The 144179-nt window shown below is 40.0% G+C and overlaps 4 protein-coding genes across 8 annotated transcripts; 1 reads left to right on the top strand and 3 right to left on the bottom strand.

The window, feature by feature from the left end:
* The first annotated feature begins 43270 nt into the window (after positions 1-43270).
* Positions 43271-50428, top strand: LOC131233150 (probable polygalacturonase). Its single transcript, XM_058229762.1, has 6 exons — positions 43271-43412; positions 44297-44626; positions 48529-48649; positions 48819-48993; positions 49441-49511; positions 49629-50428. The coding sequence occupies exons 1-6, from the start codon at positions 43383-43385 to the stop codon at positions 50330-50332; spliced, it is 1431 nt and encodes a 476-aa protein (XP_058085745.1). The 5' UTR covers positions 43271-43382; the 3' UTR covers positions 50333-50428.
* Positions 50429-59091: 8663 nt separating this feature from the next.
* Positions 59092-72806, bottom strand: LOC131232275 (mitogen-activated protein kinase homolog MMK2). Of its 3 annotated transcripts, none has more exons than XM_058228513.1 (7): positions 72360-72806; positions 68845-68974; positions 67145-67282; positions 61921-62253; positions 61388-61571; positions 61081-61266; positions 59410-59512 (listed from the first exon to the last, which is right to left on the bottom strand). In XM_058228513.1, exons 1-6 carry the CDS (start codon positions 72524-72526, stop codon positions 61094-61096), a joined length of 1125 nt encoding a protein of 374 aa, XP_058084496.1. In that variant the 5' UTR covers positions 72527-72806; the 3' UTR covers positions 59410-59512; positions 61081-61093. The 3 variants fall into 3 exon arrangements, with proteins under 3 accessions (XP_058084498.1, XP_058084496.1, XP_058084497.1); XM_058228514.1 differs by having other exon boundaries at positions 59410-59507; XM_058228515.1 differs by lacking the exons at positions 61081-61266; positions 61388-61571 and having other exon boundaries at positions 59092-59512.
* A 12669-nt stretch (positions 72807-85475) lies between these two features.
* LOC131233066 (large ribosomal subunit protein uL5c) lies at positions 85476-92563 on the bottom strand. Its single transcript, XM_058229653.1, has 3 exons — positions 92162-92563; positions 88507-88707; positions 85476-85982 (listed from the first exon to the last, which is right to left on the bottom strand). Exons 1-3 carry the CDS (start codon positions 92546-92548, stop codon positions 85647-85649), a joined length of 924 nt encoding a protein of 307 aa, XP_058085636.1. The 5' UTR covers positions 92549-92563; the 3' UTR covers positions 85476-85646.
* Positions 92564-105099: 12536 nt separating this feature from the next.
* Positions 105100-110854, bottom strand: LOC131232753 (beta-carotene hydroxylase 2, chloroplastic-like). 3 transcript variants are annotated; one of them, XM_058229226.1, is made up of 7 exons: positions 110411-110854; positions 110187-110246; positions 110016-110087; positions 109790-109924; positions 106958-107083; positions 106514-106570; positions 105100-105283 (listed from the first exon to the last, which is right to left on the bottom strand). In XM_058229226.1, exons 1-7 carry the CDS (start codon positions 110807-110809, stop codon positions 105194-105196), a joined length of 939 nt encoding a protein of 312 aa, XP_058085209.1. In that variant the 5' UTR covers positions 110810-110854; the 3' UTR covers positions 105100-105193. The 3 variants fall into 3 exon arrangements, with proteins under 3 accessions (XP_058085209.1, XP_058085210.1, XP_058085211.1); XM_058229227.1 differs by lacking the exon at positions 106514-106570; XM_058229228.1 differs by lacking the exon at positions 106958-107083.
* Positions 110855-144179: the final 33325 nt, after the last annotated feature.

Genomic DNA, 144179 nt, shown 5'->3' with positions numbered 1-144179 from the left:
GGCCCAATCCTGCTAGACGTGTGGAACCCTCCACATTGTCCATTTATTTCCCTTGATCAACAAGGGGTCCCTAGAATGAGGTGGATGCACGACTCAGATGGGCTACTCCAAAGAAACAGTGGGTTAAACCTCCTCCTAACATTAATAAATAAATAAAACTTTTAAAAAAATCAGAACGCTGATGGGCCGCTGGTTGCCTCTTGCCGGACGAGAGAGGAGAGGAGAGAGAGAGAGAGGAGGAGGAGGAGGAAGGCTGAAGCTCGGAGGGTTGATGGTTGATGGGTGCTGGACAGGAAGGGTCGAAGGGGTTGCCGGATTGGGTTTTTTCGGATCAGGGCGTGCGGCGGGTAGGGTAGAGACAGACAAATTAGGTTTACACACACACGCACACACACTACCCGACAACCCTAGTCAAGTCGGGTTTCGAATCGGGTAGAGTCTGACTGATCGAGTTTCGGATCGATCGAGTCGAGTTACTGGGTAACTCGAACACAACTCGATTTGAATTCGGATTGGGCGAAGCTTACTCGGTTTGGACTGATTCACCCATTTGGATCGGAACGAGTCAGATGAGTCGGATCAGCGAGTCGAGCCATCCTGTGCCCAGCTCTAGCTACAGTGCTACCCTAAAATAGATGTGTCCAACCGTCTATGTGGTCATGAACCATACCATTGAATTGGAGTTCAAAAGTCAACAGTTAGAATTGTGTGTCCAGTTTGATCTTTTCTACCTTGCATCGTCTAGAGCAGGGTCCACCAGATGGATGGTCCTAAATTCACCAAGCCGATGACCATGTGTTTAATATATGTGTAGATGAATAAAGGTCTGACGTGGTGTCCAGTGTCCACCGAACGTGGTCAGGTATGTTACTTAGCCCCCATATCCTCCACCAACAATGATAATAATAAATAAATAAATAAATAAAGGCAAGTTTGTACGGAAGTGCCATTATATAAAAGTGGGCCATGGGAATAACCTAAAGCGTTGTTGGTTGGCCGCCACACCGTATAGAGACTATGCATAAGAAATCCCCCGAACTGGGGGAATGTATCTGGCCTTTTTCACTGTTGAATATGAGCCGTCTATGTATTTTCTCTTAATGGTCTATTTATTAACCACCGATTGAAGGGTTAGGATTGTTCAACTATTGGGAGTTTTGGTGCATGGCCCATCCACACTGAGGCCTGTAATATCAAAAGATTGGATCACTGAATATTGGGCCCCACATGCCCTCACTTTTGCAAAATGAAAAAAAAGAGTGTATTTTATAATAACTCCGTTATCTTTCAGGAAGCCGCATGCGTACCTAGGCATGGGTACCTACCGAAGTCATTTTCTCGATGTGGGCAAAAATATTTATCGTGCATGAAATCCACGCCGTCCATAAGGTACATCACCCCCTTTTCAGCGTTGATCCCAAAAATCAGGCTATCAACGGTCAGGTGGGCCATCCAATAAGGAACAATATAAATTATACCCAAAGCTTCTAAACCACGTGGTCTGACCCACTTGAGTTTTGCTGCAGTGTGATTTTTTGTTATATCTTTCATCTTGTTTAGGCACATCAGATGAATGGATTGGATGGCATATGAACTTCACAGTCGGCCATAAATAAAAATAATGTGTGGGCTTGTCCATCTCAACTGTTTTCCTATGGTGTGGCCCACCTGAGTTTTGGATCATCATGATTTATTTTTGTTCTTGGTGAACATGAGTAATATTACTTGATGAACGGGGTGGATCTCATGAAAGTTGCAACCATGTGGCTCCTGTCTTCTATGCCGTGAATAAAGTGGAACTCTCTCATGGGCTAGGGTTCCACCATGATAGTATGTGGTCCATGTGTAGCCCTCAAATAGATTAGTAGGCATGGATGCTCCAATTACTATCGTTAACGTGGATAGTCAAAATCAATAAATCTGAATCGTCCATCCAATTTAGGACACATGCAAACTGACATGGTCAGATGATCCTGTCCATTTGATCACATTATAAAGATTAAAAAGAAAGACCAATTGAACAATCTGATGTATCCAATCAGTGGGCCCTGCCTTAGATTGCCAATGGTTCGTTGTGATAACTTGTGTACGGCAATTCAAACAATCTCATTGCTGCTTGGAAATGAATGGTTACAAGGATGCGACAGGGATCATCAAACTAGCCCTAACCCTAGATTGGCCCAAGCCTAATGGGTGGCCGGTCCTATAAATAATAGATAAGTTACTTGTTGTGTATGCAATTGGTATACATGATGTGACAGAGATCAGGCTGATTTAGGGATTGTAATGGACCAGGCGTCCAACCCTGGAGCCCTAAGCCCTAGCCCTAGCTCGCCCCAAGCCCTAATGGGCTAAAAAAGCCATGGCCTAACATATAAGTTGTTTGTACAGTCGGCATTTAAGATGCCATAGGGATCATCATATCAGCCCGGAGACTTTTCTAGGGGTGGTAATGGCCGGGCGGCTAGCCCTAGCCCTAGCTCGGCCCAACCCCTAATTGACTAAAGAGGCAATGGCTCATCTTATAGATTAAAGATAAGTTATGTGCTTTGTGTACAATCCGTATAAAAGATGCAATAAGCATCATCACATAAGCGTGACTTTGTAGGGGTGGTATTGAGCCGGATGGCACCTTGAAGCCCTAAGCCTTAGCTCTAGCCCTAGCTCGGCCCAAGCCCTAAGGGCTAAAAGGCCACAACTGGTCTTATAAGTTAAAGATAAGTTACTTAAAGGATACTTTTATTAAATAAAATTATTTATTAACCAAGCACATGCTCTACTCAATTATCTACCATACTTATATGCATGGATTTGAATAAATGCACTATCATATTGTTCACCATTTGAGGTAGAGTTTAACAATATGGACAGTTTATAAGTGCTTATGAATCATACATTACGCCCTACTAGAGTGTCAAAGCTCTTCATATTATTATATATAGAGCTTGGCATCGAGTCGAGTTGAACTGAGTTAGAGTTGACCTGACTTGATTCGGTTTTGAAATAGGCCTAACCCGAATTCGACTCGACTCGGTACCAAGTCAAGCATGCCTAAACTGATCCAAGTTTGGGTCTGGCCTGGATTAATCCAGACCGAGTCCGACCCATTCAAAAGTACCGAGTCGGTTCGAGTTAGCACCAATTCGGATCGAGAGATGAAGGAGGGAGGGAGTGGAGAGGAGAGAGAGATGATAAGGAGGGTGGTGATGGTGGTGGGTGGTTGCCGGGCTTGGAAGAGCAGAAGGATGAGGTAGGGAGAGAGAAAGTTTGGAATCGAGTCGGGGTCGGGTGCGGCATATAGGTTAGAGATACTTAGAAATTAGCATTACACACACACACACACACACACACACACACACACAAAAATCCGAGTTGAGTCGGTTTCGGGTTGAGTTTACTTTTGGAACTTCGTTCAGAAAGCAAGGAGGGCTCACTGTTTGGGAAAAATTTACAAGTCCATAAGTCAGCTTATGGAATGGATCAACTCTACTGAACCAGCCTGAAACCATGGGGATCCGAGTCTAACAAGGCCTCTACGTCCAAGAACAAAGCACCCTCCAAATCGAGTGATGCAATTATGAGGACACACAAGGAACTTCTAAAGCTTGCACCAGTGATTGAAAGACCGACCTAAATAGGTCGGATATAGGTCGATAACAGATCAGTCCCAGATCGATCACAGACCGGCCATAGTTCAGTTATAGATCGGTTACAGATTAGTCCCAGATCGATTACAGACCGGTCATAATTCGGTCATAGATCGACAATACCCTTAGCAGGGTCAGAAGATCTCAACACTTAGAGGAATGGAACTTAAACCTTCTGATTGAAAGATACCTCGTTTCAACACTGAGGTCTTAACATCAATCTCTAGTGGGGGTGACTAATACTGAAGTGTCAACTGATAATGTTGTGTACTAACAAGTTGACAAAAATAAAAAATAAAATTAAACCTTCCGGCTTGTTGGACGGATAGAAATGGTGAATGTCGATTTGTTGATCGAGATAGCATTATTCGGTTCCGACTTGGCGCCTGTCTTAGATCCGACTTAAAGCTGAGCTGCAGATTCAAAGAATCCTCACAAAGACTCGGAGATCTCTCTCTCTCGATCTTCGGGAGATAAGAGCGAATCTCGACGATCTCGAGACTCCGCAATCTCGGGGAGATTCTAAATCACGTCAAATCTCCAAGATATTAGGGAAGAGCCCCTTCCCTATAAATGGGAGAGCATTTCTCATCATTGGAGGTACGTTCACTCAAACCCTAATACCCTATTGGTCTCTTTTGGAAGACCCTATCGTCCTTTAAAAACTTCAAGCCTGACATAGGCATCGGAGAGTCCTATAAATAAACCAGAGCCTCCTTTGTTTCTCACTTTCACCTGTGAAAGTTTAACAAGGGCATTCTGCAGAGGGTCCGCTGAAAACTACATCAACATCCACCAACCCAATTACCTGACTTAACCGGCCGAAAAAATCGAATTTGGATATGTAATTTTCTGACTGTTTTAGAACTTCAACCCAGTCTTCCCAACCCAAACAAAAGCTTCACGTGGGAAGTGTGAGGCCCACCAAAGACGTGCCTGTGATCGACACGAAAGGTCATGGATGTGGTCAGTTGATCACGGGATAGCTTGCACGCTATCACATGCATAAGAATAGAAGAAGCAGGAAGGAATGTGGGCCACCTGCTAAATTCCACGCTAGAAAGTAGTAACGGCCAAAAAGCCTCACTTCCACTGAACTGGGCAGAAAATATGGGGATATATACTAATAGTGCCACGTCATGTGTAACTTTAGGGATACTTTTAATTTAGTCTATGGAATGCACGTGGTGGACCCCACCATGATAGAGGATCAACACCATTGGAATCGTGGGCCACAACATTAATGGGAATGACACATAGCTAGAAAATTGATTGGTTATATGATCCTCACCATTCACCTGTTTCTACGTATAGGGTTTCAAGTGGGCCAGGCACCTTTAGGTGCTAGATGATCCGCATGATACGGCAGACCCCACTACGGTGGAAACGGACCTATTTAGGTCTGACTCGGGCTAGATTAGGCAGACTTGGCCTGAATTGTCCATGAGTTGGTGGCTGTGTGGGTCCATCTTATTTTGTGGCCAAGGCATAGTTAAATTCGGATCATTTGCTTACCACACGTTGAAAAATTATGTATGTTTGCCCGCATCTTGATTAGTCTACATCATCACTGACATTATCGGCACTGCTGCATTAAATGTTGATGAGGTTTGGATAGTGACGGTGAGTGGTCCGTGCCATGTGGACCCCACCATAATGTATGTGTTTTATCGATGCCATCCATCCATTTTGAAGGATAATTTGATCCTAAAAATGAGTTATATCTAAACCTCAGGTGGACCACATACTGGGAAAAATGAATGTCCACCATTAAAAACCTCCTAGGGCCCACTGTAATGGTTATTTGACATATAACCTGTTGGTTAGGTCATACAGACTGGGAAAAATATATATCAACTTGATCCAAAACTTTCGTAGGCCTGAAGAAGTTTTTAATGGTGGGCGTTCAATCAACACTATGCAGTCGAACTTGAGATTTGGATCAACCTCATTTTTGGGCTCATACAATAAAATGATACGGAAGAGGCCCACAGAGCACTGACCACCAGGGTCAGTAGCCAAATCATTTCCACTAAATACAGCGTGTGATGATATAATCCAATCAAAATGCAATAAATAAATAAAAATCTTATTTGCGGCGAGCAGATGATCTGAATTCAGCATCGTTCCTCTCCTACGTTTTCCCAAAGCTAAAAATTGAAGATCCTGTGTTTGAACTCACTTTGGTGTGTATATGCCATCCAACCCATTCATTAGGTGCACCCTGTAATAATTAATGGATGTGGTGTGTATATGCCATCCAATCCGTTCATTAGGCGCACCCTTACATGATTAAGGAATGTAGTAAAATTGAGTCTATAGAAAACACAATTGAGACACATTACATGAATTTTAAGTCATTTTTGTTTCACAACCATATGTTTTCTCAATAAATCGTGGCCCACCTCACTACTGCAGTCTAAATCTCAGGTAGGGAATCCATGTATTGGTACCCTTTTCATGAATAATAATTAGGATATTAACCAATATGCTATGCTCGCATGTGTGGTGGCCTGTGCATTAGTTAACTTGTACACCCATGTGAACTTAGCAAAACTCCAAAAATATTTATTTCATGTCCAGAGATCCCCAAAGATGAAACGATAGACTAGGAAGAAGGTTAATATGGCAGAGCCATCTCTCCACCAGATACATGGTAGAGTGATGTGGTCCACCCATGTTCTGGCACTGGAATGAATGGTTTACATTTTAAAAACTAAAGTTATGAGATAATCCTACCCATTACTTCTTACAATTATCTTTATCTCACTACTATTAACTATTTTTGTTTTATTTCAATGGCTAGGATTAGATCAAGGCTTGGTTTTTTAGGGGTAAACAATACTTGCTAGGGTTGTGTTAAAGTCCCTTGATATACATTGATATACCATTCCCTTTTCCATGCCATCCATCGGATGACCAGAATTACAAATCAGGTTGACGATCTAGATTCTGCCTACAATATTTCCCAACAAGAACGGTTTGGATCATCCAAACGTACATTCATGTGGGCCCTATCGAGAGAAACATGTTGGATATGCTGTGGGCTATTTAATATTCCACAAGATAACCACCAACAAGGTAAATGAACGGCTGTAAATGAACGTACATTCTTTGGGGCCCACATGAATGTTCTTTAACGAATACGGATTTTTTAACGCGACGCTTTATCCAGTCACGAGTAGACGAATGCGGATTGCGTCCTACCCCCGCCCGTCGCCTGCTGGGAACGGGCAGGGGCTCTGAGTAGCCACCATGATGTATTGGTTTTATCCATACCGTCCATTCATTTCTTCGTAGAATTTTATATTAACGGACCAAAATTTAATCAGATCAAAGACTCAAGTGGACCACATCATAAGAAGAAAAGGTGATAATGTTGCTCACTGTTGAAACTTTCATAGGCCCACCGTCATGTTTATTTTCCATCCACCCTATTCATAAATTTAGGTAGACCCGGATGAATGGAAAACAAAAAATATCAGTTCGATCCAAAACTCCTGTGTCTCCCAAAAAGTTTTCAACAGTAATTATTTAATCCCCATTGTGTGGTCCAAATATGTATAGATCTATCTCATTTTTTAAATTTTACACTGAAATAATACGGAAAAATGTATGAACGGTATGGATCAAACCAATACGTCACATTGGCCACTCAGAGCCCCTGCCCATTCCCAGCTGGAGATGGGTGCGGTAGGACGCTGTCCGCGTAGATAAGGATTGCATTTACAAATGAGAAAATCCTTATTGTAAAAATATCCATACTCTGGGCGAGTGTGATGGATGATAAGCAGGCAATTAGAAATTGCATATATAGCCTATGCATAATTCATATTAAACTGTCCAGATAGTGGACCCCACTTAGATGGCCCATAAGACAACAACAATTATACGGAATTTAATCCCTTCACTGGTCGATTAGTTGATATCAAAATGGACGGTCCACATGAAAAATAATCAACAGGGACACATTTTCATAAATTACAGACTAGAATCACTAGGTTAACCTTATTTGGTCTTTAATCCATGAACAACGGGTTCCATGATTTGAACGGTTTAATTTGAATTAAATATATGTCATGCGTGCACATGTAAGTGCCTGCGTATCATCATCACACTCTGCCAGAGCATTAAAAAACTGCTCCATGCAGAACTCAGCATATTGTTAAAAGAGAAAATGACCACTGTAGACAAAACCTTTTACCCAGCGGTTTTTATGAAGGAATACAAACTTAAGTTACCTACGTAGACTAGCACGTGCGGACAGCGAATTTGAGGACGAAAATACTCCTCCTTTCGCGGAAACGGATTCGGTACTCCCCCGCCACCAGCCAATGGCGGATGGTCGGTGGTCTGTTGGCCCCACCATGATGTATGCTTTTCATCCATGCCGTCTATATATTTTTCCACATCATTTTATGGTACGAGACCAAAAAATGAGGTATATTCAAATCTCAAGTGTACCACATTACAGGAAACAGTGTTGAATGATCGTCAACCATTAAAAACTTTTTGGGGGCCCACTGTGATGTTTGTGAGAAATCCTCCCCGTCTAAGTTCATTAATAGGGTCACAAAGACCTAGATAAAGAAGAAAAACAAATTTCATAATGATCCAAAACTTCTATAACCCCTAAAAGGGTTTCAATGGTAGACATTCAATTCCCCATTGCCTTTTACAGTGTGGTCTACTAGATAGTTAGATCTATCATATCTTTCGTCTCAAGCCTTAATATGATCTCGTCAAATAGATAGACGGTTTGGATATAACACAGACCTCATGATGGGACCCAAAAAAGGCAGTGGGGATTACAACAGCAAAAAAAAAAGAAAAAGAAAAAAGAGGGAACCTATAGCTGCGGTTTTCTATGGCTATGGATTATAACCGTAGCCATATCCGTAGCTCGGCGGTCAAACGCAACTCCCGTGATTCCACCGCAAGTCGTTGTCCTAATCACCCCCTGATCTATGGCTACGGATTATAACCGTAGCTATAACCATATCCGTATGATCTTTTTTTTTCCTTTTTAAAAAAAAATAAAATTACATGGAGATTTTATTCTACCTACATTTTTCTCTAACACATATTTATATAAATATGTATATATAAGCATATAAAAAAAATTTATCTCTTTTTTTCATTTCTTTCTTTATTCATATAATACGAATATCTTCTAAACCAAAATTAGTTAGACATACCATATATGATTTTAGAGCTAAAAGTTGGGCGGGCTCAACCTGACCAACCTGTGACCGACCCGACATTGGGTTAGGCTTGGGCAGGATGTATCGAGTTTGGTCTTGGGGTTGGGCCATACAAACACCAACCCGATAAAACTTGGGTTGGGCTCGGCTTGAGGTCTAGGGTTGCCTGACCCAACACGAACCCGATTAATATATAAGTTCCTTATAAATTAATTATAATTGAGTGCAGATCATTTGTGTTGAACGCAAAGGAAATTCCAATGCCTCCCCTCAAGCTAACAAGATATGCCGGATTTCCCTCTCCCAAATAAATTACATGATACAAAATACGACTTGTAATGGAGTAGTTGTCCTATATTTTAGCTTGTTTGTTTAGAAAAAAAAATGCATGGAAATGATCGTGAAGTGAAGAGAATTGACCGTGAAATGAAATGGAATCACCGGAATTGAACGTGAAATGCATGGAAATGACCGTCAATCAACACGGAATCACCGAGATGGATCGTGAAATGCATGGAAATGACCGTGAAGTGGAGCGAATTGACTATAAAATGTGTGGAAATGACCATGAAGTGAAGGGAATTAACCATGAAATGCATGAAAATAACCACGAATCAACACGGAATCGTCGGGAATGACCGTGAAATGCATGGAAATGATTGTGAAGTGAAGCAAATTGACTGGAAATTGAGCAGGACAAAATGAAAATTGAGCGGGACAAACTGGAAATTGAGTAGGACAAACTGGAAATTGAGCGAGACAACTGAAAATTGAGCGGGACAAACTGAAAATTGAGCGGGACAACTGGAAATTGAGTGGGCCAAACTAGAAATTGAGCAGAACAAATTGAAAATTGAGCGGGACAAACTGGGAATTGAGCGAACCAAACTGGAAATTGAGCTTTGCAAATTGAAATTTGAGCGGACCAAACTAGAAATTAAGTGGGTCAAACTGGAAATACAGTAGGACAAAGTATAAAGTTCATTTCATCATCCACCAATTTTACATAGTATGCAATACATCCACCCATGTACTTCCGGCAAATATGCAGAAAATTTTCAATTATATGCATTTCAGTCCGAGTTCTTTCTCTAATCATGATAGCCTTGAGAGGGTTGATCCAAGGGATGGGTTGATTGCAAAAGGGTCGATTAAAACTATATTGGGTTATCTTCCTAACTAGCATAATGATTTCAGAACCAGCAAGATAACCCAATATAGTTTTAATCGGCCCTTTTGCAATCAACCCATCCCTCATGAAAATTATGTTGAAATTGAGTAATGACAAGAAAAACAATCTAATAAATCCTAAAGGGCTTCAAGTTGTCGATTAGAAGTTTTAAATACTTGACTCATACTAGCCTAAACATCTTGTATATTGTGGAATTACTTAACTGCTACATGAAATTTCTAAGTTAGATTCATTTACAAGTAGGAAAAAAGATTTTGCATCATTTGAAAGATATACTTGATCATGATATTTATATGTGTGCTAAAGAATATAGACTTTTTTTTTCTTCACAAATAGTGATTAGGTAGGCCAATTTATATAGACAATAAAAAAGTACATTAGGCTACTTATTCTATGTTCGAAGCAGTTCATTCACATAATTCTTAAAAAAGTAAGATGTGATAACAAATAAACATCACTGTTGGGCCCACTATGGTTTCAATGGTGGAAATCATTATGCTCACTGCTTCCCGTGGTATGATCCACTTGATCTTTTGATATGCTTCAATTTGGGGCTAAATCGTTTAAATTAGATGGAAGAACGGATAGACGACGTGGATATACTACGGGCCAAACTGGAAATTAAGCGGGACAAACTGGAAATTGAGTAGGCCAAACTGGAAATTGAGCAGGACAAATTGAAAATTAAGCGGGACAAACTGAAAATTGAGCGGGCCAAACTGAAAATTGAGCAGGACAAACTAAAAATTAAGCGGGCCAAACTGGAAATTGAGCGAGACAAACTGGAATTTGAGCGGGCTAAACTGGAAATTAAGCGAGACAAACTGAAAATTGAGCGGGCCAAACTGAAAATTGAGCGGGCCAAACTGGAAATTGAGCAGACCAAACTGGAAATTGAGCTAGACAAACTGAAAATATAGTGGGACAAAGTATAAAGTTCATTTCATCATCCACCAAAATTACAAAGTATGCTATACATCCACCCATGCACTTCCGGCAAATATGAAATTAAGTGGGACAAACTAGAAAATCATTATGCCCACTGTTTCCCGTGGTATGATCCACTTGCTATTTTCATATGCTTCAATTTGGGGCTCAACCCCTTAAATTAGATAGAAAAACAGATGGACGGTGTGGATATACTACATGAAAGGGATTGACTACTCCCCCTGCCACTAGCCAATGGCTGGTGTTCAGTGCTCTGTGGGGCCCATCATGATGTTTGTGTTTCAACCATGCCGTCCATCTATTTTTATATATCATTTTACGATATTATACAAAAAATGAGGTATATCCTGATCTCAATTGGACCACATTACAGGAAACATTGTTTAATGGACATCGACCATTAAAAACATTTTGGTGGCCATAAAAGTATTGGATCAAGATGATCTTTGTTTTTACCCTTCATCTAGGTCTTTATGACGTAATAAACAGATTGGATTTCAAATAAACAGTACGGTGGGCCTCAGGAGGATTTAAATGATGGATATCTAATCACTATTGTTTTTCTTTATTGTGGTACATCTAAGATTTATATCCCTCTTATTTTAATGATAAAGCCCTAGAATGAACTTTAAAAATGGATGAACGGAATGGGTGAAACACATACATCATGGTGGGGCCCACAGAGCACCGACCACCAGCCACGGGGCTGGTGTCAGGGGGAGTAGTCAATCTCTTTCCTATACTACATACATTCAATGTGGGCCCAACTGAGTTTAAAATATACCTGTGGTGCGTGCTTTCTTCACTAGACCGACCATTTTCAGAAGAAGACAAAATGTTGATAAGGGGGGCCCACAAAAAGGATTTTTTTGGTCTTTCTAACAGGCGAGAAAGGGAGTGAAAGCAACGGTAGTGAAGCAGCAGTGGAAAGGGATAGGAAAAGCAAACAGTTGAAAGCGAAAGGAAAAGCAGCAGTGAAAAGGAGGGGTATTTTCATCTCGGAATTCGGTCTCCGCACATGCAGGTCTAGTTTGCAAAGCAAAGTTTGTATTGTTTCATAAAAACAACTGGATAAAAGGTGGGGTCCACAGTCCTAAAATTCTCTGGTGAATTTGACCAAGCAGTTAATGAAATTGACCGAGATTTACATGAAATTCTCTTCGATGAATTTGACCGAGCAATTAATGAAATTGACCGAGTGGTTTATAAAATTTTTCATTACATTACATGAATCCGTGGAAGTTCCCCATCATATTCTTATGATATCTCTGTCAAATTTATGAATTGCTCAGGGAATTTCACCAATCGTGAACCGAGAAGTAGGTCAAATGGACCAAAACCTCTCACAATTTGGATTTATAGTTTGCTCAGTACGCACTTATAGTGCTGAGTTAACTGAGTTCGGCACACCCAGATTCATAGCTCAATTGGCAGACTGACTGGAGATACCTCGTGTCAACACTTGAGGTCTTGGTATCGATACCTAGCGGGGGTGGCTAACATGGAGTGCGTGTACTGACATGGGTGTGTACTAACAAGCTAACCCAAAAAAAAAAAAAAAAAAATTTAATAGTAAAATTTAAAATATAAAAAATAAATAAAATATACTAAGTTGGGCCTGCCTTGAATGTATGTGGACTATCCACGACGTTCATCCTGATCCACAGGAAACGGTGGTTCCACCGTAGAAACCTTGTGATGCCCCTACAATAATATTTTACTTGTAATCCATCATGTTTATAGGATGATTTTCGCATGGATGAACCGAAAACCAAGATGCGAGCTTCATCCAGCAGTTCAATGGCCCACAAAAAATTTACACGTTTAGTTAAATGTACATTATACCTGTAGTGCATACTTTCTTTCGTGGAGGGACCATTTTCAAAAAAATGAGATAATGCTGATGAGTAAAGAGGGTGGGATCCAGCTAGAGCGTGGTGCGATCCAAGCAACAGATGCGGTGGTGGAGTTTTCGTCTCTTTTTTTTTTTTTCGCCATATGAAGCGAGGGAAGGGAGGGAGAGGAAACGACGCAGCAGTGAAAAGGAGGGGTAGTTTCGTCCTCAAAGTCGCTGTCCGCACGTGCTAGTCTAAGTTGGTAACTAAAGTTTGTATTCCGTCATAAAAACCTCTGTATAAAAGGTTTTGTCTACAGTGGTTATTTTCTCTTGCTAAAAACAACACTAAATCTCCATGTAAGGTGAAGAATTGCTGGCCACCCATTAATGTGTCTGTGCTTCAGTTTCTATAAGTGGATCCCATTGTTCAGTGATCTGAACCGTTGATATTATAGACCAGATGGAAAAATCCCAATCCTCGACAGGTGGCTAAATAAAATAGACGGTTAAGGAATAAAATACAGGCCATCTACTGACGTCCATCATGCCAACGGTTTTGATTAGTTAACCGTGGGTCCCACTCGTACAACTTACAGTCCGAACGCATTGTACAGTATCTCGGCCCGAGCACCGTACAATACTTCCCATAAGGTAGCCCACGTTACGGCGGATGAGCTGCCACAGATTTAGCAATTTGTGCCAGAGAAAAACTATGATACTCGGGCATAGTGTGATCGATGATGCACGGGCACGTAGTAATTACTTAGATGTTGCAAATTTGCATTCAATAACTCAAATTAGACTGTCCAAAATATATGTTCCAGTTTAGATGTATTACGAATTAAAAATTAAGCTTAGTCGGTTATCTGACTGTTTGATTGGTGGACCTTTATTAGACGGTTGATAATCAACAAGGTGGCCACGCAAAGCTGCTGCCCGTTCCCGGCAGGAGACGGGGCAAGGGTAGGACGCAGTCGCGTCCGATTCAAATATGTCTAGACGCTGGGCCTACCTGATTTTTTTGACGCGGATTGCGTCCTACCCCCTGCACGTCTCTAGCCCCGGGTTGCTTTAAATGCGCAAAGCATTAAAGGCCAGCCGCATTAAATGCAAAAGCAATCTGTGGTGTGGCCCATTTTAGTATTAGATATGCTTCATTTTTGTGTTCGTGCCTTAAAATAATTCGAGAAAAGAGATGGACGGCTTAGATGTAAAGATAAATCACGATGGGCCCGCTCACAGAACTGCCCGATAGGGGCTAGAGACGGGCGGGGGTAGGACGCAATCCGCGTCCATTTAATTTTCCACATTTACCAGATTTTAGGTGCAGTGGAATTGTAAACATAGGACCGTCTGACGCACGCGACTTGTCTGTGACCCGGAGTAACACGACTCTCCTCTGACCCAAATGTATGCGGGGCCTACGATTTTTTGCAATATCCACTGTCTATCAGCTTGGAGATCCAAAACTCAAGTGGGCCAGATGGGGCAGATCCGAATCTAAAATGGACCACATCACAGAAATAGTGTGGAAAATAACGCTCACGGTTTAAACCTTTTTCGGGCCCACGATGATGTTTATGTTCCATCCAACCCGTTCATGAGATAACTTGAACATAAACGAAGCAAAAATATAAATATCAGCTTGATCCAAAGCACAACCATCTCCCAAAGTTTTTAACGGTCATGATCATTGCACACTGTTTCCTATGAGAGACGTGCTTTATCCATGCTGTGAGCTCACTTTGCCGGCTCATTTTAAGCCATGAGCTCAAAATTGAGGCATGTCCAAAGCTCGAACTGGACCACATCGCAATAAACAGTTGGATTGAACGACTACCGTTGAAATTTTTTTAGAGTGGTTTCAACGGTGACATCATTATCCCCACTGTTTCCTGTGGTGTGGTCTTCTTCACCCTTTAATATTTATGCTATTTGGGGCTCTGGGCTTAGAATGAGCTGGCAAATTAGATGGATGCTGTTGATAAAACACATACGTCACGGTGGCCCACATAGTCCTGGTGTTGTGTAGGGTCACGACGCAATCTAATCCGCCTCCGGATATAACATTTAACAGCGGGCCATGGACAACTTCGGACGGCAGCCTCGAGCAATCCGCGTCCATTCTAACGACGAAAGTTGCGGGGTCACGTGGTTTTAAAAAATGAAAAATAAAATAAAAAGCATGTTGCAGGTTACATCAATCTAGATGATTTCGTGGTACATCTTATATTCCTGGGCCCACCGTGATGTTTGTTAGGAAAACTATTTTTGGATACACCGAAAATAAATAATAAAATAAAATTATCACTAGGCTGAATCACGTATAAAATACGCTGTCCTTAAAGCGTGATTAGCCCCCTTATCAACTGCTGATGGGTTACAGGCGAATTGCTTCCAGGATAAGACAAGCCTTATCTGGATCCAGCGTGCAGCAATCACGATACGTCCACTATGGAACAATTTTAACACAGTAGATCTCTTCTGGCTGAAGTCGAATCCACAGGGACTGATACCTGTACGTTATCTGAAACCAAGTAGAACTAGAACTAGACTAAGATGTGATCTAAACCAGATAGAATTTAAGAAACAGTTGTGGAATAATTATCTAAAACTTTACGGAATTCTGAGGAAGGAAACTAGGGTTTCAGAGGATCCACTTGTAGAGATCAGGGAGATCTTATGCCTGCATCAAGGATTATGGAATTCAAACTGAACTTACTTGATCTGGTTTTCAAGAGATGAAAGGTATATGAATTAGAATGGATTCCATCATCTAACCATGCCTAGGAGACAAAGAAAACAACAGGATTAAACTAATTACCAACCAATCAACAATGTATGAAGATCAAGAAGAGTTGTCATCCTACCATGCCCATGGAACAATGATGAACAACAGGGCTTCCCGACTTCATAAACACAAAAAAAAAGATGAAAAGAAATATTCAAAGCCATTGTAAACCCATTGTAATTTCAGTCACAACAGACCATTAAAGACTAAGAAAAATATTCCTTGAATAATCAACTAGAATCACATTCAGTTTATGAATTTGAAATTACAGAAACAAAATATAATCTCCCATCTCACTACAGGCTTCACCTCTTAGCCCCAGCTAAGAGGTTTAGCCACACATAAAGGGCTTGAACTTAAAACAAATATAAAGGAAAAGAAAAAAAAAAAAAAAAAAAAAAAACTACTTAGTCTGTTTCAGCCTCCACGTCCAAGCTTCCTCTTCAAAAGAATCTCCCCCCAGTGCTGTCCTCCGTTTTTCCTCCCCCCTTCCCTCCAAAGCTCCTCCCTTTTAAAGACAAAAAGGCTCCCCACGGAGCTGCTGTGGAGTCCCAAAAGGAATAGGCTGCGGAAGGGCCATGCGAATCTACTCACCTTCTGGAGAAGAATTTCGGCGCGAAATCAATTCATCTATTGATTCTGACATCTTGGCTAGGGTTATGGCCACCTGTTGTAACATGTGTACGGTCCAGATCATGGATCCGACCATCAATACGATCGCACAACTGCCCACGGAAGTTGTTCCCGTTTGGACGTACGTAGTGCGTAAAACCTTACGCTGTTGAAGTCGGTGGGCCCAGGATTGATGTCAGACGAGGAATCCGACCCGTCCATTGAATTCCTCTCAGAATTTCAGTCGAGAAGGAGTATTTTTCCTCAGGTTTAGTGCAGCCCATCACTTGAAACAGTTCCTCCGTCTATCTTCCGTTCGGACGATCAAAAATGGATCTCCGGGACCTTTTGAAACTTTGCCACCTAAGCATGAGTGATATGGCCCTCGTAATTCTCATGGACGGTCCAGATCAGTCATCTGGACCATGATGGTGGCCCACAGAGATCGTCCGCAGGCTCTGTTCTTGCGTAAACAGAGAAGAAAGAAAAAATGAATTTCTTCCGCTGTGCTGCTGGCGGGGGCCATGATTAAATTCAGATAGAAAATCCATACCGTCTAATGAAATCCTAGCGAAAATTCAGTCAGGAATGAGTAGTTTTGGTAGGTTCTTGTGTGGCCCATTGTATAAAGTCAATTCACCGTTCATCTTACTTCTTTTGACGATCCACGTGAATCCACATGTATGGGTCCAAAATTCCACCTAGGTGAGGGTATTCCCTACCCTAGAAGCACTATGGATGGCTTTGATCATTCAAAGGAGCAAGGGGTGGGCCCCACTGAGTGAAACCGGCGGACCCACGTCCGCTCACTGTGAGAAGTAAGTTTGGAGAAGAAGAGTCGGTCAGCGCTTGCTGACCGACTTTCAAATGTTTGGTGCATGCCCGGTGCACTTGCGTCCCTTACACATGCACTGCATGTATGGGTCCCACAGAGATGTTTGTGAGAAATCCGCTCCGTCTATCCATTTTTTTCCAGCTCATTTAAATAGTTGAGACCAAAAATGGAGAATATCCAGATATCAGGTGGGCCCCACTTAAGGATTTAAGGGGCTGATCTATCCGTTTAGCCACCTCCACAGCGATCCAATGACTGATTTTTAATTTGTACGGCTTATTTAAGGTCTTCAGGCCATATATGGAGTTTCGAGCTGAACGGATGGTGAGAACCCTGTGATCTTGTATTCTGTACCAATTTCAGGCTACTTGAGCATTAGTTTCTTGATTTTCTTGGATCCCTGGCATGCAAATATGCCGATCTTGGTCTCCTGGGGTCCATCCCATGCTTTGGTGTCATCAGAGCGTTAAATCCATGCTTTAAGCATCCTTTTTCAGTCCATGCTCATAAATACACTCTGTATCACAAACACAATTAAATCAGGCCATTAAACGATATCATGCTTGTAAATTCATGCAATAATTGGGTCTGATATGCAATATTTGACCCACAACAGGTCCACTATGGAACAATTTTAACGCAGTCGATTTATTCTGGCAGACTTCTACCATGGAGATGATAAAGTATTCTTATATGAAGCTATTGACCGTATCTGATTTGATGGGGAGATGGTGTGTTGAGATGATGAAATCGGACTGGAATGGTCCAGTTTATATAGGCCTCAGGTTTAGACCCATTGCTGTGTGGTATTCAATGGTCTAGAACGTTTGAAAAACATTTCTAGCCGTTGTCCATTAATCTCAGACGTTTCTGGTCATTAGATCTGTAGATCTGACCGTTGGATCATCCTGGCCCGTCCATTTTTGGACCGTTGTGGCTTTTAAGGTAGCTATCCGTTTAAGAAACGGCTGGACGTTTCGGATTTAAGATCCGACCGTTCTCAGTCACCTATAAAACCCAGGCTCATTTCCAACATTTCAGATCCACACAGTGCGCCATCTAGCGCCACTACAGCCACACTGCCACACTGCCTCACTGCCCACGCCCAAGCCCGAGCCCGCGCGCGCGTGCGTGCGTGCGAAGCACTGGAACACGCAACCAAGTTTCATCTCTTCCAAAAAAGCTCCAAGTAAGAATACCCTTCTCAACATCTCATATAAACCACAAAAGTTTTCTCTGTATTTCCGATGTGGGACAAAGCACACACACCGCACTATTTAATTTAAAAAATTCAAAAGGTATTTTGGCGGAAAAATCCCGAAATTTTGAAATTTTGAATTTTCATTTTTTTAATTATTTTTTAAACCACAAAAAGGCAACAATCCCCCACTGGTTTTTAAAATAATGAAAAAATTCTGCCAGAATAACAGTTATTATGCATAAAGAAAGATATCTTGCGATTTGAATCTTTCCTTAGTGTAAGCATTTTAAAGTTATTTCGAAATTTCTGGTTGCCGCAGCATTGAACCAGTTATTCCTTTATGATATAACCGAAAATACTACACACATAATAACTTATGCGTTAGGTGTTCCTTTATAATCTCGCTTAGCACTTTTAATGGCCATGTGCTTATCCTGTTTCATGAACGATCCCGAGATAACTCTAAGTCTCATGAGAAGCGGCACCACTTCTACATTCACATAGGTGAAATCCTTCCAGTGTTTCCGTTTAAAACACTTGTCCTGTTTGACCGGACTCCATTAAGAGTTTAATACTCATTCCTCTTTTATAACGGCCAGCACTATCATCTTGAATGAGGTTATTAATTTATTTAGTATTGAAACTTTTCACTTATCAGTGAATTGTTGTTACCCATTAAACCCAATATTTAGAGATTTTCTAATTTAGGGTTGGGTTTCTTTCACTGGTGAAACTTTAAGTAAAGAGTTTCAACCCCATCCCTCTAGATGTTGTCCTTACTACCTCTCTCGTTAGAGGTTTAGTAAAAGGATCAGCTAAGTTATTACTTGATTTTACATATGAAATCGCAATGATTCCATCTTGAATCAATTGTCTTACATAGTCATGTCGCAAACTTATGTGTCTGGACTTCCCATTATAGGTACCACTATAGGCTCTAGCTAGAGTGGCTTCACTATCACAATGAAGTGAAACAGCTGGTATAGGCTTCGCATAAAATGGAATTTCTAAAAGAAGATCCCTTAACCACTCAGCCTCTTTGCCTGTAGCAGCTAAAGCTATGAACTCAGATTCCATAGTTGAGTGCGTTATACAAGTTTGTTTCTTAGATCCCCAAGATACAGCTGCACTTCCTAGGGTAAATATTCATCCTGTAGTGAACTTTTTGTCCCCTTTACTCGATATCCAACTTGCATCGGTATATCTTTCTATCACGGTTGAAAATTTTGAGTAAAATAGCCCTAGTTCTTTGGTTTCTTTAAGATAACCTAGAACTCTACTAATTGCTTTCCAGTGTTCAACACTTGGATTACTTGTAAACCTACTTAGTTTACTCACAGCGTATGCTATATCCGGTCTTGTGCATTGCATCGCATACATAAGACTACCTATAGCACTAGCATACTCTAATTGTGCAACTGCTCTTCCACTGTTTTCTTTTAACTTGATACTTGGATCAAACGGGGTCTTTGCCTCTTTAATTTTCAAGTGATTGAACTTGTTTATTATTTTCTCAATATAATGAGACTGGCATAATGCAAAACCCCCACTATGTTTTTTAACTTTGATACCTAATATGGTATCCACTTGTCCAAGATCTTTCATTTTGAAAACTGAAGAGAGAAACTTCTTAGTTTCAGTTAACCCTTCCATTTTATTACTGATTATTAACATATCATCTACATACAAGCATATGATTATAACATAATCATTACATACTTTTGAATATATGCATTTATCAGCAATATTGTGTTCAAAACCATAAGACAGAACTTTAGAATCAAATTTATTATGCCACTGTTTTGGTGCTTGTTTTAATCCATACAAAGACTTAACAAGTCTACATACTTTTCTTTCATTTCCTGGTAGAACAAACCCTTCTGGTTGCTCCATGTAAACCTCCTCATCGAGATCACCATTCAGGAATGCTGTCTTCACGTCCATTTGATGGATATGAAGATGATGTATGGAAGCAAGAGCGAATAAGATCCTAATCGATGTTATTCGAGCTACTGGTGAATAAGTGTCAAAATAATCAATTCCATCTTTCTGTCGAAAACCCTTAGCAACTAATCTTGCTTTAAAAGTTTGAATTGTACCATCTGTGTGATATTTTTTCTTAAATACCCACTTACAACCTATTGGTTTAGAACCTGGAGGTAGATCTACCAATTCCCATGTTTGGTTTGATGTTATAGAATCCATTTCATCATTAATGGCTTCTTTCCAAAAAGCGGAGTCTCTTGAAGACATAGCTTCACTAAAGGTTTTAGGTTCATCTTCTATAGTCAAAACCATAGGTATTTTCCTAATCACCTTCTCTCTATCACCCTCAACTAGATGAAAAGAGAGTCGTTGAGAGTCTATTTGATCAGGATCAAGACTCTTTTCTACTCTTGCTCTTTGACTCCTACGAGGTTCACTAGGAGTTTTCTTTTTTATTTGTGTTTCTTTTATAGTTTCATTAGGAGATTGAATCTCAACATTCTTTTTCTCCGTGAATACAGAATTCTCAAAGAACTCTACATCTCTAGACTCTATGATTACATTGGAGTCTAAGTCTAGAAGTCTATAGGCCTTACTATGTTGTGCATATCCTACAAGGATGCACTTGATAGCTCTTGGTCCTAATTTAGTTCTTTTAGGTTCTGGAGTTTTGCAATATGCAAGACACCCCCACACTCTAAGATACCCTATGTTTGGTTTTCTTCCTTTCCATATTTCGTATGGAGAGGTCTTAGTTTTCTTAGATGGAATTTGGTTTAAAACATGACATGCAACTAACAGTGCTTCTCCCCATAGGTTTAACGGCAACTCTGCTTGTATTAGCATTGAGTTGACCATTTCTACTAATGTCCTATTTTTTCTCACTGCTACACCATTTTGTTATGGTGTATAAGGTGCTGTGCACTGATGTAATATGCCGTGTTCTTCATAATAGTTAGAAATTTCATTAGAGAAATATTCTCCTCCTCGATCACTACGAAGGATTTTAATATTTTTATCTAATTGATTTTCTACTTCAGATTTATAGATCTTGAATGCATTAAATGCTTCATCTTTCGATTTTAACAGATATATATATACATATCTCGAACAATCATCTATAAATGTTATAAAGTACCTTTTACCTCCACGGGTAAGAACGCCATTTAGTTCACATATGTCAGTATGCACTAGGTCTAATATTTGAGATGATCTCTCAACGCTTGGGAATTATTTCTTGATTTTTTAGACCGTATGCATACTTCACATTTATCTTTGTCACTATCATTGTATGATATTAGGCCGTTCTTAGCCATGAGTTTTATGGTACTGTAGCCAATATGGGCTAGTCTACCATGCCATAGCGTTACAGACTCAATCATGTAAGCAGAAGAATTCTTTTCATTTAAAGAGAGTTTGATCATCCCATTACAAGCGTATCCCTTACCCACAAAGTTTCCATTCTTAGACAAGATCAGCTTGCCTGATTCAAACACAACCCTAATCCCAGGCTTGCTCAAGAGATCCCCTGAGACAAGATTCCTCCTTATGTCTGGGACATGCAGTACGTTGGTCAGGATTACCTTCTTTCCAGAGGTAAAGAGTAATTCCACGGTTCCTTTGCCTACAACTTTCGATCGTCCTTCATTTCCCATTTGAACCTCTTGACCATTGGTCTCATTTTCATAGGTTTTGAAAGCAGATCGATCATTGCATACATGGACTGTGGCACCTGTATCGTACCACCAACCAGGGATTTTCTCTTGAACTAGGTTCACTTCTGTGACCATGGCTACGATTTCATCGTCTACTGCATTAGCATCTTTCTTAGGCTTTTTTCGGTCCCTACAGACTCGGGTGAACTGCCCGGTCTTGTCGCAGATATAGCAAGCTCCCTTAGATTTGCCGTTTTTCTTCTTTTAAGTTTTCTTGAATTTTCCTTAATCTTTGTTAGGTTTAAGGGAATCAGCTTTCTCATAGGTATTATTTTGGGATGTGTTTTCTACTGCGTTCACCTTAGATGAGGATGCACCATTAGCGTCATCCTTTTTGTCTCGATTACGAGATTCTTCTTCAATACGAAGATGCTCCTGGATTTGTTCTAGGGTGAACTCTTCGGATTTATGCAGTAGTTTCTTCCTATAATCTTTCCAGCTCGGAGGCAACTTTGCGATTATAGCTCCGACTTGAAAGGATTCAGGAAGATATGGCTTTTATTTTATTTACAATAAACTGCAGTTTTTGGATTTGGGCAAGCAGCAGTAGATTGTCTACCATTGTGAAGTCGAAATACCTGGCAATTAGAAATTTCTATGTACTTTCCTCTTCAGCCTTGTATTTGTATTCCAGCGCGCTCCAAATTTCTTTCGCTAATGTGTTTCCCGTGTACAAATCGTACAATTAATCAGAGAAAGCATTGAGGATGTAGCCACGATACAGCAGTTCATCTTATTGTTGCTTGATCCTAGCAGCAATCTGTTCTGGAGTGTCAGTGTCTTTTGCTTTAGGCAGAGGCTGGAGAGTCGGGTCCAAGATGTAGAAGATCTTCAAAGCGGTTAGCGGGAATTTCAGCTTGTCCTGCCATCTAGTGAAATTTGAACCATCGAATCGGTCCAATCGGATCAGATCCTGGTTCATCAGTTTGATTGATGCAACACTTTCGGTGTCCATAATCACGCTTTAAGATTGTTAGGAAAACTATTTTTGGATACACCGAAAATAAATAATAAAATAAAATTATCACTAGGCTGAATCACGTATAAAATACGCTGTCCTTAAAGCGTGATTCGCCCCCTTATCAACTGTTCCACTATGGAACAATTTTAACACAATCGATTTATTCTGGCAGACTTCTACTATGGAGATGATAAAGTATTCTTATATGAAGCTATTGACCGTATCTGATTTGATGGGGAGATGGTGTGTTGAGATGATGAAATCGGACTGGAATGGTCCAGTTTATATAGGCCTCAGGTTTAGACCCGTTGCTGTGTGGTATTCAATGGTCCAGAACGTTTGAAAAACGTTTCTGGCCGTTGTCCATTAATCTCAGACGTTTCGAGCAAGGTCGCGAGGGAGCGACCACTCTGCGACACGATGCGCAAAGAGCAAAGTGCGCCATCTAGCGCCACTACAACCACACTGCCTCACTGCCTACGCCCACGCCCACCCCCTCGCCCGTGCCCGAGCTCGAGCCCGAGCCCAAGCCCGAGCGCGAGCACGCGCGCGCATGCGTGCGTGTGTTCCAGTGCGAACCAGGTTTCATCTCTTCCAAAAAAGCTCCAAGTAAAAATACCCTTCTCAACATCTCATATAAACCACAAAAGTTTTCTCTGTATTTCCGATGTGGGACAAAGCACACACACCGCACTATTTAATTTAAAAAATTCAAAAGGTATTTTGGCGGGAAAATCCCGAAATTTTGAAATTTTGAATTTTCATTTTTTTAATTATTTTTTAAACCACAAAAAGGCAACAATGTTTATATACCATCTTAGTCGTTCATGAGTTTTCCGTCATGATGAAGGGAAAACACGTATGTCGGCCTGATCCAAAACTTCTATGGCCTACTAATAATGTTTCAATTGTAGTCAATCAATTCCTACTGTTTCTTGTAGTGTGGACCACTTTAGTTGTGAATCAGTCTAATTTTTTAGATGAAGTCTTAGCCTGTGCTGGGAAACACTGGACGGAGCAGATATAAAACAGAATTCACGGTGGGCCCACAGAGCTTGGAGTTACAGGAGTTGGAAGCGGATTGCCTGGTGTGTGGCGTCAGCAACTTCTATGGCCCCACCATGATGTATATGTTATATTTACACCGTTAATCCATTTAGCAAGATCATTTCAGGCTATGGGCCTAAAAATGAGGCAGATTCAAAGATCAAGTGGACCACACCACAGAAAGCAGTGGGAACAATGATTACTACCGTTGAAACCTTTCTAGGGCTCACCATGATACCTATTTGCCTATTCACGAGGTCACGTAAATGGACGCGGACTACCCCCTCCGTCCGCGTCCTACCCCGTCCGTCCGGGCAGGGCTCTGTGGGGCCTACCGTGATGTAAATTTTTTATCCACGCTGTTTATCGTTTTTCTTAGATTATTTTAGGGTATGAGCCAAAAAATAAGGCAGGTCAAGGGATTAAGGGGACCACAAGGTGGGCATTGAACTTCCACCTCTGAAAACTTCATGAGAGATGGAGAAATTTAGGATCAAGATGATATTTGTGTTTTTACTTCATCCATGTCTACATGACCTTATTAATGGTTTGGACCGTAAAAAAACATCACGAATGACCCTTAGAAAGGTTTCAACGGTAGGTGTCATTATCACTACAGATTCCTTTGGCGTGTTACACCGGAGTTGTAGACATGCTTCATTTTTAGCATCATACCTTAAAATGATATGAGAAAAGTGATGAGCAGTGGGGATAAAACACTTAAATCACAGCAGGCCCCATAGAGCCCCACCCGGATGGATTATTGTCCGGGTAGGGGTAGGACGCAATCCGCGTCCCACGTAAACACGGGCGAAAAAACAAAAAAACAAACAAACAATTGGTCCAAAACTTTTGTGCCCCCAGAAGTTTTGATTGGTAGACGTTCAATCCCCGTTGCTTTCTTTACATAGTATGGTTTACTTGAGTTTCAAAATCTACCTCATTTTTTGGAACCATGGCCTAAAATAATGTCGTAAAATAGATAAACGGTTGTAATATAATACATACATCACGGTGGTTCCACGGAATTCCGTGACGTCAACACAACACACGACAGTAGTTGAGCTTAAGATCTGCTCCATGCCTTAAAATAGTGTCCTAAAATGGATGGACGGTTTTGATATAATACATACGTCATGCTAGCCCCACATGACTTGGTGATGTCAACACACCATGAAGGTCGGTGGTGTGTGGCACACGTGATAATCCGCTTCTGAGTTACACGGCCAGCTAGCCTCGGGTCACAGGAAGCGAATGGGCTAATGTACCACACACCACCGACCTGGCAGGCGTGTGTAGGTGTCGTGTGAAGATGAGCACTTGCTAGGAAACGGATTGGCTACTCATAGAGCTGCGCATCGGACCAAGCTGGATTAGATCGGGTCCAACTCAATTCGATTCGAAATCTATACAGGCTGACCTAAACTCGATTCAATCTGGGATTAAGTCCGGGACATCTGACTCGAACCGATCCGATGCACGATTGGCCTGACCCGAATCAAGTCCGACTCAGTCAGGGAAATCGAGTCGGATCGGGTTGGGTACAGATCAAATTTTTTAACGATGAAAATAATTATTCTCACTGCTATTTTCGGTGTGGTCCATTTGAGCTTTAGATTTGATTTAATTTGTAACATTGTAGATTTTCACTGTTTTGGATTTTCAAAAATTCTTAATTTTTTTATGTAATTAACTTATATTATTACTTACTGACCATTGGCACTCAATGTTAATTTATACACGGGTGATACCAGTAAAGAAGCGCACAAGTCCGATTAGTCAACCGTAGGAAGCCAACGAATCTGCCTGATCACTTGAACATCAAGTTTAGCCCCATGATTTACTCACGAAGGGCCCAAATCTAACTGACCCATCATTAACTAATCAAGACAATCATAACTAAATTAAAGATCTAATCAAAGCCGAGTCAGATAAGGCCCAGATCTTGACTAATAGACCAAATCAACCCTGTTACTCTTTTAGCTTAAAACTGATGGTTTAGAGTAAACATGACCAAATCTCCACTTTCACTACTTATAAATAGGCCACACTATGAACATAGTTAATCCAAACCCTAGTCATTACCCACGAGAAATCTCAATACATAATTCATTCTAGAAATGCCCCGATTTTTCGAACAAGCTCTAGACTGATCGTTGTTAGGCCATTAGTTTCAGAACTATATAATAATGTTTGTCTTAATAGGCTTGACGTCCATCGTGGGAGTCGGACCTGGGTACTGTCCAAAACAACTCAACTTGAGCCAAAGGACGAGTGCATGAGAAGTGCAAATACCCTAAAAGAAGAGGCTAAAACTTAAGTGAATTAGGTCGTCCACTCTTATGCAAAGTTGAGGATTTTGGACCGTCGGTTTATTACCAAACTTCACACGTGGAGTAAAGATATTTCCCTACTCATATCCGTATAGCCGCGGCCCCGATCGACCATCGGTGACCATTGAACAGACTTATAACCATATTTGTCAATCGGTGCATCCAAATGGCAGGTCGAACATGTCTATACGTAGATCATCATTAGGGCTTTATTTTTCAGTGGATTTCATTGTTCTAGATACTCAGCCTGTCCAGAATCCTACAAGTCAAATCCCAGTTATCTTAGGACGTCCATTCTTGGCCACATCCAATGCAATCATAAATTGCAGGAATGGAATTATGAATTTGTCCTTTGGTAACATGAAGATCAAGCTCAACGTTTTCAATGTTGGACAACAAATGTCAGACTCGGATGATATATTTGAAGTGAACATGATTGAGAGTCTAGTGCATGACTCTTTCCTTGAATCTTCCGATGACGCTCTTGAGACTTGTTTAGCACATTTTGGCAGAGATTTTGACATAGAAAGTTCCATCCAAGAAGTCAATGCATTGCTTGACTCTAATCCAGATATGAATACAACAAAATGGAAAGCGAGAGTGGAACCTCTTCCACCATCTGAGTCTAAACTGGTCCCGTCTATTGAGAAACCACCCAAAGTCGACCTTAAACAATTACCTGAAACTCTCAAGTATGTATTTGGACCTGCTGAAACCATGTCTGTCATCATAGCTGCTAACCTTGATAAAGAACAGGAGGGTGAGTTGCTTAATGTTCTTAGAGAACATAAGGCGGCTATTGGGTGGACAATAGCGGACATAAAGGGAATAAGCCCCACGGTGTGTATGCATCGTATTCATCTTGAAAATGTAAAAACATCGCGAGAAATGCAAAGGAGGCTTAACCCTAACATGAAAGAGGTCGTCCGGGCTGAGGTGCTAAAATTATTAGATGTTGGTATCATTTACCCCATTTCGAATAGCACTGGGTCAATCCAGTTCAAGTTGTTCCTAAAAAGTCTGGGATTACGGTGAAAAAGAATGAGGATAATGAGTTAGTGCCGACTCGCATGACTACGGGTTGGCGAGTTTGTATTGATTACCGTAAATTGAACCTGGTCACAAGGAAGGATCACTTTCCTCTTCCTTTCATAGACCAGATGCTTGAGAGATTGGCGGGGCATAGCTATTATTGTTTCCTGGATGGTTATTCCGGGTATAATCAAATTCCCATTGCTCCCGAGGATCAAGAGAAAACCACATTTACATGTCCTTTTGGCACATATGCCTATCGGCGTATGCCATTTGGATTGTGTAATGCGCCTGCGACCTTCCAACGATGCATGATGAGTATTTTTTCAGACATGGTTGAGCGTTTTCTTGAGATTTTCATGGATGATTTTTCAATTTTCGGCTCTTCATTTGATGAATGTTTATACCATCTATCTCTTGTCTTGGAAAGATGTGAAAAAACGAACCTGGTATTGAATTGGGAAAAGTGTCATTTTATGGTTCAAAAAGGGATTGTACTCGGGCATGTTATTTCAAGTAAAGGCATTGAAGTTGATAAAGCCAAGATTGATTTAATTTCTAGCCTTCCTCCACCCAGAACGGTTAAGGAGATTAGATCATTCTTAGGGCATGCGGGATTCTACAGGAGATTCATTAAGGATTTTAGCAAAATTTCTCGACCCTTATGCAATTTACTAGCTAAAGATGTTGCTTTTGTCCTTAATGATGAGTGTCGGCAAGCTTTTGATAAGTTGAAGCATTTACTGACTTCTGCTCCAATCATCCAACCACCTAATTGGAATTTACCTTTTGAGCTTATGTGTGATGCTTCGGATTATGCTGTTGGAGCCGTCCTAGGACAGAGATTGAACAAAATGCCTCATGTCATTTATTATGCTAGTAGGACTCTAAATGATGCACAGCTTAACTACTCTACCACTGAAAAAGAATTGTTGGCGGTGGTATTTGCTCTAGACAAATTCAGGTCGTATCTCATAGGATCAAAGGTTATAGTGTTCTCAGATCATGCAGCATTGAAATATCTTCTTTCTAAAAAAGACGCTAAACCTCGATTGATTCGGTGGATTCTCTTGCTACAAGAATTCGATATTGAAATTCGGGATAAAAAGGGTTCCGAAAATGTGGTAGCCGACCATTTGTCTAGACTTGTCTTAGAGTCCACAGTGGATCCTTTGCCAATGAATGAGTCTTTCCCTGATGAACAACTTCTAACTATTTCCCAATTACCTTGGTATGCGGACATTGTAAACTATCTTGTTACAGGTCAACTTCCTTCTCATTGGACTAAACAAGATAAATCCAAATTTCTTGCTGAGGTTAAACATTTCTTTTGGGACGACCCATACTTATTCAAAATTTGTCTTGATCAGATTATTAGGAGATGTGTGCCTGAGAGTGAGTTTCATAGTATAATCTCCTTTTGTCATGATCATGCATGTGGTGGTCATTTTGGTTCAAAGAAAACAGCTGCGAAAGTCTTACGAAGTGGATTTTATTGGCCTACACTGTTTTGAGACACCCATGCCTTTTGTTCAACATGTGATAAATGCCAACGTACGGGTAATATTTCCCACAGGAACATGATGCCACTTACCAATATTCTCATTGTTGAAATATTTGATGTTTGGGGTATTGACTTCATGGGCCCATTTCCCCGTCATTCGGTTATGTGTATATCCTTGTGGCCGTCGACTATATCTCTAAGTGGATTGAAGCAGTGCCATGTAAAACGAATGATCACAAAGTTGTGGTCCGTTTCTTAAAAGAGAATATCTTTTCTCGTTTTGGCACTCCTCGAGCAATTATAAGTGATGGGGGTACTCATTTTTGCAATAAACCGTTTGAATCTTTAATGAAGAAATATTCCATCACTCATAAAGTTGCAACGCCATATCATCCACAAACAAGTGGTCAAGTTGAGGTGTCAAATCGGGAGATTAAACAAATTTTAGAGAAAACGGTTTGCCCCGATCGTAAGGATTGGTCGCAACGGTTGAATGATGCTCTTTGGGCATATCGTACGGCTTTCAAAACTCCGATTGGAATGTCTCCGTACAGGCTTGTATTTGGGAAAGCCTGTCACTTACCTGTGGAATTAGAACATCATGCTTATTGGGCCATCAAAACTTTTAATTTTGATTTGCACAAGGCCGGATCACACCGTAAACTTTAACTCAATGAGTTAGAGGAAATTTGACATGAGGCATATGAGAATGCAAAAATTTATAAAGAGCAGACAAAAATCTTCCATGACAAGTCGATTCTTCGCAAGACATTTGAACCGAACCAGAAAGTATTATTGTACAATTCCAGGCTACGCCTCTTTCCTGAAAAACTACGTTCGTGGTGGTATGGTCCTTATTGAGTCATAAAAGTATTTCCTCATGGAGCAGTTGAGATTCAAAATCTAACAGACGGGAATATCTTCAAAGTAAATGGTCAACGGCTGAAACCATATTTAGATGATTTGGTGAACAAAGATGTAGAGGAAATTTATTTGGCGGACCCAGGTTATCAAGATTGATTAGTTCATGGTCCATTCTTGTCTGGCTGAAGACATTAAACTTAGCGCTCCTGGGAGGCAACCCATCTTTTCATTTCATTTTAGTTAGTTAGTTCAATGTTTGTGGGTAACATTGTCGCAAACCCTCACGAGACTACAACTCGTCCACTAGGGGCAACCTAGGGGTTTAAAGGCTTGTTGCATACGCTAAATGTAATCGAGAGCACTGCGAAAGTGGTATAGGTAGGATTTTCTTTTTGCATTTTTATCATTTTGCTTTTGTTGATTTCTCTCTTATGCGCTGGCTCGCTCTTACATGGATATTTTTGGAAAGACTCTAGATTCTTTCATACATGTACTATTTGTCCATCACTCATCTTTTATTTTTGTTGTCCCATATGCATTTCATGCTTATTTCTTTTCCATTGAGGACAATGTAGATTTTACGTTGGGGGTGGGCGATTAGACTACCTGCGATCAGGTTACCTCTAGTATTTTCTTGGTCTTAAGCACAAATTGTGAAAATTTTTAAATTTCTTGTGCATTTGAAGTGATTGTGAAGGATAAGGGTGATTTTAACATTGCAAGGTACAGAATATGGGTAATTTATAACTCTTGGATTCAGCCATCTGTTAGATTTCACAGTTAAGTTTGAATTGTTAGCCCATAATTAGAACTTTTAAACATTGATTGAGTCATGATCTCACATATCACATCTCGGTTGCATATTAAGGTTCCGTTTCAACATTAAATGATTAACTTGGTAATCACTAAGCATGAAGGGAACCAGCCTATTTTAACTTCGGTTTATAACTAAGAATTGAGAGAAAGCGTAAGTCATATAATCTTCACCATAGGTTTGCTCGCTATATACGAAGATTCGATTCTCCATGGTTGACATGAGAAAAGGGTTAGGAGTACAATCTTTACCATAGGTTTGCTCCCTATAGGTGAGGATTTGATTACTTTTCATGAAAAAATCAAAGGCTGATAGAATGAAAAGTTAATCTGTAAGGCAAGTGTTGGTTTCAGTTGTCATGCATTCCGTTGTTAATTACCAATGATATCATGAAATTGACAATTGGATCTCTTAATGATAGTAAGCCGAGATTACACTATACGCTCGTGGAACTCAATGTTTAGAATATTCTAATTAATGGATTAATATTTTGAAATTGATTATGAAGTTTAGCGTGAGCTTGATTCTAAAAAGAAAAATTCTATACACCATTCATGAATCTTAGAATTCTCGCGCCTCGACGATCTGTTCACAAGTTACTCGGGTTCACAAGAATTGTCAAGTATTTCTGAAATTATTTTTCGCATGTTTTGCTCAGGACTAGCAAAATGCTGGTTGGGGGTTGTGATGAGGGTCGAATATTGCATATCAGACCCTAATTAGTGCATGATTTTACATACATGATAATGCTTAATGGAATATTTTAATTATATTTTTGTTACAGGATGAAATCAGGAGCGTTGATGGAAAAAGAGTACTACAAACGTGGATTTGATGTTCCAAAGTCACCAGAGTAAGGGACGCACTCCAGAGAACTAAGACTAAAGAATTTACATGCCAGGGACCCGAGGAAATCAAGCTGTTCACGTTAAAAAGACCCGAAAATGGTCCAGAATGCAAGATCACATGGTTCCCACCATCCGTTTGACTCGAAACTTCGTGCATAGCCTGAAGGCCATAAATAAACCGTACATATTAAATTTCAACCATTGGATATCTCGAGAAGTGGGCCAATGGACACATCAGCCCATTAATCTCCAATTTTAGGCCCACCTACAATCTGAATATACTTCAAAGTTGACTTAGACGGTTTAAATAAGATGAGCAATAGGATGGACGGATTGGATTTCTCGAAAGCATCACAGTGGACCCCACATTGAGTGACATGTGCATGGTGCACATGTGCACTGCCCATGCACCAAACAACTTGCGTCGGTCAGCAGCGCTGACCCGACTACCTTTTCAAAAAACGAAAACTTCCGTTTCAGCGCCGTGTAACGGACGGAAAGTCCGTTTTTACGGACCGCTGTGGGCCCCACCGGTAGCACGTTCACCTGATCCAAGCCGTTCATCGTGTAGAAGGGTTCATGAGCTACAAAACCATGTTTACAGTTTGTGCCCATACGTGCACACGTGTGAGCTACAAAGGTCATAAGCAGGCTGCCCTGTAACGTTCAAAAAGATCTCAGCATGATTCCTTCTCTGGGCCGCATCAATGGATATTCAAAACCATCCATCTTTGAACGAAATCTCGTCCTCTATCCAATGTACGGGGTGGATTTTCCCGAAAATGCTTATGTGGGGCCCACCGAGCATCACAGCTTTAGCGCGCCGGACGCTGTCCGATTTTCGCAGCAGTTGTGGCCCACCTCTTCTGTTCGTATGAATAATCCAAGCCGTCCATCATGAAGATAACTCGAAAACGTCCTAAGGGACGATATTTATTTGGTAACTGAGCAAGGAAGATGTGTGGTTTTTGCATCCGAACTCGGCAGCGAAAGGGAGTCCGCATGCGGCTGCTGCTGCGACAGCGTTTCCACCGCCTACACTGCTATAAGAAAGAGAGAGAGCTCGTTTTGGGGGGGAAGCCAGGGAGAAGAGATCCAGAAAGGAAAGCAGAGAGGAGAGCCAGGGAACAGATCCAAAGAAGAGAAAAGAGAAGAAAAGAGAAGAAAAGAGAAGAAGAGAGAGAGAGATGTTTTCCTTATATCAATTTTATTTTTCTTTCTTTTTATTTGAATTCATGGATTGCTAATCTTCTAGCTAGGGCTGAGATGAAGCCCCTAATTTGAATGACTCTTGTAAGTGTTAATTTCATCTGAATTTGATTGGTTTGTTTCTTTCTCTACTGTGCTTAACTGAAATATCCGTACTCCTCCATTCTAAGAGCTCAACCAAAGTCTAGTTATGGACGTTGTTTGGATTACTATTCTAGGTGCTTGTGTCTGATCATGAATAGGTTCCTATAGAGGAAGAAACAGGAATTTACATCTCTTCATGCCTGACCATGGATGGAAAGTTGTAATCCATATGCTTTAAGGAATTATACATTCTGTGTGCCCGACCAAGGACATAGAGTGCACTTTATTTATTTTGATATCAATCTGGATTAGGGTGAATCAACAGGCAGAACAAGGTTTATGATAGTTAGGGGTGGATTCGAAAGTCCTAGTCTTCTCTTTGATTGAATTTTTCTCACTATTGCTCTCGGTTATTTTTTCATTGATTTTTATTTAGTTTAGTCAATTACTATCTCAAATATTTGTTGGATTAGTTAAGAAGAGTCTTTAATTTTGAATTGTGACAACCAGTCCTCGTGGGAACGATCTCGTAATACGTACCATATCTACATCCGATTCGTATACTTGCGAGTTTAAAATCATTTAAATCAAGTTGGTTTAAATAAAACATCATCACTCCATCTCTAAAACAGGAAAACATTTAATAGAGTATGAATTTGATGATTGCATGTTCATGTCCTGTTTGATTCTTGTATAATGTTTCCTTATAGCATGTATGATTCATTAACCCTTGTGCATTTTTGTACTATGAGATATATAAAATTTTTGGCTTCCTCACTAACCCACACAACACACATGCACATTTATTTTGTAATATTGTTAGTAGTTTACATTTATATCAAATTCTGAATTTATATGTTTAATGCGTGATTACACGACATCACTTGTATAAGATGATATTTCCTAACTTGTTAAAGTGCTACTGAATACTATCAAATCCCTAGGTTGGTCAGGAAACTGGGGTAAGAAAAGGTGGTCTCGTTGGTAGGACTATCCTAAGGCTGAACCAACGGATTTGGGCGGATGCGAACGGGTGACAGTAGTTGGACTACATATTGGTCGCTTATACCCGATGTCGTCCGTCACGTACTCGCCTAAATTCGTACGGTCTGGTCCACTTATTGACAAACCATGTTTGTTAACCATATCTGCTCACGCCTGTATGGAACCTGGAACACCTTTCAACCATTGAAGCCCATTGATAACCATTTGAAATCGATCCACTGACTGAAGAGCCGGTCATGGTGGAATGAGACACCATGTCCGAGCTGTTGGCCTACGCTAGGGTAACGAGCCTCCCCGTAGTGACCGCGAGCGATCCCTCTTCTCAACACTCCCCATGTGCTTGAAATTGGGGATCGGGAACCCGATAGGATAAAGGATCGCGGGGTCCTGGCCTCGAACGTTAATGGGTCTTGGCCTCGTAACCAGTTGAGGGCAATGATACGTGGGGTGTACCAATTTCTTTAATCTGCTAGATGAATGGAATTAACTAAATACTCGGCTAACTGTAACGCCCTGAAAATTGAGGGTCGAGCATATACTCGACTCCCAAGTTCCCGGGTATCACTTATAACCGATTTTTCACTATTTTGCGTCTAATCAAGTTATAAATGCGTAGCGTGGAATTTCTTGGAACATGAAGCACAATCACAACTAATCTACTGAAATGAAAGAGGTCAAATATATACAAGTCCAAAAGAATATAAGTGGGTCACACAAGGCGTTGCCCAATAAAATCACAAAAGAGTAGCATGTCCAAAATAATAATGCGCTAAGTCCACTTCTCAGCGATCCAAATTCCGTCTACTAGGCCGATGGGGGACTGCCCACCAACTGGAAGTAGGACAACTCGTCCTCCTCGTCAATGCCAGCCCTACTCGGCTCCTCGAACTCATCGCTACCTCCAGCCATTGAAGAGTCTGGTTGGTGTTTTAAAACACTGTCCCAGAATGGGAGTGAGTGATCAACTCAGTGGGTGCTATTAGTCTTAAGTTACAATAGACATCAATTAAATTATGGATTTAATGAAAAACAATACATTCATAAGCACCTAACAAATCTTATTAATGCGTGTGCATGATGGATGATATGATGCATGCCCTCACCACAACACTCCATCGAGCGACTCCATCTAACGATCGCGTATGACCAACACTCCCTTAGAGTGACCTCGACTGTCGAGTCGCCAACCTAACTAGTGCGATGCGATGATAATGTTACCCAAGTTCTTAATTAATTCCATTCATCTAGCAGGTTGGGAAAACTGATATACCCCACGTATCAATACCCTGAACTGGTTGTGAGGCCAAGGCCCCCAACGTGTAAGGCCAAGACCCCATGATCTTTGATCCCGTCGGTTTCCCCATCCCTGACTTCAAACACATGGGGAGTGCTGAGAAAAAAGGATCGCTCGCGGTCACTACAGGGAAGCGCGTCACCCCAACATAGGCCGACAGCTCGGACATAGTGTCCCATTCCACCATGCCCGGCTCACGAGGCGGTGGATCAGTTTCAATCTGATTATCGATGGGCCACAACGATTGTAGAGTGTTACAGGTTTCACACATATGTGAGCAAACAGGGGGAAATAAAATAAGGTTGGTCAGCCAGTAGACTAGACCGCATGAGTTCAGGCAAGTACGTAGCGGAACGGTATCGGGTACTGGCGACCCATGTAGTCTAACTACTGTCGTCCACACGCACTCGCCCAAATCCATGTGTTTAGCCTCAAGACAGTCCTATTAACGGGGCCGCCTTCGCTCTCCTCATATTCCTGACCAACCCAAGGGTTTGGGTGGTGATTCATAACATGCCAACTAACAGGGTTATCAACTAACATAAACAACATCATGTTCTCATACTCCTCAACATACAATTTGGAATCTCCTAGTAAGAGAGGCTAACAATATCATGAATAAAGGTGCATATGCGTTGTGTGGGTTGGTGAAGAAGTTAAGCACTTCCTACATCTCATAGAGCCAATTTGCACAAGGATTAATAAGGCATACATGCTATAGGGCAATCATTATGTGAAGAAAACCAAACAAGACATAAACATGAGATCATCAATTTATACCAAATTATGTGAGAGGCAAGAGCAACATCATGTGAGGAAATCAACATAACATACAATTCCATACAATTCCAAACAACCCAACAATTCCTAGGTTTTTCCTTAGATTCACCAAATGCATCATCCAAACAAATAAAATCATTAAACTCATATTATAATTGGTGCTAGGCCACCTAAGGATAATAGTCTACACCTATAGATCGTTGAAGACTTGGAAAATGACCTAGGAGTGTGGATTTGGGGTCGATCAGCCGGAATCTCTAAAGCACACCTTTACATGTTAGAATCATCATGTAAATCCCTTCTCAACACAAAGGTTTCAAGAAAATGAATGAGGGATCTTACCTAGACGATCAACGGAACGATTCTTGTGGTTGTGGTGTAGGGTTTTTTCTTTGGAGAAGGAATAAGGAGATGCAAGATTGGGTTTCCTTGGGCCCACCTCGATCTATGGTTCACCCTTTCTCTTACCTTCACTCTCTTTCTTCACTCTCCCTAGCTCTCTCTCTTCTCTCTTTACTCTCTCCCTCTTTCTCTCTTTCTCCCCTTTGAAAAATGGAAAATCGTATGGGAAGAGGGGTGCCCCAAATAAGGCCCTTTTATAATACCAGATTTGGTGCCAATGGCCCCAAGTGTTGGGTTTTTACTATACTAACCCTATGGGAGAATTTTTCCAGCCCTAGGGCCCACTATAGGGTGTAAGAGTCGATACCCACCATTGGATAGTTAGCCCTAGTGATGATCTACGCATAGACACAATCGGCTTGCCATTTGGACGCGCTGATCGACAGATATGATTAAAAGTCTGTTCAATGGTCACTGATAGTCGATCGGGGCCGCGGTTATACGAATATGAGTAGGGAAATATCCTTACTCCACGTGTGAAGTTTGATCGTAAACCGACGATTCGAAATCCTTAACTTTGCATAAGAGTGGACGACCCAATTCACTTAAGTTCTATCTCCTTTCTTCGGGGTATTTGTGCTTTTCATGCACTCGTCCTTTGACTCAAGTTGAGCGGTTCTGGGCAGTACTCAAGTCCGACTCCCGCAATGGACGTCAAGCCCAGTGAGACGGACATTATTCTATAGTTTTGGAACTAGTGGCCCACCAATGAGCGGTCTAGATCTTGTTTGGAAAATTAGGGCGTTTTTGGAATGAATTGGGTATTGAGATTTCTCGTGGGCAATGATCAGGGTTTTGATTAACTATATTTATAGGGTGGCCTATTTATAACTAGTGGAAGTGGAGATTTGGTCATAATCACTCTAAACCGTCGGTTTTAGGTTAAAAGAGTAATGGGGTTCATTTGATCTATTAGCCAAGATCCGGGCCTTGTTTGACTCGGCTTCGGTTGGATCTTTAATTTAGTTATGATTATCTTGATTTATTAGCGATGGGTCGGTTAGATTTGGGCCCACTGTGAGTGAATCATGGGGCTAAACTTGATGTTCAGGTGATCGGGGGGATTCGTTGGCTTCCTACGGTTGATTAAACGGACTAGTGTTGTTCTTTACTGGTTCCACTCGTGTTTAAACTATTATTGAGTGCTAATGGTCATTAAGTGATATTATAAGTTAATTAATTAAAAAAAATTTTAAGGATTTTTGAAAATCCAAAACAGTGAAAATCTAGGATGTTACACTAACATTATCTATGCATCGTATTAGTTAGGATTTGGCAACTCGGCAGTTGAGATCGCAATGAGGGTGGTTGGTCATGCGCGATCGTTGGACGAAGTCGCTTGAGGGAGTGTTGTTATGAGGGCATACATCATATCATAATACATGCATATGCATTAATAAGATTAGTTAGGGATCTATGAATGTATGCATTTCATTAAATTCATTGTATAATTGATGTTTGTTGTAACTTAAGGCTAATAATAACCACTGAGTTAGCTACTTACTCCCACTCTGGGACGGTGTTTTAAAACACCAACCAGCTCCTTTACTAGATGCAGGTGAGGCGGATCTCGACGAGCCGAGCGAGGTGAGCATGGATGGAAAGCAGGAGCTTCCCTGCTTCCAGACTTTCGGCGGATCCTTTTAGTTTGAGTTCGGGCTACCGCGGGGTATGGGTCAGGGCTTTAGTCACTTTGGGTCATGTATGGGTGAGTCTATTTCCCTACTTAGATGACTTAAGATTTGTGGTTTATATATTTTTTATTTAGTGGCACTCGATATTACTTTATGATTTACTTACGCTGCATGCCTTACTAAACTCTCCATTTTTTATGAGATCATCCAAATGTAATTAAAATTTAAAGCCCATTAGGACACCCCTGACACCTGGGAATTTGGGAGCCGAGTTCCTACACGGCCCCTTAAAATATGGGGTGTTACACAATTTTTTTCCAAATGCCTTAAAATAATCACGAAAAATGGATAAACAGTATGGATATAATAAATACATCATTGTGGGGCCCATGTAATTTTGATTTCATTTGAGCCGTTCGTACCACTCAGAGCTCGAGGCGCGTAGGCGTAGATGTGTTGACGTGCACAGCACGAAAGTGCAGACACTTGGCGTGCACTTTACTGTGTTGATGTCAGCAAGTTCTGTGGGTCTAATCATGGGGTATGTGTTATATCCAAACCGTCCATCCATTTGGCGAGCTCATCTTAAGGCTTGAGACGAAAAATAAGACAGATCTAACCATCAAGTGGACCACATGAATTGTTTAATGGTGAAAATCATTATCTCTGCTGCTATTTGTGGTGTGGTCCAAATGATCTTTGGATATTAGTCATTTTTTGGATAATGCTCTATAATGATCTCTAAAAATATATGAACGATGTAGATATAATAAATACATCACTGTGGGGCCCATATAACTTTGATCTCCTTTAAACCGTTCGTACAACTCAGAGCTCGAGGAGCATCAGTACTCGTCTTCGAACGACATGTACCTACAGCTACACGAATATATAGTCCTCTTTCTCTCTCTCTCTCTCTCTCTCTCTCTCTCTCTCTCTCTCTCTCTCTCTCTCTCTCATGAAAGCTCTCTCTCGCTCATGAAAATGATAGGATGTATACTATTGTTCAACTCTATACTATTGTATGCTACCATAAGTACATAAGAGACGAAAGCTTTTCGAGTCGAGTTCGGATCCATACCAATCTAAACCGATCCGATTCGAACTTTGCTGCTTTAACAAAAACATCCCATTCCAACACTACGCAGTTAATTTTACAAATAATGTCTTCAACAGTGGACATCCAAACAACAAGAGCTGTTCCCTGCTCTTTAATAGCAAAAACAAACATACAACAAGAAGTCATCTGCTCAAGCAATTAAATATCTCCGTTTAACGGTAACCCGAAAGTTTGACATAAAATGAAAACAACTGTGAACTGAAAACAATGTAAGATGATGACAGTAAGAGAAAGATTGCTTTGTCATAGAACCCAGCTTCCTGACACTGGCGAGCGGCTTCAAGCAAAAATTGCTGCTGCGTTGCCTTGTCAGTGAAGAATCTTCTCAGTGAACCTTCTTCTCCAGCACCTCTTGAACCAAGCAAAAGGGAAATACCACTATCCCTTAACAAAATCTCGATGAGGAGTTGTTTCAATATCAAGCTTCTCTGTATTTGTTAATCGATGCTCCCTCTTCCAATCCATGACAACTACCCACCGCCCATTGCAGCAGCGGCTTGGGCAAAATATTCTAGTGCCGGAGAAAGATTACCTAGACGTAATGTCGAATCATACTAGTGGCTTTAGTAAAAGCATCCATTGCCCCTAGCTTCTGTCCAACCCCACTGCCTTCAGAGAGGACTCCATGGTCTGCTAACACGACTACAAGGCTTACAAGAAGGTTTTCAACTCACACCAGGCGTTGGGCGGGCATAGAGCTAGTCATTAGAACGTTAAAGGGTGTTTTGCGGCAAAGCTTGATGACCGTGATGAGAGTTTGATTGAAGAGGATGTGATTACCCATGACGAATTCTCGATCCAAACTGTGTCAAATCCGATCTGACTCGGTTTTCTTGACCGAGTAGGACTCGGATCAGATCAGGCCATGTACATTTCGGATCGGTTCGAGTCAGGTGACCCGGACTCAGTCCCGGATCGGATCGAGTTCGGGTTAGGCCATTGAGATTTTGGATCGGATCGAGTTGGAACCAATCCGATCCGACTCGGACCAATGCCGAGTCTTACCGAAGATGATAGGATGTAACACACTTTCATTCTACTCCTTTTCATAGATACATCCTTTAATTCTACTTTTGACATGAAAAAGTAAAAAAAGAAAAACAATTTATTTACCAAAAGTAAAGAAAAGGGGATTCTCTTAGAAGGGTGGGTGAGAATATCAATCCCATCTTCTAATTTTGCTTCCAGTAGAATCCAAGGCAAGTAATGTCCTTTCATTTTCAAAAGAGGGAGTTTTTCTATACTCTGGCAGCGTATTAGCCTCATACGTGGGCTTTCATAAATTGTACACTTGTCATGTATTAATTCTAATTAAACCGATTAAACTGTCAAAACTACTGTATTTAACTTAGCTTCTTACTATATCGGACTTTCTAAACAAAAGCAACCTCTGATTTGTGGACATTTGTTGGTTGAAATAAGACAATTGGATATTTTACATTTTAAACCGTCTAAAAATGTCCATCAATCCGATAAGAAAAAAGTAAAAAAAGTATGGTTTTTTTTTAAAAAATAAAATAAAAATTCTAGACAGATATAAAATGGGACTCATAATTTGGATGGTTTATTTAGATTATTAGTCACCATGTAAGCAATTTTAAAGAAATTTCTAAGTGCCAGAGTATCAGCCCCGCAATACCAGAGTATTATTGTCTGCCCTAATAGATATAAACACTCTTTTCTTCCTACTCTCGGTAATATAGAGTACAACTCTATTGGGCCCATCGTGAATGCATGTAGTTTACCCACTCTGGATCGGGTCGAATCCATTCGGATCAGGTTTTGGATCGGATAGGTCTGGATTGACCACAATCCGAACTTGGTCCGAAAAACATTTGGATTTTAATGGCCCAATTCGATCTGCACCGATCCAGGCCGTTGGTTCGATTCGGATCGGGTCAAACATGCCCAACTCTAGCTACTCCCCTCGCCACCCGCCAATGGCTGATGGTCGGTGCTCTGTGAGACCTACCATGATGTATGTGTTTCATCCATGTCGTCCATCTATTTTTATATATCATTTTATGATATGAGACCAAAAATTAGGTATATCCCAGTCTCAAGTGGACCACATTATAGGAAACAATGTTGAATGAACGTCGACCATTAAAAACTTTTTGGGAGTCAAAAAAGTTTTGGATCAAGCTGATCTTTGTTTTTTTCCCTTCATTTGGGCCTTTTATGACCTAATCAACAGATTGGATGTCAAATAAACAGTACAGTGGGCCTTAGGAGGATTTTAATGATGATATCCGATCACTATTGTTTTCCCGTGGTGTGGTCCACATAAGATTTATATTCCTCTCATTTTTCGTACCAAGCCCTAAGATGATCCGTAAAAATAGATGAACAAAATGGATGAAACACATGCATCATGGTGGAGCCCACAAAGCACCGACCACCAGCCACAGGGCTGGTGGCAGGGGGAGTGGCCAATCCGTTCTCCACTTACTAGGGCTGTACATCAAGCTGAGCCGAGTCAAGGTGGGGCAAGCTTGTAATGACTCGTTCGTGCTCTATTCACGTCTGTGCTTGAACTCAACATTAGAACTTAGCTTATTTGTGTTAAGTTTTTTACTCGAGCTAGTGGATCGAATCGACTCGAGTGACATAGTGTGCGAACTTGATTTGTATTTTGACTTAAGCTCCAAAATATGACTCGATTCAACTCAGTTCCACTACGTCGAGGCGAGTTTTTTTGAGTCGAGCCGATTGAGTTTAACGAGTTGACTCGGCTTATGACCAGGTCCAGCGCTGACGCTCCTCAGCTCAGAATTGCCTAACGGTCCAAAGGAAATCAAAGTAACGTGGCCCCACAATGATGTATTTATTATATCTACACTTTTAATTTATTTTCTGAGATTATTTTAGAGCATGAGCCAAAAAATTATTTACACCCAAAGCTCAAGTGAACCACACCACGTAAATGTGGGGACAATGATTCTCACCGTTAAAACATTCATGAGGCCACCATGACGTTTTTTTTCAATCCAATCTGCTCATAAGGTAGCACAGACATGGATGAGGGAAAAAAAATATCATGTTGATCCAAAACGTCTCTGGCCCCCAGGAAGGTTTCAATGGTAGACGTTCAATCCCCCACTGCTTTTTACAGTGTGGTCCACTTGATCTTTGTATATATATCATATTTTTCGGATCAAGCCTTACAACAAGCTTACCAAATGGACGGACGGTTTGGATATATCACAAACCTCATGATGGGACCCACATAACTTGCTGACGTAAACACATCAGCAAGATCGGTGGTGTGTGGTACACCAGCCAATCCGCTTCCCGGGTTACCACAGGCAAGTCGCGTCAGATAAAAGGTTCAAAAAATTCCTGACAAGTTAGGAATCTTCAACGCACCATTTTCCACACTAACATTGGCAAGTGGTGCACGTATCTAATTTGCATTGAATGGTACATCTTTTACGCTCATATGGTAGACCCCACTTTGTAATTTTTCTAGAGAAAAATGTTAGACTGATAATTATTTAGGTGGCCCACATATGTACATCCACCGCAAGATTTGTAAATCGTTCATCTAAATGGGCCATCTGATGAGCGTACCAAAATAATTTTTTCCCAGATAATCAAAATATAAGGGTCCAACTTATGAACGTATCAGATTCGCCATGCATGTGGCACGCTTGTTGGATCCCAAAGCGTGTGAAGCTACTAAACAGAGATTACTGTACATCAAAGCAACGCATATTCTCGGGAGTTTCCTGTCCATTTTCAGAAAATATCCCGTGCATAAAGAGAGTATATACAAGCGCGTTACCATGCACTCAGATTCCTTACACGTGTCATGCATGCAAAAGATATGAACCGTTCATCTAGTGTTCTTTCTTGTCAGTAGTTCAAAGGTGGAAAAATAAAATGATTTCATCCATCTTTTGCATCTGTTTTATTCGATCTGAAATATGAACCGTTAATTAGAATTATTTTCACCGCGGATAAGTTATTCGAATATGGAAGCCTAGGAAAACGTGTGAAAGATCCGATCCGCTCATCGGAGATCCGCACTGTGTTCATCCCATTCTAAAAAATAAGGTCCATGTATCATCCGGTCGTCCAAATTTTCACGGAATACATGAACGGTTAAGATCAATTACCAATGACTAAAATTAGATGCACAACAGTGGTCCACTTGATGATTCATCATCATCTCCCAATCGGCTGATGAAAGGTTGGAATGTCTCACACGTGTGTTCCAATTCCACGTGTGAACAAGTGCAATTAGCAATTCAGCGCTTCTCATTCTCGAGCGGGCGAACCTTTCTTCCGGCCGTCGTTCAATGGATGGGTTTTGTTATTTTAGTAAAAAAATCAATGGTAATTGTCCATCCACGTCATTTCAGGGGTAAATCCTTGAAGGATATTGCTGGATTCCGAAAGAAAAACGCCTCTCTCTCTCTCTCTCTCTGTTTCTATAAATAGTCGTCTTCTTCGATGCTTTAACGATAGAGCTACTGCAATGGCGTTGCAGAGAAATCCTACGACTCATGTAAGACTTTTATTTTTCCCTTTTGAGAAGGAAGATTGCATTTTTCGGCCGATTTTTTATTTGGATTTCTCTTTTTTCTTTGTTTTTGTATTTTTTTGGTCTTGGGTTTCTGTTATTTTTCAAAATCAAGAGATTGTCGGCTCTTCGTTTCGTTTTCAGTTTCCTTCTCTATTTTTTCATTTTCTCTGTTTTTTCATTTTCTTTTTGGCTATTTTCCATTGATTGTAAGAAAAACAAACATCTTTTTTATCTATATTTTCCTTCTGTTTGTATTAAAATATGATTTTTATTCTTGGATTTTTTTTATAAAAAAAAACTCAGATAGGTTTCTTTTTCTCAATTCAATTTTCTCAATACAAACGGAATTCTCTCTTTGAGAGATGAGAAAAAGATGAGACCTTTCTCAATACAAACGGAAAAACTCAGATAGGTTTCTTTTTCTCAATTCATTTAGAATCGAAATCGATTTTACTCTTGCAAATAAAGTCGATTTTTCCTGTTTTTCTTTTTGGGTTCTTTCTCTGAAAACAGAAGTTCTGGCTTTTCCCCCTTTTCCCCTTTGTCCTTTACTGTTTTTAGATCGAAAGTCTCTTCGATTTCATCCAAGAAAGTAGAAACTATCGCTTTCTTCCTTCCCTGCTTTTGCCTTTTCTTCTCTTTTCTTTAACAACCTCTTCTTTCTCTAATAAAATGTATATATTTTTATTTTTTTTCATTTCTGTTTTTGGGTTTTCTCTTAAGACAGCTTCTCTTTCCCTCGTTCTTCCTTTTCCATTAAAAATGGATTCATTTTCATACTCCCCTGTTTTTATTTTATGTTTTTTCAAAAATCAGACTCTGTTTTCAAGTTATTCTCTTTCTAATTTTCTGTATTCATTCCACAGATCATTCGAATATCTATCCTTGTCATAGTTGGATTCCTCTCTTTAAAAACAGCTGAATGCGCTAAGGAATGTAAAGATGAATCATTCTCCTACCAGTCGACGAAATGCAGAACTCACAGCGTCTCGCTGACGGAATTCGGTGGAGTCGGCGACGGCGTGACGGTGAACACGAAAGCATTTCAAGCTGCGATCTCTCATCTGAGCCAGTTTGTATCGGACGGTGGAGGACAGCTCTACGTTCCGCCTGGAAAATGGCTGACAGGCAGCTTCAATCTCACCAGCTGTTTCACTCTCTATCTCCATAGAGATGCTGTCATTCTCGGCTCTCAGGTATATCTGAATTCTCCCCCTCCTATCGTATCGGTTTTTGTATCGGTCCGATATCCAGCTTATTTCTAGATCCGAAACAAGATTTTCTTTAAAAAATAAAAATAAAAAAACTCGTCGTGGCACATGTGAATGAGATTCTGCCCAGCCATCCGTTTTACTCTTTTGTAATTATCTCTTGTTCGAAAATCAGGAAAATGTACGGTTGAGAGTTTATGAAGTACCCATTTTGTCAGTAATCCAAACCGTTGATAAATGAGTCCCATTCTGCATTGCCCCACATTGGAACATCCTTGTTACACCATTTTCGGGAAAATGTCAGCCGTTGCTCCATTTTCTCTGGCAGCCGTCCATTTGATTGACTACCTATTGAACGGATAGGATCTTCCCATATTTGAGAATTTTCATGCATGGACATGCAATGATATGGCCCACCAGACCATTGGCTTAGCTTATCTGAAGGTCGGTAGGTATTCTGTTGACCTCTTGGTCAAATCACGTCGTACTTTTGACTCCGTATGAAAGCCGGAACAAAAGGCCTTTCCTGCGGACGCTGATTGGATACTGCTCCGCTCCTCCCTAGCTAGGGACTGACAGGGGCTCTTAGGGGCCACCGTGATGAATTTATCTTATCGACACCGTACATTCATTTTTTTTCATATCGTTTTATGGCATAATTTTAAAATGAGGCAGATGTAAGGTTCAAGTGGACCACACCACTGGAAGCGGCCGTGATAATGACACCAACCGTTGAAACCTTCCTAATGCCCACCTTTATGGTTAATTTCCATCCAACCTGTTCGTTAGGTCACATACAACTGGATGAAGGGAAAACACAGAGATCTGCTTGATCTAAAACTTCCCTGGCCCCCCAATAGGTTTTCAACGGTAAGTGTTTAATCGCCACTGTGTGGTCCACTTGAGCCCTGAAACTGAATCATTTTTGGGTCTGTATTCTAAAATGATGTGCCGAAATGGATGGACGGTGTGGATAAAACCTATACTTCACAGTGGCCCCTCAGAGCCTCTATTTGTTCGCGTTCCTGTACAAGTTTCTGTGGAATATCTGTGTTTTATTCTAAAGAGTTGTTCACGTGCGGGTACACTTGATAATTCACCTGATTTTGCACGGTTATCTATGTGGGGTCCACTGTTGTTTTTGTATCATCCAATCCGCTCATTGATCTAGCCTCCCTTGGTGCTGATCGGATGTCCCTAAAAAATCAGATATATACCATCATTAAGTTGGCTACAACATAGAAAACAATGGACAGCCATCCGAAAATCCCCAAATTCACGTGGTGTTGGCCAGATAACGGTTGGATCGGCCTGACATTTGGGCCGTCCAACTCTCATGATGTGCAGACCCTGCTTGACAGGTTGGATACAATATTGCACAGCGGTGGCCCCATGCAGACCTGGAGGAACCTAACCGGGGGTAAAAATGGAATAAATATTTTATCAACTTAAAAATGTGACAGCTTCAGCTTGAGATTTGAACTGGTCAAAACTTAAAAGATTAGGCTAGTAGGGCACTTCCTTTGAGTCGGCAGACTTTTCCATTGATTGAGACCATCCCAATACCATTGTCAAGGCTACAATGGGAATTTTCTTGGGATAAATATTCCTTACCTAACTAAAGTCTGAGTGTGTTAGGCCCAAGTGGACCCACTTACAATTGTGGGTAGGATGGGTCCACCGTCGACTGCACATGGCTCCTATAATCGTATGGCCATGATAACCATTCAATTTTTCTTTTTTCTTTTTTGGGTCATGTGTAATTGAATTCCTTCCATTATCAACTGTGTTCCTTTAAAGGTGGATCCCCTTTGAGCCTATATACATGGATTGGATTGATTCAGCCACGTGCCGCTGTCGGCAATGAGACTGATTATGTATTCAGGCCTAACAGTTTTGGAACATGCTTTGAGTGGTTTCCGTCTAACAGTGGCACATGGCCCAATCAAATTCTATTTTAACGGGGTCACCACGCAATCTGCGTCTACCTCCGCTCACCATGGAATTGGGTGGTGGCAGCTTGGTAATAGAGTATCCAGGCTACATCCACTACAAAGCGTTTCTAGGTTGAAGCTTAATGTATAAATCAACTTGTGGATCCTATAGTGATGTTTTTTTAATATTCAATCGGTTCATCATTTATGCCCCCTATTTATCTACTTAGAACACAAAAATTAGTCAGATCCAAAACTCAGGTGGGTCACACCACTGGGCACAGTTTGGGATGTGGATGCCCACCATTTAAAAGATTTTATACTGTATGTGGGGTCCATTTTGTTATTTTTATTCCATCTAATCCATTAAGAAGATGAATCCAACTGGATGAATGGACATCCAGAAAATTAAGCCATTCCAAAACTCAGATGAGCCAACCAAACATGATTTAGAGGTTTTAGGCATGATTTTTCATATTGTGGCCCATCTTTGTTTTGGATTGACATGGATTTTAGAATAAAAGAAGAATACAATGGGGATTAAGTGATGTACGGTTTGGATGTCATTAAAACGTCTCATTGGGTGGACCCCATATGTCCATTTATACCTTAATTGTTCGATAGAAACATTTGTATTGGAAGTCATTAAATAGAGTTGGCTTCTATTCTAAGAAGCAGTTGCAATGATCCAGACAGGAAAGACTTGTGACTGATCCAGTCAATGCCTTCATATTGAGTCACCTTTGATCAATATACCTTCTATGGACTATTATCTGATCAAAGAATTTGCAAGATTGACAACGGTCATCAAGTCTCTGCAAAATCATATATGAACTTTTGATTGTTTTCGTACACATAGCCTTGATCAATGACTACAATCAATAGATTGGAACGATTATTTGAACTTTCTGGTTTGTGGTGGGCCCCAAATATTGAATGGTCATCCTTTTCCCAAGTGGGCAAAGCTGAGTTCCAGTAGCGAGTCTCAATCCATTCTTCGTTCTGAAGATCTTGTAGGCCAACATGGCAGATGCATGCAAGATCCAAGTTATTTAGTAGATGGAACACGCTTCGTAGAAATCATGTAAAGCATGGGCCTCACCTCTATCATGGCATGTGGCCCAATCAAATCCCGCCATGTCCCAACACCATTGACCTGCGTGAGGCTGGGATCATCACTTCCCTTCCATTAAAGTTAAACCCGCCTTTCATTGTACTTACTTTTCTTCCAAAATTCTTAAGTGGACAGTTTAAAGAGTCCAATTTCCTTTTGGGTTATCACCTAATCATGGTAGGGTCACTTGATTGATGGTTTGTATCATCTGGGCTCTCATCTGCCATTTGATTCCCAACCTGAAATTCAATCTTAACTTATTTACCGTTAGTGCCTCTTCTCTATGCTGTGGACTGTAAGGATGCATAGAACTAGTGTGGCCCACTATAAATTTAGTCCCCATCATGCTTGATATTTGCACATCATGGCAACACACCATCATCACAAAAGACAAAATGGAAGGTTCAGATCTTGCACACGTGTCATAAGTTTACTAGTATAAAAGCAAGCGGTAAGAAACTCTTCAAACTAATTTCTAAATACATCGACACTCGTTGTTTTTCTTGCATGTAACTAAAATATTTCACATGTGATGGTTAGTATTTCATGTATTTCTAATGACTTATATTATGTGTGACGGGCTTTTATTTTCGAGTCATGATATTAGGGGATGCTTTTTCCCAATCCAAATTAAGATTGAATGGTGATGGGAAGAGCAATCAGGTCCACTTCATTTGAGTGGCCCACTTCCCATCACCATCTGATCTCAATAGTATAGCAATAACAAGTGGTCCTTTCACTAGTTAATCTATTTTTTAAATTATATTTATGTATTATGAATACAATATTTATGTATTATGAATACAAAAAACATTCAATTTCCATTTCAACTGTTGTAGGATGAAGCAGATTGGCCCCTTATCGACCCCTTGCCTTCCTACGGCAGAGGAAGAGATGAGCCCGGCGGGAGATACAGCAGCCTTATCATGGGATCAAATCTCACTGATGTTGTGATTACAGGTACAACCTGTTCATCTATTTAAATAAATACTTGCACCGGGTCCATGATTCTCCAACTTGGCTTGTGTTGGACATGCTAGCTGTGTATTAGAGTCTTGATTCATAGCTTGGAGATCTGAAAAAGCTCCATCTTTTTGTAGTTTGTGGACTAAATCTGATCAGTTTTCAGGTGACAATGGCACGATCGATGGCCAAGGCGCTCTCTGGTGGGACAAGTTCCACAATAAACAGCTGAATTACACCCGTGGATACCTCGTCGAGATTATGTTCTCCAATGAGATTCTTATATCCAATCTCGTATTTAACAACTCTCCTTCATGGAATGTCCATCCCGTTTACAGCAGGTTAGATTTTCTTCTAATTCCACATTAATCTGTAATCCAATATTATTGCCATTATCAACATCAGTAGCTATCCAATCAACATCAGTCGTCGCGAGAGGTCCATTGCCTAGATAGTCCACAGACCCTTGATTGTTGCAATCGTATGTTTTTTCTAGGAATGGGACTCATCTATGAGGTGAATTCTCAGATGTTCGGTCCGGACTGCTTGACACATCCCACAATCCTAACCATTTACTAAATCAGAAAATGGTTACTGGCAAAGAAATGACAACCGCACTGATCATTGAAGACGTTACAATTCTCAGATGTTCAATCTGGATTGATTAACACATCCACCAATCTTATAAAATATAGGATTGAAACCATGTACTAAATCAGAAATGATGTTTGGCAAAAGAAATGACAAACCATACTAATCTTGTTTTTGTGGATTTCTATTTTATGCAGTGATGTAATCGTTAAAGGAATCACAATTCTTGCTCCACTCATATCTCCAAACACTGATGGAATCAACCCAGGTTTTTCTGGTCCCCTCAGATTTCTAGTTCTCAATCTGATAGATGTGTGAAATGACTGAATTTAGATCACTCTCAGTTCTGTTTGTGATCTTATTCTATTCTGGTTTCTGTTTATAGATTCATGCTCCAATGTCCGAATTGAGGACTGTTATATAGTCTCCGGCGACGACTGTGTCGCTATAAAAAGTGGTTGGGACCAATACGGGATCGCCTTCGGAATGCCCACCCAGCATGTGATCATCAGACGGCTCACATGCATTTCCCCCACCAGCGCTGTCATTGCTCTAGGCAGTGAGATGTCTGGTGGGATTCAGGACGTCCGTGCTGAAGACATCTATGCCATCAATTCAGAGTCTGGAGTGAGGATCAAAACTGCCCCCGGACGTGGTGGATTCGTAAAGAACATATACGCAAAAGGAATGACGATGAATACCATGAAGTGGGTTTTCTGGATGACGGGTAACTACGGCCAACATCCTGATAATGGCTTTGATCCGAACGCGATCCCTGTCGTTAAAAATATCAGCTACAGCAATATAGTTGCAGAGAATGTGACAATGGCCGGGAAATTGGAGGGGATTCCAAAGGCACCATTTAAAGACATATGCATCTCCAATGCAAACATGGAGGTTGTGAAATCGAAGAAGCCGATATGGAACTGCACTGACATTCAGGGAGTCTCGCATGATGTGAGCCCTCAGCCATGCTCTTTGTTGCCTGATCAGGGTTCAGAGGCGTACCCATGCCCATATCCAACAGATAGATTACCCATCGACGATGTGGAATTCAAGGAGTGTCATTACGATAGCATCCATCTATGATAATTGTCTATTTATTATCAGTGGCTTTGTTGTTTGAAGCCATTTTTTTAGTATAAATTGGAAATGAAGAAAGAAAATGAATTTGATTGGTCATTACTGATGGTGTGTTTGGATGCATATACATTATCAAATTGCAATTTCGTCCAAGCAAAATATAAGTACTTGAATTGTATAACTGGGATTTGTGAAACTGAATTCCTTCCAAAGGCAAGCCTCTGATCTCAATTGATTAAAACACTAAAATACTTAAAGAAGAAGAAAAATAACATTGATCACAGAGAGAGAGAGAGAGAGAGAGAGAGAGATGTCCTTGCTTGTGGCCCACTTGTAAGATCATGACCGTTCATCCAGTGAATTGTACTGTGGATGGAGCATACTTCAAAATCATACCAGTTGGGCAGACTGTAGGTAGTCATGGAGGTGTTTTTAGTGTTGCAAATGAAAATTTAGAAAAGCAAAGTCCAGCAAAACATATCCTACATTCTATAGGAGACGTCCTCTAATGGGTGGATAGGATTGTTCATTCGCTGCAATTTTTAGGCATGGCCCATCAATAACAACAGTTAGAAAGGTCAGAACTTGTAAATACATGCAGTTTTTAGACTGCCTTTTGAGTCTATCAGCATTTTTTAGCCTTCCTGGATTCATCCTCCCCCATCTTGGCTGAACATTAACCACGGCAAGAGCATATATCAGACACCTCTCAGTCCGACATGTCTGAGTTGACTCAGAACTCAGCAAACCCGGGTTGAGTCTGTATTGTGAGTTCTGCAAGGTGGGTAGACTCAGATGACTCGGTCTGGCTCAGATGAATCGTTCGAGACTCAGGTGAGTCAGTCCTGTGCAACTCGGCCAAGAGTGGCCCACTCAGCCAGCATGACACAGTACCGAGTCAGAAGGGATTTTACTGGAAAATTTCCCACTAAGGCCCCTTTTGGATACTATTAAATAAGTTAATTTTTCTACTTATAGCAGTAGATAAGTAACTTATTTGAGATAAGTTTGGTTTATGATCAATTATAAGTAACTTTTTTATTTAAACTTAATCACTTCAGTTTAATAAGTAGAAATCAAGACAAGCTATTTACTTATGGCATAAGTGTTGTTAACATATGTCTTAAATTTGCAAAGTTCGACTAGCTCAGGGAAAGTTCGACTCAAAGTCCAACAAGGAATTCCTAAGGTCTTTGACCAGTCGAAGGACAAGTTCGACCAGTCGAAGGTGCCATTCGACTAGTCAAAAGTTACGTAGATAGCACACGAACTCCGTAAATCTGAAGCGGTTTTCGGACTATTCCAAAGTCAGTGCGTAAGTGGGGTTTCCTAAACTATAAACAGGAGTCCATAGGGCTATTCTAAGGTATTCTAAGGCTTTCTAAAGAGATTCCAAGGAGTTCTAGGGTGTTAAAGGGTGTAGTAAGGGTGAGATTCGAAGTTGTTTGAATCAGGTAAGTCCTTTCTCTATATAATTTCTGTTTTTATATTGGATTTGTGTCGCTTTGTACCGTGGTTTTTTCCCAAAAGGGTTTTTCACGTTAAATCTTTGTGTTTTTTTTTATTGCTTGGTGCCATTTGATTGCTATCTTAGATTCTTATCTGGGTGATTCCGCAGACCAAATCCCAACAATAAGTAGATTATCTTAATTTAAGATCCAAACACCCTCTAAATGTTTGGAGAGAGGCTAATAATGGCACAGTTGATTTCTAAGGCTCTGTTTCGTAGATGCCTAAAAATGAGAAACTGAGTTTATCTCATTGTAATTAATAATAATTATATGTTAAAAATCTTATCCCAGAGACATTGTTTTTATGGAAACTTTAGGGTTATGATTTCTCTCCCTTACCACTATTATTTATAAACATGAAAATATATGCAATCAAAAGCACCAAATATATATATATATATATATATATATATATATATATATATATATATATATATATATATATATATATAGACACACACACACACACACACTAGCACTAATCTTGAAGTCATAAATATTGATTATGTCCAATTTAAAAATAATATAGATAACTAAGAAGAATGATTACCTTTAGTGAAGATATTAGTCAATCGATCCTTAAAAGCTAGATAAGGTGTGCCGATAATACTTAATGCAAGCTTTTCTCAAATAAAATGACAATCGACTTTAATATGTTTGGTTTGCTTATGAAAAATTCAACTGAAAGTAATGTGAATAACAACTTAGTTGTTGCAATACAACAGTTTTGGAGAAGAGATGTAAATGCCAAGTTTAGCAAAAACGAAGCACAATCATAGAACCTCACTAGTCCCAAGCTCCATAAATAATACTCAACTTTATCAAAGGACCGAGTAGCAATAGTTTATTTTTTTTAACTCTTAAACATAATTAGATTGCCTCCAAAAAAAAAAAAGTTCAAAATTTTGTAGTAGAGCGGCAATGATCCACTCAATATCATATGAGCCCAAATATTGAAATGGTCATGATTTACATAGAAAAGAACCTTCCTAGGAGTGGCTTTGATATAAAGAAGAATTTCAAAAGGAGCTTTGAGATAATAAGAATCAGTGTTTGCAAAAATTAACTAACAACATTGACTATATGGGCAATTTTAAGATTAATGATGGAAAAATAAATCAACTTCCTGACTAACCGCTTGTACATGCCACAATCACCGAGAGGATCGAATTGCCTTGTAATAAATGATGCTTAACTTTTATAGTGACTCGGTTGAGCAAGAATCACGCATATCAGTGACATTAAAAAGATTAAAGTGGTATTTCATTTAAAAAATGAAGATACCTTTGTATGAATGAGCAACCTCATTCCTAAGTAAATATATAGCGTAAGGGATCTAAACCGATGATATCAAAAATTTTGGCTAAAAAAGCATTTATTAAGGAGATATCATTAGGATTATCATCAATAATTATAATATCATTAATGTACACTACCAGAATAATAGTAAAAGTGTGACGTCGCTTCACAAAGATGAAGTAGTTAGATGAACCAATATCAAGGATGGTGGTACCAATTCGTTCGAATCACACACAAGGTGATTATTTGAGTCTATAGAGAACTTCTTGTAGCCAACAAACTTTACCAGATAGTCTTTTATATTGGAGACCAAGAGGGAGCCATATACAAATTTATTTGTGGAGATCTTCTTGAAGAAGAGATTTTTTCATGTTCAGTTAATAAAGTGGCTAATGCCGACAAGCAGTGATAACGAGAAGAACACGTATTTAGATGATCTTAGCAATGAGCGAAAATGCATCATAGTAGTTAATTCATGATTTCTTAGTAATGTCATGTGTAGCTAAACAAGCTTTATACTGAGCAAAAGACTCATTAAGATTATGTTTTAGGGTATAAAGTAATTTGCACCCAACAACGTAATAGCCACGAGAGAGATCAACCAACCACCATATACTTTGCTTCTTAAGAGCTACAATTTTATCGAGCATTACTTGTTTCTCAATCATCGGGGGTCTTTTAAGGAAGCCACCACCAAAAAGAGATTGAAATCAGAAGAAATAATAGAGATAAATGTATGAAAATGTAAAGACAAAGTTAAATGACACAAAATTACTAAAAGTGTACGAGAAAGTAAAATAATATTGTACTGTAACAACAATGGTACGATAAGTACAATGAATAAAAATGTATTGATCAGAAGATGACTTAAATACAACATGAGTTATAGTAGATGAGTTAAGTTGGTAATGATTGTAAGAGGAGGGTTACCTTACTTATCATGGAACACATGAGGGTTTCTTTTCAAAATAGAGAATATCTTAAAAAATAAAACATCGCAAGAAACATATCAACATATAGTAAAAGGACAACAACATTTATATCGCTTTTAGACAAAGGAATATATATATATATAGATCATAAACTTAAAAATGAGTTTATACTATTAACTATGCTGATATAAAAAAAAAAAAGAAAAAAAAAAAAAATCCAAACACCTTGAGAGGAAATACGAATATTTCTAAATCGAGTTTCATGAACTTAAATGGGTAATTTAAAATTCTATTTATTATATAGATAGTAGTGAGAACTTCTTTACTTAATAGCTTTTAAGGTCTTTCATTCTAATTATAATAGAATATCTCTAATAAGTATAAATTATTTCATTTAGACACTTCATTCTGTTGAGATGTGTATACACAAGACATTTAAAGCTCAATGTCAATGTTTAAACAGAAATGTTGTAATTCTTGACATGTACACTCTTTGACATTATTAAATATAAAGGTTTTATTTGTACATCCAAACTAATTATAAACATATTTTACAAACATTTAAATAATAGAGGGAACATCTGTCCTTTAATGATTTGAATATCGATATCGATACACATATCACATACTTGGAATACAAAAGCATATCAGTATCGTATGAGAAATATCATATATATTGGAGAATATATTGCTATTTGAGAGGAATACTAGGAGTGATAAAAAAAATTTAATATAACTTCTAGATATGTTGAAAGAGATAAATTTACACATTTTAAAATTAAAAATCACAAAATAAATACGTATATGCACAATAAATTTTCTTATAATTGTCAAATAAAATTGATGCAATTATATTTAAAATGAGTTCATATAATTTATAAATCAAACAATACAAGTATGAAAATAAATTCTTCTAAACAAATTTTAAATAAAATAATTTTTTTAAAAAAAATGTATTAAGAAAATATATCGCAATCTATCATTGATACATACCGAATGTATCACATATATCAATGAAATGGGAGAATTTTACGAGAGGTTTTTATCTAAATATTACAACATATTAGTGATACATGACAATATTTTGTGCAGTACAAGAGAATTTAATTACTCTCCCTATATATCATATTGCCTATATCCGATATCAGCAGTACCGATCAATATATTGATCGATATTATCGATTTTTAAATTCACTAGTCTTGTTTCTCATAAAATACCATGAGAACATAGAGTAATCATCAATAAATAATATAAAATAATAATTTTCAAATGTAAATATTTAAAAGTGTAAGTTTTCAAACATCTGAATGGAAAAAAAAAAAAAGAGGTTTGACAAACTTATTCATGCGTAAAGGATAAGAATTATGGAGATACTTATATAAATAACAAGTTTCACAATCCAAATTAATGAAAAATTAAAAATACTATAAAGTAAATTGCAACGTAAATTTACTAATATGTGACGAAAATCTTAAATGCCACAAATGTACTGCCCATTTTATTTAAATTGAACTTTGCAATAGAAGTAAATGAAGTAGTAGTATCTACGTTGCCTCACATCCACCACCAATCCTTTTCCTAGTTTGCAAATCTTGAATAATACAAGTGTTAGAAAAAAGGTAACAAAATGATGAAGTTGTTTAGTTCGTGTACTTATTGATAGTAAATTACATCTGAATCATGGAACATAAATAATAAATAGAGTAATAGATGAGCGTAACTAATAAGATTCTTTTCCAAACACTCTATAATAAGATCCATCGACTAGTTTAATTTTTTGAAGAAAAATGGAATATGTAAGAAAGTCACGTTCCTGATTAGTCATGTAGTCGATTGCACCAAAATCAATGATGTATGATACACTAGGAACAAAAATAGGCTTGTATATGCGATTGGTAAAAATACTTAATGAGCTCCTGACAGACCCATGACAAAACGCTCTAGTGTGTTGGCATCTACATAGTGCATATAGACCATGTTGTATCTGTCCACAGTATAAAATAATATATAATTAGCACGTTCATTATCCGAGCATTTTGTTGGGTTTCCTCCCATGTTTGATTTGGGCCCAACAGAGGTAGATCTCTCATAATTAGGTGAAGGTTGAGCAATGGTGGAAGCACAAGTGACTTCAATATGAAGTAATTATAGGTTGTTTCCAAGAAGACAAAGACTCCCTTACTAAGACTTGGATGAGTTGAAGCTCAAATTCATCATTAAGTCCACCAAAAAACTTAAAAATATAATGTTTTTCATACCATTTCAGTAAATCAAGAAGAATAGTAACAGATAATATATAAATGTTAAGGTTTTAGAAAGACAACTAAAGCATAAACTTTTCAAAACTTTGGTTTTAACTAGATTGATAAATTGCCAACTAGATGTAATAAAATTTTAAAAAATAAAAATAAAAATAAACTACTTCTACACATACCTGAAATCAATGCCGCCATAAATAAATTTTCTTACATGTCGATCTTCTAATAAGAAAGTTTCTTTCCAATCTATCCTACATGAGAAGTAAAGAAAACCTCCCAAACACCCATATAAATATGGCGAGGGGTGGAGAATGAGAACATCCACTAGATGAACCTTGCATGTGTGATCGCGTGCATGAAAGAGAAAAATTGAGGAGATGCATTCTCCTCTTTTCATCTCTATTCTCCTCTCTCTTTTTCTTCTTTCTCACTCTCTTTCTAAGTGGTGACATCAAAGTGATATAGATGTCTAAGGTTCTCTCTCACCTCCTCTGGGATATGATCAATATATAAAGAGTAATTAGAACAAGTATAGTGCTTCACCACCCTACAAACTTGGTATACCGTATTATATCTAAAGTTTATAATCTTGACTTTCCATGTACTCGTATTGACATAATCATTCCACTCCCATGACCACCATAATATCTCATGCAAATCCAAGGGAGAGATCAACAAATCTTAACTATTAGATATCTATAAGGAATTAAGGATGATTAAAATAAATCAACTGTTAAAAACTGAATTTCAACAATTGAAAAACCTTGATTAATTATTAGAAAATATTAGGTGCACTGACCAACTAAGAAAATACTTGATGGGCTGTCTAAACCACAAGATCAATCCATAAATATATCCCAAGCAAACAAGTAAATTTTATGTTGAATCGTGTGAGCCTCATCTTAAACACTAATGCATGCACCTAGCACGGCCCACATGTCGGCTTCCAATGTAATCTCGTAAAGTAAGCCAAAGCACATATCATGAGGACCTTAACCTCCTTACATGCCTTCAAAGTTAAGGATTAGATTTGTCAACACTGGTCCATGCATGATGGATCTCCTAACTTAAAGACTTTAATTGATCTACTGATGCAAGTGCCTAGCAGATCCGTCACCAAGATCCTATTCACATAATGCACTTACACTCTTATGCGGGGTAGGGGGGAAACAATACACTAACTCATTATCGTGCTCAATGGTAAAGACCTTCCTTCTTGATTTGTCATCAATCTCCTTGCATGGGATAACCACATCAAGAACAAATAAGCAACGGTTCATCCTGCCACCTGCTAGTGGTTATAGTCAAACATGATATGAAATCCATGGCATAAGCAACGGTTCATCCTGCCACCTGCTAGTGGTTATAGTCAAACATGATATGAAATCCATGGCTTACTCTCTCTTGGCACGTGTTCGTTGTGTCCAATCTCCTCTCAAAGATAAACAAAGAAAACCCTCTTATTAACCTATAAAGATATCATATTAGATTAAATTCCACATGTTAATGAAGCAAATGAATGAACCATGATGAGATGAAACCAAGAACATAACCATTGGTTTTTCAGGCACAACGCTGACACTAATGATGATAATCTAATTCATTCCATTTTTGACATGAGATAGCATGATATGTCCCGATAGACAATTCCCCTTACTGTATATGAGTACCCTATGCAAACAAATAAGCATGTGCAAAATCTTGTGAGACCTCTATAATTATCCTAATTTTCCTTAGAAGATATGCACATCATCAATGCCCCTCTAATCTCAGGTTTCAAAGAATGAAGCAACCAACTCATGACAATATAGTTGTCACTGACCCAATCATCATGACATGGATCACTGCCGCTGGTCTGTTTTGTTGCTGCTGGAGACGGGCACCAACACCACTGCCGCTGCTGAGAGAGTAGGAAACCTAGCTCTGATACTATATTCTAGTTGAAAATTTTAGGATTAGGATCTCTCTCCCTTAGTACTAGTATTTATAAATAGATTAAAAAATGTATGGTGATCCAAAAGAACATATTATGGTACACCACTACTAACACACATAATGAGTTAATGTTAATAGTAATTATGCATTAGATATCAAGATCTCGAATACATAATTAGTGTTAACTAAAAAAATGAGATGAGCTCGTTTTTAGGCGTCTGCCAAGCAAGGCCTAAATGGTTCTCTTCCCTTCCCTTTAAAGTCAAGCAAGGCCTAAATGGTTATCTTCCCTTCCCTTTAAAGTCTTTCCCGTTTCACCGATGAGGATTGCCTCGTGATGTTGTAAGATTGTAGTTTATTCTTTGGGGTGTGGCAAAAACCCCTCTTTAACCCCCCAAGAAGAAGGAAGAAGACAAGGAAGAAAAAGACTACAACAAAATGAAGAATTCTCCTGTTCAACTGTGCTAAGAACAAGGGGCAACCCTGCTTCACTTCAATAAGACGTAGCAAAACATCCACATGCATCCGCCATACTCGTTCACCAATCCAGACCATGCATACCTCAGGCCCATTCCAGATGAAGAATGGAACAGAACACCCATTGATTAAATGGCACATTGTAATTGGTGCCAACAAAATGGACAGTACAATGAAATGGCCAAAAACTCAAAAACCAATCGCAAAATCCAACGTCTTTTGATGACCCACCCATCTACAACAGGCCTACAATTTGGACAGCTAAGATTGGATGAGCTGCCAATCATACACTGTTCTAATTTATAGAAATATATATAGTATCAAGAAACAATGAATAAATCATACACAAAGAAGTTGCTATCATCATCAAGTTTCCTTATTATTAGTGTAGCAAGAAAACCTGTCAGAGAGCATCACAGCATCAAACAAAGCTCCAGCTTTGGAGTTCTCTCAAGGACCAAGAGAAAAATGCAAGTTCTCCGTTACAATGTGCATCAAACATTCAGATCCAAACATCTTATTTGAAAGCAAAAATCAGTCTTGCAATTTTACATGGTGACAGCTTCGCTGTGAAAACTGTTCCACAGTTCTACAACTTGTCTAAATGCACCCTTTCCATGGCTGCAGAAGAAGGTGGGCGGCTCTCTCTTCCTATATATTTCTTCAACCAGTCCACCATATACATAATACACTGCAACCCCAATTGCAAAGTGGGCCAAGGGAGAAGACAGAGATGCATCACTGATCAGCATCATCCCATAACAGAACCTGATCTGCAAACACACTTCAAATGTCAGTGAGTTGCGGTGAGGATGACAAGCAGTTGAAATGGAGTAATTAGAAGCCACAGGCACCTCAAAACAGGGCAACACATGCCAACCAGGCATGTGGGTAGCACATCCGAGTCATGCCTGCAGTGGGACCCACAGTGTTGATGTCCTGAAAATCAATCTGGTCTGATCACAGGGCAGTTGGCGACTTTGTCTAACCGACCATTATTTCTGACAGTTGGCCTGATCTTTGGGCCAGGCCATCTACACAGGGTCAACTGATCCAAGTCGCAGACACACGTTGGATCAGGCAAGTGTGGCTGCAGACAGAGGTGCATGTGGAGAAGCATGTGTGGACTTCGCGAAGCTCAAATTGAGACTTCTAGACAAAAACTATAAATTTTCCAGTGATATATTAATTACAGATGCATAGATTTTTCCATCTTTTTACCAAAACATTAACATTAGATTGTGAGAGCAAATTGGAATCTGAAACTACTTGGAAGATTAGGGAAGCGACAGGAATACTCCAAGCCACAGCATGGTCCAACGAGGAATCTAAACCTATGATATCCAGACGTGATACGGACTCAGATACAACAGGGATAAGGTTATACACTTCTCAAAACTCCAGGAAACTAATATGAAGAAAACAAATACGGATATAAATATCCCATTCGTAACATGAAATTGCGAGAGATTGCCCAAAATTTACAAATAACTAATATAATACAATGGGATTCGGTTAAAACATTTCCTAAAGTTATCGTGGGATATCTTGTAGCAGTACAGTATCTTGTCATGTCCGACGCATAGCATGGTAAGTTAAGAATATCAAAGTATCTAGGCATCTCTAGCTTCTAGGTATCACAGCTCCAAACATAAATAGAGGAAAACCAGTGCACAAGACATTCTCTAGATAGGCCCCAAGACCAGCTCTAGTTTCCTACATGCACTTGGAAATGCTTGGTTCGCCAAACCTCCATTCTGTGCACATGGCTGGCTAATCCAGACTATTGATGTGATGGCCCACCATCAATTGCAGCTTCCCCACAAGTCCCCCAGATTTGCTCATTGTATTCAATCAGTGGCCTATAAAGTGAGAGTTACAGAAAAAAAAAACCAGATTCAGTGAAAATTGGCCAAAGACTAAAGGGCTATGAAGCTTGAACATAATTTTCATGGCATCTCCATTCCCAGCCCTCAGTGGCCCACAAAGTGAACAGTCTAGGTCAATGAGCCTTGGTCCCAAAATCTGCAGAATTTTGAGGCTCAGGACCTCCGTGTACTCTAATACATACGGATGCAATGAGTGGTTGACATAGCTTGAAAGGCATTCTTGAAATTTATGACAGTACAAATCATAAAGGAAAGGGATGGAACTAGCTACTCCAGGGGGCTCCCATTGGTTGGAACTATAGGATCCACCCATCTATTGAGCAGGTCCCATCATTTCCACCACCAACAACCCATTAAGGAGACGATTTATCACTAAACCGGGCAATAGATGTTATATTGTAGAAAAAAGAAAAGGATATTTTCAATGGTCTCCACAACATAAACACACATACTAGCAAGATTTTCCTAGTGTGCTGGGTCTGGATTGAACTTCACGGATTCTCTCCATATGAGCTCCTTGATGTTTTCTTCAGTGAATGATGGCTGCTCGAAATCAAAATTGAATGGCATCGGGCATATGGGCTCGTCATTGATATCATGAAGAGATTGCAGATATGGGTGACATAGCGCCTCGTCAACTGGTCATACAGAAAAGAGAAATGCATTATGAACACCTCTTCTTTATTTTTAAAAGGAAAAAACTCTTAGAGACCACCCAAATACTCCAAATGGAACTTTTTTATTTGAGACTTGACATACCTGTAATGCGCTTGTTGGGATCAAACACGAGCATTTTCTCCAGCAAATCAACTACTGCAGGTGACTTATTGGGGAATCTCATAGAAAATTGCTGCTTCGGGTACTGAGGCAACTGTCTTACGTATCTTCGGGCATTATCACTTCGGAGAAACCCAAGGCTTGAGTCATCAGGTGAACCTACAAGCTTTTAAGGGGAAAGAAAGAACACAATTCATCATACTTAAAATAAACTCTTTAACTATCGTCAGCCTTCAGATGCAGGGGGTTTCTAGGACAATGGGGTAGGGCTGCTAATGGCCAGTCCCAGGTTGGTTTGGGCTCAGATTTTGAATTTGTCAGACCAGGCCCATTCTTTTTATTTTTTTCCCTTGGCACGGACCCAGCCCATTGACAGCACTACGAAGGGAGCTAGTTTCGTCATGCTGGAGATTCAGCTGCAAGAGATTTGTTTATTTATTTATTTATGAAAGATAGCTGCAAGATATGTACACTACAGATTGATAGAAGCTACGAGGGATGTCCCAAAATGATACCTCTGTGATAAGTCTCAGTTGATGAACATAGTCTTTGCCTGGAAATAGAGGTTCGCGGGTCATGATTTCACCAAGTATGCAACCAACCGACCAAATATCGATTGCGGCAGTGTACTCCGAACAATTGAGAAGCAGCTCTGGGGCCCGGTACCAGCGTGTCACGACATACTCAGTCATAAAATCTGTTTCGGAAGTCGTCCTTGCCAGTCCAAAGTCTCCTATCCTAAGGTCGCAATTCGCATTTAGGAGCAAGTTGCTGGGCTTAAGATCACGGTGCAAGACATTTGCCGAGTGTACATACTTCAGTCCTCGTAATAACTGATACAGGAAATACTGCAAAGATGCATATAAATATCAACCTCTATACCATCAATCAAAAGCAAGTCAATTACATCGTATTTGTACCTGAAAAATATGAAAATATGCTTTTCTGCAATCAAATTCAGTACAGAACTACAATTATTTTTCAGTATGTGTACTTGAATGTATGAATAATACTATTGCTAATAAAAATACTGCAACGCAAGGCAGCTCAGTCCAAAACATGGATCAGAGTATCAAATTGAAAGTATTTTCCTCTTCATAGCTAAAAACAAGCTTTGGATGAGTCCCTTACCTTGCCATGAGTTCTACAAGCTTTGTTATAACAGCTCGCACTGCATATATGACTCCAAGCTGATTGGTAGTTGGTACGGATATGGTTATCAGACTACCCAGTGATTGGTCCTCGGTAGTTGATAGTATATACCTCTCCATACTTCATGCCAGTAATTCTAAATTTGTAACATGTATCAGGTCACATTTCATAATTTGTATGCTTTATAGTATAACCAGCTGATGATATTAGATCCACTAACACAAATCTGATGGGTCTCAGTAAAGGTCCAAAAAACTGGTCAGCTCCTAGACAGACATGTATTGGAACGTATCAACTTTATCAGGTGAACTTTGACCAATTTAGTTCCAGATGGGTGACATAGTGACACATGGAAAACGCATTGTATTGATGTTCAAAACACCAGTATGTACAGGCAAATGGTATGAACCATGGTTTCGAATATTCCTATTAGTTTAAGCTCAGTACAAGACACACACCCAAAACAATATTCCTAAGCACACAAAAGAGGAAAAAAGAATGCCACAACAAGTATGAAAACTCACATTGACAAACAAAAGAAGGTTATTATCCTAATCTCAGATGAGGTGGAAATCAGCAGTGAGATTGCTCCTGTCCTTTAATGAAGAACAATGTCATCATTAGAAAGAGGTGACAAAGATATACCAAAATGATGCAAAAGCTGAGTGGTTCAGACAGTCATGTTATTAAATACTCCTATTGACCCCTAAGGAAGGGCCTTGCTTGGGGCAGGTGGATGAATCCTTGGTGCATTTGTTGAAACACCCCACACGATCTTGAAATGTATGTGTACTCTCTTTTAAGAGAAGTGTTTTTTTTTAATACTGGAAGGATGACATGTAATGGATGGAGAAACATGATTATGAAGGATGGGGGATAAATTAATAAGGTAAGAAAAAAGATGCTAGATGAATGAAAGAAGAAAATTTGTAAAGAGGTGAGAAAGGATAATGATTAATGAGGGAATACAAAAGACAATCAAAAGAAGAAGGTGACTTGGGTTCAAAGAACACGCATTGAAAAGTATTATAAACAAAGATGAACCTTTCCTAAGAAAAAAGATCATCAAGGGATTTCTCTCTCACAGACTAACACAAATGACACAAGGATCTTCAAACAAAATGGTTGGACCTTGACCTACTATACTCATCAGCAGCAGCAGCATCATGATAGCCTTCTTGAAGCTGTTTGGGGTTGCTTTTCAAATCCTATTTCACCAGTTACAAGATTCAACACAGGAATTCCCATGATTAGTTGGCATAATTTTGGGGCATCTCTGTGGCTTGTTGTTTCTCGGAAGACATTAGAGTTTGCACCCCAAAAGGAATTTGCCAGAGGAAGAGGAGTTCATCCGATGCCTAGTGAGACTATCTTGTTAAGCCATCTATCTATCTATCTATCTATCTATCTATCTATATACATATATATATATATATATATATATATAGAGAGAGAGAGAGAGAGAGAGAGAGAGATGTTATGGTTTGGTCTAAAGCTGAATCTGGCCGTTTCTCTATTCGCTCATTTTATAGGGGGCTGACTTCTTCAAGGGTTGAGGGGCGTGCGTTCACCTCCTATGGTGTTCCTCCAAAGGTAGCAGCTTTCACTTGGTTAGTCAGTAGAAATTAGATGCTCAAAATTGATAACTTCCAAAAAGGAGCACTGGTGATCCCCAATTCTTGATTGAGGTGTTTTTAATTTGTAATGTTCGTGAGGGGTTTTGGATTGTAGTTTTATTCTTTTATTCTAACTAACAAAATTATAGGTGGTGTGCTCCCACGTTTGGCTAAAAAGAAGGAATGAATTACTTGCTTTTAACATTTTTTTTAGAAATGGTAATATTATTCGAAAAGGCCAGAGGCTGAAAAATATGAGAGAGAGAGAGAGAGAGAGAGAGAGAGAGAGAGAGAGAGCATAATACAAGCACATAAGCAAAGGAAGAGCTAAGATAAGGCTGAGGGATCAGCCAATCAATCCTAAACAAGACCAACCGCTAGCTTGCAGACATCCAGAGAGCTACTAGACATGTTCCTGAAGCATTGACGATTCTTTCCCGACCATATTGACCAGATTCCCACTAGCAAACATAAGTGTCAAATTTTCTTACCTGTCTTCCCATTGCCCCCACCATGCCATGACAGAAGCATAGATTCGATGGAGTCTGGCAAAACCCTCACCATTTACCTGACAGCCACCTTGCTTTTAACATAACATATAGAAACTTGAAATCGGAAGTGCTTCTTGGAAATATCTAACTTATGTTTGGTGGCAACTTGTGGGTTCTCCGAGGGAAAGTTTACATTCGTCTAGTTCACGTTGTGGCTTTTACGGGCGAAGTCTATAATTTGGTTGGTTACCTCACTGTGTGTCCATCATTTCAAAGCCACCTCTAATTGACCATGACTCTCAATAACCACTTTGATTGGACAACTATAACTATTGGTCAATGGCCAAAGTCAATCATTAATCCCTGATTAATCATTTTGGTAAGCATGTTTGATCATGGATTTGAACCGTCCATCATGCATCCGGCTTCTGATTGCATGTCTCTTAGAAAGCACTTTGATCAAATAATTCTAACTATCGATCAATAGCTAGGACAATTGATGATCCATATTGATTATACTAAAGAAGGTCCAACCATTGATTTGGATTATCCATCATATGGGACCCACCTTCTATTGCCCATCCTCTCAAAAGTCAATTTGCTTGGATGATCCTAGCCAAGTGATGAAAGGCTATGAAAAGGAAAGGTCTATATTGATTATAATAAAAAAGGTCCAACCAACGATTGGATTGTCCAACATGTGGGATCCACCTTTTATTCCCCATCCCTCCCACACCCTCCTAAAAATCAAAGTGACTTTATCATCTTAATTACCTGATCAATGGATAAAAATGAAGGGTCCATATTTACATATTCTTAGGTTTGATTAGCAATCTAGACCACCATCATATGGGGCCCATCTTTGATTGATGATCCCTCCAAAAGATCAATTTGATCAGACGACCCTAAGTACCTAACCATCCAATTGATGTCTAAGAATAAACAATCCAAATTTACTATAATAGAAAAGATATGAGCATTGTCTATCATTTGCAATACACCTCTAATTTCCCATCCCTCATAAAAGTTACTTTCATCAGAAGATGCTAACCATTGAGCAATATGTCACAGCCCAAGTGCTTTCCCAAGTGCAGACAGTGTGACACTGGTCTTACAGTCCCTTTGTGAATGAGTCAGCCTTACCCAATTGCACACCACACTTGCTAAGCACCAAAGCTCAATAGAATGCAAGAGAGGCACAAGTGTGTGAAAGAACACTTTGTATTTCACTAGTGTTCTCAAAACTACAACTCTTGGACACTTCACAAGCAAGGACCCCTCTCTATATAGAGTTAGGAAGACTCTAGACCTAAACATGTATGGCTAGGAATGCGCCACATGAGACACATCCAACAGTTAAGAATTCCTTAGAACATGTGTAGAAGACCCTCCTAGAGTTCTCTAGAAACTACCAGAGATATCTACACAACTCTAGAGTCTAACGTCTCCACACAATTCTAGGACTTTCTACAAATTCTCTAAACCCTTGCACCATTCTCTACAACTTTCCACATAGCTCTATTCTGGAATTCCCTAACACTTACAAAACCTCTCTAATATACAAGATGAGAATGAATATGGCCAATTCCACGACTTAGGCCAATGGGATGATTGGTCCATGACAAATGGCTAGGAAAATGTTACAATACAAAAAAGGTCATTGATTTGGACCTTACATCATGTGGGTCCACCTTTGATTGTCCATCCCTCTCAAAAATCACTTTGCTAAGGTGATCATAACCATCCAATCAATGGCTTGAAAAATGGACATTTTCAGGCAGGTTGACGCATTCCCAGATTTAATCCTAGCTAAAACCAAGGTGTGGGAAAATACCCAAACACAAAACCAGGGTTTTCCTGGGACCTATATGGCCTGCCAAGTGTTCCCCAGAAACCAAACACCCACTAGGGTCCAACTAGAGAGTGGGAAGAGTGTTCCGCAGAAACCAAGCACCTCCTTAGGGTCCAACTAGAGGGTGAGAAGAGCATACTTAAGAGTGAAAACTGCCAACCAAGAAATCTTGCAGCAGCTGATGCAGAATGAAAGTTCAAATAATGAGAATAATTGCACGCATAAATTTGAAAACCTTCTCAACAATCAAAAATAAAAATAAAAATAAGACAAGAAACATCTGTCATCCACAAGATCAAACTTTTAATCTAGAAAATAGATTCAGTGTGCATTTGGAAGAAAGCCTAATTGACATTTGATCGGATATGTCATGGGGGGCACTTCGTTTTGAACTTTGCTAGCATTTCAGGCAGCACGCAAAACAAAACCAAAAAAAAAAAAAACCCAAGCGACTAACCAATGTGTCCTTCTAGTAAAGGGCCTACTCACAATACTATTAACAGGAGTACAGAAAAACTCATTCAGAAAGTTCAAATATTCGTGAAAAAGCCGTCATTATTCTACATGAAAGGTATGCTACACAAAAGGTAAAGAAATATAAGCCCCAGGAAATCTGATGATGAAAAACCTGGCAATGGTCATCAGTCAATGGCTGGTTAGAGCGTATTATCTGATGAAGATCGGTGTCCATTAATTCGTAAACAATGTATACATCATTGAAGTTCTGCCTCTGCGGAGGTCGTATGATGTCCTTGATGGCAATGACCTGTAGCAGGGAAACAAGTGAACTGTAAGCAGCAACCAAAAACCATTTTAAATGTCTTCTTAAGTAATCTACACCAGCTCACTCAGTTCAAACAAAGAATTCATGTAGGAAATTAATGTCCAGGTATCAGAAACAATGAAATAGATGCTATCCATTGATTACAGACCAAAGAGTGGTGAAAGTAGTACTGGACTGAAGTGTCTTCCTTGACTTAGCTTTAGTGTTATTAAACATATCTTCTCTTCTTTTCTTTTCTTTTTTGAGAGATAACAGAGACTTTCATGTAAACATATCTTGATCACAAAGAAAATAAGAATTTATTTTAATCAAAATCCTTTTTTTTTTTTAAAGGACTGGAATATGCCATTAAGAACTAGATTCCAAATTTATATGTAAACAGATAACAGTTTCAATTGAGAAATTCCCATTTAATAAGCCAGCAACAAGAATGTCAAGATGACTCCACAAAATCGTTTCTAAGGCCCGCATTATCTGATAAGGTTTGGAATGCATCAATCCAAAGGGCCTAAAGAGATACAACATAAAAGGCCATAACAGACCAAATCGTCCCTCTAGATTCGTCATCAATGACAGAGGGCAAGAATGTCTAATTTATCAGGGACAACAAACAATATCTCAAATTCCTCTGCAAAATGCAAAAACATAACTTACTAGATGCATGACTATAAACTACTGCATCGTTGATGCATCCAGAGCATGTACGATGGCTATCAAACGGATTGCCCTGGCGAGATATTCAAATGAAGTGGAAGATTAAATATGTGAATATGAAGACATGAATGGAAATATGATGTAAATTTCTAGTTGTAGACAGCTGCCCTACGTTTGCCATTCATATAGACAACCTTCTGAGGGCCTGTTATCAGTAGACTGACATCTATAGTCTTCATTTGAAACATCAAGGGCCTCTGGAAATAACCCTGGAAATCAATCCTCACATAAGAAACATCAAGGGCCTGTTTGTATTGGGGGTAAACTGGGGGAAGCAAACAATTTCCCTTTGATTTGACATTTTACTGTGTTTGGATTACATAAAAAGAGAAGGGAATCCATTTGGTCTTCTCAGCAAGGCAATAAAACCTTTTTTCCCCCAAAAGTCACATGATGGGAAAAGGAGGTTTCTCATCAGATGTGAGGTTTTAAATGGAAAAATTGGAGGGAAAAGAGGTTTCCCCAAGAAAATTGCAACTGAAACAATGAAAAGTGCAAAGGTAAAGCACTTTCCTTTCCTGTAGGAAAACAAAAAGGTGCAAGGGATTTCATTCCACCAGTGCTGATGTCAGTTTATTATACACTTATGTCACGATTTCACTTTCCCTTGCATTGCCCTACTTCACACCAAATCCAAACAGGCAGCAAAGGAAAAGATAGGATGAGAGAAGAAATATCTTTATTGAAACCAAAGCAAAATACCTGAACTTATGTAAACACTCCAAAGCAATCAAACCGATGATAAACGATAGAAGATTACCAGCAGGGAAAGAAATGAAGTTGAAATTCTATGAAAAGGCTCTTGAAAACTACAGGTTAACTGAACTCACATTTTCATGATCCATGTGGCGGAGAAGCTTAATTTCTCTTAATGTCCTTTTGGCATCAATTCTATTATCAAATGCATTACCGATCTTTTTAATTGCAACCTCTTCATGAGTCTCTGCATTCATCGCAGCACTGAAGAAATAGAAATAAAATCACAGTTAGGTTGAAGAATAGAGATGAAACAATCAACAATTAGAGTAAAATAGGCAGTGGCATTCAGTCATTACACTCCTAGAAAGTGAGATATTCAGTCATTCAGTCATCTGGGTGTCAAAATATTTGAAGTACAATTACAATGATACAGCTGTTAAAAAAAAAGGTTTCAATGAAACTTGTTTGACTTGCTGAGGATTCTCAATCCTACTCTCTCCACGTGCCAATGTAACATGTGCATGTGAAATCCAAGCCATTCATGCAGGTCGGTCCTACCTTGTATGCACCATGGTTAGAAAAAACGGGACAGTCTGGTTATTAGAATCATCGATGCTGTGCATTTAATGTGGACTGCTGGTCGTTTTCTTCTAACCATCCATTTTATCGTACACCTGTGGTCCACCCAACAACCACACCAGCATGATTTTCAGGCCACGGCACATACTATGGTTATCTTTTTTACCAAAAATTTGAATGTCGGCCACTTGAAGACATGTGCTGGGGTCATGGTTTGGAACCTGAAAGTTTTCCTATATTTATACTACATAAAAACACCGAGTTTCAACTTCAGCAAACATTCCCTCCATGTCCCTTGAGTATACTTTACTTTCACATGAAAAACATCAATGCATTTGCCAAACACTTGCCTACATGCTTGCGCGATCTGAGGGTAAATTGGGTGGCCACATTTTAAAGATGCCGTGGTGAAAGAAAAAGAGGGCTTACATATGTCATATCGTCAAAATTTCAGAGGGTTCTTCTCATCTATCCATTGCTTTCAGAAATTGTCGACCATCTTGTGAGTGGAGAATCCCATCTTGCAGAGATGTATACGATGGTGGGACCCATCCAATGGATGGTTTGGATGAAAACGAACCATTACCTATGCCACCAGGTGTTCTCACGCGTATAAGTATGCATGCGCATGGACCTGCCAAACATGTCATATACCCACCGCTTTTCTAAACTACATAAAAAGAGTGAGTTTCAACTTTAGCAGAAATTCCATCCATGTCACTCAAATATACTCTTGCATGAAGCACTTCAATGCATTTGCCAAACATTTGTGGGAGCCCACACGCTTGCTGATCTGAGGGTAAATCGGGTGAGCCATACATGCTTATGCACATGCTAACTGCCTAGTGACAAAAAAAATATCCAAGATATGACACAAAATCCAAGTCAACTTGGATAGTTGAGAATAGGTCAAATCACATAACTCACTGCACGAAACTAATCCTAACTTCTTTACAACTGGTCCGTATTAAAGAGCAAAAATTGAGTATTGCATCATGAAGTATACTTTTACTTCTATAAGATAGTTCGTAGTTCCATGTGTTTAGTTACAATTGAAGGTGCCTTTTCCAGCTTTATATCCAATATACTTTTTATTCATAATGTTATTGTTTATCGTAATTGGTTATTGTTTCTTGTCATTTCTTTACATAAATATGTAAGTCAATGGTCACAAGTACTTAATGAGAACCTGTCTGATATTCATTATACACTTAGGGTAGTGATACATAAAAAAAGAACACACCAGAGTTCGATTCACACAAGGTAGGAGTGCCAAAGATGAAGAACAAGATACACACTGACGTGTGGATGATGACCAGTTACACATGTGCATGTTTTTGCTTGTCCATAAGTCTGAGATTCTCCATTTTCTTAAAATCATGTAAATGACTTCTAGAACATCGATTATAAGACGCCTACCAACAACCATCGTCAAACAAACAGTCATTTCAAATCACTTGAAAGGAATCAAATGTCGCAAGAAGGCAAGAAGGCCACTACTCCATCTAATTGAATAATTCCACTGAAGGGTGATTGATAAATCTTCGACAGCTCTGCATTTACCACAGCTACAAATAATGTGACTATATCTTGACACATGTCTGAAACACCCAAACACCAATGGAAATCTACACAAAACATACCATTACATACCCCCCCAAAAAATGAATCTTTGAATTACTTCACAAGCAGAACAAACATTTCTTCGAATTATGACTCTTAACATGATATATGGAAATCCCAAATCCCCAATTGAAATCTAAACAGTAAACACAAACAGCAAAAAATATGAACTTGGCATAACAAACCTTGTTTACTTAACAAAACTAGAAGCAGAACAAGAATAGCCTAGAATTATGATGATTTCTCGATATGATCTCTGAAAATCCCCCAAATTCAATCTAAACAAATTAAATCAATTCAAACACCCCAGAAACATGAATTGAGCATGAACATATAAATCTAGTTCACAAAACAAAACGCATCTTCAAATAATGATGGTTCCTCATTCTGATATATGGAATCCCCAAAAACCCAATTGAAATCTGACCAGATTCTATCGGAATAAATGCCGGAAAATATGTATCTTTGTAGCCTCATACATATCTCATTTGAACACCGAGAAGCAGAATAATATCTTCAAATTACGAAGACTTTTTAGCATCCATCTGAAACCCTCAAAATCCAGTTCAAAATTAAACAAACTAAATCAATACAACACCCACAAAACACTAATCTGTCCATCCAAAAACATATCCTATTGAGGGTGGTGGGAGGGGGGGGGAAGATACTTTAGTAGCTTCTTCTTCTTCTTTTTTAAATGTGTAGCTTCAAATTACAGCAATTTCTCAACAAGACCTCTAAAAATCCCCAAAACCCAGCTGAAATATAATTATCAATAAAAACAAGACAAACACCAAACTGCAGATCTTCCTATCATATACATATCCTACAAAGTGTGAAATGTTCAGACCTTGAAAAGATCTAATCACTCAGGCCCATCTGATGGAAATCTCAGACCTTCCACATCTGCGCCATACAGGCGTATGTGGCTGAGAATAGATGGGCAGTACTCCACATGCAAGTGGGCTTAGCAAACTTCCATATCCTATTAAGCAGGAAAAAACATGACAGAAACACTCAAATAGCTTCAAATTGCAACAATTCCTAGAAATATCCAAAACACTAGACCCTAAAACCTACACCCTAATCACAGAAGTTTCTCTCACACGATCTCAGAAAAACCCCCAAAACACAACTGAAATCGAAACAAACTATATAAATACAAATAACAGACACCAAAAACCAAGAATCAGAAAAACACCGAAATAGAGCATCAAATTATTACAATTTCTTCAAACAATCTCTCAAACTCTCAAAACCCAGTTGAAATAGAAAGAAATAAAACCCCCCCAAACACCCAAAAGCACAAATATTTATCCACAAACACATATCTGATATATATAAAAAAACCCAGTAATAGAGCAAATACAGAGAAAAAGGCACAAAACAGATGAAAATAGGAGAAAGAAACAACATGCTTGGAATCTTGGGCTGTAAATCTTACCAAACAATGCCATAGGCCCCTCTCCCGACGGGCCGTATCGGCGGGACGTACTTCTTCGTGACCTCGAACAGATTCCCGTAGACATTGTACTGAATGTATCGGCCTCCATGAGTGGGAATTCCCTTGATATGACCGTCTGCTGAAGCAGAGCTCGATTCTGCAGACATGTTTCCGAAAACCCAGAAAAGGGTTTTGGGATTGGATGGTAGAAGTGAAAGAAATCTGCAGCTGGAATAGTAAAAAAGAAGAAGAAGATGATAGTCTTTTCTTCTTCTTTCTTTGGGTTTTCCTCCTTCTGCGAGTTGAGATTTGAAATGCGTTTGTTGGATTATTTCAACCGAGACGTGAATGGCATTCAAAGTCCGTGAGATTGAAATCGACTCTTGGGTCCGCTTTTCTTCTTTCCTTCTCCTTTTTTTTTTCTCCTTTCACCTTCAGTGTTATTTCTTTTTTCCAAAGCTTCTTTCTTGGGGTGGACCGTGGACTTCAATTACCGGTTGCCCAAACTCGGGTTGACTAATCACCGTACACGTGGCATAAATGCGTGACAATCGGTCGGTCTTGGTATGCTAGAGTTCAGACGAACCGGACCCGAAATTGCAGGGACGCGGTTTGGCTAGTAACCCAACACTAGCCAGTTAGCTGATGTCAAAGATCTGTGGGCCCCACCATGATGTGTGTATTTTATCTAAGCCATCCATCCATCTTTCCAGCTCATTTTATAGTATGAGTTCAAAAATAAGGTAAATCTAAATCTCAAGTGGACCACACTACAGGAAAACATTGTTAATTGAATGTCCACCATTAAAAACTTCTTAGGGCCCACTGTAATTTTTGTTTGCCATCAAACCTGTTGATAAGGTCAAACGGACCTGGATGAAGGGAAAACACAAATTTCAGCTTGATCCAAAACTCTGTAGCCCCCAAAATGTTTTCAACGGTAAGCATTCAATCCTCACTTTCCTATGATGTGGTCCACATAGGATTTGACTCTACCTTATTTTTGGGCCCATGCCTTGAAATAAGCTGATAAAACGGATGGACGGCGTGGATAAAACATATACCCATGTTGGACCCACGGAGGCTTGACACCTTGCTGGCTTGTGTTGGATCATCAGACAAACCTCGAAAATGCAGGCCCCTGGTCCGAGCCGGACACACCGTATATTCGGAAGGAGGTTTGCTAGAAGACATCCATAAGATAGGATGGAACTGTAGCCCTTGGATTTGTTTTTTTTTTTTTTTCTAATAATCCAAACCGTTAATTTGACAGGGCTGCCCTTGGATGGGCCATTCTCTTGACAAGCTAGGATTAAAGATTTCAACCCTTTGATTATCCAAAGGGTATGTTGAATGTCCATGTTCTAAGCAAAAGAACCAAATTGTGCTAAGTTTAAATAATCCAATCGACAGCTTATAAAAGTGGGACCCATCATATATATGGTTTGGATTATTGGAAGATGGCCCATACTTAAAAGGCTAAATTCCCTACGTACGGTATTGTTATACGCCTGGTTGTATGGACCGAACCTCTTTGGAATGTCAATATGTTATGTGTATAATGAAGAGAAAGATCTCGCATCTTTCCCACCAAACCGTTGCTTATGCCGGACATCTGAGGCATATGTGAGCTATCGGCCCCACCATGAAGATCAAGGGTCTATGAATTCATGCCCATCACGAGCTTGATCGGATATACTGTACCCTGAGTCAAACCATCGGCCGGTCATTGGGTAAGATGATTTTCCTGCCGGATGTATGAATAGGGCTGGTTTTTCACCCGCGTGGTGATCTTCATGTGGGTCCCACTGTTTAAATGGATCGGATTTCCTCCGCAGCTTGCACATTGAAGGGAACATGGGGCTGTATGTTAAGTTAGCATAAAGCCGGCTGTAGATAATCTATTCTCTGTGATGAAATTGATGTGGTAAATCCCAAGTGCATGCAGATAGAGGTGTACACGAATCTAGCTAGCTCGGTTGGCTCGCTCGACTCGACTTGAAAATGCTGGATTTGACTTGGTTTGAAGTTGAGTTTGAGTTGATTTTTTGAGATTGAAAATGAGTTCAAGCTGGGTTCGAGTTGGCCCAGCTCGACTCGGCTCGGATCGAACCAATTTAGTGACTCGATTGCTTTTATATTGATGTAGCTCACCAAGTGTTTGATGAAATGACTCAACAAAGTGTGGCTAGTGGTAAGGAAGGTATGTATATGAAACTAATATCCTTTTTTTCTTAATTTTTATGTTGCGTTGAAGGTATTTGATAAAATATCTGTAAAGCCATTATTGTTGTTCCAAATATAATGAGTCAAAGGTGAACTTGGCTCGATCTTGGCTCGAACTGGCCCGAGTTGCTAACCAAACGAGCCGAGTTGGCCAACAAGCTCAAGGACCGAGCCGAGTTCGAGCTGAGGTCAACTAGTGGCCAAGCCAAGTCAAGCTAAGGCCAGCTCGACTCGGTTCAACTCGATGTACACCCCTACATGTAGACCTTGGATGCGACTTAGTCGACTAGGTGGTACCCTGACCGTAGGGCCCACCTCAATGCATGAGTTGTATATCTACATTGTTCATCTGTTATGTGAACTCATTTTATGACATGATTTAAAAAATAAAGCAAAGCAAGTATAAATCTTGGTTGGACCACTCCATCAGAAACATGGTGAATGACTATTAAAAACTTTTTGTGGGCCACAAAAGTTTTAGATAAAGTTGATATTTGTGTTTTCCTTTCGTCTAGGTCTGTGTGACCTTATCAACAAGTTATACAGGAATACACATTATAGTCAGCCCTAAAAAGTTTTTAACGGTGGGCATTCAATTACCATTGTTTCCTGTGATGTGGTCCACTTGAAATTCATATCCTCTTCTTTCTTTCTTTTTCTTTTTTTTCTTTTTTTTGCTGTAAAAAAAGTTGGCAAAATGGATGGCATCTAAATATACAGCGCATACATCGAGGTAGGTCCTAGGGTTTGGGTGCCACCCTGATAGCTCATTCTAGGATCACATTATAAGTCGCGTCCTCTAGACTTTGAGCTGAACTTTGCACTTGATTTGGGCTGTCGAGTCCAAAGCCTAGGCCTAGGTTGTGCTCCATCTACACCATGTTGGCTAATAGGGTATGTGACGCAAGGAAGGTGGATCACCATCTTCCTCAGGGATAACTAGGATTTCACATGGCTTCTTTAGACTCATCATTGAGATTCCTCAAATCCACAGTGGATGGAAATAGAAATAACTCGTAATAATTTAAAATAAAATGATTGATGATTTAAAAAAATGAATTTACAACACTTTGAATAGTGTACCTAAACTTAGGAAGGAGTTTTAGACTCAAGCTCCCAAAAAAACGTGATTTATTATAAATAGTAAACTTACTATTTTAAACGATCATGATTCCTAGTAGACTTCATGATTTTTGCCCAAAAATATTGAGTGTCGATTTTAACCTAACCACTTTATTCTTTGAATTCTTCTGAGCCCTTTTCATGTTGGGCATGGCTCCTACAACTTTGAGGATCAAAAGTTATTATTGAATTAAAACTTACTATTTATAGTTAAAATAAAAATAAAATAGACTTTCAACTGTCGGTCTGATGGAATCTCACAAATCCGGTGTAGGCAACCTGGCATAGCGGGGTTGGATGGGTATAGTAGTTTCTCTTACCCAAAATCATATATGATATGTGGAAAACTCATTCAAATTTGAGAGATATGACTTGTATAAGGTTCTGATGGTCTTGATCACTTCCACCTCCAATCGGGCCTTCTCTTGTCCATCTTTACCATGAAAGTGTTCGCAACCCACTCCACATCAGTATGCTGTCGTGGTGCATGCTGTCGTGGTGCGTAGGCAGGACAACCTAAGTATGAGAATTACACTGGTGAGACAATCCTAACCATGCAATTGGGAGAAATTGGATGGTTTGAAATAAAATAGTAAGTGGTCCAAATGTAGCTAGGACCATTAAGATTGTGATCATGTGACTTGTGAGGCATGCCCTGTTGACAATGTAGATGGTCCATCTGGTGTATAGTCAATGAGGTGCTTTTAGCGTTTTAGAAACTAGACCTGGACCTATGCATGTGTGGGATCACTTGACTGTATGCTTTATCATGTGCATAATGTTATTATTCAATTCATATATATGCATGGCCACACGTATTATGAGTGGCCTGAATTTGGCCAAACAAGTGATATTAGGAGTAATGTCGGGGTATGTTGGAGTTATACTCAACTTAAATTGATCGGACACTTGGGACCCAAGGCGTCAGACCGGTTAGATTAAGATCAATCTGTGATGGTTGATTTGACTGTTTAATCACTAATGTTACAGCTATCAAACAATTTAAAAAGAAGAGAATCGGTCTTTTGAAGCTTGATGTTTTTATCTTAAACTAAGGACTTTTCTTTAACCGTGATAGAAATATTCAAATTTCTTAATAATGTTATATAGTGGGCGAATGAAATTAATAAATAATACTATAAAAATAATAGAATCAGCAAAAGAAAATTAAGATAAGCAGAAAAATAAAAATATTTACTCATGAATGTCCGTGGACAAAACAATCAAGGTGTATAGTTTGCAAGAAGTGATTGTCCTAATCTACCTAGCAAGGCTCAGTGATTGGTGGTATTTAACAACAGAGTTTATAAATATTTAATTCATTCTTAAGGCATACTGCAACGTTGTCATCGAACAATAATGAATTTAAGGTAAACTTAGTATTTTAGATTTGCTGCAACCTTGAGGGACAGAAGTAAAACATTTAAGTTAAAGACATAAAATTAAAATAAGCAACATTGTACTGCAGATAAAGATTGATGGTATCTGGTTAGTGGCCAAAACTCTTCATTAAATGCTCAACTTAGAACGTAATAGTTGAGTCAAGGTTTGATTACTAGCTTTGAAGGTTCAAAGTTAATTAAGAAAGAATCCACCTTGTAGCTTTTTATAGTCTTTCCCATGATATAATATTATTGTATAAGCTAATTAGTTAACATGGCAGCATTTCATTGGTCAACTTAAACTTTGTGGCTAAGTGTAAACACGTGCCGGCATACAACATGGATGTGCTAGTGCGGTGGAAATTCAATACTTGCTTGAGAAATGATTTTGACTGTCGACTATTGATTAGATGGACAGAACTGTCAGGTCAGTGCCACCACATGAAATATATATATATATATATATATATATATATATATATATACACACACACACGCACACACCCCCACACACGCAGGCCGTGGGATTTCACCACCGTGGGTACTCGAACCCTTGACCCGGTGTTGAAACTCCAGGGAGTCTACCGCCCGGGTAAGAGTAAGGACCCTCTACCGCATGAAATATATTTTCAACTTAATGGACGGTCGAGATAGTTCGATTGGACTGTCCAACTGCAACTAGCTAGGATAACTATAACATGTACGTGATGTAAGAGCATTGGAGCGTGTATGCTTGCAGCCAGCGGTGCAATGTATATTCCCACGCATAATTCTATGTTAGTTTTGCATGGAAACGGATTAGCTACTCCCTCGGTGTTCTGTGGGCCTCATTATGATGTATATGTCACATCTATTCCGTTCATCCATATTTAAAGATCATTTAAGGGTTTAATGCCAAAAACGAGAGGAATATAAATCTCAGTTGGACCATACCACAGGAAAACAATAGTGACTGGATATCCACCATTAAAACCCTCCTAAGGCCCACTGTACTGTTTATTTGACATCCAATCTGTTGATTAGGTCATACGGACCCAGATGAAGGGAAAAAACAAAGATCAGCTTTATCCAAAACTTTTATGGCCCCCAAAAAGTTTTTAATGGTCTACGTTCATTCAACACTGTTTCCTGTACTGTGGTCCAATTGAGATTTGGATATATCTAATTTTTGTTTTTATATAATAAAATGATCTATAAAAATATATGGACGGCATGGATGAAACAAATACATCATGGTGGGGCCCACAGAGCTCTGAACACTAGCCATTGGCTGGTGGCAGGGGGAGTAGCCAATCCGTTCCCGTTCTGCACCGTTTCAAAAAGGATAGTGACTCTTCAACCGTACACTTGGCATAGTTGTACTGAAATCCAGACCGTCCAAATCGCTTACACAACCGTGGATAGAGTATAACTGGAGACCACTATGAGAAAATAATGTCAACCGTGTAATTTTTCCCTTTGAATTTGGATCAGTTGTAACCATTAATTTGATGGCCAGTAATTGGATGGTTAGGATTGCTTGATAATTATAATTTTAGAGATATTCTCCATCTTAGAATCCACGTTTTGGATGGGATGGACAGCTGTTCGTCAGTTTCAGAAACTAAAATAAAAGTCCAAGTCAGCACCTTCCATGTAAAAAACATCAAATTAATATTCAACCACTCCTTTCTGGGTAGGACTGATTTGCCCCTCGTCTTTTCGTGAAAAAGGCGTTATGATTCACTTACCATGGTGAAAATCTTGAGGAGAAAATAGTAAACACGTGACCTTAGACAGAAGCTGTGAACATGAGCGACCAATGACTTCCCACACAGGCAAAATATGGCACACGTGCGTTGGTCCCATCTGCTCATCAGGTGGGGGCCACCGTGCAAATGGACACATCAGCAGTTAAGGTGGTTAGTCGATACTCTGATCAGTGGTCTATTCAATGCGTGCATGTGGGCTATGATGATCAGATATTCAGATATTAGCTTTTAACAAAGCACATAGGTTGAACTGCCTAATGAACGGCTTTGATCTCACACACGTATGAAACGTATGTGGGACGCAGTTTGGGTACTACCCCACCCGAGCTCGGCACAGGCTAGACCTATGAGGGGCCACCGTGATGTATGGTTTATCAACACCGTCCATCAATTTTGCTATATCATTTAAGGGTTTAGATCCAAGGCTCAAGTAGACCATAGTAGGAAGCAGTTGTGATAAACCTTCCTAGGCTCATTATAATCTTTATTTGCCATTTAATCCGTTGACATGATCACAAAGATCTGGATGAAGAGAAAACACAAATATCAGCTTAATCCAAAACTTCGGTTTTTCAATGGTAGGAGTTTAATCTCACTTTGTGGTGAACCTTGGATCTGTTTCATTTTTATGTTTCTACCATAAAATGTTATGTTAAGATAGATAGACGGTGTGGATAAAACCTACGCATCATGGTGGTCCCTCTGCTTGTGCAGAGTTGGGGCTACCTACCTTGATGTATGTACCAAGTATTCTGTATCTATGCCGTTCATCTGTTTTTTCAGATTATTTTAAGCATTATCCCAATAATAAAGCAGATTCAATTATTAGGTGGACTGTAACATGTGAAATAGTGCAAATTGACCATTTATGGGCTAAAAGTTTTGGATGAAGCTGATATTTGATTTTTCTCTTCATCCATACTTATGTGACCTTATTTGGATGAAAAATAAATACCATGGAAACATTAACATGGTCACTAAGAAGTTTTTAATAGTAGAATCCCCACTGTTTCCTATGATATGGCCCACCTGATAATTGGATCTGCTATATTTATGGGATAACATCCTAAATTGATATTAAAAAATGGATGGATAGATGGATACAGAATACATACATCAAGGTGGACCCACCCACGGTAAAGGCCGCACCTTCTTGGGTGAGGCCGGGGAAGTGGATTGGTTGGTGTACCACACCATAGAATGCAATGTGTTGACACCATCAAGATCTGTGGGCCCCACTATGACATATGTGTTATATCGAAAGCTGTTCAACCAGTTCGTAGTTAGGCTTGAGCTCAAAAATAAGACAGATCCAATGATTAGGGGTGTACATCGAGTTGAATCGAGTCAACTCGGCTAGACCACTATCTAACCTCAGCTCGACTCGGTCCTTGAGCCTGATTGGCCAGTTCGGCTTGGTGAGGTTAGTAGCTCGAGCTAATTCGAGCTGAGTGCACCCGCGCAACATTTTCATAAACACATGGACTATACCTTCAAAATTTCATTGTATGTAAAACAACAGCAGTGATTTTATCTGTATTTTATCAAACACCTTCTAAGCAACATAAAAATCAAGGAAAAAAAAGAGAATTTGTTTCATATACATACCTTCTTTGCCACCAGCCACACTTTGTTGAGTCATTTCATCAAACACTTGGTGAGCAACATCAATATCAAAGTACCCGAGTCATCGAACTAGTTCAATTCGAGTTTGATTTGAGTTGTGTTTAATCTAAGTCAAGTCGAGCTCGGCCAGCTCGAACTTGGCTCAAACTCATTTTCAAGCTCAAAAAATCAGCTTGACTCGGCTTGAACTCAGCTTTGAATCGAGTTGAGTCGTGTTTTTTCGAGCCGAGTTAAACAAGCTAACCGAGCTAGCTCAGTTCGTGTACACCCCTACCAACGATTGAGTGGACCACACTGCAAAAAATATTAGGATATTGGACATCTACCATTAAAACCTTCTTTGGGTCATATAAGTTTTTGATAAATCTGATGCTTATTTTTCTTATTCATCATGTCTAGGTGACATTATGAACAAGTTAGATGAAAAATAAATATTATGGTGGCCTACTAATGTTTTAATCAGTGGAAGTCATTGTCCCATTGCTATTTGTGGTGTGGTCCACTTAAGCTTTGCATATGACTCATTTTTTGAATCATGCATCAAATGGATAGAAAATTTGTATATGATAAATATATCACCGTGGCGCCCACGTAACTTTGATATGCTTCCAACCTTCCGTACATTCCGTGAATCGAGACGCTCGCGACCTACACATATCATCTACATTGGTGGTGTGTGGTACACCAGCTAATCTGCTTCGAGAGGCTGGGGTCTCACCTAATGCGCTCTCGGTTGGGACTAGCTATGTGAGCCGAGTAGCAAAGAGGTGCACTCATACGTTTGCTTATGACGTACGTGGGAAGTAAAACGACGACACATTGTTGACTTTTGTGTTTTAATGGGTATTAATAGGCCACCACTAATTAAAGCTATAAAATTATTTAAACACTATGATTTTTGGACAATGGCCCGTTAACTACTCGAAATATGAAATTAATGGTTTTTTTAAATTGATTTTTATGTTAACAAATGTCCACCAATCCGGTGGTCAGATAATAAAATAAGCTTCTTCTTCTTTTATTATTATTATTATTATTATTATTATTATTATTATTTTATTTAACATATCTAAACTGAAAATTATAATTTAGACTGCTTAATTTAAATTAACTTGTGTACCATGTATGTATTTTTAAAGTAATTTTTAATGACCAATGGACCACCCAAGTATGAATCAAAGCTTTTCCCTTTCAAAAGTCTATTTTCAAATGAGGTAGACGATTAGAGCCGGAATGTGGTAAACTCATGTTGCTTTGTTACACTATCATGCAATCAAGACCATATATAGTAGGACTCAATTTAGATGAAAATCAATTTAAGTTACTCATAAATCATATAATCCCAACCATCTAAACAATGGCCTTTAATTAGATAATGCAATGGAAACAACACTAACAACCCTTTTTGTCGATGCCTAGAAATGAGTTCATCTCATTTTAGTTAATAATAGTCTCATATTAGAGATCTCAATATCTGATATATAACATGTTGATATTAGTAGTACTTATGAATTAGAGATTAAGATCTCTAATATATAATTATTATTAGCTAAAATTAAATAAATTCATTTTTAGACATCTATTGGACAAGTGCAGGTGGCTGAAAGTAAAATTATGTGATGGGCATGGGCTATTAATAACAAGCATGATGATTAGTCAAATATCATCCACCCATCCGTAATAAAACTTGTTGCCAACTGTCTAAATTGGTAGAGAGATGGCTTTACCATATTTCGGTTCTTCTTGCTCTGCTAGATTATTAGATTATTGGATAGGGAATTGCCGACTCACGGTACACAATTTGAACGTAAGTCTTTTCCTTTCCCACCAAACATCAGTAAGTCTTCACCTTTCCCACCACAAAATGCACTATTCATATTGATCATTGGAGCTTCTTTAATCCAAATCATCCATTTTTATACGGCGATTTTGAGAGTTGCTTTGATCAGTGTGAGTTTCCTGTGTAGTCATGAAATGTGGGTCAAACCTAATGGACGGTCCAGATTGATGATATGATCATCCACGTATCTATATGGATGAACTCAAAGTAACATTACATCCTCGGACCACTGAAGAAATCCATTATAATTATACGATGAAAACGAAACCAATAGGGTTGTTAGAAATGTCAACCGGTATATTTTATTTTATACCTTGGCAAACATGGAATACACGAATGGTAATCAGGACTACGATATGGTACGATCAAGATGCTAAAACCTAAAGTAGCTGGACAATTATGACCATCCAGTTGTTACGAAATTCGCTGGTTGGATGTAGACCGTTCCTTGGTCAGACCGAATGGCCCCTTGTTTGAGGTAACTGATCAGATGGTTATCCCAGCCTAAAGATCCCAACCAAATCAACGGTCACGATCAGCAAACACAACTGCCACGTGTATGATGAAGATGTACCCGAGAAGGCATCATGCACGCGTCACCCGCACGGTAGGATTTCAAAAAGGGTAATAGAGATCTCGATCACAAGCACAAGATGCCACTTTTTTACTTTCTATAGCTTTGCAAGGATGGGTTGGTGGGATGGTCACGAGATGTAGGGTCTGTATTAAAGGCCTTGAAATCATCTTTTTCGACCTTATATTTAGAATAGAAAGTACTGTGGTTGGGTGGCTTGCCACGCTATCCTTTCTGGTATTACGTACGTAGCTTTCCATGCACACGTCCCTCACTGTACATGCAACACGTGTATGGGATGATAGCCATAAAGTAAAAGCCCATCCATATGATGGCCCACGAAATCAATGCTTCCTATCATCCTACATGTGTTGCAAGTGTTGGCACGTGTTTAGGCTACCATAAATCTTTGTAGCCTAGGGTAGGGCTGAAAGTCGGGCGGGCAACCCAAGGTTCCTATACCTCAATCCTAACCCAACCCAACCTCACTTAGGGTTGGGAATTCTCAACCCAAGCCTAACCCATGCGGGCAGGTTGGTCAGGTTAGTGGGGTCGATAAGTGCTAATATTTTTGTTATTACATTAGCCTATTATATTTTCAATATATGTCTTATTTTTTATACCTACTATTTTATTAATTATATATGTAATTATTCACGGTAAAGAACTTCATTTTTTTTTATAAACAAGGGAGCTAAAATATAGGATAATTTCTCCTTTAAAAGTTATGTTGTGTAGCACATAATTTATTTGGGAGAGAGAAATTTAATTTATCTTATTATCTTGACTCATTGGAAATGACGTGAGCCAATAAAACCCAGCGGCACTAAGATTTCCTGTGCCTTCAACACAAACAATCTGGACTCAATTATAATCTATAAGTAACTTATATTTTGATGGGGTTCGGGTCGGGTTGAGTCAGGCAACCTGAGACCTCAACTCAAGCCTGACCTAAGTTTTATTGGGTTGGTGTTTGTATAACCCAAGCTCAAGACCGAACCCAATACATCCGGCCCGAGCCGAACCCAATGTTGGGTTGGTCATGGGTTGGTCGGGTTGAACCCGCCTGACTTTCATCCCTAGCTTAGGGTGGCAATGGGCCATAGAGGACCGATCAGGCCATGGTCAGTCCTTTAATTAATCGAGGTTGAAAGTTGGGAATTGGGGCGAGTTAGATGGATAGTGGGTTCAGCCCGGGTTAGAAAATGTGGACCTTTTAAGTTAATGGGTTGAGCTCGGTTTGAACCCCACCCAACCTGACGTGCCCATATAACCTATGATTCGGCGAGAGACCTGGCCCGACAATCGAATAAGTCGGGTCAAGTAGGCCTTTGGGCTTGATGAATTTTAAGTGGGTTGGGTTGAGCTGGAATTCTAGGTGTGTCTTGTAAATTGGTCAGGCTGACACACACATAACCCGTTGCCGTGCTTAGTCGGGTTTGAATTTTAGGCCCATCTTGATCCTCCAGCCTAAAAATCTGGGCTTGGTCAGGCTTAAAAATCCATGGATGTGACTCTCCAAGTGTCCCAATGCAACTAGGATCACTTGGGTCTGGGTTAACCTGAAACAGACTAACCCAATGACAAGGTCCACAGGTTTGGGTTCGGATTGAGTAAATTCGGGTTGGGAAAATCACATGTATTTGGGTTGGGTTGGGTCTGGTTGGTTCTATAGGACTTGGGGTCATTTGGGTCAGGTCAGGTCAGGTCAGGTTCTGTGTTGGTTCTCTTGAAGTCGGGATCTTCTAATTTGGGAAATTTTAGGGGAATGGTTCATCCATGTTGGAGGCATCAGATCAATGGATTGGATAAATCAACCATGAGCCCTACATCTACAAACTAAGTAATGGAAGGAGGGAACTCCTACAAATATCAATACTTCCCTGTTGATAAAAGCCTTCAGATCTTAGTGGAAACACCTTCACCACTCAAATTTGCATCATCTGTTCTTTCCCTTTTCAGAGGAATTTATACGATCCTCCTCAACCTAAGTGGAGCCTAATCACATATGGAATCAGATGATCATGTCCATAAAAAGTGAACCCTAAACCCCAAAGATTCGATGCGTCCATTAAGATTCAATTGAGAAAGATTCATTAGAAGATTCCATTGCCCTAAAAAAGAAAGTAGGGCCCATGGTCAGGTCGTGCGCACAGATGCAATCTATCTCCTGAATTGCTGAAACTGGATGCGCTAGACCCTAATCAGATTTGAGACTTGCCTCCCCGACCCTTTTTGTGAAATCCAATAAAACGACGATTCTGACTAGATACAAGAATTGAAGGAAATAAAGCCTTTCAATCCCTTTCTTTTAGGTTCCAGGCTCATATAAAGCATCGATGGTTATGAGGAAAGGCAATGTCGGGCAAGTCCTTTCCAGAAAAGGTCATTGTTTTAGGCACAATTCATTGGCTACATCAGACCTTAGTTATCCAACATTGGCCCTTTTTTCTTTCAGTGGACCGCTGTCGTCTCTTTTGTACAGTCCATTTTATCTCATTTTTACTCTCCATTTGCTGGACCCAAATCCAAGCGTGGAGAGATTATCATCTCCACAGGACTTTTGGGCTGTATTTGATCATTTCTCAATAGATATGCTAAACAATAGCATCAGATCAAACTATTTTCATCATATTTCCATGGCAACAAAGTGTTTAAATCAAATGATGAATGTTCTGTCAAAACAAATGATACACCTGACCCTACAGACATTTTCAAATAAACAGGATCAATCTATTTGGCACCTCAGCTTACTTTCAATCCTCACTACCTTCTTCCTTTCGATTTCGAATCGTAATGGTGAGCCTTCTTCTTCTTCTTGCGGATCACCACAGTCGGACCCCCGCCCTCTCTGAACGGCATCCCCATGAGGGCGAGCAGCCTCTGAGCTTCGTTGTCTGTTTTTGCTGTGGTGGTTATGCAGACATCCATCCCCCTGGGCTTCCCAAGTGCGTCGTACCTGATTTCTGGGAACACGCTCTGCTCACGCATGCCAATGCTGTAGTTGCCGTGCCCATCAAAACTGTTGGGGTTCACACCTTGGAAGTCCCTAGTCCTCGGAAGCCCCAAATTTACAAGCCGATCCAGAAACGAATACATCATCTGGCATCAAATAGAGGAAAATGCGCACTCTCGAATTAGTTGCAGATGACACTAAATCACAGGGGCACTACTTCATTTAGTAGAAGATGAGGAAAACGAAAGGTAAGTTCAGAGCAGGAAACAGATGATTTAGTTCATTTCATAGAAGAATCAGAAAAGCCATATCATGAATGGAAACTTAGAACAGGAAACAGAGGATTTAGTTCATTTCTGAGTAGAATGGGAAAGGCCATGACATGAAATGGAAGCTTAGAGCAGGAATGAGGATTTAGTTCATTCCCTAGAAGAACCAGAAAACCCATATCATGAAATGGAAATTTAGAGCAGGAAACAGAGGATTTAATTCATTTCATATAAGAATCAGAAAATCCATATCACGAGGATTTAATTCATTTCATATAAGAATAGGAAAAGCCCATATCACGAAATGGTTGTTTAGAGCAGGCAATTGAAGATAATGCCCATCATGGGCAACACAATAAAATCCATACAGAAGTCAAAGCCAGCGTTTGGATGCGTGTCATTGAATTGCTAATAACTAGTTAAATTGAGTGGAAATGAACAAATTGTAGTTTACTTAATATTCACAGTGAGGATTTAACCCTTAAAATGGCAGTTCTGTTCCTTCTAGGATCAACTTCAAAGTAATGAAACTGCAATTTTAAGCCTAGTTAGTTGCATGAAGGAGAGGAAAGGTAATTACAATTTGATCATTTCTACCAAAATGAACTATTACACAATCCATTTCAACAGTGCATCCAAAAACGGCCAAAAGCTTTGAAAATCATACAAAACCAATCTATTGATTAAAAGAAAAGAGAAGGAAAAACTCCCAAAATAATGGCCAATTTGGACAATGCAGCTGAGAAGCTTCATCCCACATTCCGGGGGTTGCGGTTCAGGGTCAGAAAATTTCACACCTAGGTGGGCAAACCCACAAGCAACCTAATGTCATTTTAGTGAGTGAAGAAAAATAACCATTTCGCCATCAGCAGATTTGCACATCAGAATCTCTCTCTCTCTCTCTCTCGTTTTTAACATGTATGCAATGGTGTATTACACCATTCTTGGGTAAGCATGCTGTTCTATTCTGCTTTGTATCTTTTTTTTTTTGGTTAATGAATAAAAAACGAAACAGGTCCTAATATAACAAAGTCAACCATGATTTAGGGCTTATTACAATGAAAACAACAAAATGAAGATGAAAAAATGGAAAAAAAGAAGAAGAGGAAGTGATGGACGAAGATGAAACAATGGAAAAAAAAAAAAAAGAGTGATGGTTTATCCCTTCTTCTGAATTTCCCAAAATAGTTTACTCCACTTCGATTTATCAAATTCCACTCAAATCTAGTCTAAAATTAGTTTCTAAGCTTTCTCTATGGTTGAATGAAGAAAGAAGTGGAAAAATAGGGGAATTCGAAAAAAATAAAATCAACATGGGGCCTTTATGGTCGAATCGGCCTGTGTAAACCGTAACAGCCATGTCTCGGTGCTGACAGAGGCCAAAGGTCCATTTCTTTCTTAACGGACTGTTTCACCCCCATAGCATGATAAAGGAGGGCCGATACCATCAAATAACAACCAATATGCCCATCAAGCAATGGATATTCAAAACCATGTCTTCATGTTAATGAACATATCTGTGGTTTGAACTTCAAGCACATGCATTCTATGGGGAGAGACACTGCAGAATGAAGCACATCCTGATTGACCCCATTGAGTTAGGCGCACTAGCATGCAACCAAAGAAGCTTACTTGATTTGGGCAGGCCCCACCTCAGGGGGCCAATGAGAACACACGACATTGTTCCATCACCATGTATCAGTCCCCTTAACTATAACAAAAGGGATGATGTTTCTTTTACCTGATGATTAGCAAAGTTTGTTTCTCAAAAGCCTCTGGGTAGGCAGTTCTAAATTACTACACTCGGATGTCATGAAAGATCTGGGTGGGCTCAACTCAATGCTTTTCTACCAAATCAATGTCAAGGAGGTTCCCAATGGGACCTAGAAAGTAGAAATTTCTGATTTGGAGCAGAAAAAGTGGAAAAGCAGCTTAATGTGGTTCCTCTTTTAGTACCGTCTCAAATGCGGCAGAACAGGTAACAATCCACACGGCCAGATTATTGAGCCTCCTTGAGATTTGTACATCCACCCACACCCTACAACATACATTAAATCATGACAACATCACAGTTCAATGAGCGGTTGAACCAGTTTGGACTAACTGCTCACTCCATGGGTTCATCAGCTTCCAGTCCAGTTTTAGAAACACTGGCGATTGCCTATTAAAACTTGAGAGAAATCGACAGGGTAATACAGATACAGAAAAGTGCATGCTTAAACAGTATTATTATTATTATTATTATTATTATTTAAGATTTAAAACGTTTTTATTTCAAACAAGAAAAAAGGAAAACAAATTTGAAGTACGAGATGTAGTAGAAAGAAATACCTAAACAATCTTGAAGATAATAGAAGGAAAAACAAAAATACTAATTGTAGTATTAATGAGGAAAACTCACATTTCCTCTGAGTGTGACTGCGACACCAACGGTCTGACCCTCCCGGAGCTTGAAGGTGGCGATAGACTGTCTTGCACGTGTCTTCACTGGCCTCTGCCCAGTAATAAGTGATAAATCCTTCATTGCTTCTTCTAAACCCTTGTTATTCTGTGCGATTTCACCCATGCCACAGTTCACCACAATCTTCTCAATCTTCGGGACCTGCCCAAATTCAGATCCACCCCCATATTCACTTAATTTTAAAAAAAGGATATGGCAGAAGAACTATTCATACCCTAGTACTAACTTATCTTCTTTTATTTATTTTTACGCACGCACCCTCACACCCACACACACCACAATGGGTACTCGAACCCATGACCTTAGTGTTGAAACTCTTATGAGTCTACCAGTAAGCCATGAGTAGGGGCCCAACTTATCTCTACTATATATAATGGCAATAGCCTTGGAGATCTTTGTCCTTGCAATTAGTCTTCACAACATTGGTTAAGAGAGGGTAAATTCATCATAAAAATGTAGCTATTTGGTTGGGAATGGTTGAAATTTTACCGCACAAGGGATTAAATAGATTATACCCACTTCATTTCACTCCTTTTAATGCGTATAGCCTACCTGACTCCCTCACGCACGAAGAGTCTAATTAGGGAGACAATGAGACAGGTCTTGTGGGGCCTGCCCTAATGACAATGTGACATCAACTCCGTACATCTGTTGTGCCAACTCATTTTAGGATGCTATCGAGGACTGGGCTGGGCCACAACAATGGAAACAGTGAAGATGGGCTTCCACTGTTCCCTTCTGTGTGTGTGTGTGTGTGTGTGTGTGTGTGTGTGTGTGTGTGTGTGTGTAACACGCGCCTGAATGTAGCCTCACCTTTCCCTCCGCCTCTTTCTCCTTTCTCTCTCCCTTCTCTCTCTATCCCAATGCTCCACATGCATCACACGTACCATACCCCTAGCAGTATTCAACACCATGCTTTACTAGCTCACATGTGTGCACAAGGCATGTCATTTACGTGCAACTGCATGTGCCACATGTCACACATCTTCTTGAAGCTATGGCACAAAATCAGCCCGGTCAGGTCAACAGGTAGACAACAATGTACAAAAGAAATGGATGGGTAAGTTTTCCTAAGCTGTCCAGTTATTTCTAACATTGTGTAGCACTTGGCAAGTGACCCTGCCTGATTTCCAGACCAAGGAATGTACATTGTGGAACCCACGTAATGGACAGATTGGATCTCATGCCCATGTGCCACACAGGCACATAAGGTCCTTATTCACTAGTGCAGGCTTAGCAAATCTCTTGAACTCTTCCCTCCCATGTCTTCATATCATCCTCAAGATAAAAAGAAAGACTGATTTCCAAGTTGATGCATGGTTGGTTGTCCACTGGACCACATCAGTTAGTGGCCTATGCTGAACTCCATCTAGGGGTGTACACGAACCGAGTTAGCTCGCTCGACTCGACTCGAAGCTGAGTTCAAGCTGATTTTTTGAGCTCGAAAAAATTTCGAACCGAGTTTGAGCTTGCCCGAGCTCTACTCGACTCGGATCGAACCCCAACTCGAATCGAACTAGTTTGGTGACTCGGTTACTTTGATATTGATGTTGCTCACCAAGTGCTTGATGAAATGACTCAATGAAGTGTCGGCTAGTTGCAAGGAAGGTATGTATATGAAACAAATACCATTTTTCCTTGATTTTGATGTTGCCTATAAGGTGTTTGACGAAATACTTGTAAAACAGTAGCAGCTGTTTTACACAGTGAGAAATTGAAAGTGCATTGCATGTGTTTGTGAACATGCCGCAGAGGTTTGATTTTGGCTCGAACTGGCCCGAGCTGCTGACCGAACTAAGCCGAGCTGGCCAGTCAGGCTCGAGGACCAAGTCGAGCCGAGTTCGAGCAGGCCAGTCGAGGACCGAGCCGAGCCGAGTTTGAGCTAGACAGTCGGGCTTGAGGACCGAGCCGAGCCGAGTTCGAGCTGACCAGTCAGGCTCGAGGACCAAGCCAAGCCGAGTTTGAGCTAGGGTCAACTAGTGGCCGAGCTGAGTCGAGCTGAGGCCAGCTCGACTCGGTGTACACCCCTACCTCCATCACATCTACAAAGAATCCAATTGCTTATCTGGTGAGCCCCATTGAGGATGATCAATGGCACAAAAACCAAACTGGACAGTGAGAATGGCCATGAGTTCATATCAAAGGGGTAAGTCCATCCAGATCGTCCGCACAACCACACCACAAGCTATTGTCGTTAATCAAAGCTATTCATTCATTGGGCTCCACCATATAGTACACATCCCATTGACCGGAAAAGCCGGCCCATCCCATCATGGCCTGCAACTGGATGGTCAATACTACAAAGGCATCTAAGTTCTTCAAATGAATGGACAAGACTGTCTGGATTGTACAATTCTTCACCATACACGAAGAACCCACCAGATGATTGATTATGATCGCTGAGGATGGGCACATGGACTGCTACTACTATTTCAGAATCGAGTCGAACTGAGTCAAGCTTGGCACAACTCGACTCGGCTCGGCCACTAGATGACCCTAGCTCGAGCTCGGCTTGGCTAGGTCCTCGAGCCTGACTGGCCAGCTTGGCTCGGTTCGGTCAGCAGCTTCGGCCAGTTCGAGCCGAGTTTAAGCCAAGATCGAGCCTCTGCGGCATTTTCTCAAACACATGGAGTGCACCTTCAATTTCTCACAGAATGTAAAGCAGCAGCATCAGTTTATAAGTATTTCATCAAACACTCAGTAGGCAACATAAAAATCAAGATACAAGGGTATTTGTTTCATATCCATAACTTCCTCGCCACCAGCCGACACTTCGTTGAGTCATTTCATCAAACACTTGCTGAGCAACATCAATATCAAAATAACTGAGTCACCGAACTGGTTTGATCCAAGTTCGATTCGAGTTGGGGTTCGATCCGAGTCGAGTCGAGCTCGGGCAAGCTCGAACTCGACTCTAAATTTTTTCGAGCTAAAAAAATCAGCTCGACTTGGCTCGAACTCAGTTTCAATCTGAGTCGAACCGAGCGAACTAACTGAGCTAACTTGGTTCGTGTACAGCTCTGATCCCTGAGATGGGTGCATGGACTACTATTTCAGCTGGTCTCTAGAACTACCAAACCGGTTCTGTAGAAGAAAGTTTAGGATCCAAAGTGTCTCCTACATTCAGTAACTCAACAAGTCCTTGATTGGTCCACTTTGACGACTGATCTGGACCGTCCAATTAACCTTCCCCCACATAGATGAGACGTTGCCTAGAAAAAATAAAAACCCAGTTTGAAGCCCATTACCATCTGCTCCATGGCCCATCTTAGTATGGACAGAAGAGTTTAAAACAACGGCCAGATAAAAAGGTCCATAGACCGAGTAGTTAGAAATAGCCATTTGCTGCGATTTTTTTACCATCATCCAATCGAAGATCCAGATTGATCTCCAAATCCGCTGATCTTATGAATTACGGTATCATTCGATACCATTTAATCAGCCGTGTATGGCACTCAGTGGACTACTATTTCGTATAGTACTCCAAAACCCCATAAAAAATTTTAAAAGAAAAAAAAAACTAAGAATTATAGAAGCCTAGTAAACCCTAGAATTACATACAAAACCCTGAAAAAGCTCATAATTACAGAAATACCTCGTGCATGTTCTTGTAGGAGAACTCGTCCTTGAGTAGAGGAACGACCTTCTCCAGATAAACTGCTTTCAGCCGATTCACCTTCTCAACTTCAGTTTTCTCTACCAGCACGATTCCCGATGCAGACGCCCTTATTGAAAACCCGCTTCCATTCCGCCGCTCGGCGTTTCGGGTCTGTATCCGTGCCGGTATCGCCGAAATCCGATTCCGAAATGACACCGAAGAAGGAGAAGGGCATATCGCAAGAGAAGCCATGGGAGAGGATATCGGCTCCTTCCACTGGCTAAGAAGGGTAAGAGGTAAGTATATACCCTTCTTGTTTGTTATTATTACGGAAATGCCACTCAGTTCCGTGGAAGTACCGCAACGGCCTGCACTTTGTCGCATTTGACTTAAGTGTCCCTGATAATTCCGGTGGCCACGGGATAGGGGTTTGATGCGTTGAGGGTATTTTCGTCATTTTAAAGGATTTAGGAACTCTGGGCGGGACGTAAATTACTGGAATAACGAGGGTCTGGGCAGGAGAGACTCGCTCTGGTTTCGCAACGGATAAGGGGCAGTACTTGAGACTTGAGAGGTAGTTTCCTATACACGTGCCAACTCATCCGACACGTGCAAGATCGAAGCCGTCGATTATGGAGGTCAACATTGTAGATAATGTAGCCAGAAGTCAGGAAAGATAATACCCAGGTGGATGACGCATGGCTGCTGAATGTGGGCCGTTGGTGGTGTTGGCATCACCGTCCATTGTTGATTTAAACATGGCCCACCTGAAGAGAGGCCGGGCCTAATTATTGGGCTAGTTAGGCCCACATGATTAATGTACTGGATCTTGCATATGGGTGCAATGGGTCCGGTTTGGATTGGGTCGGGTTCGGTCCAAGCTAGAACCAACGGAACCCACTAAAAACTTTATTGAGACCACCTGACCAGGATCAGACCCAACCCATTTAAATGTTAATGGGTCGGGCTTGACTGACCCAACTCGGCTTGCCACAACTTAACTCAAGTTTAAGTAGGGCTGTACATAAGCTGAACTGAGTCAAGTTTGGCCCAACTCGACTCGACTTGGCCAATAGGCTATCCTAGTTCGAACTTGGCTTAGCTTGGTTATCAGGCTTGAGTGGCCAGCACGGCTCAGCTCAGTCAGTAGCTCGAGCCAAGCTTGAGTTCGATATGAGTTCAAGTTTGAGCCTAAGAGCTGACTTCGAGTTTAAATTTTAAATATATAAATATTTACAAAATACTTCTAGTAAGTGGACCTGATCTCAGTCGAATCAATTCAAACTGAGTCAAGTTCCTACCTTAGTCGAGTTGAGCTCCGACTTGGCTCGAAACATTTTTGAGTTCAAAAAATTAGCTTGGAATTGGGCTTTTCCGAGTCGAGGTGAGCGGGTTATAACTAAGCTATGTTTAAGAATGGATACAACAATGAATATGTAAGGTTCAACCTAAGCCCAACCCATTTACTTAAACATGTGATATTTCTAGCCTCAGCTAATCTACTGCTCATTTTGCTCGGCGTTAACCCACCTCAAACGCGGGTCAGGCTAGCCACCCCTAATCTTTCAAGCTTACCTCAAGTTGGCAGATGGCCCTGCATGTAGATACCTGGTTGGATGAGTACACATGGACTAGCCCATCCCATGAGCCAAATACTTGGGCCTAGAACCACCTCAGCCCATTAGCCATTATCTAAACCTAGGTTTAAAATCAGTGTATAGGGTGCACACCTTCAACCATCGATGCAATCTTCGATGGCCCATGCCACCTTGTATCTGGCCCATATAAGCCAATGTACAGTATTATTGACGAATTGCACCGGTCCATGTCGTTTAATACATACAGTTTCTGACTATAGTTGGCTCAACCCATTTGCAAATAACCAGGCATGGAAAATCATATGCTAAGGCAGGCCAATGGCCAGACCCAGCCCAAGAAGCTATTGAGCCTGACAAGTCCAGTCACCAGAGTAGGAAGGGCCCTACCTAACCTAATCCACATTCATGGGGCCTAGAAAACATGTCCCAGCTTAGACTCAGACCTAAACATGGTTAGCAAGACTTTGTTCTTTTTACTGCTGGGATGGACGCAATTCACAAATATCACCTTTGTTTAAAACTAGTGTGGCAACAAGGAGGAATGCCGGGTGAATGGATTGTTGGCATATAAACATGATGGTGGGCCATATAAAAAAATTAATGGTGGACGTGCCATTCCAATGGTTTCATACGGTGTGGCCCACCTGAATCTCCTATCATTATAATTTTTGGGTTCTAGGGTGAATTTAAAGTTAGCTTACCTAATGGACATGGTGGATCTAATGGAGATGCATCTATTTTACTTAAGGTGGGAAATGTTGGACGGATCAAATTGGCCACTGTAAGGGTCAACCAAACTGATTTCTCCACCTTTAAATCTGTCTATGGTGTAATCCACTTGAGTTTTAGATCTATCTCATTTTTTTAGCTCCTATCCTGCTATGATATGAAAAAAGATAGATGGTGTGGATAAAACCCATACATCATGGTGGGCCCCACAAAGCCCCTGCTAGGGGCTGCTTTCGTTTATAATGTAGGGTCACCGTTAGTTGCACATGCCTCTCAAAATTAATTTTGATTTAACTGTGAAAATAAATAGTTTAATATTAATTGTAATTTAAGGTTTGATCATTGATTTGAGCCATCCGTTGTATGAGTTCACCCTTCAATCCCCGTTTCGCCTACCCATCCGAGGCATCTTCTATACTTTAAAAAAACAAAACAAAAAAACAGTCTTTTCCCCGCAATTCTGAGAGAGACTCTCCTGTGAGGAGGTAGTCCTTTGAATTACTCATATATATCCTATGTATTTCATTTCGCACGGAAACTACTCTAGGAGAAGTTCGAATCCGTTCCGTTCTTTCATATGGATGCACATGCATACACAATTCATATTCAGGCCCAAATGAAGCATCTAAGCTAGTGGAGGCACAGCACCTCAACGCAAAGTGGGTCTCATGGGGAGCATAGCGAGTGGCCAAGCATTTGAAGCAGTTGAACTATGTTATGTAAAAACTGTCAGTCTCGTCATGATGTATGTGTCTGATTCACACTGTCCATCCATTTTAACAGCTCAGTTTAGGACATCAGTCCAAAAATGAGGCAAGTTGTAAGCTCAAGTAAACCACACCACAGGAAATAAAGGGGATAATGAATCTGTCTTAATAGGAGAAGATGACACGTTGAGTGCGTTGGAGACTATCAAATATAACCGCAGTTGCACAGGCTATGCCCTCTCCTACCTTGTGTGGGTGTTTCCCCTACCTTGGCCTATGGTACTACCATAGCTACCGGTGGTGGTACCTCTGCCTATGCGGGTTCTGTCTCTGCCTCAGTAGTCGCCTTTGCATGCATGAACAAAAACAAAACATAAATATCATCTTGATGCAAAACTTTTTTGATACATGCTCAAAAAGTTTGAAAGGTAGGCATTTGTTTGCCACAGTAGACCGTGGTGTGGTCCATATACAGTTTACATAACATCGTCTTACTTTTTTGGAGTGCTCTTGGGTGGAAGAGGGACCAACCTCATCTTTTTGCCCTCATGTATGAAAGAGCAAGTATTTAAGTGGATGAATATTGTCACATCATGATCGAATAGCCAGGGCCTACCCAAGATAATATGGCCTACCTCCATAGGCAACACATCGCACCAAAGTACATCTTCATAAGATCTAAACTTAATAGGAACCATGACATTGCGAGGAAACCGAAATCGAAGTCTTGTCTACCCAAGAAACTCTATAGGGCTCAGGATGAGGACTAGCTTTCAACTTTAGGTGATTCATGGTGTCAGTGGAGATCACATTTGAACAACTTCTATTATCGCCTCTTTTGTCGTAAGTATAGAAAATTGTGCTCATGTGCCAATCATCATTACTCTTAGACTATGCTAGGGTGCATCTGATAACTGCAAGTGTCATGATATTGACTCCTTTCTCACTAGCACCTCCTTCGGGCTCATGTAAACTTCTTCTTCGTATTCACCATGATCATCTTCACCTTCTTCTTGCTCTTCAATTATGAGGGTCTTAGGTTCTCTTTAAAGGAACACTCATGAGCATAATGGCCAAATCCTTGGTAGTTATAACACCGCTTGGGTTTGTCACCTCGTGAAGTGGTGCTGACAACTCGTTTGCCATTGACATTCTTTAAGTTGGATTGAGAACATGTAAGGGACTTAGATTGACCCCCAAAGTTAGACTTAGTCTTCATATTTGAGTCTCGAGAATCAAATCACCTCTACAGCTTGAGGTAATGCTCAATGTCTTACACCACTTGGTACATTTGTTTAGGGTGCCGACGTTGCAAGAGAAGAGTTCTCGCTAAATATCGGTTCGGAGGCTTGACTTGAAATGAGAGAGCCCAATCATCGGGTCCTCCTCAATATCACATCACATCATGTATTCTTCAAATTTAGTGATGTAATATGACACATGCATGATCTCCTGCCAAAAGGATTGCCACTAATCCATAAGCCTTTGACAGTACGAGAGGGGAATATATTTTTCTTTCAACATTTGTTTCATATCTTCCCAGTGCGCTATTGGGGCACCTCCAGACCGCTCAATCTTTCGCTCCGTGTTGGTCTAAACTAATTTGGCTTGGCCCACCAATTTCATCTTGGCGAATCTCACATGACAAACATCAGGCATATCATACCACTCAAGTAGTGGTTCATGCTAGTCATCTAGTCAAGGAATGCATTGGGGTCCGGGCGACCATCAAAATTTGGCGCATCTACCTTCACACTCTTCATGACTCGCTCATCGGTATCATAGTGGTTATAGAACTCTTTTTAGGGTGCTTGAAAATGAGCACCACTATGACAGCTAACTCGACCATGGCCTCGTCCACGTCCTTCATTAAGACCTCCTACGTCAATATGCACTAGGACTCCCACTTGGGATTGGTCATTCTCCTTAGTGTTGGGGTTGGCTTATAAAGATGTCTCTTTTTGCTCTAAATGGTTATTTTAGGCCGTCAATTGATTACTGTTGGCTCTACCATGTGCCTGTATGATTATCAGATATGTGTTCATAGTTTAAATGAGCTCGGTGAGTTTTTCTAGATTCATCATGGGGTGAAGACTAAATTCACATCCAGATTGTGTGGGCATGCACAAGGAAAACCTAATGTGAAGACTCTATACAATCCTATTGATGGGGTTTTTTCCCCAGGCTCTATTGGTCGTGAGCCTCACTCAATTGATCAAGGGCTGGTGCACGACCAGTTGAGGCCTGACTCGACTTGAACTCCAGCGATTTCGGGTTTATTTTCTCCGCGCTGCTCGACCAGTCGAGGGATCTGCTCGACCGGTCGAGGCTCCACTTGACCAATCGAGGACACTGCTCGACTAGTCGAGGTTACGCAGATTTTAGTCTAATTTTGTGCGGGATTTAGAATTTTGAGGCGGTTTTCGCAAGCGGTGTGAAAAGGAGTTTCCAAATTTATAAATATGGGTGCCTAGGGCCTTTTTAGGCAATGCAAGAGGGTTTCCTAAAGCTTTACAAGGGTTTGCTAAAGGGTTTAGGGTTATCAAAGGTGAGAGAGAGAGAGAGAGAGAGAAAGAGAGAGAGGAAACTTCTAGAAGGGAGGTTAGCTTATCAAGGTGATCTACTGTGCACTCGACATCTCAGCGGTTTTACGTTCTCGTAATCGGTGAGATCTCTCCGTTTTTATTTTATTCTCTTATTATTTATCCACTCTGGCGTGAGTGAAGAAGGTTATAACGTTCTACTTCATAGTGGATTGTTGATTTGGACGAGGTCCCATGGTTTTTACCTCTTTGAGGGTTTTCCACGTAAAAATCTCTTGTGTCGTGTGGTTTATGCTTTGATTTATTTCATTACTTTATTATCCTATAATTCTGGTTTGTTTTAGAAGGCTAGATCCTAAGCTTTTGTGCAAGGCCCCCAACAAAGTGGTATCAGAGAGTCAGGTTCATTGAACGGAGTGGGATCGGTTTTTGAATTATGGAAGGTGGCTCATTAAGGATGATCAGCCTCAATGGCTCTAACTGGACCATATGGAAGGCTAAGATGGAGGACTTGTTTTATTACAAGGACTTATATTTTTCAATTTTAGGCATGTTAGCGAAATCCAAGGATATGTCTGATGATGATTGGAAGAAGTTGGACCGAAAGGCGGTGGGGTTTATTAGACAATGGTTGGATGATTCTCTGTTCCACCATGTGTCTATGGAGATCTCAGTCGCTAGCCTATGATTGAAATTCCAAGGGCTGTATGAGAGGAAGACTGTCGACAATAAGATTTTCTTGATACGGCGACTGTGAATCTTAAGTTCAAAGATGGTGGTTCTGTGGCCGAGTACATGAATGAGGTCAGCAATATATTGAACTAGCTCTCTGCTCTGAAGATGGTCCTGTATGATGAATTACAGACTCTGCTATTGCTTAGCTCATTGCCTTATAGAGAGACATTGGTGGTTTCTCTAAGTAAGTCCGCGCCAGAAGGAAAGGTATCCATAGAATAGGTAACTAGCTGCCTCTTCAATGAGGAGACAATGAGGAAGTCTCAGGGGTCTACTTAGCAAGAGGCCATTGTGACACAGGAATGGGGGAGAGGAAAGAACATAAAGGGCGGAAAGGCCCGAGATAAATCAAGATGCAAGTCAAGTACCAGAAAGGATGTTGAATACTGGAATTGTGGTAAGAAGGGTCACTATAAGCATGAATGTCGTAAGAAAAAAGACAAGAAATGAAAAGGAAAGGAGAAGGAAGATAAATCAGATTCCACTGTGGTCACTTTAAATGGCGACGTTATAGTTATTCTTTCAGCAGATCACGATGTATGTCTCATGGCTATGAGTGAGGACACTGACTGGGTGATAGACTCGGAAGTCTCTTTTCATGTGACTCCACGCAGGGACTTCTTCACAAGCTATAAGTCAGGTGATTATGGGACCGTGAAGATGGAAAATTCTGACGTATCGAAGATCGTAGGGGTCGGTGATATTTGTGTGAAGACTGATGTGGGTTGCACATTGATTCTCAGGGATGTGAGGCATATCCCAGACCTTCGCCTCAACTTGATGTCAATGGAAAGGTTGGATATGATGGTTATGAAAGCCGGTTTGTTGGTGGGCGTTGGAAGCTTGTCAAGGGTTCATTGATCGCAGCCAGAGGAAAGAAGTATTGCACCATTCACAAAGCAAGTGTTGGTGTGTGTAAGGGTGGGTTGAACGGAGCGAAAGATTCAGCTATTGACATGTGGCACAGGTGTCTAGGCCACATGTGTTAGAAATGGCTTCAGGTACTAGCGAGGAAGCGACTCCTTCCAGACGTAACAGGTATACCTCTCAAAACCTGTCTTGATTGTTTATCAGGGAAACAACATAGAGTTTTATTTATTAAATCTGCTTCTCATGTTAATAAAGTACATGCATTAGATTTGGTTTATTTTGATGTTTGTGGTCCTATGAGGACAAAAACCTTAGGTGGGGTATTGTATTTTGTTACTTTTATAGATGATGCATCTAGGAGGGTTTGAGTTTATGCTTTAAAATCCAAGGACGAGGTCTTTGGTGTGTTTAAATTGTTTTATGCTATGGTCAAGAGAGAGACAAGTAGATCATTGAAGTACATTCGCACTGATAATGGTGGTGAATACATTGGTGACTTCCACGAGTATTGTAAGTCCCTGGGTATACAGCATGAACAGACGGTTTCCAAGACCCCCCGGCATAATGGTTTGGCTAAGCGGATGAATCGCACCATTGTAAAGAGAATCAGATGCATGTTGTCCTATGTGAAATTGCCCAAGACGTTCTGGGGAGAAACAATGCACACGACAATGTATCTGATAAACAGATCTCCATCAGCCCCGTTGAATGGAGAAGTACCTGAGAAGGTGTGAACTGAAAAAGATCCATCGTACAGTCATCTCAGGGTATTTGGATGCAGGGGATCCATTCACGTACCAAAGGACGAGAGGTCCAAGCTTGATATGAAGATCAGACAGTGTGTGTTCTTAGAGTACGGTGATGAAAAGTTCAGTTACAGATTGTGGGATCCGACCGAGAAGAAGCTCGTCAGGAGCAGAGATGTGGTTTTCTTTGAAAATTAGTGTATAGAAGACATTGGTAAACCAGAGAAGAACCAGCCTAGTTCAGGTGAGCTAGAGGACATGGATCTGATTATTCCTCCTGTGGTGCTTGATGATAGGGGAGTACAACAAGGTGCAAAGGACGAAGGAGTTCCTAAAGAAGATGGACCAGGGGAGCAGCCCCCACTTCATCCACCTGTTGAGCTACAGGTGAAGAGGTTATCTAGGGGCAGACAGCCGTTCAAGAGGTACTCGTCGCATGAGTACATTATGCTAACTGATGAGGGAGAGCCAGAAGATTATTCTGAGGCCCTAGCCGAGAGCATAAGGAGGAGTGGTTGAAAGCTATGTAAGAGGAGATGAAATCCTTACATAAGAACCACACCTATGATATGGTGAAATTGCCTAAGAGTAAGAAAGCTTTGAGCAGAAGAATTCACAGACGAGGTTCAAGGCCAGACTTGTGGTGAAAGAGTTTAGTTAGAGAAAAGGTTTAAACTTCGAGGAGATATTCTCACCAATGGTGAAGATGACATCCATACGGGTGTTGCTTGGGTTGACGGCTAACATGGATCTGGAGATAGAACAGTTAGATGTTAAAACTACCTTTCTCCATGGTGACGTGGAAGAAGAGATCTACATGCATTAACTAGAGGGGTTTGAAGTCAAGGGCAAGGAGCATATGGTGTGTAGGTTGAGGAAGAGCTTGTATGGGCTGAAACAAGCCTCACGACAATGGTACAAGAAGTTCGATTTGTTCATGTTACATCATGAGTATGACAGAACGGAATTGGACCACTGTGTGTTCACGCGCAAGTTCTTAGATAATGATTTCTTAGTTTTACTATTATACGTTGATGACATGCTCATCATGAGAAAAAACATCAAGAAGATCAGCAAGCTGAAACAGCAGTTATGCAAGTCGTTTGTGATGAAAGACTTGGGCCCGGCTAAATAGATCATAGGAATGGAGATAACCCGTGACAGGAGCAGCAGGAAGCTTTGGCTGTCACAATAACAGTATATTGAGAAAGTCCTAGAGCGGTTCAATATAAATACAACGAAGCCGATCAGTACTCCACTGAATGGTCACTTCAGATTGAGCAACATGCAGTGTCCTAAGATGAAGGTAGAGGTGGAAGAGATGTAGAAGATATCCTATGCGTCAGTTGTAGGAAGTTTGATGTATGCTATGGTGTGTACATGCCCAGACATAGCATATGCGGTTGGTGTTGTCAGCTGTTCTCTTGCCAATCCTGGTAAAGAGTATTTGGCAGCGATGAAATGGATACTGTGGTATCTAAGAGGCTCATCCAGGTTGAGCCTATGCTATGGTGACGAATAACCTATATTAGAGGGCTACACAGATGCAGATATGACAGACGACATAGACTCCAAAAAGTCTACATTGGGGTTCATGTTCACGTTTGCAGGGGGGAGCGATTTCTTGGTAGATCAAGCTATAGAAGGTCGTAGTGTTGTCGATGATAGAGGCCGAGTACATTACAGTCACAAAGGCATGTAAAGAGATACTTTGGATGAAGAGGTTCATACAAGAACTTAGCCTGAAGCAGAAGCAGCACGTGATCTATTGCGATAGTTAAAGTGCTATATACTTAAGCAAGAATCCAAGTCAGCATTTCAAGTCGAAGCACATAGAGATTCGGTATCACTGGATTATGGATACTTTAGAACAGAAGGTGTTACAGCTTGAAAAGGTCCACATGGACGATAATGAGTTAGACATGATGACCAAAGCTTTGCTCAAGGGAAGTTTGAGGTTTGTAGAAACTAGGCTGCTTGAAGAAGGTAAATCCCTCTTGGGTTAAAAAGGGGGAGATTTGATGAGATTTTTTCCCCAGGCTCGACTGGTTGCGAGCCTCACTTGACCGGTCAAGGGCTGGTGCACGACTAGTCGAGGCCTGACTTGACTCGAACTCTAGCGACTTCGGGTTTATTTTATCCGCGCTGCTCGACCAGTCGAGGGGTCTGCTCGACCGGTTAAGGCTCCGCTTGACTAGTCGAGGACACCGCTCGACTAGTCGAGGTTACGCAGATTCTAGTCCAATTTTGTGCGGGATTCTGAATTTTGAGGCAGTTTTCGTAAGGGGTGCGGAAGGGAGTTTTGAAATCTATAAATATGGGTGCCTAGGGCTTTTCTAGGCAATGCAAGAGGGTTTCCTAAAGCTTTGCAAGGGTTTGCTAAAGGGTTTAGGGCTATCAAAGGTGAGAGAGAGAGAGAGAGGAAACTTGTAGAAGGGAGGTTATGCTCATGGAGGTGATTTACTGTGCACTCGACATCTCAGCGGTTCTACGTCCTCATAATCGGTGAGATCTCTCCATTTTTCTTTTATTCTTTTATTGTTTATCCACTCCTGTATGAGTGAAGAAGGTTGTAACATTCTACTTCATAGTAAATTGTTGATCTGGACGAGGTCCCGTGGTTTTTACCTCTTTGAGGGTTTTCCATGTAAAAATCTCTTGTGTCGTGTGGTTTATGCTTTGATTTATTTCATTGCTTTATTATCCCATAATTCTGGTTTGTTTTGGGAGGCTAGATCCTAATGTTTTGTGCAAGGCCCCCAACACCTATATGATCTTGGACAACTCCACATGACTCTATATGACTTTGTATGACCAAAGAGACAATATTTCCTAAAATTCCAGCAATATCCACATGGGAATAACTACCTCTACAATGCCACAATATGATCAATGACACTATGTACGATGATCGATTCAATCTGATATGATAATAATTAATTTCAATTGTTGCATACTTAGATATGATATGACTTTAATTCCAATTGAGATATGTATTGAATCAGTAAATTGAATATTGTGATTGCTATGAATGAATTTATGGATACTTAGTCTTTTATTTTTATTATTTTAAAAACCCTTTCTTTAATCATTGAATTGAAAACTTAGACAAATCTTTACTGTTAGATTAATTCTAAGTTGTGTTCTCCATTCCCAGTGGATTCGACCTTGGACTTACCAATTTATTACTATATCGCAACCTTGCACTTGGGGTTGTCAACCCTTGGGTTCAAACATTGGCCCTATAGAATGGACGGTTCTTGTCGGAGAGTAATTCTCCTCTCTTAAAAAAACTTTAAAAAAGTCACCGGAAAGACTTCTAGGTCCCACGATAGAGAGAATGTCACCGAAAACACCTTGAGTGGGTCCTGCAGAGGTTGTAGCAGTGGTCTAACAACTTTTGTTTTGGTGGTCCCCTCTCTCTAAAAAAATTCGAAAGTTCCAAAATGGGGTCCAAGGTTAGGTCTTACCACACTTATTGGTTTTCAAATAGGTTCTGTGGGGCCCACTATGAGTAACTGCTAAAATTCACTCTAACCATTTGAATGATAATTTAATTTTAAGGCATAACCATAAGAATGAGGAAAAAAGATACATTGGTGAACCAAACTAGAGGAAACAATTTGGAATGAGCAACTACCATTATCTCTATTTAGAAGACACAGAGGGCTAAGATCAAAATGAAATCAATGCCTTCCTTATGAGGTTTTAGGATGCCCCGAATAAACGAGCGGATGAGATCTCCCATTGAGTGGGTTCACTCTTAGTTTCGTGCACCCACTCTCCTCCTTTTCAAAGAAACCTTTCTACTTCTAAAGCACTCAACGTCAACACGCTTGCCAATGGCATTTTGGTTCAAAAGCATAAGGGACAAATATATATATATATATATATATATATATATATATATATATATATATATATATAAGATAGATCTAGGATCAGGTGGACCACATTATGGAGAAACTATAGACCCATTTTAATAATAATAAAAAACACTTAAAAGCCCTGGCATAGCTCATGATGATTATTCACTGCTTCAAGGGCCAATCCAGCCAACCGGTTTTCTGAGAGATTTGGGCTGCTCATCAGGTGTGGCCCATCATTGCATGATCTATGAAAAAATGCCCTTGAAACTTGAAACGGGATGGGCTCAGTTCAGGATAATGGGCTCTTAGACCCAGCCCAAGCCAGGACAAATAACAAACCATCTTAAAACTTAGGCCCAGGCTACCCTTGGCAAGCCCAATCCTTGCCAGAAGCTGGTCAGGCCTGAAAGCCCGATGGCACAATGCAGCCCATCGACAGCCCTATTGTTGATCAATTCGTTGGTTGGTCATCCACGTCGTGATGTAAAGGTAGTAGAACTAGAATATTGTAGAGACTCATCTCTGCTGCAAACATGCCAAACACGTTGTGGGCCCTAGTTTGGTGGCCCACTGTTAAAAAAACAGTAGTAGTAAGTGACCACTCTATCAGGTGTTGTTAGAAGGTGAGCATTCAGTACAGAAGCACAACAAAGAGATAACAAGCTGTCATGGGATATGTGTCATTTTTTTGGCTGTGGTCAATCCACGGTGGGGCCATAATCAGGACGGTTCTTATTTCAAACAAAATCCAGCCACGTATACAGAGGAGATAGGTGTCGACCATATCCCGGACCCACCAATACTACCTTCTTGGTTTCAAAAGGGAATGGACAAAAAACTGTTGTGGATGTGGTCCCACATATCAGTGGAAGATGCACCGTCCATGTTTGTTGAGTAATACAAAAAACAAAAATGTGAGACGTGCAAGCTTCATCACTGGGAGAGATGATTTGGTTTAACCGTCCATTTTTATACGCAATCAATCGGTGGTTGGAATAATCAGTTTGCTACCATTTTTACATGGTGTCCGCAGAAATGTGTTCTTGATCTAATGGACGGCTCAGATGGTCGGCTGGACTGTCAGTGTGTCTGCATATGGTGCTATGAGGGCAGTGGATCATTTCTCAAAGATGCTACATTATCTAATCTATTTCTCTTTTCTCCTATGTTATTAATTGTAATAAAAACTTCTCTAAAAAAAGCAAAAATACAAATATAGGAATAGAACATAATCAGCTGCTTGGTTTTGAAGTGTTGGAGAGCTTAATTCTCCTATTGATCTCTTTCTCCAGCTCTTCAATGCCACCCACCTCCTCCAATTCCTGTCACATGCATCACAACACAACATTTTCAATCTCCCAAAATCATCATTCGACATTCCAAATCATCAGTCCGTTGTGGCCCACCAGGGATGGAATATGAAATCTATTTCATAAGACTATCTTAACATTCGTATATATGACCACACGCAGACCATTAACCATCAAGAGGAGATACTAAGACAGTCCACGTTCAACAGTAAAAAGATAAAAAATAAAAATAAAAATAAGATCCCACCAATGTATTGTTCATTGAAAACTGGGCTATGCTGTGTGGATTAGGTGCGGCCCTTACACTTGGGCCCACCTTGATGTATGTATTGTGTATACATGCCATCCATCTGTTTTGCCAGATCATTTTAGGGTATGAGCCTAAAAATGAAGCAGATCCAAATCTCAGGTGGACCATACCATATGAAACAGTGGTAAATGATTATTAAAAACTTCTTGTGGGCCACAAGAAGTTTTGGATCAAGCCGAACATTTATTTTTTTTCCTTCATCCATGTTTGTGTGACCTTATCAACATGTTGAATGGACCCACTGTTTCTTATAGTATGATCCATGTGAGATTTGGATCTGCTTCATTTTTGGGCTTGTCCCCAAAAATGATCCGGCAAGAAAGATGGACAACGTGGATACACAATACATACATTAAGGTGGGCCCCTCGATAAGGGCCACACAATCTTGGGTGAGGCCAGGGCCGTACCTGATCCTCTCCTTGCTTTAGGCTTGGGCTTCGACCTACTAGCTCATCTCCGTGAGCTGGGCTTGGACCTGACACGTAAGTCCTGATCATTATTGGGCTAATCTGAGCCTGGCTTAGATTGTTTTAGCCCGTTCTGGTTCAGCCCAACCCAATCTAACAAATTTTCTATGCCAACTTTTGTTTTCAAAGGGGTATGGGAAAGGATTTGTCACTCCATGAAAATGTTTGTCATCTTAAAATGTTGATATGCTGATACCTTAAGCTCATATGGTCCAAGGGTAGCACATGACACTTGATACATGTGGCATGCATAACTCTAATTAAACTAACTAAATTGCAGAATTCATTGTCCAAAAGTCACAATTCAAAATCAGATTGGTTGAACAACCCTATCGGTGACGCAAACAGGACCATTGGATATAAATAAATAAATAAATAAATAATCGTACTCAGATTGGTTGAACAACCCTATTGGTGACGGAAACAGGACCATTGGATATAAATAAATAAATAAATAATCGTACCTTTGGTCCCAAGAACAGTCCATATGGTACTCCATTGAATTTATCTGTATGGTGGATCTATAAATGGCAAATAATCAAGAACCCATGTTAATTGGTTGGCTTATTTTCGATTAATAAAAAGTTTAGAAAACAATGCGAGTTTCCCACATCTCCCTAAATGAGGAACGCATGCATGCAATCCGGACCGTCTGACACCGATCCCCAGCTTTCTATTAGCACGATGCTAAGGTTAAACTCGCCTGGTTCATCTGATCAATGAATTTTTTTTCGCTTTGGTCCACCCACGATGGACCCACGTATGGACGGATGTGCATGCATACATGCCACGTGTCAAGTGGATAGCTTGTGATCATTTAGTGAGTTGTAGCTGCCCCCACCTTAGAGTGTGGCCAAGATGGAGAATAAAGGAAGATATGTACAACTTTCATGTATTAATATATTTACTTGGTGGGCAGCCGCAACCCTCCGAAAGTAAGGCACGTCCGCGATGGGCCCCACAGGAAATCTACGGTGTACGAGGCCGTCGTGGACGAACATATAGGCCATGCCAAACATGGTGATTCCCAGACCCTGCAATCAAATACATTACCCATTTTTCACGGTCCAGAAAATTCGAAGGAAGAATACAATACAAATTGGCACCATGTGAATTATTTGAGGGGTGAGGACTACTGTGTTAGTTTTGCACAGTTTAAAGAATGGTGGTGACTCATCCTCCTCACGTGTCACTAAGTGCAGCCATCCAGGCCGTCCAGTTTGTGGGCCTAGTCTGGATGCAGCATGCACATCCCTAAAATCACACTGATCATGAATCCAATTAATGGCTATTAAATGGATGGTTACGATTAGAATAGTGAGTTGTTCTAGTTGTAGAGAAATATCAGATGGCTAATATTACCATCTCAGTGCAAGTTTTTGGTGTGGATGGCATGGATTGCTGTGGAACAGGGATCCGATTAGGTGTTACCCAGGTGTCCTTTTTGTGAGTGTTTATAGCTCATTTTATGCCATGGTCTAAAAAATGAAGCGGATTCAAATTTAAAGCGGACCACAATACAGGAAACGGTGGTCACCGTTAAAAACTACGGCCCACCATAAAGTTTATTTGCCATCCAACCTGTTGATAACGTATCAAAGACATAAATGAAGGAAAACACAAATATTAGCTTGATTCAAAACTTTGGTGGCCCCCAAGAAATTATTTATGGCTTGGATATACAATACATATATGCCTTCATTACGAAGGATCACTGTTTGATTACATCAAACCAGCTTCGATGCCATAGAAGCAAACTCGATGCCATTGAATTTTTTTGAGATTTTCATCCCTAGTCGATGGATAGTTTTGGTTATTCTTCGATGTCATTGAAGCACCTTGGATGACATTAAGGCTTTCGCGCAAATTTTTTGCGGAAACGTAGATTTTGCGATTTTTTGTTTCCTATTCCTTCTAAGTGTTTCTAAAAGGGTTTTAGGGTTTCAAGGGGTGGAGAAAATGTGAGGTCCTTCTAAGTATTTCTAAAAGGGTTTTAGGGTTTCAAGGGGTGGAGAAAATGTGAGGTTTGAGGATTGTTCAAGCCGGTAAGTTCTCTATCTTTATAATTTGTGCTTTCCAAGTGGAATTTTGTATCGCTTTGTGCCGTGGTTTTTTCCCGCAAGGGTTTTTCATGTTAAATCTCTATGTTCTTTTGTGTTTGCTTGGTCATCTTTGATGGCTATCCTAGATTTAGATCTGTGTGATTTTGTAGACTAAATCCCAACAACATTAAGGTGGGCCCTATGGTAAGGGCCACACCCGCAAACGTGGTACCTAATCTACTTTCGGTAGAACTACGTTGTGTGTACAGTTGAGGAGTCCCTACCATTTTTTAAAGTTGTGCATAACTAAATATACAGCAGGGTCTTCATTCATGGCTCCGCGGTCAACTCACGAGAGTTTCAAACCTGAGACCAGGGATGAGTGCCCATGTGGTGTGGGTGGGTGTGTGTAAAAAGACATAAAACTAAAAAAAACAGCAGTCCTATACGAGGACACGGAGAAATTTTCACCACAAAAAGCCTCAGCGAATACGGACCACATGAGGCTAATAAGCATGACGTAGCCCAAATTCCGTGGTGCCCACCGTGATGTATGTGTTTTGTCTGCGGGCAACACCCATCCATTTTGACATATCATTTAAGAGCGTGATCCTAAAAAATGTGGCAGATTGAAGGCTCACGTGGACCACACCAGAGGAAGCAACCGGGGTTGAAAGCTTACATTTTGGATAAAGCTAATATTTATGTTTTCCCTTCATACACGTCATACAAGTCTACGCAATCTTATAAACAGGTTGGATGGAAAATAACATCATGGTGGGCCCTACAATGTTTTCAATGGTTGGAATTCAATCCAAGACCGTAGCGACACTTTTGGCACCTACGGTAGGGATGGAAGAATCGGAGTGGACCCATCTCTCAAAGTATCCGTTGAAGGCTAATCATTTGGAACCGTCCATCTGATCACACTAACTGTGGTCGTAAACTAAACCAAAACATACATGGACACGGTTATCCTAGCCACCTGATCGGTCGCCCTCAAAGAAAAGGTGGGAGTTAAAAAACAAATCCGTTTAATGGTCTCTTATTTAGGAGGCGGTTTGGGCCTGCAGGGGTGGCTAGTGGCTAGTGGTCGGTGCTCTGTGGGCCTCGCCATGATGTATATGTTTTACCCAGGCCGTCCATCTATTTTTCAGGCTTGATCCGAAAAATGAGGCATGTCTAAATCTCAAGGTGGACTGCACCACTGGAAAACAGTAGTGATTGAATTTCCACCATTAAAAACCTCATCACTTGACATCCAACCTGTTGATTAGGTAATACAGACCTGGATGAAGGAAAAATATATAAAAGCTTGATCCAAAACTTTTGTGCCCCGACGAAGTTTTTCAACACTGTTTCTTGTGACGTGGTCCACTTGAGATTTGGATCTATCTCGATTTTGGTGTCGTACCATAAAATGATCTGGAAAAATGGATGGACGGCGTGGATGAAACACATACATTATAGTGGGGTCCACGTGGCACCGACCAATCGCCATTGGCCAGTGGCAGGGTCACTAGCCAATCGGCGTCTAGGAAGGATACGGCCTGGCAGATGGACAAGCACGACTGATGCATCACCTCTGCTTCGTGTGCAGTGGGGAGATGGATTCACACACCATACTCCCGTTCTTTTTCAAAATCCGGCAAGGGTAGAAATGGAAATGGAAATCGAAAGAGACTATTTTATACTCACAGCACCGAAGCAGAGGCCAGGAACGAGGCCTTTATTGAAGAATCCGTACGAGAGAAGGGCGATGGCAGGACCTGCGTTGATTATTGCAAAGACGTCGTTGAGCTCGAACGGACCGTCTCTTGGCCGGTGGTGGGACTGCACCCATGTGCGTAAATTAAGTCAGTACTCACCCCATGCGCACGGTAGCATCATCACATGATTTAAGAAGGAGAGAGAGGATAGATACCTCATGCATGTGCCACAAAGAAGCATGCCAGAGCGATTTGTGGGCCCATCGAGCCCAGAACTCCATTCCCACCTGACAAGAAGAAAAACCCGTGCGCAAGTTAGCATCAAGCATCAAATTACCAAAAAGACCCTGGCTTTTAGCTCAGAATTACGAGGGAGGGAGTCTTACAGCGGCCCCGACGGACAGAGCAAATGTACCGAACATTTCAGAAACCGGAATCACTCCACCCTATCAATGAAAGAAATCAAATCGAAAAAAGAAAAATATTTAGCAAAATCAATGAACATTGGGGACCGATTTCTAAGAGCTCAGGGGAAGAGGGCAGAAATCTAGACGCAAATTGAAAGAGAGGATTTTTTAAATCCGGGTCGGGATTCCCTCCGGCGAAGTACCTGAAACTGCCACGAGAATCTGTAATAAACGGCTGTAACAGCCATGGATGTTATCCCGAGGCTCGACATGATCGCCGCGATGAGGTATGTGGACCGCTCGGATCTCCTCCTCGCCATTCTCTCCGCGGCACGAACGGCCGAGATCTGCTCCCTGTTTTCTTCTAATACTACTAATACTGGTTCTTCTTCTTCTAGATTATCTTCCTTCTTGTCTGAGGTCAGGAAGCAGACGGTTGAGATCGGTCTTCTCCGCTGAATAATCCTGTCCGTTCGACGAGTCAACGGAGAGAAGAAGAGGAAGCAATTGCTTATACCGGTCCTGGGTTTCTGGCCGAGGAAGGGATTTCGGCCGAAACGATAAGGTTTTAGGGTTGCGGCAGCTGAAATGCCAGCCTCCATGGCTCTCTTTTCGACCTCAGAATCACAGAGAGAGAACTTTCAACCTCGAAACGGGCTTTTATCAAAATAGAGAAGATGATACGGTACATCCAGTAGAACCGGAATAGTACAACCATCTTTCGACAATACACGTGGCACGGTGATTTATCACTCGGAACCGTCCATCCATCTAGTTTTCTTTTCGTTACCATCGATGATGAATAGTTGAAGATGGATATCCATTGGATGATCCTAACCACCCGATGGGTGGCCTTCTAAACAAGGATCGGAGACAAACATGGTTGACGGTCCACGTAAGAGTGAGGGAAAATGAAAATGGATTGATGGTATAAGATTGCCTGATAAGTGTGATCTTTTTAAATCATAGGCCATCCATCTCAAGGCCACTGGATATACGCTCCCCATCAGAGACGTCAACCTTATTCCGGATCCGACACATCATACTGGAATCCTAGGTTGATCTTGTTTAATATGTAACAACCCATGTGTATCGATACTAAATTTTGAATCATATAAAATTCGAATTGATTAAAGTAAATAATTTAATTTTATGATTATTAATAAAAATTAAATACTTAGTTTAATTGGTAAAAGTGATCTTCGTGGAAGGTAAGGTTTGTGGATTAATTCCTAATATTGCGGTAAATTAAAATTTTGTGAAAAGTATAAAATTTCAAAGGAACCTTTTACATCCACAGCTTTCTCTTTATAAAAAGAGGAAGTAGTAGAGAAAGTTATTAGTTCGTTATTTTAAAATATTTTCCGTTCATTGATTGAAAAGTACTCTAGATTTACATAATAAATGGGGGTGGATCTACCATATGCCTATTGTTTCGATTTATGAAAAGTTTAAAGATAAAAAGATGGCATTTGCACAAGATCTTGTGTTGTAGATATTAACTTTGAACAATTTGGTCATGTCAATTTAGATCGGATTGAATCAAAGATTTCTTAAGGCCAAATCATGTTAGGGCTTCAACATTTAGATTAATCTGACAGTTGAATTGCCCACAACGATCCATGGATATTATTGATAATAATATATTATGTTGTAGAACGGTTTTAACTAGCTATTGTAGATTTCGATAATTCAGATATGAGCGATCCTCTGATTTTTCCAATTTCTAAGATGGGAATAATCATTAGATTGTTTGGACCTAACTATTGGAGTGATTAAATTTATAAAGGCCAAGGAGACAGAGGAAAAATCCTAAAGTTTTCGAAAAATCAAATTGTGTAAAAGAACTTAATTGACTTCGGTCGATTGATTAAAGTTAGTTTTCGATCAATCGAACATGTTGATTTTTGTTGAGCAACTAAAGACTGAAATTCATAATATGGTTTGACTGATTGAAGTCCAAGTTTGATCGATCAAGGGTTTCTTCGACAAATCTCAATTGATTGAGGGTATTGATCGAGCATAATGAAATCTGTCCAACGACTAATTTGAATTATTTTCAACATTTCTCGATTGATCGGTCAGAGGGTTCAATCGATCGAAGGTGACCAAAAGTGTGCATAGACTTGAGTTGTAAAATCTGAATTGTTTTGATTCGTGGTCGATTGATCGGAGGATCGATCGAGGGCCTTCGATGCTTGCTCAATCGATCGATCGCATTGATCGACAATTCTTTGTTTTAATTTTTAACTAAGTTAATGGATTAATAATATTATAATGGATTAATAGTGGGTTATCTAACTTAACTAAAAGTAGACCTTATTGGATGGAATAGCTAAATTAAATTCATAAATTATTGAATTATTTAATATGGATTCATATTCTATATTTTTAAGCACAAATGATTGGAGGATTTAACTCTACCAAGAACAAGTGAGTGAATCCCAATGTGTCTCATACCTTTATGGTTAAGATAGATGATATGAATGCTACGATTGTTATGGCTGTTATGATTGATGTGATTGCTATGATTGCTATGTTGTTGTGTTATCATGTTAAGACGATCCTTATTATATGATTTATGCTCAGAACGATTATTAACGTAAATTAAATACGTGGACATATAAATCATTGAAATCATAAATTCATTTTTTCCTCTCGTACCGAGAGCTGTATATATTGATTGTGCATATCGAGGCATATAGCATTGAGCATGCATTACATGCATCCATAACGTTCCTACATTGATTCTTAGAGGCCCGCTTTAGATGACTGCATGCACACTTCGTGCTTGAGTTCCTGAATAATCTCCCTGAATGGTCTCTTAGTATATTCGTTACTAGATGCCCACATTAGTGGAAGCCTAATCATGGAGTAGATGCGGGCTTTTCCTATGCCTACCTATGGTAGAAGCCTACCAGGTGCAGATGCAGGTTGACGGATATTCAACTCAAGTAAGTGGACAATCATCCCACTTGACATGTATTTCATGACATTCTTTACATATATACTCATGCCTACACATATATTTGGTATTGTTTATGTTATTTTACCCGTGCTGTGTATGAACCATTATGGGGTTCACTCACAAGTCTAACTAGCTAATATTGTGGATTGACAACTGTACAAAGGCGAATGAAAGAGGAAATATTCCGAACCAAGTGCCAGAGAATGATGATTGGTTTGTGAATGAAACACAAGACCAATGATCATATATGGCGGAAGATAAATTTATTGCATTTGATGGATGATTCGTTCATACATTTGATTAATGAGAGAATTTAATTTTTATTCTTTATAGTACTAATGTTTAAATTTAAATTAATATTGTTCATAATCATGATTTTGTTAAACAATATTTCATCTTTTAGATGAATAAAATCCTAAATGGGTGGACGTAATTGAATTTTAGAATTTAATTATGTGGCTATGAATATGATGAAATTGGTTATGAAAAAGTATACGATTGTGTGAATGCATGAATGTTAATTTGGTGAAAACTTAGAATATATTAAATTACACGGATAAATAAATACATGATGAGTAAAATTTTGTACACTTGGTGTACGAGTCATGGGTCCGAGGGTGCACACTATGCATCCGAATTGTGGGGCGTGACACCATGTTAGGTTAAATAAACTACAACATGATGGGTTAGGGGGGCATTCGGATTGTAAGTTACTTAAGATAAGTTACTTTTGCCTTAAGTAACTTAGTTTGATTTTTTTTTCTTATTAAACAAAAGTGATTAAGTAATTTCAAATAAAAAATTACTTATAATTAATCACAAACCAAACTTAGTTATCTTAAATGAGTTACTTATTTACTTTGTAAGTAGAAAAAGCAAATTATTTGGTGGTATCAAAACGAGCCTTAAATTGAAGAATAAAGAACCGAGGTATATATCAATGATGGAAATTAAAAAGAATAACATGTACGTGTTGGTGCTGAAGATTTAGGAATAATAAGAAATCTTAATCAATGACTTTCCAATGTAAGTGTGTTTTAAGTTTATAGCTTTTCTTTTTTTATAAAAAAAATTTATTTATGTTTACACCTTACCTGTCACGGTTAGCTCCAATTAATGGGATATCGACATGTGTTGACGCATTTGTAAATAAGCCAGAAAAAGGTACTCACAATTCTTAAAAGAAACATCGTGAAAATTTGAAATACAACTTTACCATAAACCCGTGTTATGCCTGAAAGGTCATTGCATTCAAAGACATGCACAACCGAAACCCTAGAGGTGGTTATCCTCCCAATAATATATGGTAAGAATACAGGCTGTGAATATGTAAAGTGCCCAGAAAGCACACATAATTCAATGCAATACTAAAGCGGTAACATCTAGTGATACATAACTTAATTTAATTGGCCATGCTTAATTGTAGACTTCTAAGTGATGCATCAAGAAGAGAAAGCTGTCTGACAATGGAAACATGACCACACACAACAACATAATGATCGGCTAATCCCTTCTCAAAATATAAGTGTATCGAGCCAAAGCTGCTAACCATTGACAAATTGAACCGAAAAGCCAAGGGACCATACACAAGGCCACCGCTTAACCCAAGCTTATAAAAGCATCAGAGAATGAGGACGAAGAGCCCCAGACACTCGTTAATCTAAACATAATAAATCTCTTTTTAGCTTAATGTTGCCCATCAAATCTTTGGTCCCCACGTGAACGCTTATCTTATCTTAGGGCCGGTTTGTTTTCGTGGTGTTGGGTGAAATACCTGTGAAATGGGTCATAATGACCACTTCCCTCGTTTGAGTGACGGAAAGACGGCGTACATTGGGAAGAAGGGAAATCCCATTTCGAACAGAGGGGGATTCGCTGGGAAATCTTGGATATTTGGCGCACGTCTCGGAGACAGGACGCACCGTCTCTATGGTCCGTAAGAGCATCGATACAAACGTGCCACCTCGTCTATATATTGGTGGGAAATCTCAAATGGAGGTGTGTCTCCCGCAAACCTCCCTCGCAGGTATGTATTCCAGCAAATCTTCTTCCTCCGATATGATGAATTTCTCTTATCTTCAAACTCACAAACCCCTCATTTGCAATCCTGCCGGACTTATTTTCGTCCTGTTGACAGGTTCACTTTCGGTGCATTTCACCTGTCGTGCTTCCTCGAAAACCGGCCGGTCGTGAGGCAGAGACGTTCGACACCAACCACCTCAGTCCGAACCTCTCCACCGATGTTCATTTTAGCCCAAGATCAGTGGAAGATCTTGGTCTCAAGTGGACCACACCGCATGAAGCAGCGTTGAGAAACCCATCACCGTTGAAACCTTTTTATGTCTAACAATGATGTTTTGCCTCTATCCAACTTATTAATAAAGTTACATTTACCTGGATGAAGAGAAAACAAAAATATCAGTTGCGTCTTCCACCTCTATGGCCCGTAAGAGGTTTTCAACGGTAAGAGTTTAATCCCCATTGTGTAGTACACGTGAGCTCTGGATCTGCATTTTTTGGGCTTAACACCCTAAAATGATAAGAAAAAATGGATGCACGGTGTGAAAGATGGGCCACTCAAAGCTGTTGAAATGTTCCCAGAAGAGGATGAGCCATTGTAGGGGGAATGGATTGCCTACTCCTCCTGCTACTAGCCAATGGCAGGGGGCGGTGCTCTGTGGGCCCCACTATGATGTATGTGTTTCATCCATGCCGTCCATCTATTTTTCCAGATCATTTTATGGTATAATACGAAAATTGAGGTATATCCCAATCTAAAATGGACCACGTTATAGGAAACAATGTTGAATGAGCATCGACCATTAAAAACCTTTTGGGGCCATAAAAGTTTTGAATCAAGCTGATCTTTTGAATCTTCCCTTCATCTGGGCCTGTATGACCTAATCAACAGATTGGATGTCAAATACACAGTACAGTGGGCCTTAGGAGAATTTTAATGGTGGATACCAATCACTATTGTTTTCCTTTTGGCGTGGTCCACGTAATATTTACATCACTCTCATTTTTGGGATCAAGCCCTAAAATGATCTGTAAATATGGGTGAACCAAATGGATGAGACATATACATATGGGCCATACAAAAGTCAGCTAGGTAGACTCAGATTCAGCCATGTAGACCGATTGGTGAATGTGTCCTTGCCTAATAAAACGGGCAGGTGCAACTCACCATGGAGCTGACAAAGTCCATCTTTAATATTGACCATTGGTTTTCTTTTCCAACTATTCTTCTTCTCATGTATTTGTGTTCTCATCTGATCGGTTTCCATCCCTCCTTTTTTGAGATATCATTACTTATTGTTGGATCTGCCTGATGAACGACATGAATCTCTCACTTGAATGCCATGGTGGCACTCTTGAAGTGACTATGTATAGAATGCAAAAGTCTGGCTACAAACAGCACCGCCCAATATTTTCAAACCTTTCACACACCTGCTAGAGAGGTTTGCTAAGCCCACACGCGTGTCTAGGAATAAGGGGTGAACCAAATGGATGAGACATACCCCTACAGGGATGGACTCGGTCCTGGCAGGGGCTTTGTGGGGCCCACTATGATGTATGTGTTTTATCCATACCATTCATCCATTTTTGCAGATCATTTAAAGGCATTAGCACAAAATGGAGGCAAATCCAAGGCTCAAGTGAGCCACACCACAAGTAGTATGGATAATAATACACCCTTAGATTTAGATTTAGATTAAGATTTAATTCATTTTTTATTTCGTATCTTAAAAGGATCTGAAAATTAAATGTATTCTGCTTACTTTTACATTGCTATTTAAAATTTTAATTTTGAGTTATACCTTGTTTTTTTTTTTTTTTTTGGTTATAAATTTGTTGAGAAAGTATCTTTATTTGCTATGAAATTTACTATTATTTCTCTGATTAATATATATTGTGGCATCAAACAAGAATCATTTTTCCTTTCCACTGTTCCTGTAATCGCAAGTGCTAGAAAATCAAAGATTCTTGTAACAAATCCACTCTATCCATCAGTTTTGAAAGATCACCTTAATGTTTGAATATTAAAAAAAGACTTATGAAAATCTAACGTGGGTCACACCAGATGAAAAATAGGGAATGGAAACGTCCACCGTTAAAACCTTACTGGAAACGTGGATCTCTGACAAGTGTTCCTTGAGTCACGACCCTTTTCTTAAATCCAATACATGGCACAGATGGCCACACCATGTGATCTGGCATCTATACAAGTTGCAGTCATCTGGCATCTATACATGTGTCAGTCATCTGAGAATTCTTTATCTTGTGGAGCATGCCAAAAATGAGAGAAATATAGATCTCATCTCAGGTAGACCACACAACAGGAAAACATTATTGATTTGATGGAGGGAAAATACAAATATTGGCTTCATCCAAAACTATTTGTGGTCCACAAAAAGTATTTAATGGAGATCCACACCACTGTTCCTAGTGGTGTGCATCTGCTTAATTTTTGGGATCCCTTGTTAAAATGAGCTGGAGATATGGATAGATGTTGTGGATATAGAACACATACATCACGGTGGGCCCCACACGGTAAGGGTAATACTCATTATGGTGTTACTCAGGATAAACATAATCCCCTCCCTTCAAACAGTGGGTCCCATGTATAGGGGCCTACTGCTAGAAAATCAAATTGATGTGGGATGGTTATCACACGTTGCTATTCCCCCATTAAACCCTATAGTATCAAACAATGGAGTATCAAATATCCGTCCATAAACTAATATATTAAGATGGGCAGATGGACTACAGTTAGCATGGTCAACAATACAGTTAGTCATCCACAAAAATTTTAGTCATCCTCAAAAATTATCATGTCATCGTTCTAATCAAATTCACATGCATCTTATATAGACAGAGGTGAATCACTATGGCTGGGAGCGACTGGACGGATGAAGAGTTGGAATTCTTTGTAGTAATATTGGCTGTGGGATCTGCTGCAATAGCAACTGGGGAGTATTGTTGCACTTACCTCTTTCGAAACCCTCCAAGGTCTGCTGCTTATGTTCGTGCCCGTATTATTGACGGGATTATTAGGGCAAGGGAAACTGATTGTGTTTCGCAACTAAGGATGAAAAAGACCACGTTCTTCAATCTTTGTTCAATTTCACGAGATAAGGGTCTGTTGGTGGATGCGAAGCATGTAAGTATGAAAGAACAACTTGTCATGTTCCTCCATACATTAAGTCACAATGTCTAGAACCGAGTGATTGGACATCATTTTATAAGGTCAGGAGAAATAGTAAGCCGATACTTTAATCGAGTCTTGGATACAGTTGTTTCTTTATATGGAGATTACGTTACACTCCCTACAATTGAGACCGCAGTGCAGATATCATCGAACCCACATTGGGCTCAATACTTTCAGGTATGATATAACATATCTTAATTCCAGTTGATGACGATCCTTTGTCTTCAAATTAGAAATCTCAATATCACCTAACGTATGCCAAGTTTAACATAGGATTGTATCGGTGCGATAGATGGGACACACATTCTTGCTTTTGTACTATCTGCAGATAGTGCTGTCCATTGAAATAGGAAAGGATTCATATCCCAAAATGTCATGGCAGCTTGCAAGTTTGACATGAAGTTTGTTTATGTCTTAGCGGGGTGGGAAGGTTTCGCATAAGATGCATGCATTTTGCAAAGTGCTTTGACTTACTCAAGCGATCCTTTCGTAATACCCCATGGTAAACCCATGGACATCAAGTACTCTAATGACTTTATAACATCAAATGAACAAGAATTGATATTGATCAGAAATTATTTTCAAAATGTAGGTAAATACCACATAGTGGATGCAGGATATGCACACTCACCTGGATTCATGTCCCCATATCGCGGTGTGCGTTACCATCTCAATAAGTATCGTACCGGTCGGAAACCATCCAATGCTCGGGAGTTATTTAATTATCGTCATGCACAACTGAGGAATGTAATTGAAAGATGTTTTGGAGTTTTGAAAGCCAGGTTCCCAATTCTAAAGACTGCTCCACAATATCCTGTACAAACTCAAGTGAAGATAATGCTAGCTTATTGTATGTTACACAACTTCATAATTATATCTGGAGACGATAACATGTTTGAGGTTAAGGGGTCATCAAGTTGTGATACCGATGGTGTGACCCCATCACCTACAGAAGTATTCGTCCTCGATGAAGGTCGTGTGCTTTTGAATGTCACTCTATAAGAAAGAGATGAGTGGGCCAGAAAACGCGATGAAATAACGTCCAGAATGTGGAACGAAGCTCATCCAGTGAGTTGAACAAACTAAATACATTGTATTAAGACGAAAATCACCGATGGTTTTTGGATTAACGTTCAATAATGACCCAACTAGATCACCAATGCCAACTGTTCCATATATATATATATATATATATATATATATATATATATATATAATATGCAAGCTCTTTTCTTGAATCTTTTTGTTGAACAGTGTACAACTCAGTTCATAATATTTAATCATGGGGTAGATTAATGTTTTAAACTTGTATTCATAATTTATCTTCTCACAGATTGAGGTAGACCGAAGTGGGTCCATGTCATCGAATAAACGATCCAGTCTATCTACTTCGACCAAAAATCACCTGGGATCACCTAGTAGTAGCCCACGGAGATCACCCAGGAAGCATACACTGAACAGTGGAATTGAGGAACAGTCCTATGGAGGTGTTCTTTGGTGGACGGATGACATGGATGACATCCTCATCGACGGACTAATGGAGTTAGTCATTTCCGGAAGAAGAAGTGGTGCTGGCTTCAAAATCGAATCATTTACGGGAATCGCAAAAAATATGTTGTTGAAGTTAGGCCTCAAGGTCACTAACGCGAACGTAAAGAATCGCATCCGCACAGTAAAAAAAACTTCTTCACTGTCAAAGATCTACGGAGTGCGTCTGGTTTTGGGTGGGACCCGGACCTACTAATCGTCGTCGCATCAGATGAGGTATGGATGAACTATATTAAGGTAATACTCGTTTACCAGTTATATCATATGTCATCATACAAAGTGCGATGTTAATGACTTGAACTTTTTTGGTATTGTGTGTAGTCTCATCCAGATGCTGCTCAGTTCCGTGGCAAACTCATGCCCAGATATGATGATCTCGACTTCATTTTCAAAAATGACAGGGCTACCGGTAAATCATGTGCCACTGGCAACTTCCCCCCCTATGCAACCACTCCTCGATGGAGAGATACGGATGCGTCGTCCAACCACACTGTTGATTTGAATGATGATATTAATATAATATCTTCTGAAGATCTTGGGGATGATGCACCGCATATCCATTGGTCTGACAATAGCCGTGGAGGCAACAACATTCCTCATCCGAGTCCGACACAGCATGCGAATGCATCCGACAACATGAATTTCACGGTTAATTCTAAAAAGAGACTGAGGGGGAGCGACCTGTTGACATGATTGGCACCGGTATGGTTGATATTGAGGGTGCTATGCAGTCAATTCCTATTTCAATCGATAAGGGTAAAAACTTTGGTTGGATGGCACAAGTTATACCGGCTTTGGAGGAGTTAGAGGGACTTACGAATGATAAGGTCTTATGAGTGCCAAAGTTGCTATCGAAAGAAGAAGCGTATGGGGCCTCCTTCCTTAACTTTGCTAAAAAGAAGAGAATATCATTCATAAGGATGCTGCTGGATGGGGGTGAACCCCAAGTATGAATGAATATTTTGCCTAGTTTGACTGGCTGGAAGCAGTTAAACGTAGGCTTTGCCTTTAAGACAATTTTTAACTATAATACTTTTTGAAATTGTATAAGTTAATTTTGGAGATTTCTATATGTTTCATGTCGCACTTTTGGATAACATATCACACGTTGCTAGTAAGCACGTGCATACTTTTGGATTATTGTAACTAAGTTGAACAATGTGCATGTTTGATATGCACGATGTATAAGATAACTTGACAGGTACTTCAATATGTGATTCCGTTCTCCAGGTATGATGGGCTAATTACACAATGTTGATTTCTTCTATAGTTGGAAAGAAATTTCGATTATTCATATGAATATGTTATGTCAGTAATACCATCTGATTGATTACAGTATGCTTTATTTTGTTACATGTGCAGATGGGTCAAAAGATTGACGGCGACCTAGGGTGTATTATTCATGGGAAGAGTGCTGGGTGCATGTTGATGGCTACTCAAATGCTCATTTCCGGGGTTACAAATTTGCGTCGGAGGCGTTCTTTTACTGGTCAGCTTATTGTGAGCCTTTGGAACGTACAAGTGTACCTGTACAGTCAAACAAGAAGGAATAGGATAATCCTACGTTGAACAGTGGACTGTATCCCACTACCAATTACATGATCCCTTCAGCTACTGTGCCGAGACCATCCTGTTTCAGTCCGTACACCGATTACACACTGAAACATGCAGAAGCTGTGGAAGATACACCAGATGCAATTGTGGCACTGTTTCGGATAATCGTTGGTTGTCTGGTTTTCATTATCACCGTTCAGGTCATGTATCGGCGCTTGACTGCAGTGTACGTAGTTGATGTGGACTTTGTAGTTTCAGATTATCCTATTTCAGTTGGGTTCTTCTTATCCTCTATAAATAGTACTGTTTTTGGACATGAAGTGGATGTTTAAAAATGCGTATGTTGGTAGGGAGGAAAGTGTCTTCTCCAATTTTGGACATTGAATTTGTGGCTTTTTGCGCTTAGCTGCAGTTGTCAGACTCAGTAGGTTTATGATAGTAGATGTTTCATCAGGTAGGTGTCTTCTCCAATTTTGATTTAATCATGTTTTTTAATTTCCTGTCATATTGCGGTCTTGAAAAACTGATAGATGGAATGGATTTTACAATAAGCATCTCTGTTGGCCTCACACAACTGGACCCCACTACTGAAGTGACATCAATACTTGAATGGAATGACTGCGCCATACTGATGGACAGTGTTTTTAAGATTTTGAACATGCAATACTTAGAATGGAATGAACGTGCCATATTGATGATCTTCCCAAGTGGACCGGACGACTTGTATGGGGCACATGGAGTAGATACTGTCAGCTTGAGTAGCAACAGTCGCTACTGAAGAGATGTCACATCATTGTGGACCCCACTATAATGCATGTGTTGTATCTACAACGTCCATCCAATTGGACATTTTGTTTCACCTCATATCGGTGGAGAATTAGGTAGACCCAATGCTTTGGTGGACCTCACCACTTAAATTAGCGGATGCCACTGTTGACCACCGTTGAAATGTTTCAGCAAACCTTTCTAGCCTTCAAATATTTTTAACGGTGGTGTCACTCTTCCCACCTCGATCTATGGTGGGGTCCACTGAAGCTTTGGATGTGATTCATTGTTTGGATATTACCCTAAAAATGATCTATCCAGACGGATGGACGACATAGATACATACCGTACATCATGGTGGGCCTACATATCATGCCTGTGACGTCACCTCAGTTATTAGGGGACCGCTGCACATCCATAGACGATATCCCCGTACCATGGTTGATGTAGAACCTGTCACGGACACGTTCCTAGCATGGTTGAGCCGAAAGAAGATGGACCGTGAATTGACTATAACTTTTGATCCAGGTATCGTTACGGGGCGCACAACCTATCAATCTTTACTGAAATGGGCCATCCGAGGTGAACCGACCCACAAAGTGGGTCCCATCTGTCCGTTTCGTCAAGAAAGGCGCGCTTTCAGCTTAAAAACGAATTTTTAGAAAAGTTTTACTATATTTAGTAATTCCGATTTTTTAAATATTTTTAGAGCTTTAGATTTTCTTTCCTTTTAGAAATAACTTTTAGTTATACTAAGACTCTTCTAGAGAAAGTTTATTTGCAATTTTTATTTTTAGAAATTAGGCCTTAGAAGAGTTTTATTAGAATTAGGATTTTTATTAGAGTTAGAATTTTGCTATTTTTGGTAATTACGAATTTTAGTTTATTTTTTTTCCTATATTAATGGTGTAAGGAGACACATTAGAAAATGATCAATTATTCATCAATCAATTTCGAATTTATTAGAATTTATTTCTATTTTCTGCTTTCTTTCCTCGTGGATTCGAGAAGTCTCTGTGAGGAGTCCAGAGAAGTTCCGTGGATTCGGAATAGTTATCCTCTTGAGGAAGACGGTGCTCGACCTCACGTCCTCCTCTGCGTCAGTTTGGTATCAAAGCGAGGTTTCTCCTCGGATTGATGACTTCTAACGACGGGTCGGGCAACAATCCCATGGGCGGTGCTCTAGGGAATTTACCTTTAACGGCGGCAGCTTTCGAAGCAGCACGGCGAGAGAATCGGCAAGCCATGCAAGGGCTGCAGGCTTCCATTGATCGCATGGCGGATCGTTTGGCGGAGGCCCTAGGGCAGCTCCGTGTTCATGGTGGTGATCCACCATCAACAATTGCTAGAATTCGTAATCATATTGATCGTAGGGCGACGCTATCAGTGAACCACAGGATCACTCCTGATAAAGTGAGATCTAGCGACATTATGTTACAGCATCCTAGACGAGCCATTGATCAGATGGATCGGATGGACCAAGAATTCAAGATGAAAGTCAATCTTCCTAGTTTTAATGGTCAACTCTACTTCAAGGACTTCCTCGATTGGTTGCTTAAAGTCGAACGTTTCTTCGACTACATGAACATAATGGAAGAAAAGAAAGTTAAACTCGTGGCCTACAAGTTGACGGGCAGAGCTTCAGATTGGTGGGAGCAACTTCAACTCGAGCGAATGAGACGGATGAAGGCGCCAATCCGCATGTGGTCGCGGATGAAGAAGTTATTGTGCATGCGATTCTTCCCTACCAATTATGATCAGGTATTATTCCAACAAAATCAAAATTATTGGCAAGATAACCAATCATTAAAGAGTTATGCAGAGAAATCCTATTATTTGTCGGCGAGAGGTGACCAAGTCAAAACGGAGTTGCAACAAACCACAGGATTCATCAGTGGAAAACATGTGACCCCTATGGAAACGGTGAGCCAACTCAAGACTTCTAAAGTGGAGGGACAATATCTCATGACTGAACAGGCCTTTGTTAAACAATATGAGGAAATGAAAGATATATATACATTAGTTGAAGAGAAAAAATATGTAAAACCTGTGAATATCGTATAAGATTTGGAACCAGTATCGCAGGAGTTCAAGGGGGTTGTGCTCGATGAACTCCCTAATAAATTACCTCCCATACGAGATATGCAAAATTACGTTGATCCTATCGCAGGGGCAAGTCCGCCTAATTACCTACATTATCAGAAAAAATATGAAATCTTGAAGACAGATGTGAAGGAATTAATCGATATTAGTCAAGTCAAGGAAAGCATGAGTATATGTATCGTATCGGCTCAAAAGCTTAATGCCAAGTACAAAAAAAAGTCTAATGAACATCGGCATCAGAAGTTATCTCAGACTCATGTGCCAAGTCTCTTGCGTAACTCGAGGACGAGTTTTTTTCAAGTGGAGGGGTCTGATGTAGAACCTGTCACGGACACGTTCCTAGCATGGTTGAGCCGAAAGAAGATGGACCGTGAATTGACTATAACTTTTGATCCAGGTATCGTTACGGGGCGCACAACCTATCAATCTTTACTGAAATGGGCCATCCGAGGTAAACCGACCCACAAAGTGGGTCCCATCTGTCCGTTTCGTCAAGAAAGGCGCGCTTTCAGCTTAAAAACGAATTTTTAGAAAAGTTTTACTATATTTAGTAATTCCGATTTTTTAAATATTTTTAGAGCTTTAGATTTTCTTTCCTTTTAGAAATAACTTTTAGTTATACTAAGACTCTTCTAGAGAAAGTTTATTTGCAATTTTTATTTTTAGAAATTAGGCCTTAGAAGAGTTTTATTAGAATTAGGATTTTTATTAGAGTTAGAATTTTGCTATTTTTGGTAATTACGAATTTTAGTTTATTTTTTTTCCTATATTAATGGTGTAAGGAGACACATTAGAAAATGATCAATTATTCATCAATCAATTTCGAATTTATTAGAATTTATTTCTATTTTCTGCTTTCTTTCCTCGTGGATTCGAGAAGTCTCTGTGAGGAGTCCAGAGAAGTTCCGTGGATTCGGAATAGTTATCCTCTTGAGGAAGACGGTGCTCGACCTCACGTCCTCCCCTGCGTCAATGGTGATCGCCAAAAAAACAAACGCGCATATCTGCATTTGCATTCCCGCCGGTTGTTTTCAAACAAGAGATTTTGTGATAAATACTGGCTGCAAACCCCAAACATTTCCTTGAGCATGTAATAAATGCTCAGGGAAACTGTAAATGCCTGTGAAATAGAAAAACAAATAGGCCCTTAGCCTAGTTCAACCTCTCTACTTTTATTCAGCATGATGTTGTAGAAAGTATGAATCGATTAGCATAAATTTAGTTTAGTTTCTCCACATTTGTCCAGCATATCACTGTAACAAGATGGATTTAGTTTAGTTTTATCCATGATCTCGTCATTAAAACTTTTAAGTCTCTAAATTCTTACTTGAGTGATTATCTTGGCTACAACATGTTGGCCAAACCACGACATCTTATAATCATATAGGTTTTGATGACTATCTCATATCCATTAGGTCTAGAAGACTACAATTGTCTATGATCGACCTCTTAAATTATCTTCGGTAATTTCTTATACTTTATTTAGTTTTTTACTGTTTGGATTGCATTCATATTTATTTTAATAAAATTGATATTATGATTTTACTTCTCGTTTTCTCTCTAAATGTTTATTTTGTTGGTGAATGCAACCAAACTAATATTGTTGTGACAAACGTTTCTATCTTCAAAAAAGAAAGAAAAAAGAGTTCATTCAAAGGACTCTCTTTTTCATAAATCATGTGGTTCCTTGTTAACAAGTGACTGAGTAATTAGGCCAATCTTAACAAATCTAACCATGATCTGGCTGTTTCGGCACCTAAGGTCATAAAGTGGTCGGTTCAATTTGAGTTAAATACTCACACACGTGTAATAAAAATTAGACAATTCACTACTAGTATGAGTAGGTGTTCGAATTGAAGCCCAACAACTTGATATCCATTATTGATACATAGATCAGATCTTTATTCCAGGATCAAGTCAAACAGAATGGATAAGTTGGGGGGTGTGTAATTTATATGATGAAAATGATACGCAAAAATCAGTCTTACCCACACACACACCTAAAGCTTAGCATACCACACCCCGTGAACTTAGCATTTTTGGGAGCAATTTTACGTTTTCCCATTAATGTGTTCTATATGAGTTCACAGGCCTTTTTTCTAATGAACTTATAACGAAAATAGAGGTTGTCATGCAATAAATGAGCAGATTTTACGTTATACAACGTGGTAGGGCGCGGATTAGCTACAGCTGGACTCGAAGTGGCGTCACCAAGTTCCGTGGGCCCACCATGATGTGTGTTTTGTATCCATGCCGTCCATTTATTTGGAGAGATCATTTTAGGCCAAGATCCAAAGAATGAGTTAAATCCAAAGCTACAGTTGTCCCCTTTACGCCCACCATTAAAAACTTCTAAAGAACACAAAAGTTTTAGATCAAGCTGGTATTTGTTTTCTTTCCTTTCCTTCGTGTCTTTTTTAACTTTTCAACAGGTTGGATTTCAAATAAACATCATGGTGGGCCTTAGGATAGTTTCAACTGTCGGAATCACTCTCCCCATTGTTTTTCATGGTGGGGTCCACTACAGCTTTTAATCCCCCTGAATCTTTGGCTCATGCTATAAAATGATATCTCAAAATGGATGGACGGTGTGGATAAACACATACATAATAATGAGCCCACAGAACTTAACGTTACTTAAGTTGAGTCTCGCTGCTCAACCTGTCAGTAGCTGATCCGCGTCCACCCTGGCAAACCCCACGTGGCCTTGGGTGGTCTGCAGCCACCCGCGGCTCTGCCGCATCTTTGAATCGTCTACTGAGGTCTGAGTGGCAGCAGAAAATCCCATGGAATTGACCAAAACTACGAAGATGCCACCACACTAATCTAAGGCTCCTAATAGGCGACTTGTAAACATGCGCACCTGAGGCGCAAAGCATGCTCTTGGCTGGGTGCACTTTTACACGTAAGCACGTGCCAAAGTAGCAGAAGGACGTGGCATCTGATTAGTGAATAAGGTGGACTTTAATAAAAATTGTTCTGATGCCCCAGCACAAACTCTACTAAAAAAAATGCAACACTCCAACCTTCCATTAGGTTAGCCCCATGCAAAAATCAACGACATCCACTTATTACTTGGACCACATGAAAATTTTGTTATTTATCAACAGACGTTGCTTTCTATGTTGTGGCTCACCAATGAGTAGAAGGAGCTATTTTTTTGTACCAGGTGATCTGCATGGCGGGGCTAACCTATTGGAATGGTTGAATGTGATATTCACTTAATATGTTTGAAGTTATTCAGTGCGTGGACCATTAATCTCATTGGACTTCAGACCCACTGATTTGAGCGGTGATAACCTTGTCATCCACGACCGCAACTAATTGACCAATGGTTTAGATTGTGGAAACATGAACGGACCTCATTCTCCCCCACTCTACCTTCCCTGCGTGATCACACCTACGTTAGTCGTTGGATTTTACCGTGGCATTTTGGTAGTTTTATTGAGAAATGGAACCCGCCATCAAGGGGGTCACTGACGTCAAAAGCAAGGAAACGGATTGGCTGCTCCCCCTGCCATCAGCCCCATGGCTGGTTGTCGGTGCTCCGTGGGCTCCATGATGTATGTGTTCCATCCATTCATTTCATACATTTTTACGGATCATTTTAGGGTTGATCCCAAAAATGAGAGGGAAATAAATCTCAGGTTGATCACACCACAGGAAAACAATATTGATTGGATATTGACCATTAAAACCCTCCTAAGGCCCACTGTATTGTTTATTTGACATCTAATCGGTTGATTATGTCATACAGGCCTAGATGATGGGAAAAAACAAAAATCGGCTTGATCCAAAACTTTTATGGACCCTAAAAGGTTTTCAATGGTCGATTCTCATTCAACACTTTGTCTTGTAATGTGGTCCAATTGAGAATGGGATATACCTAATTTTTGTCCTTGTACCATAAAATGATCTGAAAAAATATATGGATGGCATGGATGCAACACATACATCATGGTGGGACCTACAGATCACCGACCACCAGCCAAATGGCTGGTGGCAGGGGGAGTAGCCAATCCGTTTCCCAAAAGCAAGCAGAAGTCGTGTGGAGCGGACGCTGCCTCCTTTGCGCGATTTCAGTGGCTGAAAGGTGCCACACGTATGATAGAGAAACCTCTCTAACGGACACCAGTTAGCTATTGAAATCTACCCAATCCGTGCACTAAATATATAATGTGTGTTGATGACTAAATCTGGACAGCACTCCATTTCGATTCGCAAACTCCTAGCCGTGCCAACGCCTTGAGCCTGCATACTTACAATGAGCAATGGAGACCCTGGTCTAGGCAGGCGACCCTCCGATGCTTAAGTCAGGTCAAGGGAATATGAGTCTAAGTTCGGGTGATTTGAGGGAGTGCAAGATGTTGTATACATGCCTCTTGGACGATTTGAGTCAGTTAATCTCGGCATGATTTACTCTATTAGTGGGATACCATGATCGTGGGGATATTGTTCGTAATCCAGAGATCGTGTAGCGTATCGTACATATCTGCTGGCAAGATAATCGGACATATTCACTTAAGGTAGTTTCTCAGTTTGGCACACGGGACTATTCACCTCTGGCCTCAGCCTCGGCTTGGGATCTCTGCCTAAAGAGGCCTTGACTCCGAGCCTTGGACCGATTCCAAGCCTTGGACCTGTACTAGTATATGCAGGACAACGTCCAGAGGTTGAGACGAGTTTCAGTCCGAGCTCATGGTGGATTTGGCATCGCTCACCTGTCAGGTACCCTCGAGATCTTCCCTCTGAGCCCCAAGGTGGGTGGCAAACTTCACTCGCCGAGTTAGATTTCTTCATAACGGGTGAAACGTGGACGGGGGTAGTTGAATAATCCGTCTTTGGTTGAGCAGTGGTGGGACGATCCGGGATTTCATAAGTAGGCTTCGATCTGAGCTTCGCATTGACAGCCCCGACCTCAGATTACTTTGAACCGACTGCCTCGGAGTAGGAGCACGACTAGGGCTGAGCCAAGAATCTTCCTTTCCTTCAGTTGTTTTCGCCATTCCAGACAACCTCTTACGTACCTGATTGGATTAAGATGGCGTCGGACCTCGGAACTGAGGGGACTCGGATCTTCCCATAATAATGTGCATTCCACGAAATCCAAATATAAGCAAGTGGATAGGTATGATTCACTTACAAAATTGTGCACGGTGGTTACAATTTCTCAAAAAAAAAAAAATAAAAAAAAAATGAACCGTGATGGGAACCCAAGTGGGGCCCATTGTGATGTTTTTAAGAAATCATCCTCATCCATCCATTTTTTTATTTCATTTTAGGACATGATGTCAAAAATGAGCTGTATCCAATCCTCAAGTGGGCCATAATAAAGGAAAAGATGGTTAGGGAAATTCCTACCGTTGAAACCTCCCTGGGTTTAACAGTGATGTTTATATGTCATCTATACCGTTAATAACGTAATTACAACTGGATGAACTGAAAACAAAAATATTAGCATGATTCAAAACTTTCGTAGCCCCATGAATATTTCAACTGTGTACATTCAATTATCACGTTTTCGGTCCACTTGAGCATTGGATACGGTTCATTTTTGGCATCATGTCCTAAAATGAAATTATAAAACTGATGGATGGGAAGGATTTCTCACAAACATCACAGTGGGTCCCACCTGGGTTCCTAGCACGGAAGGCTTTCACAAGAAATCCACGTGGTAAAAAAACGGAAAAAGAGGAGACGTATGGGCTAACGTCTCCGTTTGCTTACGTGTCCTCCACCTTCTTACGTGACCACTTTCCACCAGTCAACGAGCTACACGTCCAGCTTGTCCTGAGCTCCGGACGGGCAGGGGTAGTACCTAATCCGTGGCCCCATTAGGGATGGAGATTGCGTCGTAAACGCAACACCACATCCTACGCGGTGCAAAGAAGCGGATTGCGTGGCAGTGGTGTGTTGACGTTCATCAAATTCTGTGGGCCTATCATTATTATTTATGGGTTATATCCACACCGTTGATACATTTATGACATCCTTTCAGGACATAGACCCAAAAATGAGGCAAATACATAGCTCTAAGTGGACCAAACAACAGAAAGCATAAGGGATTGAATGCCTACCATTGAAAACTTATTATCATCATGGAACTTTTGGATCAAGCTAATATTTATGTTTTCCCATCATTCAAGTTTGTGTGACCTTATGAACAAGTTGGATGAACGAAAGATCACTCTAGGACTAAGAAAGATTTCAACAATGGATGTCATTATCTCCATTGTCTCCTATAGTGTGGTCTACTTGATCTTTGGATTACCCCATTTTTTTAGCCCCCGTCCTAAAATGATATTGCAAAATGGATGAATGGTGTGGATATAACACATACATTGTAATAAGGTCTAGGGAACTTGGTGACATCAACACACCATTGAGGCAATCCACTTCCATTGTGTAAGGACTCTTTGGGGCCCATCATGATGTATGTGTTTTATCCATGGCATCCATTGGTTTTGCCAACTCATTTGGATTACGAGACAAAAATTAAAACATATGCAAATCTCAAGTGGACCACACTATGGGAGACAATAACAATAATGACGTCTACCTTGAAACCTTCCTTGGGCTCATAGTAATATTTATTTGTCATCTAACTTGTTCATAAGGTCATACAAATCTAGATAAATGGAAAACATAAATATTAGCTTGATCCAAAACTTTTATACGGAAGTTTTCAAAGGTAGACATTCAATCCCCACTAGTTCTTGTAGTGTGGTTTGCCTGAGATTTAGATATACTTCAATTTTGGGCTCATGCTTTAAAATGAATTGGAAATACTGATGGAGGGTGTAGATAATATGCATGTGTCATGGTGGGTGGGCCTAAAAAAGTCCTTACACCACATAGCCAAGTGGTTTTTGGTCCACACAATTTGCTCTCCATCCAATCTTTGATGGGTTTTTTGGTCCAAACAGTCCTATATTATATATGAGGTGGTCGTAGCAGGAGCCTATCCTTTTCAAAGTTAAGTTTTTTAACCTTTAAATCACTTTTTCATGTTTTTAAGGATGAAAATGCTTATTTATCATAGCTGCCCCTCGTAGGACGGGTTCTTATATCAAAAGGAGAAATGCTTTTTTAAAAGGGATGTGGCCCCACAAATATCTAAAATTTATCCTACCTCTTAGTCAATTTGATATGTTCATTTTAATCAGAGAGTCGTGAATATATAAGAGGGTATTTTTTTTCCAGTTTTTTTTTTTTTTTTTTTTAAATTCTTTATGATTTACAACTATACTAACGTTGTACGTTATTGTAAACTTTTTTCTCCCGTGTGATCCATTTGTGATGATTTTTGCCTTCAAATTGAACTAATAACATGAAATTAAAGCCCCACATAAGATGTGGATGTGTTCAAAAAAATGGGACCCTTGCTGCACGTGGGCCATTTGGCCATTTCCTTCTTTCTTTCTTTCTTTCTTCTTTATTGTTTGGTGTTTTTTTGGTTCCTTTCCTTCTTCCTTTATCTTTCGTTGGTTTACTTTATAATTATTTTTTATTTTATTTTTTTGTATGAATGATGAGAGTGTGTGAAAGAGATGAGAGTGTGGTGGTTTCCTTTATAGTTTTTTTTTTTTTTTGTATGAATGATCAGAGTTTGTAAAAGGAAAGAAGGTATGGAAGAATGTTGTAATGGAATAATGTTATAATGAAAGAGTGCTATAGTAGATGTATGTTGAGATGGAAGAATGTTGTAATGGATGAATGTTGTGTATTGGATCATTGATATTCACTGTGGATTACTGATATTTATATTGTGTATCGTTGATATTTTTATTGTGGATCATCGAGATTCACTGTGGATTGCCAATATTCACTGTGGATCGTCGATATTTCACTTGGATCGTAGGTATTCACTATGGGCCACTGCTCATACGAAAACAATCATAAGTCCCTTGTTATACGTTTGATTTGGGTGATCTTATGCTTGTTGGAACGATTATTTGATGAAATTTTAAATGTATTTAAAATAATTTTATTTAGACACCATTCAATTGCCTAAAAATGGGTCCAAAGTTCATCATTAATAGTGAATATTAACAATCCACATCGAATGATGAACTTTAGACCCAATTTTGGGCAATCAAATAATGTCCAAATAAGACGATTTTAAGAATATTTGAAAGTTCATCAAATTATCTTTCCATTGAGCACAAGATCACTCACAACAGACATGTAATGAAGGAGTCATGGCCGTTTTCATGGGATCGGTGCCCCACACTGAATATCCGTGATTCACAGTGAAAATATTAGTGATCCACAGTGAATATCAACAATTCACACTGAATATTGGCGATCCATAATGAAAATGTTGGTGATCCATAATGAAAATATTGGCAATCCACAGTGAATATTAGCGATCCACACTAAGTATTGGCGATTAACAATGAATATCGACGATCCATCATATAAAATTCATCCATTACAGCATTCTTCCATCTCAACATTTTTCTATTACAAAAATTCATCAATTACAACAATCATCCATTATAATATTCATCCATTCCAACATTTATCACATTCATCCCTTACAATATTCTTCCACACCCTCCTCCATTTCACAAACCTCAACTATTTATGCCTAACAAAAAAAATAAAAAATAAAAAAATAACTACAAAGGGAACCACTACACCCTAATCTCATTTACAAATTCTTACCATTCATAGAAATAAAAAATAAAAAATAACTACAAAGGGAATCACCACTCTCCTCTCTTTCATAACTCCTACCATTCATACTAAAAAAATAAAAAATAACTATAAAAGGAAGGAAGGGAACCAGAAAACACCAATGAAGGAAGAATAAAGGAAGAAGGAAGAAGAAAACAACAAATGACCCTTATACAGTAAGGCTCCCATGTTTTGAACTCATCTACATCTTACATGGGGCCCACACGTCATCGTGAAGCAAATCCAATTTATCTACATATAAGGGGTTTTAATTTCATGTCATTGGCCCAAGTTTGAGGACAAAACTTACCATAGGTGGATCACAGGAGAAAATAGTTCAAAATTAATGCACAATATTAGTGTAGTTGGGAGACACAAAGAACTTCAAACAGAAAACTGAAAAAAAAATCCTTATATAGGTTTACGACTATCTAATTAAAATGAACGAATTAAATTGGCCAAGGGATGGGCCAAATTTGAGTTTTTGGCGGGGCATATGTCCCTTTAAAAAAATATTTCTCTTTTCGAGACGAAAGCCCGTCATGTGATCAAGACATCATAAGGTACTTCTTAAATCTAGGAACCCTACAACAGAATGGGGTGGTAGAGGGGATGAACATAACTTTATTGGAAAGGGTGAGAAGTATATGGTTACAAATATGGCTACTTAAAAGCTTCTGGGTTGAAGTTGTGAATATGGCTAGCTATATGGTAAATCAGTAACCATAACAGTGTTAGAATCTAAGGTTGCAAATGAAGTCTAGACAAGCAAGGGCGTCAATTACTTAGGTTGAGAATTTTCGGGTATCCAACATATGTTCATGTGCAGAGTGGACATAGGTCAAAGTTGGATCCAAAGTTTATGAAGTACATCTTTTTCGTGTTTGAAAAATGTGTTAAGGGCTATAAGCTTTGGGATTCAATTTCACAGAAGGTAGTTATTAACAAAGATGTCATTTTCGAAGATGTGTCAATGTTGAAGACCAACAAGGACACTGTAGCAAGGCAACCGGATACACATGATGAGACCGAGAGATTGTCGGTGCAAGTGGAGCTAGTTGAGCAAGTGATTGAAGTTGAAAATCAATAGGAACACGACACTAAGCAAAATAATCAACATAATGCTCAAGAAAGTATAGCCATGAGCATGGAGAAAAGAACCATTTGAGTTCTGGTTCGATAGGGGTTCAAGGATATGATGTCTTTTGCATTGTCTTGTAAATGCTCACATTACACCCTATCAAGCTACAAAACTCATGCCATGAAACAAAACCTGAAAATAGATCTCTCACTGATGAGGCATTCAGTCTAGACCAACTTATTCATCTTATTAATTCCACCCAACTGGTGTTACTATTCATGAGTCGAATGTCTATATCACATTTCCTTAAAATTTTGGATTTTATATACCCACTAATTTCTCCCACAAGGATTACCAAAGTGTTTATAAGATTAAGTGCATGCCCTTAAACTGTCATAATACTAATATTGACTTCCACTATTCCCTCACTAATTAAATGATTACAGGGCAAATGTGATTTTGATAGAGGATCTTATATTGCATATATTAGGATTCTCTAAAATTTGAGACAAATGTCTCCTTTCATTTTTAGGTCAAAATTTTCTCATGAACTCTTAGCTCAATGTCCTGTACGTTATTTTAGAGTAAATCTACCTCAAAGTGATAACACTATCTGTCTGGACTAGAAACCTTCGTGTACATAACTTTTAGGGATCGAACCTATTTATGACCATTACTTTTATTCTTGTCTATTAAAAAGGTTGCCATCATTCACATCCACATTATATATATAAATAGAGTATCGATGCCTTAATACAACATTTAAATTTAAAAGGAAATCAAACAAACTATTTTATTTCAAAACCAGTGTACTATAAAATAAATGCAAGGTTTTCAAAAAGTCGAATGCAAGCTAATTTATGTATTTAAAAGAAATACAAAATCATTAGCCTCAATTCTCTCACTGAAAAGTCACCCATTGATCACGTAGCGCTCCTCATCACTGGATCTTTAGCTCCCTAGGTGCCTTTGCACATGATTCAAGATGTGAGTCTCCGGCCTAAAATTGATCCACATTATGATGAACGCGTATCAATAAAAACCTCATGAACTATTAGACAAAAATTTTTACCTTTACTTTTGTTCATATTCTTCTTGAGCCAACCTTTATACTCATAATACTGTTTCTTTAAGTGACCAACTTGATTGTAAAAGTTGCAGGGTCCTACTATTTGGTTATGCTATACCCATATTCAGATATCCCACATACCATGTTTAAGAGTGTTATTTATAACCCAAATGCACATATACCTGAATCTGCCATCACACTATATGCATGTCAAGATCATTGGAGAGAATGTTGACACATTGGTCTTCCACCTCTTCTACACCTATGACTATATAGGTTCTCCAATGGGAAGAAAGACGTTGGTATCAAGTGTAGGTATTTGGGGATCGAGCACTTCCTTATAACAGGGAGGCTATGTGAAGGTCCCACCCATCATAAGACACTTCCAAGCCCACGACTCCTTAATCCCATCATTGGGAGAGAAGTCATCTTCCAACATAACTCTATTAAGAGTTATTTATATACTTCACTTCCACAACAAACCGTGTACTCTTACTACGGTGTGAGCCTCACCCTTATGGTCATATATTTGATCCAAACCGATCATTGCATTGCCAGATGAAAATACGCCACACATAGCGCACAATTCCAAATTATAAATTGTAACATAAAGCTTTAACTTGTAAATATCTTAGTAAGTACTAATGAGCCTGAAAATAAGGCTTGCTGTTGTGCCCACAACTATTTCGGTTGTCCAACAACTGTTTGAGTGGACACATTTTTCCACAATAGTGACCATTCATCTAGTGGGCCAAATTGTGAATGGGACACGCACCAAAATCTTTCCCATCAAATAGTCAAAACTCATCTGATTAGTGGGCTATCGAATGGAATGAACTGGTTAGTTTTCAACTAAAATACTATTATTTATTTAAATATATAAGATTTTTGGACGGAATGAATGTTGTGGAAAAATACTTATTGATATAAGCAAAGCAAAATTACAAAAGAAAATTGGCAAACAAGAACCAAAGAGAGACAAAAATTTAAGTGGTTCGACAGTAACAGCGACACAAAACTTTTTTATTCTATAAAATAAAAGGATTAAGAGTACAAGACTTGCATTTCTCGAATTCTTTTTCGGTGCACGAACTTCCACCAAAAAAATACCTGTTTCATGTAACACATATTCATATACATGCGGCTGACCCTCCACTGGCTCTGGACATAAGGCACTCACCTCAACGAGAGGGACACTCGGGCTTGACGTAGGTTCCACCTGGTCGGAGGACTTTGGTCAGGGAAAGGCAAGCCCACCCGTATGGCTGCTGATCGAACAAAATTAATGTTTTTTTCAGGGAAAAAAATTGCAACCGTGCATCTCTACTCCCATAATACAAGCACCCCACACATGTCAACACGGCACAAGTACTCCACCTGGATCTAGAACACTGAGATCTAAGTAGGTTGGAAATTCTAGATTAATAATGTTGGAAAGAATGTCTTGTATTCCACATCCTCTCAAAGAAACAGGGATTTAAATAAATTCCAACTGTCTAAACAAGACAAACGAATTTTTAGGGTGGTTTAATTTTTACTGATGCAGGATTTTGGTTCACCTTCTTGGGACCTTTGAGTGAGTACCTGCACATGAAGATGACAAAGGAGACCCTGGCTAGAGGCCGGAGACCAATCAGACTAGGGATCTGGTTCTAATAGTTTTAGGTGAGATATTATGCATACCCCTCTTCGAAGATGGGATCTGTATATGTAGGATGCATGGCGGTGCCGTATATGGTACCAAATCCGTCACTTGGTGCCATGCTATACAAGGAAGCTGATTTGGAGGAGTGCAATTGCTCTACCAGGATTCTTGGAGAAAATCCAGGTGATATCCCAGTAGATCTCGAGTGACGGGCGGCTCATAAAGTCGGGGTATGTGGCTGAGCTCCACTTGAGGCTTGAACCGAGCTCGTATTCGAGCTTTAAGAAAATTCAAGTTTGAGATTGAGTCTGTAGTTGAATGGTGTCACTGAGGTCGATCAGAATGGGCTCGGGGTCGATTAGAATAAGCTCAAGGTGGGTCAGAAAGGGCTTAGGCTCGGTCTCGGGTTAGGACCCAAGTTGGCATGACGCATTGACTTTGAGGTCAGGATGGCCATAGTCTTTTCATTTTGAGTTCTTTTTGGTTGGTCCATTTTTACCCACAACAATCGCCATCCAAAAGCAATCTAGTACTCGAATAGGGGTGTAAAAGGGATGGTTTGGGCGTGATATTGAATTTTTCTGTCGTGCTCGTCAGGTCTGGCCCATCGACACTCATTCACAGCTCTCAATAAGCTGGGGAATCTGAGGTCAGACCATTTCGGTTCCAGTCATGGGTTGCAGGACTGAAAGTTGGGTCCATATCCAGCCATAAGTGGAAGTAGATACAAGTGGGCCTAGTTCCGGCCCCATGTGGCCTCAATCTGAGAATCCCGTTTACCCATGGGTCTAAAAGTCAAATCCAAGGCTGGCATATAGTGGTCTTGTCCCGGGAGCCTAGCAACTCTTCTTGTAGCCGTCCATCTACTCGATAATCACAAGCCTACACGTGCCAACTTGGCACACATGTAGAGGATCCATTACATTCATAAGGCGGGACATTTGGTAAAGAGGCACGCTCTGGTGGTACCAGTAACGCCCTAAGATTACAGTGGTACCGGGAAATATATTTGGGGCCCACGTGATGTATGCAGGCCATCCAACCCATCCATCCTACGCATCACTTCTTATTATCATCAGGTCCCAAAAATCAGCCAGATCAGATACTCATGAGAGTTACAATACTTGGAACAATGTGAGAGAGGACACCCACCCTTGATATGAATAGGGACTCACCTGCCTTTTGTCCCCATCATTCATCCAGGCCATATGAATGGTCGGAACGGCCCAGATTCCATAAAGACAACATTGTGGTCCCTACATACAAATCAAGGGTGGGCATTCTCGTTCAACTTGTACCCCATGTTGTGGCCCATATGATTCACGGATCAGCCTGATTTGCAGATTATAAACGAAAGATGCGCTGATGGATCTGATGGGTGGGTTGGATTTCTTTCACGCATCACGTGGGCCTGTCTGATGAACAATCTGGATGTTGCACGCATGAGCCATGTTGGCACGTGGGGACACCTGTGCCTGGTTCTTGGAGATGTATGGCTACAAATGGTACTCTTCACTCATAAATATGCGGCTGAGAAAAACCTGGATGAAGTACCGCATTTATTTTTGGGCTGAACATGTACAAGGTCAGAACAACCTGATGGACGGCTTGGATATTGCACCTGTGAACCATCTTATAACCTGTGATTGTGTGTGCATGACCTGCCTAGCACACGCTTGTGGGCTTAGCAGAGCTCATCATACAATGGTCCACCTCAGAATATCTACAGCCCTGCTTGAACTTTAAAATTGTGTTGATGATCGAGGCCACTGATCTACTCATCCTAGCGGTTAATATGGTGGGCCTCACTATCCATAAACTGAAAATCTCGTGTATGGGAAATTTCAAGTTCCTAACCCTTTTATTAGTGGCCGACAAATATATGCTTAATAAAGAAAAATAATGTGAAGATCCCCATTCAACGAAAAATCGATGGCTATGATCCTTCAATCTGAGACATCTGTAGTGCACAAGGTTCCCTCAATTTAGCCCGTAATATCAACGGTTGTGATCACTAAACCATGGGCCTCACTTGTACTATCTTTAGTCCCAATTATACCAAAGACATGAGCATTGGGTAACACCAAGGGGTATCAATGGGCCGGAAGCTTCCGAGATGTTGTCTTCCATAGGTTGGGTTTGGGCTTAAAATGCAAGCCATTATATAAATTAGGCCGGGCTTGGACCATGTCTAAAAATCATCTCTCTCTCTCTCATGCTGCCCCGGGCTTTCATTGAAACATTTCAAACTCTTGAAGGAGTTAAAGTTCCCCAAATGACCGTTTCCAGCTAGGAGTGAGAAACATAGCTACTGCAAAGCCTAAGGTTGATATAATGGTTGTTGCATCTCTCTCTCATTTGGAAAGCAAAAAAAGCCCGAAAAACTCAATCTGCCATTTTTCTTACCTCACAGTATACACCATTTTCCTCTCTCTCTCTCTCTCTCTAACCCACCAACCTAGACGCCTCTCTCTCTCCAACCCATCAACCTAGATGTGCCCATGCCATCGTCCCCACATGCCCTTGCCGCCATTGCAATGGAGGCAGGCCATTGGCCATTGCAGAAGAAGAAGAAGAAGAAATAGAGAAATCCCTAAAAAAAGAAGCCTCCATTTCTTGCTGCAGTTTTCCTTGTTTGATTTTCCTTCCTCATGTTGTGTTTTAAATATTTTTTAAAATAATTATTTTATAATTAAAAAATTTTCCTCATTGTTTCTCCTTTTGAAAGGGTTTTGTTTTTAGTATATTTTTCTTGTCTTCAATTGAAAAGGACCAAATAAAAACTCAAGTATAAAAGATGAAAGTTTTGCACGGGGGCTTCACCGTTCACATATTAGGTGGACAGACTTGGTTTCAAGTCGGGCGACTTAGTCACGCCTCAACTCATTCACATATAAGGATTTTTTTCTTTATTAATTTTTAATTACTATTTTATTTTCAGTTTCTTGAATTTCAACTACTATTTTCAACACATATTCAAACAATGTTGAAACCAAATTTTAATTGTTAGAAATAGTAGACATTTTATTCGATATTTGTCCATAAACAAAATTTTCTTCTTCTCTTTCTTTCTGTAACTAGTGTCAACTATTTCTTTAATTGGTTGAAAACTGAGCTACAATCAGAACTCCATTATATTCAATGGCCACAAATATAGTTAATCTTATAAATGAATTGTCTAAAATCAAACCATTCACTTGACAAAATTTCAAAAGATAGAAACAGAAGATCAATTTTGCACTGGAAACATTAAATGTCTTTTATATTCTTTCAGATTTATTTATAATTAATCTAGTCAATGAAAATGAATTTAGAGATGCCAATAATTACAAACATAATATTCTGAATACATCGTCAAATTAATTATATGATATTTATGTTATCTATAGATCTACCAAGGACATCTGCATTGCACTAGAAAATGAATGTGTCCTTGAAGATGCATGATCTAAGAAATATACTATCGTAAATTTTCTTCATTATGAAATAACAGATGATAAATGGAATCGTGTGGATTGTCTACCATAATGTGTGCAGAAGCTTGGCAGAGCTCTTCAATCCATCCCAGCCCATTATAAAGACAGTTCAGTGAATGCCTTCTGGACCTCTCCTAGATCATGGGATTTATCCCCTCAGGAACATATTCTTCCCCAATCAGTCATTCTAGCTATCAGGAACAGTGGTGTTTGCTCCTCGACCAGCAAAGATTGTCTCATCTGGAAGTTGGGTACCTTGGGAAAGTTTACCCTAAAATCTACATGGAACGTGATCATAGCTCGTCGTCTTGAACTCAAATGGACCATTTAGGTTTGGAACAAATTCCTCCCCACGTAAATTGCTACTTTCTTCTGGAAAATCCTCCACCATGCAGTTCCTGTGTACTCGATAATTCAGAAAGTGGGCATCAGTTTGGCCTCCAAGTGTGATTGCTGTGACATGGAATCCCCCTCAGTTAGTTCTTGAAGAAGGCTAGCGGATGTTGTCAGAACGATGTCCTCAATCTTCAAGGTCGCTCGACCGATCGAGTGGACTGCTCAACCGGTCGAGGGAGCTACTCGACTAGTCGAGGCACTCTCGACTTAAAAGTCCAGTGAGCTTGTTTTTTGGGTGTACGTGATGCTTGACTAGTTGAGGGTCAGGTTCGACCGGTAGAGCGGGTTGCTTGACTAGTCGAGGCCCTCCTTCGACTAGTCAAGGTTACGTAGATTCTACGCGAATTTTGTGTGGACTGCATAAATTTGATGCGGTTTCCGGACTTTTCCAAAAGAGGTGCGTAAGTGGAGTTTCCTAAACTATAAATAGGGGTCCCTAGGGCTATTCTAGGGTATTTTAAAGCTTTCTAAAAGTTTTTCAAAGGTTCCTAAAGGGTTCTAGGGTTATCAAAGGTTATAACAAGAGTGAGATTCGAGATTGTTCGAATTGGGTAAGTCTTCTCTCTTGTAATTCCTACTTCATAATGGATTTCTGTCACTTTGTGCCGTGATTTTTTCCCGCACGGGTTTTCCACGTTAAATCTTTATGTTCTCTTGTGATTGCTTGTTGCTCTTGGATTGCTATCTTAGATCTAGATTTGTGTGATTCCACAGCACAAATCCCCAACAAGTGGTATCAGAGTAATCGTTGGGGCATAAATCTAAATCTGCAAGATTAGTAATAATGGGAAACGACAAGTTTGATATTGAGAAGTACTTAGGCAAAAATAATTTTGAGTTATGGAAAGTTAAGATGATTAGCCTGTTAACCAAGTAAGGCGAGATTAAGGCTCTTGAGGAGTGAAAATCTACCATGAAAGATGATGAATGAGAAAACGTTGATAGTAATGCTTTAGCCTCTATCTGTTTGTCTCATGGATGAGGTTTTCTATAATGTTTTGAGGGAGAAAACTGCGACTAGTTTGTGGACGAAGTTAGAGAACATCTATACAAAAAAGTTCTCTGAAAATCGCCTACACTTGAAGGTACAGTGTTATACCTTCAAGATGGCAGAGAGTGGAGATCTAGAAGCCTATATCAGCAACTTTAATAAATTGATGTGCAAATTGCTGGATTTGGAGGAAGTGGTCAAAGATGAGAAATAGGCATGTATATTGTTGAATTCTCTTCTTGCACCATATAAGTCTATTAGGGACACAATGTTCACCGCAAATAAAACCCTAAGTGTTGACACCGTTATCTCAGCCCTTTAAGGGAATGCTATGAGAAAGCTAAACGACGATATGGGGGCATCTTCCGATGTACTGATTACGAGGGGTGGAGATTCTGAGCGAGGAACAGGATCCTCAAGGCCTAGATCCAAATCCAAGGGCAAAGGAAAATTAAAGTGTTGAAATTGTAGGTTGTCTAGATACATGAAGAAGGATTGTAAAAATCCTAAAGCAAAGAAAGAAAATTCAGCGGATTCTTCCAAGGAGGCCAATGTTGTCACATCTGATGAAGAGACAAGTGGTGGTCAAGTTTTATCTGTGTCCATGATCGGACATGTTCACAACAATCATGCAGATGAGTGGATCCTAGACACAGGAGCGTCATATCATATGACTCCTTATCAAAGTTGGTTTGTCAGTTGTAAGGAATGCGATGGTGGACAAGTTTTTATAGGCAATGACAATGCCTGTAATATTGTAGCTATTGGTACAGTGAGCATTAAAATATTTGATGGGATGGAGCGTACCTTGACTGACGTCAGGCACATTCCTGATATGAAGAAATGTCTGATTTCTCTCGGTGCACTCAAGGCTATAGGGTGCAAGTTCACCAGTATTGATGTTGTCCTTAAAGTTTCAAAAGGGGCACTCGTGGTTATGAGAGCGCAGAGGCATGGAAACCTTTACAGGTTGATTGGGAGTACTTCAGCAGGTGGAGCGGCAGCAGCTAGTGTAGACTCCACATCTCTACGTATGTGGCATGCTTGTTTGGGCCACATGAGCGAGCGGGGCATGAAGGTACTTTCTGATCGATGTTTAATTCCAGCTTTTAAAAATTTTGATTTGGATATATGCAAGCATTGTATATATGATAAATAATCTAGATTGTCTTTTAAATTTGGAAAACATGTTTATAAGGGAATGCTTGATTTTGTGCACTCTGACGTATGGGGGCCATCACCAGAAGTTTCCATTGGGGGGTCGTCATGGTTTGTTTCATTCATTGACGACTAATTCGGAAAAGTTTGGGTTTACTTCATGAAACGTAAATTCAAAGTTTTCACCATATTCAAACAATTGAAGACAATGATGGAAAAACAGTTTGGGGAGAAAATAAAGGTTTTAAGGACTGACAATGGTGGAGAATTTACTTCCACTGAGTTTAATAATTATTGTAAGGATGAAGGGAACATCAGACATAACATAGTGAGCCACACGCCCAAGCAAAACGGTGTGGCTGAGCTAATGAATCAGACTCTCCTGGAAAGGGCCAGATGCATGTTAAATAATGTTGTGTTGGGAAAGAACTTATGAACAGAGGTCGTTAACATGGCTTATTATTTAGTGAACCGATTTCCTTCAACGGCAATTGAATATAAAATCCCAGAAGAAGTATGGAGTGGTCAGAAATTGACTACTTAGATCTATGCATATTTGGTTGTGAAGCTTACTCTCATGTACCGTTAGTTGAGAGAGATAAGCTAAATCATAGAGCCAAAAAGTACATCTTTGTTGGCTATGACATTGGTGTGAAATGTTACAGGTTATTTGATAAGATCGCATGCAAGGTCATCACTAGTCGTGACGTCAGATTAGATGAAAGCTCTCTATTCCGCAAGAATGATCAAGAGGAGCAAAAGGAACCAGAAAGGTTGATCATAAATGTCTAGAATAACTCAGATGATACTCAGGCAGAGACAGATGCGCAGACAGAGGTATATGATCAAGTGGAGTAGCCACCTGTGAGAAGGAATCCACAGCGCGATCGCAGGTTACCGGCAAGATATAGGGACGACTCTAATATTGTATATGCCCTCATTTCAGATGAGGGGGACCCGTCTACTATTGAGGAGGCTCTTGATGAGCCTGATACAAAAAAGTGGAAGGCGGTTATGAACGATGATATAGACTTGTTCCACAAGAATTACTGGGCCGAAAAGCGATTAGATGCAAGTGGTTATTCAAAAGGAAATAAGATAGATACAAAGCAAGGTTGGTAGTAAAGAGTTATGCTCAGAGAGAAGCAATCGACTTCATAGAGATATTCGCGCTGGTGGTTAAGTAGGTATCTATCAGATTCGTGTTGGCGCTGGTTGCCCAATACGATCTCGAGCTGGAATAGATGGATGTGAAGACTGCATTCCTGCACGGGAATTGAAAGAACAGATCTACATGAAGCAACCAGAGGGCTATGAAGTTAAA

This window comes from Magnolia sinica, chromosome 18 (assembly GCF_029962835.1).
Source record: "Magnolia sinica isolate HGM2019 chromosome 18, MsV1, whole genome shotgun sequence".
Taxonomy (NCBI): Eukaryota; Viridiplantae; Streptophyta; class Magnoliopsida; order Magnoliales; family Magnoliaceae; genus Magnolia; species Magnolia sinica.
Note: the sequence above shows the minus strand (reverse complement) of the source record. Positions and strands in the feature narration are given on the sequence as shown.

Excerpts from the sequence above, each read along its gene's own strand:
- LOC131232753 (XM_058229226.1), bottom strand. The coding sequence starts at position 110,809 with ATGGAGGCTGGCATTTCAGCTGCCGCAACCCTAAAACCTTATCGTTTC. Across the intron at positions 109,925-110,015 it reads CTTTGTGGCACATGCATGAG|TCCCACCACCGGCCAAGAGA; the intron begins GTATCTATCCTC and ends ACATGGGTGCAG. Across the intron at positions 105,284-106,513 it reads GACTGTTCTTGGGACCAAAG|GAATTGGAGGAGGTGGGTGG; the intron begins GTACGATTATTT and ends TGCATGTGACAG.
- LOC131232275 (XM_058228513.1), bottom strand. The coding sequence starts at position 72,526 with ATGTCTGCAGAATCGAGCTCTGCTTCAGCAGACGGTCATATCAAGGGA. Across the intron at positions 67,283-68,844 it reads GCCACATGGATCATGAAAAT|GTCATTGCCATCAAGGACAT; the intron begins GTGAGTTCAGTT and ends TCCCTGCTACAG. Across the intron at positions 61,572-61,920 it reads AACTGAGACTTATCACAGAG|CTTGTAGGTTCACCTGATGA; the intron begins GTATCATTTTGG and ends TCCCCTTAAAAG.
- LOC131233066 (XM_058229653.1), bottom strand. The coding sequence starts at position 92,548 with ATGCGACAAAGTGCAGGCCGTTGCGGTACTTCCACGGAACTGAGTGGC. Across the intron at positions 88,708-92,161 it reads CCTACAAGAACATGCACGAG|GTCCCGAAGATTGAGAAGAT; the intron begins GTATTTCTGTAA and ends GAATTTGGGCAG. Across the intron at positions 85,983-88,506 it reads CAGTCACACTCAGAGGAAAT|ATGATGTATTCGTTTCTGGA; the intron begins GTGAGTTTTCCT and ends ATTTGATGCCAG.
- LOC131233150 (XM_058229762.1), top strand. The coding sequence starts at position 43,383 with ATGGCGTTGCAGAGAAATCCTACGACTCAT. Across the intron at positions 43,413-44,296 it reads AGAGAAATCCTACGACTCAT|ATCATTCGAATATCTATCCT; the intron begins GTAAGACTTTTA and ends TTCATTCCACAG. Across the intron at positions 48,994-49,440 it reads GTCCATCCCGTTTACAGCAG|TGATGTAATCGTTAAAGGAA; the intron begins GTTAGATTTTCT and ends TATTTTATGCAG.